General features: G+C 33.4%; 4 protein-coding genes and 1 long non-coding RNA gene across 5 annotated transcripts; 4 read left to right on the top strand and 1 right to left on the bottom strand.

Annotated features, from left to right (window-relative positions):
* Positions 1-1,355: 1,355 nt before the first annotated feature.
* LOC145324201 (uncharacterized) lies at positions 1,356-64,574 on the bottom strand. The gene is made up of 21 exons (XM_080166822.1): positions 64,381-64,574; positions 63,927-64,008; positions 56,963-57,135; positions 56,597-56,688; positions 55,329-55,433; positions 53,196-53,378; positions 49,912-50,060; positions 43,754-43,812; positions 42,793-42,868; positions 37,961-38,050; positions 32,101-32,185; positions 21,379-21,442; positions 19,194-19,251; positions 17,015-17,057; positions 16,689-16,753; positions 15,508-15,561; positions 14,012-14,043; positions 13,478-13,551; positions 4,370-4,396; positions 2,374-2,461; positions 1,356-1,606 (listed from the first exon to the last, which is right to left on the bottom strand). Exons 1-21 carry the CDS (start codon positions 64,455-64,457, stop codon positions 1,480-1,482), a joined length of 1,803 nt encoding a protein of 600 aa, XP_080022948.1. The 5' UTR covers positions 64,458-64,574; the 3' UTR covers positions 1,356-1,479.
* A 9,124-nt stretch (positions 64,575-73,698) lies between these two features.
* Positions 73,699-76,608, top strand: LOC145325064 (uncharacterized). The gene is made up of 4 exons (XM_080167887.1): positions 73,699-73,742; positions 74,326-74,380; positions 75,150-75,383; positions 75,731-76,608. Exons 1-4 carry the CDS (start codon positions 73,734-73,736, stop codon positions 76,516-76,518), a joined length of 1,086 nt encoding a protein of 361 aa, XP_080024013.1. The 5' UTR covers positions 73,699-73,733; the 3' UTR covers positions 76,519-76,608.
* An 18,164-nt stretch (positions 76,609-94,772) lies between these two features.
* LOC145324453 (zinc finger MYND domain-containing protein 10-like) lies at positions 94,773-99,295 on the top strand. The gene is made up of 8 exons (XM_080167040.1): positions 94,773-94,897; positions 95,222-95,298; positions 96,040-96,096; positions 96,907-96,964; positions 97,467-97,552; positions 97,969-98,042; positions 98,910-98,999; positions 99,285-99,295. The coding sequence occupies exons 1-8, from the start codon at positions 94,871-94,873 to the stop codon at positions 99,293-99,295; spliced, it is 480 nt and encodes a 159-aa protein (XP_080023166.1). The 5' UTR covers positions 94,773-94,870.
* Positions 99,296-99,645: 350 nt separating this feature from the next.
* Positions 99,646-118,836, top strand: LOC145325086 (zinc finger MYND domain-containing protein 10-like). The gene is made up of 6 exons (XM_080167931.1): positions 99,646-99,705; positions 101,032-101,097; positions 103,236-103,359; positions 117,783-117,895; positions 118,148-118,264; positions 118,698-118,836. The coding sequence occupies exons 1-6, from the start codon at positions 99,659-99,661 to the stop codon at positions 118,786-118,788; spliced, it is 558 nt and encodes a 185-aa protein (XP_080024057.1). The 5' UTR covers positions 99,646-99,658; the 3' UTR covers positions 118,789-118,836.
* Positions 118,837-126,430: 7,594 nt separating this feature from the next.
* On the top strand, positions 126,431-128,068 carry LOC145324202 (uncharacterized). Its single transcript, XR_013881205.1, has 3 exons — positions 126,431-126,559; positions 127,048-127,132; positions 127,367-128,068. It is a non-coding gene; the product is annotated as an uncharacterized LOC145324202 (long non-coding RNA).
* The last annotated feature ends 16,111 nt before the right edge of the window (positions 128,069-144,179 follow it).

Here is a 144,179-nt window from a genome sequence, read left to right on the forward strand (position 1 = left end):
AGAAATACACATATTTAGTGAATATTATCGTTCTACATACTACTATTGTTAATCCTTATATAAAACACACACCTTTACGGATTTTACCAGAAACCTACCCCTCTCTTTGCAAAAAGAGGTGGGGCGGGGGCTAATCAACATTTTTTTTTAATTTGTGGGAAGGGGGTAAGAAACGCTATCTATAATACAAAGTAGCTTGATGTCTGTCCGTCTGTCTGTCCGTCCGTCCGTCCTTAAGATCTCGGTTACCACTGAACCGATCGGATTCTATTGGTCCTGTGGTGGTTTTAAGCTATTTTCTTGGGGGGTGGGACACCCCCAACCCCCCCAAAAATAAAAAATCCCCCCCCCCAATTTTTTAAAATTCCCTAGGTACCTATTTCCTCCCCATATTTTTTTGTTTCTGGGGAAGTTAGTTCACATTAAACTACTGGCGGCAGCACAAGTAGTACTTATTTTTAATTTTTTCAATTACCTCTTGGGGCAAAGCCGGTTTTTCCAAAGTACCTATTTTTGGAAGATTTTTGGATCATGACCAATTTAAAGAGTGTGCAAAAATGTGTGCATTTTTTAAAATCAAATTGCGCGGCTTGTGTATTTTTTTCTTATACTAATTGCCCCAACCCAATAAAGAAATTAAGATATAGATAATTGATTTCTGTCAATGGCAAGTGGGTTATATTAAGCAATACTTTTGTCCTATTATCACTGACCGACAACATTCAAGACTTTGAAGATTACTTTACAATAAACCTAGAGAATATCACATTTTACTAGGATCAAAATTATATTTATATTTACACTTATCGTATTATAGACAATTATCCACGGACAGAATAATATCATTTTTGGTAAAAATGAAATAATTCTATGATTTAAATTTTCTTTTTCGTGGATGGACATTTGTCTAGAATACGTTATCTTTCCTATGGCTCAGAACCGGTTTTAATCCAGCGGAATTAAATCAGACGCAAAATATTATATTGATGACTTTTTAAAAGACAAATTAGAATTATTTATAAAATACAATATACATAATTTTAAAATCACGTTAGGGTTAATAATTTTTGATATAATAATAATAATAAAGGGTAAGGGTAAACTCTTTTGTATGATATGATAAATGTTATCATATATTGCTTTTTTATCGCATATTTTTTTTATTTAACGCTCATTAATTTTTTAAAATAGGGCACTTAATGCAAGAGGGCGGAATTCGACCCTTCACTTTCTTAAAAGTAAAAGTAAAAAACTTTTTCTGAGGGAGGATGGAAATTTTTATAGTTGCAATTTATTTTTGGATGGTAAATTCAAGGATAAAAATGTTAATAATAATAGCGCAGCTCAGTAAAGAACTATTTTTATAGTTTCCTGTAGTTAGAGATCACTTATGTCTGCAATGAATATTGAATTGAATAGGTATACCAAAAATGTTATAGAGTATCTACGCTAATAAAAATAAATATACACTCTGGATGTTTAATCTTTACAATCCAGGGACACACTGGTATGTTGCTGGAACATTCTTCTCCTGCGCTCCAATACTTTGATTTCTGGTAGGGGGTTGGGGTTAGGCTTCGCCTTCCCGCGTAAATCTTCCATAGACCTTAAAACAATTAAATGTATTCATTTGGATAGAATTCAACGTCGTTTAATATTTGCTCAGAATTAGCAACTGCAGCTGCTTTCTGCCTTTTACAGATACAAATGCAATTAAAACTGTAACTGATTGTCAAATATTTACAACAACAATAAAACAGTTGCTGAGCTGTACCGGCTACAAAAAAAAAAGGCAATGTAGGTTAAATACCCAAAATCTAGCCACAGCTTTTGAAAATTCATTAATTTACAGCTGCAACAGAAGGCTTTGCTTGACCTAAACAGTTGCAAATAATTTTCAACTTGTTGTAGTTTAAGCCGAGTTGCCCTGGAGATGAAAGGCTAATGCTACTGTACATAATATACGTGATAAATTGAAAGATTTCTGAAAAGCTTATTTTGAATCTTTTTGACACATAAATTAAATATCAAACATATATATTACATTTGCAAATGACAATTATTTTCAAATTCAATTTGGAATTTGAGAAAAAAGCCTATTCATTATTAAAATAACCAGAGACCTTAATGATGTGCATTTCAAATGATGATAAACAATGTTAACCCTTAGGTAGATTATTTATTAATATTAACAGTTGAAAGGTTAGAACACAGATAGTTTGCGCCAACATATCTAAATTCTATCAAAGAAAAATAAATTATTTTAATTTGTGCCTATAAATATAAATGATACTTTTTCATTAGAAAGAGAGATAAATCGACATTAAGAGGAAAGGAAGATAGAGGCAGAGATAGAGTGAGGGAGATAGATACCTGGATTTGCTGGAATCTTCTCCATTTTCCTTGCCAACATCCAGCAGGTTAGGTTGAGATCCACAGCTACTACGGCGGGAGCATAGTTCTAGATAGATAGATAGATACATTTTCTTTGCCAACATCTAACAGGTTAGGTTAAGATCCACAGCTACTACGGCGGGAGCATAGTTCTAGATAGATAGATAGATACATTTTCTTTGCCCACATCCAGCAGGTTAGGTTGGGATCCACAGCGACTACGGCGGGAGCATAATTCTAGATAAATAAATATATAGATATATACATTCTCTACATACGGGAGCATAATTCTAGACAGATAGACAGATACATTTTCCTTGCCCACATACAGGTTAGGTTGAGATCCACAGCTACTACGGCGGGAGCATAATTCTAGATAGATAGATAGATACATTTTCTTTGCCCACATCCAATAGGTTAAGTTTACATCCATAATTATAGTTAGATATATAGTTCTCCTTGCCTACATCCTACAGGTTAGGTTGAGATCCACAGCTACTACGGCGGAAGCATAGTTCTAGATAGATAGATACATTTTCCTTGCCCACATCTTACAGGTTAGGTTAAGATCAACAGCTACTACGGCGGAAACATAGTTCTAGACAGATAGGTACATTTTCCTTGCCCACATACAACAGGTTAGGTTAAGATCCACAGCTACTACGGCGGGAGCATAATTCTAGATAGATAGATAGATAGATAATAGATGTATTATACATATAAAGATAAGTAAGTAAATAAACAGATGGAAAGAAAGATTTTCTGTACGTAATTTATCTATTCCTTATACCCCTTTTTTTGAAAATATTTGTTATTGTAAATATACTTCTGCAAACCACATGAAATGCAAATTATTTACAATTATAACAATTGAAGCTTTTAATTTTGCCTATAGAAATGACGTCATATTGGCCTACTATTTTGGACATTTAAAATATATACTGGCTTGCCATTATTCATTTAGTCTGTTTATTGGCCTATCATTGGTTTTTTGAATTATATAACGTTATTTTTGTATAAGCACTATAAAGAGATTCAGCCTATTCTTTTTTTCTTTTTTTCTCCACTTATATCATTGAACTCTCGATATCATAAGTTTGATATTTTATTTACAAATGTGCAAATCTCGTGCCAAAATGTAAGCACATTATTTTTGCATATTTGTGTTAAAACTTAATGTAAAATGTTGTACATACATACATGTTGACACAACCCATCTACCCATGAAATTACACCTAGCTTCTCAAATATTTATCAGCGAAGCATCTTCACAAGGCAAATAGCGGTCTTTCGGTAAAGGCTTGCAAAAATTATGCTTTCAAACAAAATGCCAGTTGACCATTGATACCCCCCTTTCTTCATTTAAAAAAATAAGGTTGGGTGGTACTTTTCCCCTTTGCCTAGCACCTGGGGGCCCTAACTCTGCAATATAACCTAACCTAACCTGACCTAAAGTAAAAAAACAAAAAACGAAAAATAACCCAAAACATTATTTTAATTTTAATTTAAATTAAGAGAGGGGGGGGGGGATTCAAACCCTTTGATTCAAAATAATCAGGTTTTTAGTAGCTAAAACAGTTTATTTTAGAACAAAAAAATTTTCCGGCTAACAACACTGATGTTGGATTTGTTTCGCTTTACTTTTATGGATACTATCATCCTTGTTTATGAACAATAGGCAATATAAGGTTTCAGTGGACTTGTGTAGAGTATCATTGCTACAATAAAATAGGTATTACCTGATGTATTACAACCAGTATTGTGTAGAGTATCATTGCTACGATAAAATAGGTATTACCTGATGTATTACAACCAGTATTGTGTAGAGTATCATTGCTACAATAAAATAGGTATTACCTGATGTATTACAACCAGTATTGTGTAGAGTATCATTGCTACAATAAAATAGGTATTACCTGATGTATTACAACCAGTATTGTGTAGAGTATCATTGCTACAATAAAATAGGTATTACCTGATGTATTACAACCAGTATTGCATCCTGAAACAAAACAAAAATAATCAGTCACAGGTAAAATGGATTTATTATAGATTGGATCATACACCAGATTAGCATTTACACTAATAAAGTGAAGCTTGTAGCTGAAAAAAAAACGATCCCCATCAACCCTATCCTCTTTTATTTAGAAATACATCTTCTAGCCATACTTCCAGGATATTAACTTATTCCCTAAAGCTTTAAAAATAAAATAAAATTGAGCAGTGTGTTCATTTTGAACTTTGTGCAACCATTTATCTTATCGCTATGAAAAGCAAACTTTGACAAATACTAAGAAAATATTGGGTTAGCTTTCATTTAAGCAAAAAAAGCAAACAGCACAAATTCGAAATTACTGCAAAAAAACAAAATATATTGTTTATAAAATCTTCCAAGTAACTTTTAAACAAAAAAACTTAATTAAGATTTGAAAATGTAAATCTAAATAAAAGTTATTTCTCGCATCGTATTATAAACGGCTTTCCGCAGATATAGAATGTACAATTATGAGATTAAAACTGTTTGTTTAGCCCCGAGGTGCCGAAGGCACCGGCTAAAAAACTGGTTTTAATCTTATGATTGTACATTTTTATATTCGTAGAAAGCTGGATATAATACGATGCTAGACATAGTTTTTTCGTATGGATGAGAACCTGTTCCTATCCACCGAATTCGAAAAAAATACGAGAAAATCATAATCTTATTTTCTAAAATGGGCAACTAAGTTTTTATGCTCAAATAAAGACACATATCGATGCTAAAAATAAATATTTAAAATTTGCATATAAAATATACGATAAAATATGAAAAACACACTTTGTGAGGTCATTTTTATTGTTAGCTATCGAGATGTTGTAAAACATTTTTGGTAAAAGTAACAAATAAGAGCAAAAATCCTTAATATATTTAGGAATTCAATAAATAATAAATAATCTAATGAAGATGCACCCGCAGTAGTAGAATGATGTTTGTCTGTTCATCTCTATTTATTTATGACTTTAGCAGAAGATTTAAGCAGCTCTAATGGCGTTCCTTCGGACAGGGCTTCAGTTCTTTCATTAACAAGCACGGCAGACGGACGTACGGTCACTAATTTTAGATCAGCTACGCTGATCATAAACCAAGTAATTTGGTCATCTGGGATCAATACTGTTACTTGCAAAACAACAAATTTGAATTATAAAAGTCAAAGTGGGTTACACCCTTACAAATAATAAACATATAAACAAAATAGGGAGCAAATCTACTCTTTAACATTTAAGTCTTAATGAAAAGGTGAGGTGCCACTACACAGCTACCGATTGGGTACTTGATGGTTTTATGCTATTTTCTATGGTTAAGGTAATTCATATATTAATAAAAATTTAATGGTTATGTACAGACAGACATACGCATGTTAATTTTAGACTAGTTGCGCAACATACAAATAAATAAATGTAATATGGAAATAAATGATCATATCTCGAATATCAATTCATAGGAATCTTATAATTTTATGCAGGATAGCTATTTTGGAAGCGAGGCTACTCAATAGTTTTATTTTCCACGTATATTCGTCGCAAGGAAGTCCAAGCTTTTTTATTTGGGGAGGTTTGGAGGGGGGGGGGGAGGACGGTGATGGTTTTCAAAGGTTTAGGGGGAGGGTGGTCTAATACAATATTCTTCGTAAAAAAACTACGGCCTGGACGTCTCTGATTAACAAAAGTAACCATGCTGAGGATTACTGAAACGTTAGGACGTATAAATTTATTAAATAAATCAAGAAAATTTTAGTATCCAAAGTTTTTTAGTCAATTAAACTTTGGGAGTAATTATAATTCTAATCTTCCCCCTCCTCACTGAACTATTTACTTTGCGTACCTGATATAACAATTCTATTTCAGGAATTTAAAAAAAATTAAGCAAAGCTTATTTTGGACTAAATCACAATAATTTTTATTTATGTTGTCACCCTTGTGTTATTAGCTATTCCACTTTAACCAGGAAGGGAGGGGACAATGTCGGTAATTTTCATTTAAAACTTTACTAGCTACCAAAGGCAGTGCTGTATTATATGTAAGATTATTATAGGGGAAGATAATTTTATGCCTATTGTCCTATCTCTTTAGCCCTGACTTATACAGAATCATAAATATAGATGTAAAATAATGTATTAGCCATTACCTACATGTTTTTACTACCATGCAGACGAATAGATGGAATTAATTTTTGATTTGTTGTGTACTTTACTTTTCACGCCCCTAGAGGCATCTAGGGACACTAAAAGGGGAAGGAATCTACCCTAAACCTTCAATTTTAGTTTTTTAAATGAAATAAAAACTTTCAAAAGTAGGTTATTTTTTGCAGGGTGGAGGTACCATTCCACAAAATAATACTAATGCTTTACTGTAAAGAAGAACCTATCGGTTCAGCGGTTCGCGTGACACAAAACATACATAGACAAACAGACATCACGTTGCTTTTATAAAAAGGATCGACTAGCTTTTATTTTAGAACTGATAAGATCGTCGTTTAGATAGTCACCTAATTATAGAGTAGTTGCGCTACCGATGATGCATTTAAGAGTTATAGCAAGAACTAATCAATAGCTGTTGGAGATTTCAAAGGATGCAAATTTTATAATTTCATGTTTAGGCATTTCTGGTTGTATTACAATACAACAACAAACTCTTTTTCATTAAAGTAGCTAGATGTGTGTGTGTGTTTATGATTAGTAAGGTCTGGTAAATGGCTAAAAAGGTTACTCTATAATATTTTCAAAAGCTTTCAATGTTTTGTTTTTTAAACAGTAAAGATTATGAAATAAACAAAAACGACAACGTCTAATGGTAACGTTGAATTATAAAAATAATTAAATAAGAGCATTTAGAGATAAAGAGAATAAGAGATAGGGATCTAGTAAGAGGTGAAGTAATTGTAATATGGCGTTACAGACAGAGAGAAGGATAGACACAGTTACAGACAGAGAGAAGGACAGACACAGATACAGACAGAGAGAAGGACAGACATAGAGAAGGAAAGACACAGTTACAGACAGAGAGAAGGTTAGACACAGTTAGAGAGAGAAGGACAGACACAGTTACAGACAGAGAGAAGGTTAGACACAGTTACAGAGAGAAGGACAGACACAGTTACAGACAGAGAGAAGGAAAGACACAGTTACAGACAGAGAGAAGTACAGACACAGTTACAGACAGAGAGAAGGATAGACACAGTTACAGACAGAGAGAAGGTTAGACACAGTTACAGAGAGAAGGACAGACACAGATACAGACAGAAAGAAGGAAAGACACAAATACAGACAGAGAGAAGGACAGACACAGTTACAGACAGAGAGAAGGATAGACACAGTTACAGACAGAGAGAAGGATAGACACAGTTACAGAGAGAAGGACAGACACAGCTACAGACAGAGAGAAGTACAGATACAGTTATAGACAGAGAAAATGACAGATACAGTTACAGACAGAGAGAAGGATACACACACTTACAGAGAGAAGGACAGACACAGTTACAGACAGAAAGAAGGAAATACAAAGTTACAGACAGAGAGAAGGACAAACACAGTTATAGACAGAGAAAAGGACATAAACCTTTACAGACATTGAGAAGGACAGACACAGTTACAGACAGAGAGAAGGACAGACACAGTTACATACAGAGTAGATTCACTAAAAATCTTTTATATAAAATAAGTCAGATTTGCAAAGAAAAATAACATTCATAACATCAGGAAATTAACTTCCTTTTCATTTTAAACATATTCACCTACTCCGTAACTAACTTTGGAGTTTTTAGATTTAAGAACACAATTGATTTTGAATTAGTACTCCTGCTATGTCAGGTGCGTGTCAGGGATGGTTGTTTGTTGGGTATACTTATAGTCATCTGAAGCATAGACGCTTTACTCGCGTATGATTCTAGATGAGTGGAGAAAACTAGAACCCTATGCAAAGTTTTAGTAAATATAAAGTTAATGCGTAGCTTTAACAATAATGCAATTAAGAATAGCGTTATAACATAAGTATTCCTTAATAGAAGAACCCCTTTTAGACCTCAAAAATATAGGGGAGGGGTAGGGTTAAACAACCTTTTTTTTAAATAAATCCCTTTTAAAATTAATTCTTAAAATTATTTCATAGGTAAAAATCCTCTAAACAAACTCTGCATTAAAAAAATATTTGAATATTATTATCCTTGTCGGCTTATGCATTAACGGAGTTCGGAATGTGAATGTCAAAAGCAAAACTTATTATTTCATAGTATGGATCAAGTCCCGTATATGGTATCATCAGATTTTTGGAACATGTATTAACTTTTAGAAGGTTTAAGGTACTTTGCCTAAAATAGTTTTAAACTTTCCCTGACTTTTTAATAAATGTTTCATTGCAATCGGTTCTTGATCCAATATTTTAAATGGAATTATTTTTTACATTTTATTTGGAATTGCATTATCAAATATCACAATTATCAAATTGGAAAATTTTAAACATGATTATATGTGATTTGATCAAATTCATTTTATTGATCACTAGCGGCTATGCCCGTAGAGGCCTTAATGGGTATTTTATTAAAGGGGGGGGGGGGATTTGACACTCCTTTTAATTTTGTTAGACTAAAATGTTAGTTTTTAAATTAAACAAGTTTTAGAAAAAAAATTTCAATCTAAAACTGACTATTTATTTTAATTCGTAGAAACGATGTAATTGGATTCTTCAAAAGTACTTTTAATATTTATGAAATAAATTATTTTCTAAAATTGCATTATTCAAATGTCATAACCATACATTTGTTACACATTCGATCGCAATTTCTAATAAAAGCAAAGCTTTTCCACAATTTAACAGTGTCTTTTGGAGCACCTGTAATATGCAACGATTAGCTCATATGGCGGGATGGTTTTATTCTATTTTTCACCCCTCCAAAAACAAAGTCCTTAGATTCTAGTAGTGCTTCTGCTAGAATTTTAATATTGAACTACTTGAATAAAAGTAGTACAGGAATATATTATAATTTAAATAATTCATACATTGCATTTAAAGAAAATTATGTATGTACATAATTTCTATATTTTTAGAACACTATGTATTCATTTATATTTATTAAATTTTCATAGTAAAAATTACCATAAGTGTACTTTTTCAAAATTTAAAGTATTGGGCTGTGTGTCTACGTTTCTTAAGATTTCAATAACGGCAAAATTTAAAGGGTGGGTGTTATATAGGGTAAACAATAAACATATCTCGTTTAACTACAATTGTATTAAGAAATACATTTTTTTTGGGGGGGGGGGGGTTCTAGAGACTATTTTTCTCACAGGAGGTGATTAGTCTGCCAACACTATTCAGTACTAAAACTAAGCCTCCCCGAAAATTGTAAAGTTACTCCCCTTGAGGCCTCTAGGATTTTAGTTTTTAAAGGCATAATTTTAAAAAAAACAATATTTGGTTCGTCATTTTATTATTGGGGAGATTTTACATTGAGGATTGAGATACTGTCCCTAAACCCCTTTCCTTGGACCTATGAGAAGCAACACTGTAAAGGAGAACCATATCGGTTCAGCGGATGGGGAGATTCATCGTTATACAGACAGACACATAGACATCATGTTACTTTTATATAATGAAACTACAAAGCTGTGCAATAGGTAATTATTTCCGGATGCCTAAGTTGAAAATTACATTAAATAGTTTCAAATCCGTTGCAGTTAGTTTCCATCAAAACTCATGTTGGAAAGGATGCTTCAATTTTTCAAAATAATATAAAATACTAGAGTTGGCTCGATATAATTATCTCCCTATTGGCTAGTTTTCTATATGCATATCTATTTCTCAATAAATCTATTTTCCTCACCCGGCATTACTATCTAAAAGAAAGTAAATATTTAATAATTTAAATGATTTTTAAAAGATTTTTTTAAATTATATTTTTTTCTTTACATTACCATCACCAAAGGGTTAATGATGATGATTACAATTTTAGTTTAATATTTGAACACACAAAATGTCGCCACAATCGAATTCTTTTAAAACATAGTTTTCTTAAATTTATCATATTATAAATTTAAATTTTCTTTTTTATGATTAGAAATTAAATACATCAATATAAGGTAAATAGCAACATGAAATGAAAAAAATGAATTTATTTTTAATAAAGTAAAATAATGGGTCTTATCGTTCTGGGCAATGAGAGTTTATTATGGATTATTGGAGCACTATGAGTTTTAATCATATATTCCTTGGAAAACTTGAGCTCGTTTATAGACATTTATTTCCTATACAGATCTGACATGGATCTTGAAGCAATTAAGCAGGCCGTTTTGTACATGTTAAAAATTGGAAGATTTCATTAAATAAAAGTAATCGCAAATATACTTAGTAAATAAAATTCCATATTGTTATTTTTTATTCCTCCTTTTTGTAATGTTGATTACCAGAACGATTAGGAGCTAAAGTATAAAGCATATCTTTAGCTTTAGCAGCCAAAATTTAAGCAATTTTTATTTAAACATTAAAGTTCTATTTCTTGTTGAGCTTTGCTTTGATGAATGTTCTCATCCTTCATTATATTGAACTTGGAAAAGCGTTATTAAACTCCAAGATATTGATAGGGAAAACGGGGAGGGAGGGGACATTTGACTTAACACTAGTTACCAAAAGTTTATAATAACCTTTCCTTATTCGTTGGTTTAACAACTTTGGCGACTATTATTGAATTTTGATTGGTTGGTACAATTAGTTAATTGTCCAAACGTTTCAACCACCAATTGTTATCTATTGAAGAAATAATTTTGTGTATCATCATTAGAGATGTACATATATTTATCGGGCATTGTTTTATCCCTTTAGATCTCTTTGTAGTACAAGTATAAAATTTTGTAGTACAAGTATAAAATTTTGTACCAAATAAAATAATATATGCTACTGTCCTTTTAATTGCAGGAATTTAACAACTATAGCAAACTTTAGCATTATTTGATTAGCCTGCAAACAATTTATTTGCACATATTTTACTTTTATCAATTAGCTTTCATCTAATTCAATTAACTGTAAATCAAATTATATAAGTATTAAATTTTTGTCCGTAGCGAAGGATCTTGGTTACCGCTGAACATATATGGTTCTCTTTTACAGTGAAAGCTATGTCCAGGGAAGGTTTATAACTATTTTGAGGGAGGAAATCTCCCAAGATAAATCACCTTTGATCCCCCCCCCCCTTTTTTTTCGTTTTAAACTTAAATTGATTTTGACGGGTCACCTCCCCCCCCCCCCCCAACCTTAACAAAGAAAAGAGAAAAAAACCTTTGGAATACTTTAGAGTAAAATATCGATGCCCGACAGCCGCATGTTAACAGCGTTTTTGAACCAGTTTTGGTGCAATTAAACATACATTTTAGGATAAGAAAAGTTTTTATTCAGCTGATTTTTGATCTTACAAAGCCTCAATTAATCTGCGGATTTTTAGTTTTTTTTCCGCGGATGTCGAGCCCTGATAAATATATTCCTGTTTTTGTGCCTCTCTAAATTGTTTTCTATTATTCAACCTACATTAGCTGCTGGCCTTACGAGCACCCATGGGGTTTAAAAGATACAGTTTTCATTCAATAATATATAGGAATGGTTTTACTTTATGTATCCTAGTGGCTTCACCCCTATTCTCAAAGCTTCCCCTACCCCTCTTCACCCTGAAAACTGCGACTGTAGCTAGTTGTCGGGAAGGTGATGGGTTCGAATCTCACCTCAACACACTGTATAACTAAAGACGTTAAAAAAGTTCATACTGCTGCTACGTCAGATGCTAGATTTTGATAGTAAGGGGGGAATGCCTTAGCCTAAAACCGGCGCAACTCTTTACCATAAACAGTTAAGATTTACAGACAGTTAAGGTTGTGCCGTCATTGTGCAGTTGGTTGTTGGGTGCTACTTAACTAAATATGTTAATGGGGAGATTGAGCTCTTCTAAGTTACTTAGTTGTTGGATCTGACATTTAAGTGTCATGGATAGTAGCGTCGCCCTACCTCAAAAAGCCAGATGCCAAATAACTTTATTTTTCTTATTTATCATACACTAAAAACGCAAATAATTGCATTTAAAAAAACTGTTAATGTTCTTAGAAAAACAACAATGACAACGAAAAAATACTATTTTATTTCTCTTAGTGAAGAAAAAACCTTTGTGTGAGTAAAAGAAAAAGAAAATGGAATTATTCTTTTATTTTCTTTAGAAACTCTTATGTAATTTCATATTTTTCAATAAACAGTATAAATCAAATATACGTTAGATGTATAAATAAACATAGATAGAAACATCCATAAGAGCCGAATTATCTTAGACAAACAAACAATATGTGTTATGAAGCAGATTTTCAGTGATAATAAATCAAACATAGATTTATAAAATAATTAAAATCACTAAACCTTTCACGAATGCTTTATACATTTTTTGGGTATAGTCCCTTTCGTGGCAACGCGCCTTAAGGGGCGATTCTTCGTATTTTTCACAGTAGGTTTTCTCCTTTTTCTAGCCCCTGCGGGGGGCTCTAACCCTGCGGGGTTAATTACCTAACCCTCTGGGGCAATCACTTAACCTAACCTAAAATAACCTATAGAAAGCCACTTTAAAAATATGACGAATCGCCCCGTAAGGGGCGTTGCCACGAAAAGGACAATTCCCCATTTTTTAAATACTTTTATTTTTTTTTAAATCACGCTACCTAAAAAGTTTTAGACAGACGGACATTTCGAATTATAGAGCATGTCAACCGTTTTTTTGTAAGCTACCTTAAATGTTACAAGAAATATCCGCATAAACGTCCAAAGGTCAAAGCAAAGAGGTGTTGACCAGGGGCGTCCAAGCTTTTTCATTTTTTGGGGGGGGGGGGGTAAACATTTGAAAATAAAAATTTTGGGGGTGCCTAGGGCACCCCCAAATTCACTTGGGGGGGGGGGGGGGGGTAATCACCCCTCCCCCCCCCCCCCTTGGACGTCTATGGTGTTGACCCCCTCAAACCTGTTAAGCCTCTCATTCTACCACACTCAAAAAAGCTTGAACGTCTCTGTCAGAATTAATAAAAAAAAGTTGTACCTGAAGGGTCTGTTTCTGAGAAGAAGAACCTCAATGACTCGCTGTCTGTTGAGTAATCATAGTCGGTCAGCTCACTGTATCAGGCAGCATTTCAGTTTAAGCAATTTATGAAAGTTTCGGTGCTAATCTTTTTTATATTTCTCGTAGGTTGGTTAGCATTAGAGATGACGAACCCCAATTTGTCCTACTTTGAGATAGACGATTCCAGTGACGTCATATACGTTTAAGGAAGGGGGGAAGAAAATCTCTTCCCTTTTCTCCCATCTCTTTTGAAGAGATTTTCTTCCCCCCTTCCCTTCTTCTTTCCCGAAACGTATATGACGTCACTGGAATCGTCCTTCTCAAAGTAGGACGGATTGGGGTTCGTCATTAGAGATGCTACCCTGTACTATATATAACTTAACCTAACCTGTAAGTAATAAACAAACAAAAACTATCCCCCGTTATTTAATTTAATTCATAGTATGAGGGGAGGGGTTTCAGTGCACTTTTTGGAAAACTGATTTAAATTTAATGCTTAAACTGATTATGTTCCTGAATTTTCTTGATCTTCCGTCAGGTTTATCCTAAAATTGAACAATGTTTTATATCTAAATAAATACTTAAATATATTGTAAAACTGGTATTTTTATCTTTTTTTCATATAGTTAATAAAAACCTAGCCAGGAGATAAATGAAATCTTTAAAAAAAATAATGTAACATTTCATTATAAAAGTGTTCTTTTAAAGCTCACTTTATATCAGGATACCGTCTTGTATTATAGAATTTTCAACCGACCACCAACTCCCCCTTACCCCAACCCCATACTTTATTTTAATTTTGAAAAAAAACATTACAACATAGTCCTTTAGGACTCTAATAGTTTTTAAATAGTTAAAAACATTTAATCCAATCTCCAATATTCTCTATTTGATAGATTTTTATATAAATTATTGGGTATATGATTAAAGAGTTCTGTGAAAGTATTGCAAAACTTTTATATCTAGCAATATCCAATTATTAGAAAATTGGTATTTTATCGGTTATGGGTGGATATAATTAATTAAAATCGCAAGTAGTCGTGTAGGTGGTGGGTTCGTGTCTCGGTTTAAACTAGGTGTTTTATTATGTTGCTTGGTCAGACGCGTGACAAAATAAATAGGCCCTAAACCCCTCCAACTCCAAAAAAATTTCCGTGAAAATACAAAGAAAATTATAAGGGAGATTTTCTATAGACTAGAGGTTACTTAAAACCAAATATTGATAAATCATAAAAATGTATTAAACATTTAAATTGACTAAAATACTAAACTGCGCAACTTCAGAAGTTTTGTCAGGTCTGTTTTAGAATAGGAAATTCCAGGAAGGAAGGGACATTACACTGTAAATCACACTGGTACCCAAAGTTTTTGAAATACGCCGTCTCATTAATTGGGACTTTTAATTAAACCCTGGTTCAGTTCTTAAAATTTACTATGTCCCAATTTTTAAGACAAAAGGTTTGTTCTACAGAAGGGGTTATTTTGTTAATTATGATTGGGGTTGAACGTTCCTTATCGTTCATCACCCTATCCCTTGAAATCTCTGAGTAAATCCGCAATACAATTTAACATTTAAAGACTAATGTCATTGTCAACGGGAAACTAGAGTTTTAGATTGTGCTTTTCAACAACATTGTTTGTGAAATTTAAACAAACAAGGATGAAAACATCCATAATAAATTTAGCGTTGAAGACAAAAAACTAGAATTGGATGATTGATTCCTAAAATATAGGCTCTAAAATTTTTTAATAACTTTGTTAGCAGGAAGTTTAATTAGAAATACCGTGATTATTAAATTGTGCCTTTCAATTAAAATATTGTAGATACGACAATTTTTAAAAGTTTAAATTTACGATTGGTTACACCTTAAATATAAAATAGCTTAGCTTTTAAATAGTCAAAAAAATACTATTATTATAGCAATATTATTCAATCATTAAAGCTTAAAGCATATGCAACGTTTTTATCTGTTTGTTAATTACTGGTTCTCTGAAATTTAAAAACTTACATTCTCTTGTTCTTGACTTTCATTGTCTTGAGATTTTTGTCCTTCGCCATCCTCCTAAAATGTTCTTCCTTGTTTTTATTTCAATCATCTATAATACAAAGAAGAACTAAGTCTGTCTGAAGCTTAACTCTACTCTACATGGAATATGGATACTGGTTTGAACTATTTCTCTTAAAAATTTAAAAAATATGTCAAACATGATGTCTGTCTGTGTTTGTCGAAAGATCTTGCTAACCGTTGAAATGATATTGTTCTTCTTCACCACCCTCCAAAGATATATCGCTGCTTGTTTATATATTTAGTAGATGTATATTGTATGTTTCATTATTGAACTTTCTTGTTGTTAGTAACAAAGCTACTCTGTTATTTAACTTAGTATATTCGTCTATAACGCTAATATGACTTATAAGAACACGGCTCCTATTACACGACTGAGGCTTTTTTTTTGGGAAATTCCTACACCAGTGAACATCCAGTAAGCACCTTTCTAAGTCCGATGGTCACTCTCACATGCTCATGGAAACATTGAAATTCTATTTAGAATTTGCGACTTACTTGACTGATATCATATTCTTTCCCAGCTTTTGCTCACGAAAGACAGCCTTTACCCAATGGTCTATTTGCTCTTCAAGACATAAAAATCTCGAAGCGAATATTTGTATTTTTTTCAGGGAAATTTTATTTCTAACTGTAAGTAGGACCTCTTCAATATGAACATCATTAACTAAGCAAAATCAACTTTTATTTTGCTACTGATACATGTGATTACTACAGGAAAGTAAATAATTCCGCACGCTTCACGCAATTTCAACTTAAAAGAGTTAAAGACTCTAGGGGGCTAGGTGTCGCTTCGGGTACTAGACCTCTCACCACGCACATACAATACTTATGATTGTAAAGCGTCCAATCACCCATCAGACAACCAACTCTCTGAGATGCACGACCTTTGTCTGAGAAGTCCCAACTGTGCATGGTAGCGAGTTGCGCCTGTTTTGGGCCAAGGCATTCCCCCCAATCTAACTATTTACGTCGCGCATCTGACATAGTAGCAGTGGGAACCATTTTTAACGTCTTTAGTTATGACGCGGTGTCGGACCGAGATTCGAACCTATCACCTTCCCGACGACGAGCGGATGCGCTACGTGTTGAGCAACGGTCGCGGGTACGCTATTTCAACTTACCTCGACACTATAAACAGTCTCTAATATTTCTGGCCGCTTTAGGTAACCGCTGAATCTTTTCATTGCTAGAATAAAAATTAAAATATTAAACATTTATAGGGTTTTAAAGATTTCTTAAAGGGTCTTTAAAAAAAAATTTCCATTGTTTTATAAATAGTTATTTAACTCTTTTAACCATAATATAATGGTAGCTTCTTGTTGCTACCTCAAGTTTTTATTTTATTTAATAATAACAATAATTTGCAATACTTGAGTTCATAAAACTGACACACATACTGACAGATTCGATTATAGAGTAGCTTCGCTATGAAAATATCATAAATTACCTAACAATTTTTGTCTATTGCTGATTCTTCTTTCATTTTTAACCTAAACAAAATGTGCCATAAAGGAAAAATGCAATGATGTTTATTTTTCAAAAGTAGTGTTTTTCTACTTTTTCTGGGAGTGTCCTTCCCTTCCTTCTTCCAGAGTAAAACCCAAAAACATTTATAGGACCACTATCACGCTGTGTGCAAGATCTTTTAGAACACATACTTTTTTAATCAAGATTTTTAAAATATATTTAAAATATTTAAAAACTTCATATTATTTTGTTTATATTTGTTCTACATGTAGAAAAATTAATTGATTTTTCAATCATAAAATATACAACAAATAAGAATTTTTGTTTTTGGAAGTAGCGAAGCTTTTGAATAAAAGTAAAAATACGCAAATAGCCTTAATAATAACACAGTAAATAAAAGTGTTTGATTGTCTGTCTGTCTTTCATTCTGTGTGTAATACTGTTCTCTGCTCGGTTCTCTCTAGGAAGGGATATGACAATGGCCAAAAAATTGCTGCACGTCCTTAATGATGATACACAAAATTACCCATTCTGTAGAATATAATTTGTCGTTGAAACGTTAAAAACTATAAAATGTTGATTTAACTTTGAGGACAAGTGTTGTACGAGGGAGGTAGGAGACTTCCAGACATTTGGGCTGTTTTTCTCTCTCTCTCTCTCTTTCTCTCTCTCTCTCTCTCTCTCTCTCTCTCTCTCTCTCTCTCTCTCTCTCTCTTTCTCTTTTCCCCCCTTTTTTATATCCCTTTAGGCATTGTTAACCTTTTATGTTACTTGTACGTACAGATACTAATTATAGAGCAGCTTTGCTGCCTAAAACCTACAAGCATAGTAATGATATATTTGATATTGGTCCTGAAACATAAAATTAGACAATATAAATCATATTTCCCCCATTAAACACAATAAATAACCTGAAACAGAATTCGAATACATATAAAATAGTAAGGAGGTTGAATATTATTTTCTTTCTTAAAACACTACTAAATTGTCTCTACTTGATTACAGTTTGTTGTTATGTTATTTCAAGATAAACTAACCCTTATCTAAAATTCTATGCTTTCTTTAAAAAGCTTTACAAAATTTTAGCCTCTTGTCTTCTTTGGCAAAAATAGACTGAAACTGCCCTAAATACATAGCTCAATCGAAGCAGATGTTTTCCACTATTTTTTTTTATAAAACATTAGGGGAAAAAATCAATATTAAGAGAAGGGAAGTTATTTAACCTCCATACACATATATATATAGCTTATACTAAATTGCAGTTTTTTTGGTTGTACTTAAACAAAATATCTAATTCTATTTTATTTTCTGTAACCTGATATTTTAATGAAAAAGCTAAAGTTAATTAATGGAAACTTTTAACCTATTTCAAAAAAGGTTATTATTCTTTTTTTACCGAAAGATCTCGCTAATTGCAAGAGAGAATCAGATTTACTTTTCAGGGAAGATTGAAATAGGCCCTGTTTGGTAGCTCAGGTTTTTAGGGGTTGAACAAAATTACCCAAAGCTTTTCTAAAATTTAATTTAAAAAGGGAGGATTTTGGTATTTTCCCATAAAGTACCTGTTTATAACTGAAACTGCGGCACCTTTACCCGCGTTACCTTACCCCTAATAAGCTACCAAATATAACTTAACTTTCTGTAAAGTAATATACAAACACACGAAAAGCTTCATCTTCCCCCCCCCCCTCCCCTTTATTTGAATTTTTTAAAAATAAGTGGTGTGTGATATTCAGTGCTGAACGGGTACTCTAGAATGACACACAGAAAACTGTCCCGAATTTGTATTAATTTTGAGGAACAAGACTCCAGTTACGTCATATTTTTCTTTCCCGAAAAAGGGAAGGGGGAAAGAAAAAAAAGGGAAGGGGGGAAGAAAAAAGAGATGGGAGAAAAGGGGATTTTCCCCATCTCTTTTGAAGAGATTTTCTTCCCCCCTTCCCTTTTTCGGGAAAGAAAAATATGACGTCACTGGAGTCTTGTTCCTCAAAATTAATACAAATTCGGGACAGTTTTCTGTGTGTCCTCTAGAATAGAAGACAATAAGACATAAAATAGTATTAATCTACAAAAGATAGAGTTTTGTTTATCATAATAGGAGGAAAGATTAATACATCATCCATTGTTCTACCCCTATATACATCCAATTTTTTGCTTACCTTAAGTGATCTCTCATCTTTCAAGTTTCTTTCAGAAGCCTCGTTTTCAGAAATAGATCTGCAAAATAGAAAGGCTGTGCAATTCAATCCGCAAAAAAAGAAAACAGTTTAATCGAAACGCTAAAGCCATGATATCTAGTCATCAATATTTCACAAGCGTCAACAAGTAGAAAAAGGGGGGTTAAAGCCCCCCCCCCTCCCCACCCCTTTAATAAGCTTTTTCTGATTTTGGCGGTATAATTAATTTCCGATTTAAACATTCATGTGGATATTATTGCACAGTGAAAACTAGAATTTGCATAAAAATAGAGTTAAGTACCTAGTTTAAAAGGTAAGTGGGGTGGCTTATTACTTCTAGTATAGTGAAATACCAAGCCCCTCCCCCATAACCTTTCTGATTTTTTACATAAAGCATATATGACATAATATTTTTTTTTGTCCACAAGGGTGGAGGGTAGCAATAGCCTCCTCCCAACCTCCAAATAAGTATTAACCTTCCAAGGACTTATTAAAAGGTAAAGGAGAACCATGTCGATCCAGAGGTTAGCGAGATCATGCGGTACATAAGACAGACACACATCTTGCTACTTTTATATGAGGATTATCATGGAGAGGTAGGGTATATGGTTCATTGCTTGTTTGTAGGTAAATTGCTGCTGGTTAGTGTGTGCCAGAAAGGTATTAAAATAGATAGATACATGAAAACAAAGCTATGGAAGAAAAGAAATGATAAAAAACCTTTTGGTATTGCTTCGAAACTGGTTTAAATCCGCTTGATTAAAATCAATTCTGATCCATAATGAAAAATCATGTAATGTATAATATAATATTTTGTAAATATTATAAAAAACGACGAAAAAAAGAATAAAAAATAAGGAACACACAATTAATAGAAGCGAAGCTTAATTGATGCAATAGAAAAAACATTGTTTGAGAAGTATTGATTTAATAATGGAGAGAAAAAAAGATCTCCATGCTTCATTTTTTATATTAATACGCTGAAGGAAAAAACTGAACTACACTATGTGTGCATTGAAATTTATACTATACGGACGAACATATGGATTGTCGAAAAACACTGCTTTTAAAAAACAGAATAAATTTGTGAAAAGTTAAGGAGGCTGTATGATAATAGGGTGGCTGGTAGTGTGCGGTGAAGGGCCATTCATTTAATAGAACTTCCATATTCGCCTGACTTAAAAATGTCTGCACATGGCACATAGCACGGCTTTAAAAAAAGTAGTTTTACATGTAGCATATGCCCATGTGCTCTATACATTTCCACACCAGAATGAGAATATATATAAAAAAAATTGCATCAACTAATATATAAAATTTTTAGTTCAAATACTTTTTATAAAACTTATTTAAAAATGTTTCCAAGAAATTTTCTCTTTGTCAAGAGCACTTTTATCTACTTGTTACTACAAACATTTTAGAAAGGTGTATAACCAACTGCTTTGCTTTTATGTATGCTGTCGTCCTTTTTCATATATATTTAAACAATGCTATTCTAGATTGTGAGCAGAAGAGAAGAATTTTTATAGAGTTTGAACCAGGTTATTCTACATTGTGAGCAGAAGAGAAGAATTTTTCTATGATCTGAACCAGGCTATTCTACATTGTGAGCAGAAGAGAAGAAAGTTTCTAGAGTTTGAACCAGGCTATTCTACATTGTGAACAGAAGATAAAAATGCATCTAAAATTTGAACCAGGTTATTCTACAATGTGAACAGAATAGTAGAATGTTTCTAGTGTTTGAACCAGGCTATTCTACAATGTTAGCAGAAGAGTAGAATGTTCCAGCATAAAGTTTAAGAAAACTTTAGAGACTTTACATATCTTATTTATGTTTTAAAACTATAAACCAGTAAAGGAAGATCGACTTAATGATTATCAATACCTTATATCTATCCATCTATTAAATCTATACTAGCTGCTAGGAACCCTTGAAGGAAGGAAGGAAGGGGGATGGAGAAGTCAACCTTCACGTATCAATTTTATAATTTCTTAATTTGTAGACTGGACCTATGAGAAGGAGTAGAACAATAATATTTCAGAAAGATCTTTCATTACATACTGACAGACATCCTGTAACTTTTGCATAAAGTATTTATATTCTTTTCTTAAAAAGTTTTCTTTCTGTCCATAAATATCTTTCTATCTATCTATCTATCTACTGTACCTGTTAAAGTCTATCACAGGTTTTCCTCCTCCCAGGTTCAGATTAGAGTCAACAAGGTTTGGCACTGTGCAACAAATCATTCACAATTGTATTCTTTTATGCTGGCCAAAGCTGCAGCCGCTCACAGCCGCAGCTTTGATGCATTACTTAGTCTTACAAAATGTTTAATATTTGATATGTTAAAATCTTAAACATGAAATTTAAGGTGTCCTATCGAGTTAAAACTTTGCACAATGATTCCTATAACAGATTGGTATGAAAGCGTAACAACTCTATAATCATTATCAGAATGTCCGTACGATCATTTAAATCATGTTGGTTTTGAACTTTTTTATGTGACATAATTATCCTATGAGTGTGATTTTTGAAATACTGATTCCTAGGACAACAAAGTACATAGTATTAGCGAAGTTAAAACTTATAAATCTAAAATTTTTCTTATTTAATTCTGACACTCTACAACTGTTAATGTTCATTTGTCTTAACGTTTCAGTGCTCCACTTTTATATAATTTTGAAATCCTCATTTTATCTTCAAATTTGAAACTTAGATGACAAAACTATTAAGTAAATTTTAAAAGGATTGGTAATGGTTTATATAAATAAAGCTCACTTTGTTATTTCTAGATTTTAAAGTATCGTATAATACCACCAAGAACCAATTGAGTTCCCCCCCCCCCTCCCCAAATGATCACTTGTCACTTATTTTGAATGTTTATCCAAGACAGGAAACACTAGCCTTAATTGGGTCTGCAAACCTAAACAAAGTTGATAGTAAGCCATTCTTGGTTCATTTTCCCTTGAAGTAAAATTGGTAATAGTTATTAATCGCATTGTTGTAGACAGCTTTCTGCATTTATGAAAATGATACATTAGAAGATCTAAACTGGTATTAACTGGTAAATTATCTGTAATACTGAAGCCATACTGAAATTTGGAAATATACTTTAAAATGAGAAAATATCCACTTCCTGAATAGTTTGAGCAGGGACAAGGGACAATGCAACTGGAGAATAAATAATTTGCATTCATCAAAATAAATTTTTACAAATCATACACTATTGCTGGTAATCGTATAATTCCCACAGTATTAGCGTTTTAAAAATTGTTGTTTTTATATGATTTAAATGTGTAACTTAAAATATTTGTGATCATTATCATTTAAACTGGCTTTAAATGTATATTTAAATTTAATGAATATATTAATGCATATTTGATTCACTGCCGTGCAGAAGGAGAGTGTAACTTGTTTTAAACTGATTTTATATATGTAATGAAAAATCAGCTTGAAGTCTAAACCTGACCAAAAAACGGCAATACCACTTTTAAAAGCATTCAAACGGGCTTTAATTTTAAGCTTCGACACAGCTGACGAGTTCTCATGAAATGCTTTTAATTTTAACCCTCCTTTTTAGTTCTAGCCCACAATAAAAGTTTTTCTCAAGATGGAATATCCCTTCTCTCTGGGTTTCATTTTCTGATTTCTACAAATTGATGGAAAAGAATTTCTATTGAGAAAAGAATATTATCAAAGCTATTTTCGGATGTAGAATTTTACTTTTAGGAAATAGAAAATGGGAACTAATAACTTTTTCAAAATTATTGAAAACTGTTGAAATAACAACTTAAAGTTCTTTTCTTTACCATATAGAAAATCTATTCTACAATTATACCATATACAGGGTGTTTTTTTAATAAGTTAAAAGTATTGCTTAATTTAACCCACTTGCCATTGACAAAAATTAATAATCTATATCTTAATTTATTCATTGATGTGGAACATTTTGTATGAGAAAAAAATATTTGGCGATTTTCAACAAATTCTGCCCTAAAAACCGGTTTTTCCAAATAACCTATTTTTGGAAGATTTTTGGATCATGACGAATTTAAAGAGTGTGCAAAAATACGTACATTTTTAAAAATCAAATTGCGCGGCTTGTGTTAATAGTAGAAAAATGTTACGCATACCGTTAGAATTGTCATAAACTCTAGTTTTTGGAAATATATGTAACACATACAGGCTATTTGTAGTATAGAAGCTACATTGGAAAATGTGAGAAGTGTTGAAAATTTTAAGTAAGTTGGGACATTTTACCACGTAGCTCCTAAACTATACGTAGCACAGGAATAGTTCTTAAACACCTAAAAACTAGAGTTTATAACGATTCTAACGATATGCATAACATTTTTTCTACTATTAACACAAGCCATGCTATTTGATTTTTAAAAATGTACGCATTTTGCAAACCCTTTAAATTAGTCATGATCCAAAAACCTTCCAAAAATAGGTACTTTGGAAAAACCGGTTTTTAAGGCAGAATTTGTTGAAAATCGTTAAATATTTTTTTCTCATACAAAATGTCCCACATCAATGAAGAAATTAGAATATAGATTATTAATTTCTGTCAATGGCAAGTGGGTTAAATTAGGCAATACTTTTAACTTATTAAAAAAAAAACCTGTATTTACAAAGCTTTGTTTCTATGATTGACAAAGCTCATTCTTTTATATATTATTATTATACTATTTTATTATACTAGCAGCTTCGCCTCTACCCTCTAGGGGCTTTGCATTATTGGCATTATTGATATAAAGATAAATTAATATATATATATTTCCTTTGAAAAAAAAGTTTCTTTTCAGCTTAGTTACTATCAGCTGTGCTACTAGCATGAGGAGGCTATGTATTCGGTAAAAAATCGTAACACCATTTAAAGATTTAAAAAGTATTAATTAGCAAGGTATTAAACATTTTTGTTCATAAAGGGTAACTTTGCAATAAAAAAGTGTCCTAGATAATAGTATTTTGTATTAGATTTGTATTTCCTAGCTGCTATAGTAATTATCTCAATAGTCTAAAACAAATAGATAAATCATTACTAGAATGTCATTTCATGGATAAAATGAAAATATATCTATAAATCTATCAAACAATACACTTTTTTGTAATGCAATTTTTATGACAAAATAATATCTACAATACTATGTTATTAAGATTACAAAATATTAGAAACAGCTACAAAATTTTATTTGATATCTATTATAATGAATTAATGTTTGTTATAGGAAGGGAGTACAGAGGTTATAAAATTAGTAATAAAGTCACCAAAAAGTTTTCCTGGATTAATAAATAAGGGTTGTTCAATTGTCCAGTACCTCTGTTGTTAAAGAGTATATAAAGTGTCCAGACATTATTCTATACCAGACGTTTCCAAAGATGGTTATTTAATAAAATAACAGTATTGTTCAAGCTTCGAAGGATTACTTCTTTGTTGTTACACTTTTTTAACCTTGGGACTTTGGAACTAACATTGAGTTCCGAGGTCAATGGGCCATGATACTAGTTTTATACAACAGTTTTCAAACTTTTTTGTTTTGTTTTTCTTGATACAAATAAAATAAAGTTATGGTAAAGTTATGAGTGCAAGAATAGGGCAATGGAATATAATTAAGAAAGATATGAGTAAAGTTTGTTTTTTGAATTTATATACATGCATAAGCTGATGAAGAAGGGTAATTTTGCAAACATTGTTCTGTTAGTGGGTTCTTCGGTTGGTCATCCCATAGTCATGGAGTACATACGCTATTTATAAGGTATTTTACTCATTAATATTGCTTAAAATTTAACCATAATTTACACAAGCAAAAGATCTTTTGAAAGTATTAAATATCATCAAATGCCATGGTACAGTCAAACCTACATAAATTCAAATCAAACCTTACTTAATTTTTATTTTATAATTAGATTTGCACACATTGAAAAGAGCAACTATTTTACAAGTAATTAATATTAAATCCTCTAACATCTAAAAAAAAATATTTAAAACTCGACTTTGAATATGCTATTATACTTACAATAGATTGAAGTAAGAAAAAAGTACATATTTTAAACCTTTGAAGTATATTTCAACCAATTGCTGCGCCCCTAGCATCCAATTCCACAGGACTCTTTATTGGCTTGTACATTTTAGAATTGTTCTATCAATTTCGAACTTTTCATGACGATTCCTGAAGCGATTGGGTACTATTCCTAAACTAGCACTATCATCTCTAAAACTTAAGTATCGCTTAGTAATATTATTTTAACAAGAAACAATTAACTATAAAAAAAGTACAGAGAATAACTGTGTAGCGTCTACGTTGAAATATATAAAGTAGTGCTGGAGTGGCGTACGGACATATCCTAATCATAATGTAGCTACGCTGAAAATATTTCTTCAAAGAAATAATCTGGTTGTATTGTCTATATGAATTAGTAAACAATAGGTTTTTTCAAGCGCTCAAAATCTATTTTATATACATACTATCATTAATACTGCTAAATTAATGGTAGAGCATCTTCCATTTAATTATCATTTTTTTCTGTACGTCCGACAAGTAAAAGATTATTTGTTTGCATGCCGATTTTCTCCCGATGTGGCGGTAACAAACTACCATTTTTTAAATATTTCAAAATCGTGGTAAATTAAAAAGGTTATTTTATAAAATTACAAATAATTCTATTATTTCTTTATCGCTTTTCAAACGTTATATCTGTTTTTAGCGGCAAAAATCTGTTCGTTTATTCAATAGAAGGGGAGGGAATGGAGGCTATCGAGTTTTACTTTATTAGAGAACAGAAAAATCTGTTGTAATATCCAAGTAATAATGTATCCATTTGAGTGAAATAAAAAAAATATTAATAAATGGATAAATGAAACAAAAAAAATATTAAAAAAATGGATAAATGAATCAACAAAATATAAATGCAACTAATATCATTGCTATTCCATATTTCCAAATTGGAATGTGCAATTTATTTATTTATTCATCATTATAAAACCAAGCAATGCATAAAATTTTGCAGGAGTAGAGTTCTGTGAATATGATAATTTATATAAATTATGAATTTATACAGGGTGTGTTAAAAAATTGCTATATTCAATATTTTTTGTACTAGGTATTTCAAAAACTTTTTGAAGCATTTCTATAATTATGGTCGGTCCGTAACGGTTAGCCCTTGTCGATTATTTTAGACATGTTAAAATTGTCCCATCGATTTCCAACTTTGATTGGTGATTCCTATAACAGTTAGGTACGATTTAGAAATCGTAGCAACTGTATAATTGTACGACCATTCAAGACATGCAGATTTTTTTATTTTTTTTTTTTGATTTGTATTTGTATGATTTAATTTTCCTATTCATCCGATTTTTGGAATAATGACTCATAAGACAACAAAGTACAATATTATAATTTCTGTAGTAATATTCAGGCAAATCTTATTTGTGAATGGCCCTTTAAAAATATATGTATAGACATGTTTTACATTTTCTTTCTCTCACTTTGACATGTGATATAAATCAAAATTTGTTATTCTTCAGTTTGCAAATTCAATTTTGAAAAATAAATTTCATTTTCTCTACTAAACAGACAAATACACTGGTACAGACAAACACACACAAATTTATATTGAGACACAACCTAAAATTTTTCATGAAACTAGAACAAGTATATACCATATCGAGACGCCTTGTATGATTGTAAAAATTGTATTTGTTCCTAAACGAAAGCAGCTCTTAAATGTGAAAGAATTTTTTTTAACCAAGACATCTTTACAAAAATTTTGCAATTAAATAAGGCATGCCGAGCTTCGTTGTAAAGGAGAACTAAATCGGTTCAGCAGTTAGCCAGATCCTTCGGAACACACACACACAGATCCTATTACTTTAGTATAAGGATTGGTGTTGACCTATCAAGAATAAGATATAGAAGCTGTTCTACCAAAAATGCACAAACATACAAACAAGCATACACACACACACACACACACACACAACCACACACGTCCATATATTTCAATTTTGTTGATATTTTGTGGGAGAAATAATGTAAGAAATTGGATATGAAATGTTATTTTCTATCATTCTTCTATCAAATTTCATGAATAGAAATATAAATTTTCCACAGTAGGTATAGCCTTTGATTTTATTTTGATAATCAAGATTATGTTCAGAAAGGGTGGGGTGTGAGGGGTAATTAGTCTACTCTTCACTTTTAATATTCAAGAAAAAGTAAAAAATATTATTTTCCAAAGGTTACTTTGCTGTTGACGGTAAAGGTATCCTTTCCCAAAATAGTTTATTTTCTATCATATATTCTATCAAATTTCATAAATAGAAATATACCTTTTCCACAATAGGTATAGCTTTTGATTTTATTTTGATAATCAAGATTATGTTTAGAAGGGGTAATTAGTCTTCTCTTCACTTTTAATATTCAAGAAAAAGTAAAAAATATTATTTTCCAAAGGTTACTTTGCTGTTGACGGTAAAGGTATCCTTTCCCAAAATAGTTATGAATCTTAACTGGACCTATGAGAAGCTTCACTGTAAAAGAGAACCATATTAGTACAGCAGTTTTCTAAGTCTTAATTGACAGACATACATACTGTTAAAGTTAAATGTTGCTATCCCATTCAGAATATTGTAATATTTAGTTATTATTTATTTGTAAGTAAAAAGAATAACACATTCTTCACTACATGAAACCAGGGATAAAGTGAACTATTACATGGATCTCAAGGTATAGGACAATAGACGATTAATTGATTTAGATTCCGAATTATTTTTAAAACTACCCCTTCAGTTGATAAAAATTATTTGGATACTGAAAGTGGGAAACAACTAAGCAAGATTTTGATAAAAGTAATCATTGTTTAGCCAACGAATGAGAGAGCATGTTTTCAAAACTTTGGGTACCATTATGATTACAGTCCAATGGCCTTCCCTGCCTTGCTGAGAAAATTATGGTTGTATCATATTAGTAGGTTGACAAAGTGTCTCAAAAAATCAGTCATGTGACGTCATAAAAATGAGGGATTATCAATTCCCTTTTTTTAGGGGTTTTCTTTCCCACTTCTCCTCTTATCTCCATCATTTTTATGACGTCGCATAGATGATTTTTGAGACACTTTGTCCACCTACATCACACTAGAACCGGATTGTTCTCCAAATACAACAGGTAAATTTTAACTAGAATATATTGATGTGAGGATAAATTTGTAGACCAGTGTCCAATCCATCCCTCCCTGACTAGAGATGGAATACAGAAACAAACAAGGTTAAGAATAATCAGGGAAAAAGTGACAAATTATCAAACTAAAAACTAGGATTGCTGCACTATTTGTTTTAGAACTAGGACTCATTCAAGAGTGTTGACAGATTTATCATTTAGAATTAGGTGCTTTCTGAAACTCTCGCCCCCTTTTTAAAATAAATTGAAATAAGGGGGATGTTTTTTTCCTATGGCTAAACCCTGCATCGGGGGGGGGGGGGACCTTGAAGGACTACAAGTATCCAATATATCCTAACCTAATCTAAACAAAAATAATGCTTGACATGAAAAATTACCATAATATATAATACAATAAATGCCTTTTTTTAATAATCATCATAAAAAAAATTTCAGTCATTTGTTTATTTTTAGTTACAAAATAATATAATAATATTTACCTATTCTTATTTTCCTATAAAAGTAATTGAATGTGCATAAATAAATAATTTGATCTTATAGAGCTTATTTCTTTCTATTTATCTTTGATTCGTTTTATTATTAATATTGTTTTTGCCATGTATAAAGTGACATAGGGTTGTTTATTACTCTAGTCCACAAAGTTTTATAATAACGTTTTCTTATTCGTTGGCTTAACAACTTTGAGGACTTTAATTCAATTTTTATTGGTTATTTCATTAAGTTGAGTGTCCGAACATTTCACCCACTTAATGTAATCTACAAAAGGATTAATTTTGTGTTTTTTTTTTCATTGGTGATGTATATCAATTTATCGGCCATTGTCGTATTACTTTAGATTGCACTTATAAGAGCGACAGTACTACAAACAACCCACAAAAAAAGTAGTAACCTATCAGGGCCAACAAAATAGGATATTACATGACAATTATAATTAAATATTGAATAACGTTTAGACAAAATATAGTTATAGAGAATATGCGCTTCTATTTAAAAGTAAAGCGCTTCTGACTAGCCTTTGTAATATTATTACTTATGACACAAATAAATATTGACTTTTGTTTCTTTCTATTATCTAAACAAGTAAGAAATATATTCATATAAGCGTAGCCTAGTTGTGGTAATATTATTATTACTAATGACAAAAATAAATATTGAGTTTTATTTCTTACTATTATCTAAACAAGGATAACAACCACTCATAGCCACGTAGCCTAGTTGAGTTAATATTATTATTACTTATGACACAAATAAATATTGACTCTTATCTAAACAAGAATGATAACCACTCATAGCCACGTAGGCTAGTTGATCTAATATTATTATTACTTATGACACAAATAAATATTGACTTTTGTTTCTTTCTATTATCTAAACAAGGATGACAACCACTCAAAGCCAAGTAGCCTAGTTGAGTTAATATTATGATTACAATATTACTGTTTACACGCTTAAATATTGACTTTTATTTCTTTCTATTATCTAAAGTAAGACAACCACTCATAGAGGCTTGGGCTAGTTGTGACAAAAAGTATCATGATATCTACCTGTGTATGTGTCTGTATGCAGCTCAAGATTTAATTAAAATTGGGGGTCGAATTAATAAGCCTCCTCCCCTTTGAGGCACTTAAGGTCCTTGAAGGGCTTGAATCCCCATCCCCCATCTTTTATTTTAGTTTCAAAAAGCAAAAAAATAGGTGAAAAGTTTTTTGTGGGGTAGTTGGTACCCTCCTCCAGAATAGCTCTAAACCTTCACAGGACCTATGCGAAGCTACACTGAAAAGGTTAATCATATCGGTCCAGCGGATAGCGAGATCTTTCGCTACAGTAAATAAAACCTTACTACTTTATATTATAGGATATACTGGTATCTGTGATTAAATATGGCCCAAATGCACGCTGAAGATATTTTCTTAAATTCAACTTCAAAGAAAAATATAATGACAAATAAAACTAACAAAGAATAGGGACAATTATTATAGTGTGACTTCAACACCGGATTAATATCCGCTGGATTAAAACCGATTTTCAGCCATACTGAAAAATCATGTATAGCAATGAATATTTGCGGAAAGCTGTCTATAATACGATCCGATTAATAACTATCCTCAAATTTACATTAATATTATTATAGGATCTTAGTAAATAAATACCTACATTTCTTTTAATGAAAAGAAAGTTTTTTAACAGACACTAGTTCGTAATTTTCTCATACTGTGACTGACCGACTGTCTTTCTGTCGCTTAAACAAGATTTAATCTTATTTACAATCTCACATTCTAAAATCTCTAGGTAGTTTCTATCTCGTGTTTTTTTTTCTTTTTCTTTGTTTTTACAAGAATATTTTTCTTGAGTAGGAGCTGTGTAGGAGATCTTATTGGACACAAACATTAAAATTTATTATACTAAATTCTGTTGAATAAGAAATTATGTTTGTCCATTTCTGTGAATGTTTAACACAAAGTAGAAGTTTTAATTTGATAAAAATTCAAATTTCATCCTGGGTTAAGTTAAATGAAAAGGTTGGGTAGTGGAAATTAAAAGTTTAATTGGCAATCAAAGTTTGAACCAAAACATGAAAAATTCACGTGTTGTCTTTTTAAAAATTGTCATGTATCTTTTACATATGTGGTTTAAGTTAATACTGGATATAGTATGTGTGGATTTTTTAAGAGATTCTTTCGTACCCAGATAAAATGTTTTATCCAGCTGGCTGATATACCCCCCCCCCCATTATATCTGAACCTAATCTCATCCCCGTACAATGGAGGAACGTATTAACCAATATCTGAGGCCAATGTCTGCAACCTAACTTGATGAAAAAAATTTCCCTGTCAAAATATCTACGTGTTATATGATGTTTTTTGACAGAAAACCTTTTTGGCGACTGACTGTAAAATTAACACACACAAAAAAGGTCTTCTGAACCTTAAAATATATATCTTTTTTAATTTCAGAAATATTTGACAATAAATGCCCGAACAGGACAAATGTTAAAATCTAGTCGACAGTTATGTGAGTGTAGAGTAGGTGCACAGGCTAATATTCAGGCGGTGGTCAGTAAAAACTTCTTATGCGCTTTAATATATTATTGACTATTCGCATTTTCCAAACGAGGCATATTTCTAGCTGTTTATATCCTAAATTTGTTTATATCAGTTTTTGATGAAACAATGATGATAACATCCATAGAAAGCGATGATCTGAAACAGTATGGTAAACGAACATTAACACTTGTAGAGTGTCAGAACTAATTAATCATAATCTAAAAGTATAAAATTGGGATAAATTATATGTAAATTTGTTTAAATATGCTGAAATACAGGATAATGATTAAGGCCATACTTACACTTTTAGGACTTGATTATAGGGATGCTACGCTTATAAAATTGTACTTTGTTGTCCTAGGAATCAGTATTCCAAAAATCAGATCAATCGGATAATAATATAACATATAAATTTGTTGTTAAAAAGTTAAAAACATGTTTAAAATGGACGTACGGACATTCTGGTAATGATTATAGAGTTGCTACTCTTTTTAAATTGTACCTTACTAATACAGGAATCACCATGCAAAGTTTGCAATCGATAGGACAACTCTAACATGCCTAAATTAACGAAAAGAGCTATCTGTTCCGGACGGACGTACGGACCGACCCTAATTATAGAAAAGCTTCGCTTTTAGTTTTATTAAAATTTAGTGAATGATTTCCTGAGATTGAAATTTCACACGTACTGTCCTCCCCAACAGTATCACTCTCCCCAATATCTTGGTCAGAACAGGGGGGTGAGGGCAACTGAAAAAATAAAATACAATGTTAGAAAGTCTGTAGTTAAAATAATATTTAATGGATTATACTATAAAAAAGTTTAAAAAGTCTCCCCAATATCCTGGTCGGAACAGGGGGGTGAGGGCAACTGAAAAAATAATACACTGTTAGAAAGTCTGTAGTTTAAATTATATTTAATGAATTATACTATTCCTTGTTTTCTATTAAAATAGACAATAAAGAGTTTAAAAAGTTAAAAATTGAAATCTCCCAATATCTTGGTCAGAACAGGGGGGTGAGGGCAACTGAAAAAATAAAATACACTGTTAGTAAGTCCGTAGCTCAAATAGGAATTTAAAATGCCAATTAATGAATTATAAGTGTATCAGTGCAAGGAAGCGTCCCTTGAGTCTTTGTGTTGTGTACTAAATGAAAATTCCCATACCCATTAATCCTTACTCTAAAAATCAGCAACGACAACATTTCTGTCAGAGATACCTCCCAGAGTGTGGCATTCATAGTGAGGCGCGCGTTCTCCGTTGTGCGCATTTTCTTTTGTTTATCGCAGAACGCATGAGACAAATTTTTTGTCATGGAAATGTGTTTAAATACTAGAACCCAGCTATAAGTCTGTCCTGCTTGCACAAGACGTAACCAGGTAACAATTTATTACATGCTTGTTGAATATAGGGGCGTATCCTGAAGTAATTTATTTCAATAAATAAAAGGCATATTATTTTCTTTGTTTTGTTTGATAAAAAAGACCAATTGTACTTATGTAACATGTTAATTTTGATGTGTTACATTTAAAATAATATTCTGTACTAGTTAAAACAATCTATGACCATATTACGCTTAATCAATCTGACTATTGCATTTCATATGTGTTATTTTTCTAATGTATTTTATATTTTTTTAGATGCACGGTTTTCATCTTTCAATAAAGATTTGTAAATTATCTGCGTTATCTATCCTCATCAGACAGCAAGTATTGGGTTGATAGTCTATCAGCAATTTGACTGAGCAAAAAGATCTCGACCCCAGTCACGCCGATAAAATAAGGTTTCCTTGTTTTCTATAAAAATAGACTATAAAGAGTTTTTTAAAAGTTAAAAATTGAAATCTCCCCAATATCTTGGTCAGAACAGGGGGGTGAGGGCAATAAATAAAAAATACACTGTTAGCAAATCTGTAGCTCAACTAGGAATTTAAAATGACATTTAAAGGTTTATACCTTTCCTTGTTTTCTAATAAAATAAAATGTTTAAATGTTTTAAAGTCAAAAATTGAAATGTTTATTGAAGGGGTTTATTTGATTTTCTATGTATTTGACTAATATAAACTTTAAGGAAAAAATTGATAGTTAAGAGTTTAAATACTAAAAGCTTGTGTAAAAAATGCTCAAATTTGATTTAGATAGGGTGGTAAGTGCCTAATAACAGGTAGTTTATAAGATGTGTGTCTTAAATTTCCAGTATTGCTTTGAAACTGATTAGTATCTGCTGGATTAGAACCGGTTCTCAGTTATACTGTAAAATCATATATAGCATTGCATTACAAGCAATTTTCCACGGAAATTAAAACCAGTTTTGTTATCCCAGCTTACAGTGTTGATATGTTTTTTCAAGACATGGTAAAACACTTTTTAATACTGATTTATGACCTTGAAATAACTGTCTATTCTTTCTAAGCAAAAAAAATTACCCAAATGAGTTTTAAAGAAAATATTTATAACTAGACCTGTGAATTGACAAAACTCATATTTATTGATAAAATAAAAACAAAAAGTTATCTATTTTTAGTTCTTTGGTATTTGAAAATATTCTATCTAAACTTCTGTTTAAATATTTTATTTGATGGATTTGTGCATTATTATTGAATGCAAAACCTTTATCCTGTAAACAGAGAAATTTTTACCTCTTTGATGCACTTTTTATCTGTTCAAATAAGTTAAACTTCACAGAGTGAGAAAAAAAATCATACTTCTTATGCAATTCTTAACCCTTAATGTAAATCCAATTCTAAATATTTTATGTTACATTTTTTAGGTAATATAACTTAATTATACAGGAAGGAATGTCAATTGACAGTAAATTACACTGGTACCCAAATTTTTAAGCACATTATATTATTTAATGACTCAAAAATATTTGGTACTTTTTAAAATTATGATAGGTTGTTTCAAACAAATAGTGTCCAGACCACAGTAAGCCCAGGAATCCAATTTTGTGGAAAAAATTAATAACTTCCTTATTTTTTAACCAAATCGAACAATTTTTTTTTTAATTGGAAGGTTTTTATTGTATCTTTTACACAATTAACAAAATTACACCCCCCCCCCCCCCCCAAGATGATTGGGGGGCCAAGATATCCCCTTTAAAATGTATAATATTTATAATTCTTATCCTAACTTTCTCATTTTTACCATCAAATTCAATTCATTTTTTAATTGAAAGGTATTTAGAGTACTCTGTATTAAAAAAAAACCAAATTTACCCTAAACCCCTACTGGGGCTACTGGGAAAGGGTTAAAACTCACCCACCCAACGGTGAAAAAATAAGATATTTTTCTTCTAATTCGCTTATTTTAAAATCTATTTCTACAAAATGTACTCTGATATATATATAAGAAAAATTCATGTAACCTAAAAGTACCCCCCCTCATCCCAAGGGGCGACGAGGGGGGAAAAACATCTTTCCCCCCCCCCTCAAAAAAAAATGTTAAATTTTGATACTTTGACAAATTTATACCTAATTTAAAATTAAATATTTTAACTAGCTTAAAATAGATGAACTACTTTATTTATTTTTTTGTGAAAATTTAGGCTGGCCTGGGCTGCCCTCCATCCCCCACAAATTATCCGCCACTCCCCCCCCCCCCCCCCATAATTCTTTGTCTCCGGCCCGGCTGGCTGTCTCATTTTCCACAAAAAATTAAGATCTTCCTACTAAATTTAAAGTTGATCAATTCGATTGCTGGCGGATTTTGAAGGGGGTTTAAATTGACCAATAGGATGACAAGAGCTGAATCTTGCCCCTGGGGTATAACCAAAGGGGGCAGGAAAAATGGAATTGCAGGCTAGCTGCTGGCTAGATGGTAAAAAAAAACATTAAATTAGGTTGCCAAATTTTATCTATCTACGCAATAGTCAATTAATGTTTTTTTTATTCAAATTTTTACAAAGAAATCATTTAAGTATCATTTATATCATAGACATCCAAGGGGGGGGGGGGTAATGGGGTGATTACCCCCCCCCCCCCCAAAGAATTTGGGGGTGCCGTATATTTTTTCATTTTACCCCCCCCATTTAAAATTTACCCCTTCCCTGGTGGTGCCGTTTTAATCAATAAGTTAATAATAATTAATCAGTCAACATGGTTTTGACATTTAGCCTTAGTAATAGAAATGTAATTGATTGCGGAGATTGCTTAATTGTTCAAAATGTAACAGCAGTCAACATACAGCTCGTAGCTGTAAAGCTGAACTGGCTAATGTCCTAACCTATGAACGGCAAATGATTGAGAGCTGTCTCATTAAATCCTAAATGTTTTTTTTTATTAATATTTTTTTTAAACTGTGTTTTTGTATAATTATTTTTAGTTTGCCTTTAAAATGCTTTGAAAGCACGAATTTTTTTTAAAAAGAAAAAAACTTTTTTTTTGTGGGGGGGGGAATATTTACATATCCTATATTTTTTTTTTTGGGGGGGGGTTAAGTCAACAAACATCTAGTCTTAATTTTAGTTATAAAAAGAAAAATTGAAGAAATTTTTTTTGGGGGGGATGGCAATTTTTTTTTCTTGGGGCGATTTCTTTTTGGAGGGTGGTAGTACCCTCGTTCAAAATAGTTATTAACCTTTCCAGGACTTATGTGAACCTATTAAAAGGAGAACCATATCGGTTCAGTGATTAGCAAGATCCTTTGGTACACACACATATTCTGTTTCTTTTATATAAGGATTATACACTAAATTTAGCTTAATAAGGTTGCGTATGACCTTTACAAAAATGTTTAAAGAGGTTAAGCAACTAAGTGAAAGTTAATAAGACCAACGGGATCCTCTTATATATTGCCTAAATAATGCTAGAACTTAATCCTAAAAGTTTTCACCTCGTTGCTAAAAAGATCAAGGTATTTGAATCAGAGCTTTAAAAAATATTTAACATGCTCTTTTTTGCATTTTCACCAACTTTCTTTAATACGGATTTAAGAGGTTTTTTTTATACATAACTATTTAGTTTCTTGTTATCCAGCGTTAGATAATTGCAGGACGTTTCTAAAATGGTATTACATTACGTCCTAAGTTAATATTTGATTAAATGGCAAGTAAAACAAAAAGAATTTTAAAAATCATTTTTTTGGGAGATTTTTGTATCTAAATTTTGTGAATTCCAGGGTAACAACTTCAGAAGGCCATAAAAACTTTAATTTTTTATATTTTTCATTAATTTAAAATGGCAAACCACCTCTAATATGATAAATATTAACATGGACTTTTAAAATAATTGATTTTCTAAAGTTCGATTTTTGGGCATAAATAATTTTTTCCACAAAGTTGGTTTCCTGGGCTCACTGTGCAGACTTTTCGACCAACAATTTTAATCTACAGAAAATGTAATGTTTCCAAAGGGGTAACTTAATCCATAAAAAATATAGTCATTATATAGATCATTTCATTACAGAACTTTTGTGTGAAAGTTGCTTCTTTCTCTTATAATCATAATCACCATCATTGCAATAGATCTGGCATAACAAAAAAAATTTAAATCCATACCTTTGATAGTTTCGATTAATGTTTAGGATGTTGGTTGTCTGTCCCCTTTGATTAAACATAATTTTTAAACCACTTATTTAAAAATTTTAGCCTCTCCAAAAAATTCTTACATTTCTTAGAAATGGAATAATGCCAATGCATTGTGCATCCATGCTAATACCATTTTCCCCATTTCATTTTCCTTACATTTGATTTCTGTAGATAGTCAGGGATAATGGCCGATAAATTGATGTACATCCCTAACGACTTTACACAAAATTACCCTTTTAGTAGATCTAAATTAGTTGTTGAAACTTTTGAACACTCAACTTAAAGAGCCAACAAATAAAAATTCACTAAATTCACAAAAGTTGTTACGCTAACGAATAAGAAAACGTTATTTTAAAACTTTGGGGACCAGTGTAGTAAACAGCCCATTGTCTCCTCTCTCTCTGGTAGATAGTGCACAACATTTTTCTAAATCCTGGCCTGATGGAATTTCTTCTTTTAGCAAAGTGCGGCCAAAATTTCCCTAATTGCCAATAATTACGGACAAAACAAGGAAAAATAAAAATAAATACTTATTGTGATCAATTAAATAACAATTTACCATGTTTATGTACAAAACAAGTTTAGGTTTCACGGTAAAAAAGCCTTTTAACAGCAAGCAATAATAACCGAAAAACACATAGTTAGATATATAAAAACATTTTATTTTCTTCGAAAAAAAAACAAGAACATAAAAGATCCTTTTCTTGTACATGAACAAGTCGAATGATGAAATAAATAATAAACCGATTACAGTAGTTTTTTTACAGTGTGTTTTAAATAAACGTTTACCTCTCCAATGGATGTAGAAAATTCGTAGATATTATGACGGGGGAAAATTTGACGTTAATTTATTAGTCAATTGGTCATACATTATGAGGCAAAGAAATGAGGTAAAGGGAGGGGAAGGGGTGAATCGTTAATTTAGCCCGCTGTGTGTTTCACTGTATTAGAAAACATGAAAATCTGGTGTAATATCCAAGTAATAAAAATCCATTACCTTTTCTTCACTTTCTTTATCAGGCAATGAGTTGCTTGTTGTTCTTTTTCTCAAAAGTTTTCTTATTATCCTCTGCTGCTCAATTATTGTCTAAATATTAGTTTTTTTATTAGATTTATTAGTAGTGAAGCTACTCTTTATGTGATTGCAGCTGTTCCTCCACTGGTTATACGTTGCTCTGTATTCAGAACAGTGGCGTTCACATGAAAAGGAATATTTTAGTGTTGGGGGGATGTGACACCACTTCTAAATAACTTAAAATCATCCAGTGGAAAGCCCTTCAAGTATACAGGGGGTATGAACCATTAGGGGGTAAAATAAGGCGAGGGCAAAAAATCCCAATTTTCAAATTTAAGGGGGTTGTTGACATCCCTCTACACCCCAAGGGGATATGAAACCATAGGTGGTGAAAAAATACACCAACAACAAATTTGGTAACTCTCTTTATATATTACTCTCTAAATGTAATTGTATGTCAAACCTCATGAATGGAAGCCGCTTAGCTTATACTGCTTATAGAGTAGCTCCGATTTACTACTAAAAAGGATAAATGCAATTCTATGCGTTACAAAAGCAAATAAAATTCATGGATTTGAAAACAATCATCTAAAGAAAAACTGTGAAACTAAACATTTTACACCAGCCTTAATAACGTCTTCATTAACTTTTCAATTTCTTTATAGTTAAATTGTTGGCTTCACAGTCCCAATAAAAGCCTCTAGGGACAATTGAGGGAACATTCCCCTATTTCTAATTTTAGTTTTGAAAATATTGTTGGGGGGGGGGGGGGGGGGGAGTTATTTTTTTCTAGGGGCGATATCTCCTGGGAGGGTCGTTTTACCTTACCAAAATAAAGTTATAAACCTTCCCAGTACCTATGTAAAGCTACAATGTAAAGAAGAACCATTTCGGTTCAGTGATTAGCGAGTTCCCTCTGTACAGACACATAGATACACAGAGATCATGCTACTTTATTATAAGTAAAGTCAGCATAAAGGTCCAGCGAAAACTAAGTTTCAGATGTAACGAATTTTTATACTTTATATATAGTTAGCTACCGCTACTAAAAGTTCCGTTGAAAAACATACTTCATTTAGTCTAAAATTAATCCATCAAAAAGTTTTTTTTCAGATGAATTATTCCTTGTGTTTAAGAAGGTTGTGTTAAGACCACATAGAAAAGCTTCTTGATCAAATATTGTTGTGTGTTCAGGGTTTATACAAGAAATAGATTCTTCCATAATTTCCCTTGATATTTAGACGGACCAGAAATTTAACCCCTTCCCTATTTCTATCATATTTAGAATGAAATCATTTTGCTTTGAGTTACTTTAGATAAGGTTACTTAGTGTATTGAAAAAACGACGGAATATTTAAAAGTATATCTACTATAAAACTGGAGTATGTTTGAGACAAAGCCAATATTGTCCTTTTGTGACGTCATAAATTTCGGGATAGGAGAAGGGAAGGTGGGGGGAAGAAAATCTCTTCAAAGGAGACTGGAGAAATGAGGTTTTCCTTTCCCTTTTCTAAAATTTATGACATCACAACAGGATAACATGGACTTTGACATGTTCGAAAGTCAACATTTCTCATTGGTGGAGTTTTCAATCTCAAGTAGGATAAATTCTTACGGTTTCCCTTTTATAGTAAATGGAGCCAGCTTACGTCAACAACGAAATTAATTCGAAAAAAATCACGAAACCTATGTGTGATTTTTAGCTGTAGTTGAGTGTCAACACATAACCTTTACATCTGCCCCCAAATAATATTTTACATTTATTTCGCTAGTTGGTTATACCTTATTCCTGAAATGGAGCAAACTTTTTAAAAGAAAAAGGTACTTCGAACTTATTTTGGGTTAGGTCAGTTTAAGTAAAACCCTGCAGGATATGACTCCACAGGTGTATAGCCCCCAGATGGGACTAAAAACATCTTTTTCTTAAAATGAAAATAGTTGGGGCTTTAGGTGGTCCATTTATATAAATAGATGAAAGTAACTTTATTGTGTTTCTTCCTTTATAACAGAAAAATAAGTGAACAAACACTTATTTTGGATCATGTTGGGTGTACAACAAAAGGCCTAATGGTTTACTATTTATAATTTTTTTGGCCACGAATTTCAGTGATGAGTCTTTGCTCCATTAACCCTAATAGCTCACATGTTATTTTGTACATCACTATATTGATTTTTATTTATTTCGACCTCGTGGTGTTTTTATAAAAGTGGTCTTGACTGACAAATCATCGACATAATGATATTTCAAATCACTTCAATTACTTTTAGTAAGGTTTAATAACAATGGTCATCGACATGATAAATGATTATAGTTTATCATTCGACAAGAAAGTCCTTTTATCGTGTCTTCGACATTATCCCATGTTGTTTTTAATACCAAAGATATATTACACGTGGAAATTTACAACAAAAAAGAGCATTAACCCACAAAAAAATATTTCCTTTCAATAGTACAAATAAGCGTGAATATGTAAAGGAAATAAACAAAAAAATATTGCTTGGAAAAATTTTCTTTGTAACAATTTGAAAAAAACATTACGGCTGTTCCGTTTTCGAAAATAGTTGGCAGTTTGACTAAAGCGTAGCGTTTGATAAAATATAAAAAAATAAAAAAAAGTTTTTTAATATTCTATGAAACCCCAATTAAGGGTCCGAGCCAGGGATCTAAAGGGCCGTAAAATATATGTATATCCCCAATAATGACACATAAAATTACCCCTTCTGTAATAACAATCAGTGGTTGAAACTTTTGAACAATCAATTTAATACACAAACCAATGAAAATTCAGTAATAATCTTCAAAATTGTTAAGCCAACGAATGAGAAAAGGTTAATTTAAAACTTTAGGGACTAACCCTGAGGAAAGTTTTGAAATCATTAAACAAATATAAATAATCTTTTTATAAGCGAAGTGTAAGCGAAGATACTCTTTATTTTGGTCCTTAGGTCCGTCCGTAGTTTAGTAAAAATAGCTCTAATGTTTATCTAATAAAATATTTTATGGCAAGAAGGATTTTAACTTATCAATTGGGCTTTATAGTGGTTTAAAATTGGCTTCCCTGCATGTCTTTTAAAATGATGAAAATTATAAAAGAAGGGTGGGGGGAGGGAATGGTTTATTTAGTGATATGAATGAAAGCACCGCATGTACAGTATATTTATGTGTAAAATTATGAATGAAATGCACAATATAAACTAACTAGGCTTATTAATTTAAACTGCACAAACATCTACTGTGTGGTATCAATTCTGCATATTTTTTTTAATTAGCAAAAAATGACAAAATCTTAATATGAAATAGGATGGCTATCTGTCTGTGTGTTGTGAAAGATCTCGCTAACCACAGGACAGATATGGTTCTCCTTTATATTGAAGCATTTAATCGGTAGTGTAAGGTTTGTAATTATTTTGAGGAAGGGTACCGCGGCATTACTAAGAAAAATCGCCAATTGAAAAAAAAAATACTCCCCTTCCCCAACTTTAAATTTAAATTTTGAAGGCTTTTGTAGAGGTCGTCAATTCTACTATGTGTTGACCCCCAACGAAAGCTGAAATTACGAATAGGTTCGTGATTTTTTTCCGAATTTATTTCGTTGTTGGTAAAAGCTGTGTTTAAATAATCATGCGGTTATGATGATTTTAAAATACAATAATAAGTGTGTGGAAAAAATTTACAATAAACACAACTCTTTCACAACAATAACAATGCTAAAATTACAGGGAAATAAAGAATAATTTGTCAGAAGAAAGTTTATTTTTAGACAATCGAAAATGAACCAAAGTAAGTATATTATTTTTTAGGTGATTAAAGTTTTCTAAATTTTATAAATGAAATGTTTTCGCAACAAAAGTTGGTGAGGGAGTCATTTTTAATTTTTTTAAATAAGACATTTTTGGGGATGTGGATTTTTTTGCATTCTCCTAAAAACATTGCAAAATTTTTCTGAATTTTGTGGAACGATTGGTCCAGCCGTTTACGAGATCTCTAGAATTGCAAATGTTATAAGTTGCTATGCTACCTAAAGACAAAATTGTCCTTCTTATATAAACAACTTCTTAAAATAATCTGTTTCTTGATTGTTTGATTCCTTCCAACATCGAGTAAGATAGAAAAATGAAAAAAATAATGAAAGAATTCTCTTGAAGACTTCAGCTTAACCAATTTAGCAGAATATTTTAAGACTCTGCATTCATTTTTACACAGATACAAATAATATATGTTGTAGCATTTGAAATAAAAATATAATTTTATCAAAGAGTAAATGATATGATAGGAATCTTCACACAAAAAAGCAGTTTTAACATAAAGCAGCCATTAACCCCTATGGATAGACAGACAATGTTAAAGATTCATAATAACTTAATATAGCATAAAATTACTCTTTTTATAGTAACCAGCTACATACTATTGACATTTTTTATGATAAAGCAAGGTGATAAAAATTAATGTAAAATTTAATCATGTTTAATTGTCGCATCTTAGACGATTGACGTACTTAAAGTAATTGAAAGAGTGACGGATGTATGGTCAGTCATACCCTAAATGTAGAATAGCAGGTTATTTAAACTATTTGTTCAGAGTGAAAAAAAAAGGACCAACGGACAAGGCCCTAATTGTGAAGTAGCTTAGTTAATAAAAATAAGTTTTTCCCTCTTCTCTCTCTCTCTCTCAGTTAAGAGAATCCAAATGTTTTTTTGTTTTTTTTTGTAGAAGGTTGGCTAACTCTAACTACTTTTCTAGTGTGACAGATTGACGTACGTACCGAGATATTATAATTGTAAAGAGGCTTCGCCAATAAAAATGCGTAATTTACCTCTTCTCTCTCACAGATAAGAGAATCCAAATATTTTTCTTTGCGTAGAAGATTTGCTTGCAGTACAAATAATTGTCTAAAACAAATTAATTTAGGTTATTATTATAAAAAAAAACAAGGATGATAAATAATTGTATTTAATATTGAGATGTTTGAATGAAAAAAAAAAGTTAATCTGTAGTAATTTACTTAAAATGAAGATTTGATCTTTCTTGTTAGATTTACCTGTTAAGTTGCTTCACTTTCTAGATTATACTTTAGTATTACAGGAACCATCATCAAGGCTTGAAATCGATGTGACAAAAATGACAGGGTGAATTACCATTTAAGCTATGTCAAAGTCAGTCACTCAATAAATGATGAAAAGCTTCGCATACAAAAAATGAAATAGACTTTCGGACATTGTCTCAAAAATATGATGATGTCCGCTATCTTCTGTACATATTTTACTTCCTGTAGGGGCGAAGCCAAACTTACATATAAAAAGTAAACAACAACAACTAAACAATGTCTGTATAATGAAGTTTATAAAGGAAGGTATGCATTATTAATAACGTGTAGAAAACATTAAACTAATTTACGAGAACAAATACTTGTATAATTTAAACAAAGGTGATTACATCCAATATAATAGACACTATTTATAAAGTAACAGGATGTATATCTGTTTATATGTCTGTGTGTTCGCACTGAAGGATCTCGCTAACTGCTGGACCGATATTGTTCTTTTTTACAGCAAAGCTAATACAAATGTGAAAAAATAACCAAAATCATAAAAACGATTTAATAAAGTCAAACAGTTACCCAAAAGATTAAACATATCAGAGGGCAATTTTTTAATCTAAAACATTATTTCAATCTAAAATAAAATATAAGGAAAAAATATTAATAGCATGTATTCAGAGACGGACAGATAATTCGAGTTATATAGTAGCTTCCTACTAAAATCAAACCAGCATACCTTGAGATTTGTGCTAGATTGTCATTTTGATTTCGTTTCAGTTGCTGTATGTAATCATCCTAAAAAAAATAAAAGATGAATGCATTTAATACAATTAAAATGAACAAAACTTTTTTTTTTCATGTATTTTCATATCCTTACTAGCGGCTTCGCCCCTAGCCACTAGGGGCTTTCTAGAGGTGATAAAAAAATTAAGGTGAAATTTGTAAAAGGACCAAGGAAATCTTCTGCAAAAAAAGGACCAAGGAAATCTTCTGCAAAAAAAAATGGGGGGGGATTTTTTTGTTTTTTGGGGGGGTTGGGGGTGTCCCACCTCCCTAGAAAATAGCCTAAAACCACCACAGGACCAGTAGGTATATACCCTGAAGAGTAAAATCCAATCGGTTTAAGAGTTACCGAGATCTTAAGCTTCAGACGGACGGACGGATAGACGGACAGACATCATTCTACTTTGTATTATAGATACTTATAATAGTAACATGATGTCTTTGTATCTGTCTATCTGTTTGTGTGTAGTGATGGATAACTTCTGGACCGTTAAGTTTCTCCCTTACAGCAAATATTCTTGTACACAGGTCCAGAGAAGATACATAAACATTTTAGAGAAGGGAAAACCTTCCTTTCAAGAGAAATCTCTGCTGGCATTTGTCTGGTCTGTTGAGCATCGCTTTCATGGATGTTGTTATCCTTTTTTTTTAGATAATATTATATATTATAATGTAAAGTGTACTTAAACTTAAGTGTGACCCTTATTAGGTTAAAGGATTAATTATATATGGAAATATTAATAAGATATTACTATTTGAAGTGTTTTAATAACGCAATATATATTATCTTGAATCTTTATTAGAAATTCCTTTTTAAACAATATTGATTATAATATTAGGTTAGTTTATGTTTGGTTGGCTAAGATTTTACTTTTTATCTATTAAGGTTAGGTTTGCCCTTACGCAGGGTGCGGTGGAACTTTGTTTGAATTTTAAAAATTAAGCTTGGGTTATCACTTGATTTGTACATTAGCTATCCCCTAAAGGCTATGGGCAAAGTCCTCCGTTACATAATAAAGAATAACCCAGCAACAATAAAAAAAACTAGATATATAAAAAAAGGGATTGTATAATGTATAAAAATACAATTAACTACATTTGTATATAGATAATAGATGTATTACCCTAGTGATCAATCAGACACGATAATCCGTACAACTTGAAATAGAAAGTACTAATAGACTTTGTATATTTTTTATCTTCAGTCAGAAGATTCAACTCTAATACGGAATTTTTTGACAATAAAAGATTTATCAAACGAAATTCAAATGTTTTATAACTGACTTATAATAATAAAATGCCGTTTAAATGTAAACTTTCTGAACAATAATGTGTTTGGATTGTTCTAACACTAAGCTTATATTGGTCCAATTAAGTGAATGTTCATCTAGACCTAGACCGTCTATATTTATTATATAGATTATCTTTCGTATAATGATACATTTGCTGGTATGCCATCGCTGACGTATAATATTATATCCGCGTTCATGTTTTGTGTAAGTCTGTCTTTGTGTTTGCAGCTTAAGATCTCACTAACTGCTGAACTTATAAGGTAATTATTTGCAGTGAAGCCCCAAATAGGTCAGGGAAGGTTTATAATTATTTTTGGGGAGGGCACCTCAAACCTCCAAAGAAAAAATACCCCAAATTATTTTTTTACTTTTTCTTTCAAAACTAAAATCAAAAGCACCTCCCTTCCCTCGTGTGCGTAACGGCTTGTATCAAATAAAGTTTTTAATGGTGATACTGAAGGAAATGTCAAAGGAAAGGGGCAATATATTTTATTGTATTGCCATGCTCTACATGTGTGGAAATGTATACATACCATGATTCCTTCATACCAATGCACATTGGGGCAAATCAACCAAAAAGGGGATTTAATTATTTAGTACCCTTAAAATTGATCTCACAAAAATTTCATTTTATACTTTTTTGTAGGTAATTTAAAAACAAACAAATTTGCTTTTATGTTTTTTTCTGTCATTTGAAAGAATTATGGAGATAAAGGTCATTTTATGAAGGTAGATAGAAAATTACCAGATTAACCCCTCCCGAAAATAGCCCCCCCTTACCCTATCCATCTATCTATCCATCAATATATCCATCTATCTGTCCATATATCTATCCATCTGTCTATCCATCTATCTATCCATCTACCTATCCATCTATCTATCCATCTATCTATCCATCCATCTATCCATCTATCTATCCATCTATCTATCCATCTATCTATCCATCTATCTATCCATCTACCTATCCATCTATCTATCCATCTATCTATCCATCTATCTATCCATCTATCTATCCATCTATCTATCCATCTATCTATCCATCTATCTATCCATCTATCTATCCATCTATCTATCCATCTATCTATCCATCTATCTATCCATCTATCTATCCATCTATCTATCCATCTATCTATCCATCTATCTATCCATCTATCTTTCCATCTATCTATCCATCTATCTATCCGTCTATCTATCCATCTATCTATCCATCTGTCTATCCATCTATATATCGATCCATCTATCTATCCATCAACTATTCATCTCTTTATCCATCAACTATCAATTTATCCATTCATCAATCTATCCCTCTATCTATCCATCTGTCTATCCATTTACTTATCCATCTATCTATCCATATATCTATTCATCTACCTATCCATCTATCTATTCATCTATCTATCCATCTATCTATCCATCTATCTATCCATCCATCTATCTATCCATCTATCTATCCATCAACTATCTTGAATTTTGTGTTTAAATCGTCTAATTAGGGGTTTTGGTTATCAGAGCAATATGAGAATTTTTTAGTAGCGCAGCTACCCTATCACTAGCTTTTTGGGCACTTAAAAGTGTAACTATGTCAATTGTAGTCCGATTTTAGTGTTCAAAGTGTCAAATTTGGGGTCATGTAATTCATTTCAGTAGGAGGGGAGGGGATGGTGTAAAGGGGGTGGATGGGGATCCTTATTTTAGCAAGCTACAAGTTTCACTTTATTTTTATGTTTAATAAATCCATTATAAATGTGGGCATGATTAACATAAATTTTTATTAACTAATATCTATATTTATAATGATATTATGATTCTTGTTTACTGTTCATATGAATACTAGCGGCTTCGCTCCTAGCCTCTAGGGGATTTGCCCCAAGAGGTAATTAAACAAGGATGACAACATCCATGAAAGAAGCGAAGTTCTGAAATGGAAGGACAAACAAACATTAACACTTGTGAAGTGTCAGAACTGAATATTAATGCATGTCTATACAAAATTGTAATTAAAACTGATTAAATACATGTTACTGTTTAAGGACATACTGACGTTTTTAGGACTTGGTTATAGAGTAGCTTCGCTTATAACATTACACCTTATTGAAATAGGAATCAGAATTCAAAAAATCAGATGAATAGGATATTTGTAACATTCAAAACCATTATTTGTTGTCAAAAAAGTAAAAATCAGCTTGTTATAAATAGATGTACGGACTTTCTGGTAACGATTATAGAGTTGCTGTGCTTTCTAAGTCGTACCTAACTGTTGTAGAAATCAGCATGAAAAGTTTGAGATCGATAGGACAGTTCTAGCCTGTTTAAGTTAAGTAAAAGAGCTATCTGTACCAGATGTACGGACGGACCGACCCTAATTATAGAAATATGAAAAAATTGAGGAGGATTTTTATTTTTGAAAAAGAGCTTTAAACAACCACAGGACCAGTATATATATTACCTGAATAGTAGAATTCAATCTGTTTAGTGGTTAGCGAGATCTTAAGAGATGGGCGGACAGACAAACAGACATCAAGATACTTTGTATTATATATTAACACCTAGGGATCTAAGGAACAAAACAATAACCGATTAATATGTACATCCCCAATATTGATACATATTTAATAAATTATATTACAAAATTATTTGTCTGTAGTGGTTGAAAAGTTTTGACACTTATCTTAATGAACCAACCAATAAAAAATCAATTAAATTTCCTGAAGTTCTTATGCTAACGAATATAAAAACGTTATTATAAAACTTTGAAGGTTGGGGACTAGTGTAATTAACAGTCCCCTCCCTTTCTAAATAAAACTGCTGACATTAAACATGAATACCATGTAACTACATAATTTAAAAACAAAGCATTACCAATAGACAGACAGATAGACTACTTGCTAATTCCAATATAGAATGATTATAAGAACCTCACGTTATTTGCATATTTACTTTACCTTTCCGCAGTGAGGTAGGGGACATTGGGCTGTTTATAACACTAGTCCCTAAAGTTTTACAGTTGTGTGTTCAAACGTTTTAACTACTAACTTTAATCTACACAAGGGGTAATTTTGTGTATTATCATTGGGGATGTACAACAATTTATTGACCTTTGTCTTATCCCTTTAGATCCCTGATATATGTAATAATCTATAGAAACGATTATTTAGTTACATTAAAACATCAAACATAAAGAAGTTTAGATTTAGGTTTAGCCCCCCCCCCCCTCTCCTTCCCATCATTTAGTGGAATAGAACTTGAAAATACTTATTATTAACTTTAATTCTAAGTCAGAATAAATATTTCCCAATATGTCTATGTTTTTGTGTCTTTTATTTATTTGAATTATATCTTAAGTTTTGACTTTAAAAGTGCATTTAAACGCTTTTTCTTACAAACTTTTCGTGCACTTACGTTCAGAAAACGAACTAAAAACCCCTACGGGGGCGCAGGGGGGTAAGTGAAACCAGTACTGGCGATTAAAATATGTCTTTGGGTAATCAAATATCGTTTTTTTAGCCGGCGACACCCGGCGAAAACATGTTTCCTCTTACTGTGATCTTAAAAGTTGATTAAAAAACAAACAAAAAAAAACTAAAATCTTGACTTCAACTAGAATTATTTAGGACTAATTTCTTCAATTTGTGTTTTTTTCTTTTATAGTGTCAAAATATATGTAATGCATGAATCATCAAAAGTTATTTTGTCTAATTACGTTAATTCTAAGAGATTTTATAATACTTTTAAAATTGTTGGTGAAACACAAAAAGTATGCCTTTTTCTGTTAGAAAATTTTTGCATTTCTTGACTTCCATGCATTAGAATGCTTACTTGAAAAGCGTATTTTTACGATTCCTTTGAAATCTGATGTACATTGGGTATGATAATACTCATAGAATGTTTAAAACTTGATTTGGGGGTGGTGAATTGATGCCCCTTCTTGCCCCTATGTGCAATGCTTTACAACAAAAATAGCATAAAGGCTTAATAATATATCCCAATTGAAAGAGTTTAATAATATAAGGAAACTAAAAGCATCTAAGACAAATTTTTAAACTAAATGTTAATATTTTGATATACATATATGATTATTAATAATTTTTTCACATTGTCACTATTTATCAAGATTCGGGCTGGGTAGAATGTCAAAAAGAAACCGTTGTAAAGATCGTAAATTGTAATAGTCCCAAAGATTGTATTAATAATATCTCTCCTTCGTTGGCTGAAAAAATATCGGAAATTTTCAGGGATCGGAAGCCTCACGTAAGCCGCGTGTAAGCCTCAGTGAAATCGTGATTTTATCACTATAAAATTCAGCTGGATGTATAAAACGGCTCTTTAGCAGACAATCCTTCTTTCTGAAATTTTTTTTTTCTGCTCACAAGCAGGTTTAAAACTGAGGCTTATGCGCGGCTTACGTGAGGCTTCCGATCCCTGGAAATTTTACCAAATCTTCATTTGATTGTGAAACTTTCAGTGTAATAATTGTAAATAAAACTATAATTATAATATACAGAAAAGATAGTTTTCGTTATCGTTATTAGGGGTGTATGTATATTAATTTATCGTTCATTGTCTTTTAGATCCCGACTACTTAGATCTTACACCAGAATATCATGTTTTCTAACAAAGTGTATTTTGTAGTAAGCTAAAATAACGTTATCCCCATCCAATCCTCTTCAACTAGATTAACAAATTTGACAATAAATTAAAGGGGAAATAACAACCTAAATTGATGACAATTTTCCCTTGTTATAATATCCACGTATATTCTACATCCATTTTACCATTTGACTTTTTAAAAAGCTCTGATAATTTTATTTTTAAATCTTACCCTATCTTCTAACAAGCGAAGGAGGTAGAGAAACCGTAGAGAACATTCTGTTTTACCACAAGGACGTGAGTTTCCATTGATATCAGCCTGCAGGGGAATTAGCAGAGGGAACAGGGTGTCGTACGGGTTCAAACCAGACGTCCATCCACCTAAAAAGTAACTTAAAATGATTAAATAACCAGGGCAGTTTCCCTCAAATTAGTAAGTCCCGTACACAAACCCTCCTCCCTTATTTTGAAAAATATGTAAATATCTATTTTTGTTTCTTTAGGTAAGATTAAGTTAGGTTATTTTCAATTTATTTTGGGAGAGGGGACAGCTCTAAAGCTACTTTAAATGAAAGCACCCAAAATCTTGTCGAAACGAGAATGTCATATTCATTTGGTGTATCAATAGATCACTAAAATTAAGTTTCCATTAAATATTAACTCATTTGATCTTAGAAAATATATCTTCTTCATCTTTATACCAGCGGTTACGCCCCTGGAGGGATGGGGGGGGGGGAGTCGCCCTCCCCCTGCAATAAATTTTATGTTTAAAAAAGAAAAGATAATAGAATTTTTAGTTAGGGGCATTTTTTTCTAGTGTTGATTTTTTTAGAGAGAGTGTTGTTACCCTCTCCAAAAATAGTTGTGCACCTTCCCTGGATCTATATGAAGCTTCTCTGTAAAGGAGAACCATATCGTTTCAGCGGTTAGCGAGATGCTTATGTACAGACAGGCAGAGACACATACGGACAGAGATCCTTTTACTTTATCATAAAGATATTTTATTTGCCTAAACACATCCTTATACTAAAGTGACGGGATGTCTGTGTGTTTGTGTATCTGTGTGTCTATACCAAAGGATCTCGCTAATCGCTGAACCAATCGGGTTCTCCTTAACAGGGTAGCTTCTCATAGGTCCCAGGAAGGTTTATAACTATTTTTTGGGGGGGTGGGACACCTACAACCCCCCAAAAAATGAAAAATCCCCCCCCAGAAATTTTTTTTTTGAATTTTTTTAACTAAAATCAAAAATGAGGGGGGGGGGCACCCTAGATATACCACACTTTTCTGGGATCTTGCTGAGTCAAGTATCAACTGTTGGGAATATCAAAGGATTACTCCATGCAAAATTTGAGCCGGATCCGGCCAAAACCGGCCGTGAATTTTATGAAAAACCGGTTTTTTCCGGTTTTTAAGGGGTATCTGTAAATCGATTCAGCTGGAGCAAAACTGGTTGGAGGTACAAAAAATTTTACTTCACATGAAATTTATCCAATGCAATTGCCTACAAAAATGTACTTAATCATCTACTCGATTGGACAACTCTTTCCCCTCCTAAATGTCCATTAAAACCTCGGAAACGGCAAAAATCGCCAAAAATCACGCCTTCGGCGGCGAATAACGGCTAAACGGTCAGTCGGAGGCGAATGAAACATAAATAAAGAAATGTCCGCCTCAAAAAGTTGTTCAACATCAAAGAGATGCTTGAAGTCTCTAAAACGACTCCTTCCCCTCCTTCAAGGGGAAAAACTGAAAAAACGTGATTTTCAAAAGTATGCCCACTTCGTGGGTGTGGGGGGAACTGAACCCGTCACCCCAGGGTCACCAAATATAAAGTCTAGGCGGCCCACAATGCTAAATTTTTACCAAGTGAAAGTCTTGTGTCAATATCTCTTATGAGAAAAAAGTTATTAATTAATTAAAATTTCAAATTGTGATTTTTTGATGGATTTCTTTGATGAAATGACAGGCTGGTCAATTTTTAGGCCATTTTTTGCGGTTTTTGGGCTGTCACGTCCAAACGGTTTGATATAATCTCACGGGACCTTTTGCCCAACCTAAGTCTGGTTATTTGTGAGGTCTAGGAAAAAAAATCAGACTTATGCAAAAGATTATAATCATAATCTTTACACAGAAAAATGGCACGAGGTGAGGGTTTGAGGGGGCAAAATGAGCCAACCAGCGATTTTTGACGGCGCACAGCGACGGTGTGCTTCATCCAATCCGGGATTTTTTTTTCTTAGACCTCACAAATAACCAGACTTAAGTCGGGCAAAAAGTCCCGTGAGATTATCTCAAACTGTTTGGGCGTGACGGCCCAAAAACCGCAAAAAATGGCCTAAAAATTGACCAGCCTGTCATTTCATCAAAGAAATCCATCAAAAAATCACAATTTGAAATTTTAATTAATTAATAACTTTTTTCTCATAAGAGATATTGACACAAGACTTTCACTTGGTAAAAATTTAGCATTGTGGGCCGCCTAGACTTTATATTTGGTGACCCTGGGGTGACGGGTTCAGTGCCCCCCACACCCACGAAGTGGGCATACTTTTGAAAATCACGTTTTTTCAGTTTATCCCCTTAAAGGAGGGGAAGGAGTCGTTTTAGAGACTTCAAGCATCTCTTTGATGTTGAACAACTTTTTGAGGCGGACATTTCTTTATTTATGTTTCATTCGCCTCCGGCTGACCGTTTAGCCGTTATTCGCCGCCGAAGGCGTGATTTTTGGCGATTTTTGCCGTTTCCGAGGTTTTAATGGACATTTAGGAGGGGAAAGAGTTGTCCAATCGAGTTGATAATGAAGTACATTTTTGTAGGCAATTGCATTGGATAAATTTCATATGAAGTAAAATTTTTTGTACCTCCAACCGGTTTTGCTCCAGCTGAATCGATTTACAGATACCCCTTAAAAACCGGAAAAAACCGGTTTTTCATAAAATTCACGGCCGGTTTTGGCCGGATCCGGCTCAAATTTTGCATGGAGTAATCCTTTGATATTCCCAACAGTTGATACTTGACTCAGCAAGATCCCAGAAAAGTGTGGTATATCTAGGGCACCCCCCCCCCATTTTTTTTACTTTTTCTTTTAAAATCTAAAATAAGAAATTAGGTTATTAAATTTGACTCTCTGCTCCTCGAACGCCCCTAGAGGCCTCTAGGGGCGTAGCCGCTAGTTAATAAATAAGGTAGCTGTCTTTTTTATAAATTGTTGTCAATCAGACGGAAAAACGGATATACCCCTAGTTATAAAGTAGCTACACTATATTATAATAATTGGTTTACTATGTATTGTCTTAAAATAGAAATTAAAGTGTTTACTTTTGCCCGCAGCTTTTCTTTTTTAAACTTTCCTATATTTATTTATTGATTTTGTTACCACTGTTTTCATATAAGGATATTTTGTTTACATACTTATAAAACCCATGGAACGTCAAAAAGATAATTTCTGAAACTATCTGACTTTAAAAGAAGAAGCTGAGCTTCACTGAACGTATCAGCAAGTAAAAATCTTACCTGACGTTTTCCTCGAACCAGGTGCAGTTCCCTCTTTCATGGGCGTCTTCGGCGGGTCACAGGTTTTAGACGGGCGCCGGCTCGCCGCCAGACTGGTTTGTGAAGCGTGTAGGTTGGTCTGGGAGGAGGAGAACAGGTTGGAGGAAGGATGCTGTGCTGGCACGTTCAGGCGGTCAGGTTCGTCTGTAGAAAGAAGAATTTGGTACTTTCTACAAATTGCTTCTCACGTACTAACCCCAACTCCCCTTATTTTTTAAATGGATTGAAACGGTTTTTCCTATGCCTAGCCCCTGCAAATTTATCTGAGTCTTATCAGCGCTGCCATAATCCTGCGGGGCTGCCCAGTACCCAATATAGCCTAGCCTAAACTGACCTAAAGTGATATTTTTTAAAATAAAGATTCCTTGAAAATACAATTAAAGATGAATAATACATTTGAAAGAATACAGCACTAATAATTGTTCATGTCTTGCATATTTTGTCTTTGTTTTAGGTTTTTGGGGTCATTTTTAATTTCAAGTAATTTTCTTGTAAAAGAAACCAAATTAGTCCAGCGGTTAGCCAGATCTTTTTGTACAGCAATATAGACATCCTATAACTTTCATGTGTGTATATGAAATTTTGATACCGTTATTAATATTCATATTGAAAACATTAAAAATGTATGAATTTTCTTGCATATCTGTTATCTCATGTTTGCATAAGATATTGCAATATTACTCCCGCATTTTGTGTGTAGAACAATGACGCCCCTCCCCTCTAAAAATACTTGATGGATTGATATAAAGAGCTATGGTTTCATACGACTATCTTTAAAAGCAACCATAAAAATAACAAACCCCAAATATAACATACTGTACAGTGTACAGATAAGTTTAGTATTTTAGTAGTTGCTCTTTAGTTATTAAATTTTTGGTTACTTTTATTGAATCTTAATTGATTGGTTTATGCTTAAAGTGACCAAGCATTTTATCTTATGATTTCAATCCACAGATCATTTGTTGATCATTAATGGGTATGCACGCCAATTTATCTTCCATTGTTTAATCCCTGAAAAGACCCCTTCTAACCCTAATAAACCTAACCAAAATATAGAGATCTACTTACAAAATAAGGAAAATAACCAAAATTTCCAACACCACCTTAAACAAACAAAAGAATGTGACGCAAATATAAATTTATAATCTCTGTAATATTTTCCTATTTTAAATTTCAACAAATTTAAAGACAGTATAAAGTGGATATTTTAAAAAGTTTTTGATAAAATTTACATTATTTTGCGTTGCAAATTTGCACTTCTACTCTCTAATTTGTGCCTTTAAATTTATAAATTCAAAATTTATCATATTTTGTAACCAAACAATTTAAATACTTCGCCCCTAGAATCTAAAGGAAATATAAAATAGTTAAATAGGCTAAAAACCATCCTAATACATTTACACAGCTTCTCTGAAAACCTATTAAACCCATAAATAGCAATATCTTAATCCTAAGACAAAAATCGGATTTATTAGTCTACAATAAAATGGACCTCTTTTATAATATAGTTATTTGACCTTATTTTCAGAATTGAAATATTTCCGTATTTTTCCGTTATTAAGAAACAAATTTTAACAAAATTCTCCTTAAATTTGATATTTGAAAATTTTACAAAATGAGCATCAGACTGTAAAATTTTGTTTTAAAACATTAAAATTTTCCATTTAGTATCTTTTTGAAAATTTTAAACTAAATTTGTTTTTGGGATATTTTTAGTTAAGATTTGATTAAAAATTGAGCCTAATGGTAAGGAGAAATAAATATATTTGCAGATAACACCTATCTCATCTATGTATGGTTTAGAAGTACTATGTGCAGTGTTAAAATATCTATATCCTATTATATAAAGTAATAAGCTTTTTGTGTCTGTAGCAAAGAATCTCGCTAACCACTAAACCGACATTGTTCTTCTTGAGAGTGAAGCTTCTCTTAGGTCAGGTGAATGTTTATGTCCCCCACCCCCCCCCCCCAAAAAAAAAAAAACCTTTTTCTTTTTAAAACTTAAAATGAAAATGGGATGAGGTCGACTTCTCCTTCTCGCCTTTAGTGTCCCTAGAGGCTTCAAAGCCGCTAGTATTTATATATAATACCTACCTATAGAATCATCTATGTATGGTATAGGAGTACTATGTGCCGAGTGGTAGGACTCCATACTCTGGCCTGAGTCACAATGTTCTATCTTCAGAACTGAGTCTCTACCTATATAGATAGATAGATACATTAATTTCCTTACAATGACGCTTTAGGGATAACAACTAAGGGGAGTTAATCTCTCCTTCTCTGTCCAAACACCCGTGGTAGTAGGTTAATTAACAGACAACCAACTCTTTAATTTCACAACCGTTGTCTGAAAGTTCTTTCTGTGCATTATAATGGGTTTTGGGTCAAAGGATTGTCCCCTAATCTGTCAATCTAACCATTTTTAACGCCATTAGTTATGATACGAGGTTCATCCAAGATTCAAACTTATCGCCTTCCCTAAGACAAGCCACAATCGACGGTTTAGGTAGATAGAGAGATAGGTCAAGATAAATACATAGAAAAGTATACAAAAGTAAGAAAAGAATCAAATTATAGAGATTGCAAAAGATACGTCAATTGCAGATAGTTAAAAAGGATAGGCATTTCCATTAAACGACTGCCTTAGCAAGACAATAAATAACATTTCAAAATTATAAACTAGGCAAAAAAAATCAACTTTAAACTGCACTTGTTTAAAACATTTAAAGTCTTTGATAAAAAGTAAAGGATCAGTCAATGCTATCTTAGTGACCTTCGATGGATTTGGACGAATTTTCGTACAATAATTATAAAAGAAATAAACTGCTTTGAATATTATGTAAAACTTTTATGATATATTAGAGAAAAAAGATAAATTGCTTTACAGACAATTTAACCCTAAAATTAAAATTGTAATTCAACGATCTATTAGTGAGAATGCCACTCTATAAGTTATAGTGTCTGTCTATTTGATCTTATGGTATGTTGGTAGTTATTTTTTCTTTTTTCTTCTCCCTCTAAATTTTAACGACCATATATTTTCTTCATTTTTGCCTTTCTCCCTTTTTCTTCATTCCTCCTGCCCTACTCATTAGAAATCTGGAGATAGGGTACAATTTGTATATTTCACTTCAAATTTACATTATGTATTTGATAATAATTTTTTCAGCTCATTCAGTCTCAATCTTTTTAGAATTTAATCAAAAGTAAAAACGTTTCGGTGCATTTGCAGTTCATTTGCCTAAAGGGACAGAAAAATCCAACTTGTTACTAATAATCTTTGCCCTTTCTAAATATATTCACCCCTTTTTCCATTTCTTTTCTCATTCTACCCTGTTAAAAAATAAAGGTAGACCAATTACCTGGTTTAAAATGAGCAGTCAAGGTTGTTGAGTCAGGTACATCGTTTATAATTGGATTACATGGCGTTCTACATGGAGATTTTGCCATACTCCTTAACATAATAAAATGGTTTTCATGAAACTTAAGATTAATAATATAGAAATACACACCGTCCCACAAAATGATAGAGAGAAAAAATTTAAAGAAGAAAAACAGGTTTTAAAATGTCCATTTTTAGTGTGACCTATCATAAAACACAAAAAAGCCAAAATATGCCTAGATTTAATTTTGTAACAGATGGAGAGCCATGGAGGTCCCTTTGTCTATAATAATGATAAAATCAATAAAAAAATATTTTTTTAGGAATTCAATCAATTTATAATCACCTGAGATTTTGGTCATGAGGGGTGAATGGGGGTAGGGGCAGCAAGTGCGGGTGGTCGGTCGATCCCACCCCCGCCTGGGAAAATGTTGGCAGGGGAAGGAGTTGTGGGGGCTGAGAGGTACTCACATCCCCACTTGATCCCTGGCCACATGAGTTTCTTTTCCGGTGCAACTTCTGAAGATAAAAATATTTTTAGAAAAGATATCATCTTTTTATGGAAACATCTCAGAATAGTTATTTCTCGCATCGTATTATAAACGGCTTTCCGCGGATATAGAAAGTACAATTATAAGATTAAAACTATTTTTTTTAGCCCCGAGGTGCCGGAGGCACCGGCTAAAAAACTGGTTTAAATCTTATGATTGTACATTTTTATGTATATTAGTAGAAAGCTGGATATGATACGGTACTAGACATAGTTTTTTTCGTATGGATGAAAACCGGTTCCTATCCACCGGATTCGAATGAATACGAGAAAAGCATATACCTTATTTTATTGAAGCCAACTTAACATCCTTAACTTTTAATATCTACTTGTTAGCTATACAATTTAATACTCATATCAAATCAATTATTGTAAAGAACATGGGGTATATGTCACCGAATAAAAGTTTGTTAACAACTTGCATTTTTAAGCATAAACAAATTTAATTTAATAGAATATCTAGCAGAATTCAGAGTTTTTAATGTTTAAATTGAATTCAAGAACCACATGAAAGTTGCTTACCCAAAATTTTTGTTTAGATGTGCGAAAGACAATCATTGATTTGATATTTGGTGAGCTCTGCTTTTATGGATGTTACCATGCTTGCTTTTGTTTTAAAAAGGTTTTCTATGATGTTGGCAAAAAGTTAATAAATACAAAATTCTGGAGGTAATAATTTAATGTTTATACTATCTTTAACTTTCGGATTACAAAGTTGACAAGCTAGAATAGTTTCCAATTCATATTTATTTTTTAAGCAAGGAAAAATGTACTTGTAAAATACTAATCAAATTGCTTGTTGTTTAAACCTGTTTTTTTCTTAAATGCATTTGTAAAGATTTTTAATAATTAAAACTGTGATCAAACATTTGCAATCAACCTTGGCACCCTAATATTTTTTATACAAAAATTTTTCTGTTCTTTGCTACTTCAAGATTGTTTTCATTCTTGTTTAAAACTGAGTTCTTTCAGTTGCATGTGAAAAGAAAAGTTTTCCAATATTTAAATTGGTTTGACATGATACTTTAGTCTAGTTTCTTAAAAGGTTCTGAAGGAACTAGATAATGGAAGATAAATTATGATAAACAAAATTATCCCATATGTAGATTAAGATTATTGATGGAAACGATTCTATACCATATCTAATCTTCATATCCTATTATACAAAGTAGTACTGTTTTTAGGTTTGTAGCTTAATATAGCAATAACAAATGAGCGGATTAAGCTCTTGGTTTTAGTGAAACTTCACATAGGTCGCAGGGTGATTTTTGGCTATTTTATCAATTTAACTCTTCGTATCGTATCGGCTATTTTTTCTCATTGCTATCCTTTTAAATACAAAGACATTCGATGCTTTTTTTGTTTTTTTTTCTGGTGGTTACACAATTTAAAGAAATAATTAAATAAAATCCTCAGTTGAGTTGACAACCCATTTTTCTGTCCTAAGTTTTAATATTGGTTTGGCCCAGGGATAAGGGATGGGAAACCTGACCAAATATTAGGTCTCAGCCTCCTTTTAAAAGTGATGGGGCAACTTTTCTTTTTTGCCTATAAAATCAACTCATTTCCCCCAGTTCCTCATTGGCTGTAGGCCAATATCCAATAGCCTGAAACTTGCTTTTAGCATTAACCAATTAATTAATAACAAACGCGTCCCCCAGTTCATTATTGGCTAAATTAATTCAACCAAACATAAATTTCTGCTATTAGAAAGACAACAATGGAAACTTTCTGCTATTAGAATGACAACAATATATATGACGTTCAATCACATCAACTTATTATTAAATTTACACATTAATAAATGTCCATATAGCAAAACATAAATTGAGAGATCGTTTTTTGAAGACTGAGTAGGATTCAACATTTTATACTTTAGAACAATGTGAAAAACTCATGTCTTTAGACAATTTAAAAGTTACATTTCATGTGGAATTGATAACCCATCTAAATGATCACAAATACAAAACTAGTTCAATATGTAAATAAAAGTGTACTGTGTTTTGTTAAAAAAAAAATTTCATTAATTTTGGTAAAAATTATTGCACACTTAATTGAACTTTTCTGTTAATATTTAACGTAAAATAAATTTTTTTTTAAATTCTTAATTTATATGTTTGCTATGGAACAATTAGTTGATAGAATGTTACCCATGTACTTATTCAATTCTACTTAATTTATTTATTAAAGCTGGGGAGCTAAAGCAGTGTTTATTTCTATATACAAATTTTGGGGTGAAGTAGATCCCCCCTTAAAATGTTTGAAAATAAATCAGATTTAACCATCTCAAAAAAAACTTTTTTTTAAATGGGGGGGGGGGGGTTTGGCAAAGTAATAACGGGATTCTACTTAAAGCCACTAACATATTGGTTCTTTGAAAAGTTTTTATTATATTTTATGATAGGTGAAATCAACTACCTGAATTCTATTCTATACTTTTTTTCTTTGCATTCATATAATAGCTATTTCATCATTGTTCATAGTTTTCAAATCTAACTACTGCGTCATCCCGAAACTAGTTTTTTAGGCCTAGTTGGAAAATAGGCCTGGAATAGTATTTTCTTACGTTTCCCATCCCTTATCCCTGGTTTGGCCAAAAAAGTTTGACTAGAAATGCTCAAGGCTACTTTTCTCTTTTAAGTTATATCATTGGGATGGGACAGTAAGATATGTTTTTTTATCATTATCTTTTTTGTTAAGAAAATAAAACATTACAAACAATTGAACTATTTTAGGATTTCTTTACAGAGATAATTAAAATAATATTTTGTTTAATGTTTAAGTTCATAGGATAATAGATAGAAAAGCTACATACAAACATTCTGATAATTATCATGAATTGTGACCCTTTCTAAATTTTACCTAATTGACATTGGCTGAAATATAAAATACTAGCGGCTTCGGCCCTAACCTCTAGGGGCGTTTTCCTTAAGGTTAAGGGAAGAATAAAAAAAAATTTACATTTTTTTTAGATATTTTCTGTTTTTTATAACTCTACTAGCGGATTCGCCCATAGCCTATAGGGGCGTTGCCCCAAGAGGTATAATTACATCTTTTATTACCTAGAGATCCCCCACTCCACCACTATTTTTGATAATTAAACAAAATGGCGGGGGGATTTTTTGTTTTTCGGGGGGGGGGGGGGTGTCCCACCCCCCATAGAAAATTGCCTAAAACCCCCACAGGATTATTAAGTATATTCCCTAAAGAGTAGAATCCGATCGGTTCAGTGGTTTCCGAAATCTTAAGGGACAGACGGACAGACATCATTCTAATTTGTATTATAGATAAAGAAATATATTTCTCCTAAATATTTATTACTATATATTCTTATCAAAAGTAACAAACGCCTGTATTTTTGTCTGTCTTAAGCGAAGGATCAATATGGTTTTCCTTTACAGTGAAGATTCTTATAGGCCTATAGGAGGTTTTTTTTTAACTATTTTGGGGAACGGAATCACAACCCTCCCTAGACAAATTACCTCTGGAAACCCTCCCCACCAAAAATTTTTAACGCGAAAAAAGGCTAAAAATTAAGCAACTTTTATCTTTAGCAAAATATTTTCAGGGGATGCGAAGCGAATTATTTCCCCTTTATATAAATAAATTAATAAATATCCTATAACATATCTTTTCCATTTTAAGATATATTGTTGGGAAAAGAAGGGATATTTGTTTTAGAAGCTACTATTTGTCCGTATGTCCATATGGACATTAGAAAACAATTTTTTAAAACTGCATATTCCTAAATTTACAAATATACATTTTTTTATTGGTTAAACGTTTTGTCAATGCTAGCTTGGATCATTTAATGAAAGATTTTATAAAAGTACGACGCAAAAAAGTAAACAAAGTGTATAACCAAACTTTATAAATCATTGAGTACAAGCATAAGTTACAATACAATGTCTCCTTCCTCCTTGGTAGAAAGAAAATAAACACTAGGGGGTCTTAGAAAGTGAAATAATAAGCAAATTCTATGCAAAATTAGCTTAGTTTTACTTTGCATTTTGCGGCAGTGATCGAGCACATGGTAGATATATTCATTAATTATTAAGGTCTATCTTTTGTCATTAACAAGCAATTACACTCAACAAATTAGGATAGTATCCTGCTGCCACTAAACATTAGACAAAACAAGGATAACAACATCCGTAAAAGCAAAACATAATAAGTTATACAATAGAACAATTGAAAATGCAATTTAGTAAAAGAAATAGTCCGCTGTATATCATAAATGCTTTAAAAAGTTTTAAGATAGGAAGCAGCTTATGGTGCCTAAAAATAGATGACATCATACACTACGTATGGCCAACGGGAGGCCAGTATATTTTTTACCATTCGTCAAGTATAATGTATAATGTATAATATTATCATTGGTCATTTTATTGTATGATGTCATTTTTTATAGGCACTATAAGCTGGTTGTTTAAATAGTTGTAAGGGCTTTATAGGGTAATGAGTTGCTATCCTTTTTATGATAGACAGTTTGTTTAGGTATACCTTTAAGTTCCAGGAATCACCATATAAGACCGATAAAAGGTTTCTAACATGTCTAAATTTACACTCAGAAGATTTACAACTTTGCTTCTAAATAGGGAAAGACCTAAAGGCTATGGGTGGCACCATCTGCTCATTAAACAATGCTTAAAGTTTTTATAAAACCTAAAACTTTTCCCAAACCCTTGTTGAATTGGAATCTATTACTTTTTTTGTACAATTTTCATTAGTTTTGATTAATTATACTTCCCTTTTCTCTCTTTATATGCTCAAAAATATTTACAAAGGAAGAAAAATTAGGTTTATAATTATAGTGAAAATTGTTCGTAAATAGTTTTAAAGACAGTTAATTCTTATATTTTATTGTGATAGATATGATTCTTTTAATAATTTAGAACCGGTTTGTATTAAATTAAAATGAAGCAAAACCATAGTATATTAAATTTCTAGCATTTTGTACAAAATTGCTTATTTATCCTTATATAAAAATTTCAGGATATCTATGTTTACCCAAGGATCTCGCTAACCGATATGGTTTTCCTTTACAGTGATACTTCCAATAGACCCTGTGAAGATTTTAAAACATTTTGGGAAGGTTAACACCAATTTTCCAATAGAAAACGGCCCTCAAAAAAGTATCCACACTAATCCAAAAAATGGTAAATTTTTTTTCTTTTCAAAAATAATATGTAAAAAAAAAAGGGTTAACTGCCCCCCTTCCTTTAAGTGGCCCTAGAGGCCTTTAGTGGGCGTAGCCACTATCTTGTAATAAAACGATTGAAAACTACCCGCATAGTCTTTAAATCTTATTTTGCCTACTTTTATCCAAAACCTGTGAAAAACTATTTTTCATTTCTCATATAACTAATTACAACTATTTGCCGCAAAGATTTAAGGGCTCAACTTTAAGCAATTCAAGATATCCTTTTTTTGTGGTTTGAAGAAAATAAATATATATCAAGCTTTGTATTAAGTTCCTGCTTATTTTTTTCTTGAAATGAACCATATTTACTATTATGAATTAAGAGCAACTTGACTTTAATAAAGCAATTAACACATGTTTTATATCATAACTACACATGGGTTTAACATTTAAAAAAAACAGTTGAAATGGTTCAGGGGCGTCCAAGCTTTTTATTTTGGGGGGGGTAAAATTTTTTTAAGGGGGGGGTAATTTGGTTTTGGGGGGGGTAAAATGGCGCGCGAAGCGCGCCGCAAATTTTTTTTACCCCCCCCAAAATTTTTACCCCGGGGGTAAAATTTGCTTGGGGGGGGTAATTACCCCCCCTGAAATCTGTTGGCAGGGGTAAAATTTGTTTACCCCCCCCAAAATTTACCCCCGGGGTAAAATTTTTGGGGGGGGTAATTTAAATTTTATAAAAAATTTAGTATTAAAAATGCGCGCGAAGCGCGCAAAAATTTTTTTTGTTAAAGATTTTCTATTTTGGGGGGAGTATTTACCCCCCCAAAATCGTTTGGGGGGGGTAAATACCCCCCCCAAAATCGTTGGGGGTGCCTACGGCACCCCCAAGGTAGGGGTAATTTTTTTTGGGGGGGGGTATTGTTCACAAAATTTTGGGGGTGCCTACGGCACCCCCAAAATCGTTTGGGGGTGCCAAATGGCCCATTACCCCCCCCCCTTGGACGCCTATGAAATGGTTAATTATTAAAAAATAAAATATCTTATTTAGATTATTAATTAATCATTTTCAGTATTTATTCTTGCATTTTGTCCTAGTATCTTTGATTCATATAATTTTGTATCCAAATAAAAATTAACAGTTTGTAATAGATTATTGAATATTTATCCGAGTAAAAAAATAATTTTAGGGAATATTCGAAATAAACTAGGAATAACCTATAGAGTAGCAACACTAGAATAACATATAACTTACTTGGAAGAAGGAAGATTTCCTGCGAATCAGACAGGAGGGAAAAAATCGGAATATAAAGACAAGGTTAATTAAAGAGGTGCTGCACTTTCAGAGAAGAAGGAAGATTTCCTGTGAATCACAATACACGGCTAATTATAGAGGTGCTGAACTCATAAAAAAACTTACTTGGAAGAAGGAAGATTTCCTGCGGACAAGACAGGTGAGAAGAGAAGGTGGTTCAAAAAACAAGGTTAATTATAGAGGTGCTGAACTCATAAAAACTTACTTGGAAGAAGGAAGATTTCCTGCGATTAAGACAGGAGGGAAGGGAAGGTGGTTCAAAAAACAAGGTTAATTACAGAGGTGCTGAACTCATAAAAACTTACTTGGAAGAAGGAAGATTTCCTGCGGATCAGACAGGAGGGAAGAGAAGGGGTCCGCCGTTTCACCCAGGCCAATGGTGAAAATCTAAAACAATATAACAATGCAAAAAATTGCTAAAAATTAAACATAGCAATTTTTTTAACTGCTACTTCATAAATAAACGTATATATGTCATTAACTACCGAAAATTACATTTAATTAGATTGGCAAAAAAACATATAGTCTTGAGGCCATCGTTTTAAAGGTCCTTCCAATTGATAGGAGTTCATTTTAAAAACTTTATATTGTTGGACTAAGTTTAACCTATACTCATTTTTACACATATTTTTAAAATAATGTTTTTTAAAGATGTCAATCAAAAGGATTTCTTTTTTGGCTAAATTTTTCTCTTTTTCCGTTCCGTAGGTTTTTTGTATAGTAGCTGCGCTATAATAAATCCTTGTTGTCCGTGCATACCTGCCATCGTCCTTGATGCCAGAATCTGAGCTGGCAGAACCAAAACTAGACCCTGATGACCGCATTCCTACATCCATTTAAATTTTTACATCAGTGAGGAGAAGAAAATAAATTATTATCACTGCTTGTTTCACAGTAACTTTTTATCTATAAAAATTATATTATTCTTGTTAACTACATTTTATTGTATTGATATCTCTGAAATTTAAAAAGTCTTGTTATATAACGATTGAAAACCTTGAAGATTTTTGTAACTAATCTGATAGGCAACTTGATAGCTATAAGGTCATACTCATAACGTTCTTTTTTAGTGTTATATATGTAAACTAGCGGCTTCTTCCCTAGCGTCTAGGGGCTTTTTCCCCACGAGGTAATTAAAAAACAAACAAAAAATTAAGTACTACTGGTGCTGCCAGTAGTTTAATTGCACTAACTTCCTTATAAACAAAAAAATGGGGGGGGGGGAGATTTTTAGTTTTAAGGCGGTTGGGGGTGTCCCACCCCCCAAGAAAATAGCTTAAAACCACCACATGACCAATAGGTATATACCCTGAAGAGTAGAATCCGGTCGGTTGAGTGGTTACCGAGATCTTAAGGGACGGACATACAGACGGACAGACATCAAGCTACTTTGTATTTTAGATGAAGGATGCCTAGTATAATTGGGCATATTTTGAAGCAATTCATTTATATTATTACATACCAAAGGCTAAGTGTATACATTTTGAACATATATATATTTTTTAAGGACTTCTAATTAGGGATTTGTTAGACTTGTTATACATTTATTATTGAAAGATTTAAGCTCTGTTTCTGGGGCTAGTTTCTTAGCTTTGTTTTCGTATATGTTTGTCATCCTTGTTTACTTAATGTACACTCGTATAACCTATACCAAATTATTTTTTGCAAAAAAAAATAAAATGGAGAAATAAGAGATTAATTGATATATTTCTAAGAAAAAAAAGTATTAACAATGTTGCAATTCCTATCAATTTCAAACCTATTGTAGAAACTTTTTTTTGATATATTGCAACTGAACAAAATTAGATAATAATCTTTTCCAATTTGGCTTCGAAACCTTTTAATATCCGCTAGATTATAACCATACTGAAAATTCATTTATAGTATCCTACAAACAGACAATTTTCAACGAATATTAAAATAAAATCATATAGTTAACACCAGTTTTGTTTTGGACCCTCGGGGCTATGGACTTAAATATTAGGATGTAGTTAAAAGGTGCTTTGAACATGCGTAAAATGAACATAATATCTCATTAAGCACCAAACCAATGAGTTCTCAATTTTAGGGAAGCTATACATAGGTCCCGGGATGTTTATAGATTAATTTCAGGGATCTAAAGAGATAAGACAATGCCCGATAAAATGATTTACTTGCCCAATAAAAATACACAAAATATATCTTATCTAGACTTCCAAAAATGGTTGAAACGTTTAGACACTCAACTTGATTAACCCACCCATCAAAACTTAATAAAATTTCCTAAAGCCAACGAATAAGAAAACTTTGTTAAAAAGCTTTGGGGACTATAGTTTAATAAACAGTCAAAGTCCCGTTCTTCCCTGAATAATTAACTTATAAGTAATAATCTTGAGATTTAGATGGTTTAAGGCTGTTTTATTGCCCCCAATACCCTAGATGCTAAGGGTTCAGCTTCTACTTCAATAATGTATATTAATTTTATAAATGCTCCATGTTATATACGCAAAATTAAAGTATATTTACTACAGCAATAAAAATAATTACATAGACAAATATAAATAAACCAATTAATTGTATTGTGGTGTGCAATCTCTTTCGTCAAGATCATATTATCAACACATCATAATCGCAAACTATTGCTAAAGCACAAAATGCAACGGACTCTTTGCAAAACTCTTATTATTAAACACTATTTTGTCAAAAATGAAATATTTTGCAATTTTAAACATCTGTGGAATTTTTAGCGCATTGTGTTTTGTAATTTTTGGCAGGGTGGTAGGGGCATTGTACCGTAATTTATGCTTGTATCCAAAATTTTAGAAAAAACGTTTTTTGTTAATTCGTGGACATCTAAATTTGATTGGTTGGTTTGAACTAGCAGTGTCCATGTATATTTTTAATCTACAGGGATAATTTAGCTTATCATCATTGTGGATGTACTTTAATTTATCGCCCACTGTCTTATCCCTTATATCCCTGATGTTACTTTAGTCAATTTATGAAATAGATTTTTTGTCATAGAAACATTTTTTATGTCCCTAATAAAAAAATATACTTAAACCAGAGAGAATAATGAATATAAATCAAAATAAATTTAGACAAGAATAAACGGTAGAGGAGTGCGAGAGAAAAGTAAATAATACAAAGTAGAATGATGTCTGTCCGTCCGTCCGTCTGTCTGTCTGTCTGTCTGTCTGTCCGTTTGTCCGTCCCTTAAGATCTCGGTAACCACTGAACCGAACGGATTCTACTCTTCAGGGAATATACCTACTGGTCCTGTGGTGGTTTTAGGCTATTTTTTTGTGGGGTGGGACACCCCCAACCCCCCCAAAAAATGAAATAAATCCCCCCTCAATTTTTTTTAATTATTTAAAATTTGTGGGGGCATCTCCAGAGGTAATTATTTTTTTTTCTTTAATTACCTCTTGGGGCGAAGCCCCTAGAGGCTAGGGGCGAAGCCGCTAGTTACTAATAAATCATGAAGATACGCCGTCAATTATAGAGTAGCTTTACAGTTTATTTTAACATCCAACTAAACTCAAGACTGAAGAGGGTGCAATGTCCACCGAAATATAGCTGGGAAGTATCAAAGACTTTTTCACTCAGTGAATTTATCATGTTGATATAGTTATTTGAACCTATATTTATAAAAAAAAACCTTATAAATGAATTAAGTCTATCTATCTTTTCCTAGAAAAGGGACATTGAACGAATGTTGTTTTTCAATAGAATAGGTACTCTATAATTTTCTCTTACTGCTTTCTTTAGTTGCATGCGAGGGTCTATTTGGGGCTTTAACCTGGCCAACTACAATTATAATGATAATAATTATTTTTTTATTACAGTTTGTTCGTTCATTCCGGGCGCACTAATGCAGGGATTTAAAGGAATAAGACAATATTCATCCCTAATGACGATACACAAAAATACCTTCTATTTAGATTACAATAGTAGTTGAGACGCTTAGACACATAACTAAATGAACCAACCAATCAAAATTCAATATAAGTCCCCAAAAGTGTTAAGCCAACGAATAAGACTAGTGTACGTAAAACAGCCTAATGTCCCCACCTCCCTGTCTATATCCTCTGTTTATAAAAGAGACATACATTTTTAATGATTTATATTGACTACTAGCGGCTGCGCCTCTAGCATCAAGGGGAAATCTAATAGAAGGAGATGAGAAGCGAGGAAAATAGCCTAAAACTATCCCTATTTTGGATATTTATTATATTATTATAGAATAAAACTATCCTATTATGCTAATATAATAACAGCATTACATTTTTACAGGAAAAAGTTTAACAACATAAAATTAAAGTGAGTTTAAAATTTTATGATATTTAAATGGATATAAAATAAAAGGGAAAATGTATATAATGGGTCGTTAAAAAATCCCAAAAACATCACAATATTCAAATGAATTAAAAGACTTAGAAGGTTTTCCCCTATTTCTGATAATTAATAAGTGTAGGGTTGTTTGTTTAATGGCAGGGAAAGCATAATTTATTGTGTTTATTTATGAATTGATTAAGACACTTAGAATTTGATTCATTTTCACTGGATAAAACAATTGTATTGAAAAAAAAGGGACTTGATAGAAATAATCAAAGCAATATAAAACGTACAATTTTTAATTTCTTATCCGCGGACAACAGCGTTTAATATCATACAATATTATTTTACCATGTATATAGATTTTCTTTGATATTCAGACGAAGCCCAATCTGTCCCACTTTTGAGCAAGACGATTCCTATATGACGTCATATAAAGGGAAAAGAAAAAGGGAAGGGGGGAAGAAAATCTCTTCAAAAGAAATGGGAGAAAAGGAAATCGTCTTGCTCAAAAGTGGGACAGATTGGGTTTCGTCGATATTCAACTTCAATTGAAGCGTAAAACATGTTTCTTAAGTCAATACAATCAACATTAAAAAGATTGCTTTGGTCTGATCTTTTGAATAGAACGTTGTTCTGATCTTTGCTTGACATGCAAATCGGATTTAGTCTTTAACAACAAAAATAATGATGGAAAAGTATGTTATACTCAGAGAAGGAAAGAACATTATGAATTAAGTTGGCCTAAATTCTCTAAATACCTTTATTAATCTTAATTGGTAGGTTCACTCTAGCAGTGTCTAAACTTTTTTACTTTTTAATTTTGGTCTACAGATGGGGTAATTTTGTTTATCATCATTCATTGGGTATGTTTATCAATTTATATTCTATTTTCGTATCACTGTGAAACAAATATTGTATTATTGAAAACCATTTTTTTACTACTTTTTAATATTTTACAATGCTAATGTTTTTAAACTATTAGTGGATTAGCCCGTATGTAAAATATTTTATAAATAGGGTCAAATTTAACCCCCAAAAAGAAATTTAGCTGATAAAACTAAAACTTCACCCCATGACAATTTTTATATCAGGGGAATTTTTTTTTTGGATAAGATAAAAATAATTTTGGTAAAATATCTTAAACCTGGAAATGTAACTAATATTATAAGCAATTACTCATATAATATAAAGTAACAAGTGGCTTCGCCCCTAGCCTCTAGGGGCTTTGCCCTAAAGAGTAATTTTTAAAAAAAATAGGCCCCTACCTTAAAAAAAATAGGTACCCTCCCCCACTGCAACTGCGCCAATTTGTCGTATAAACAAATACAAAAATGGGGGGATTTTGTTTTTTGTTTTTGGGGGGTTGGGGGTGTCACACACCATAAGAAAATAGACTAAACCCACCACAAGACCGGTAGGTATATTCCCTGAAGAGTAGAATCCAATCGGTTCAGTTGTTATCGAGATCTTAAGGGACAGACGGATGGACGGACAGAAGAAGGGACGGACAGACATTATTCTACTTTGTATTATAGATATGATTTTTTGTCTATATCGGAAATTGTTTGTGATGGATTTAATTTATTTTCCTTACCTTCAGCGCCATCCCCTAGAGGCTAGGGGCAAAGAAACTAGTGTTATATATGTCTACATAGAAAATCAATTCCAATAGTATACTTTCTTCATGCAACATTATTAGTTTCTATGCAGTATGAATTCATCAAATTCAAACAAGAATACTTATAAATAGTTCAACAAGTTATATTTCAAAGAAAGTTATATCTAAAAAGAAAGAAAATGTATATTATTCTAATAAATTAGTGTTTTTGCGATACTTTTTATAGTGTTTATAAAAAAATGACGTCATACTGGCCAATTATTTGTCAATAAATTTGTATACAGGCCTTCAATTTGTAATTTAGTATGTGCAAGGGCCTATCATTAGTCATTAGCCTATGTTTTTGAGAAAAAAAATTCTATATTTTAGAAGGTATTGTAGATCAATCACTGAATACAGTATATACAGAAGTATTGATAGACCATAATTTTAAAGTAGCTGTGCTGTTAAACATATAAAGCATACTATATATCATATTCAAAATGAAAATCAATATCTAATTAGCAATTATTATTATAGGATAGAATGTGATTTATTGACCCTGTAGATTAATATTATACTTTCAGAAAGCGAATATTTTCTTCATTTAGGGTCGGTAAGTTGATTCGTACGTTAGTTATTAACGGATAGTACGAAATTGTTATATTGATTTAAAACATTGCAAGATTCCTGTAACAATAACTCTCTAACTTACTTTGTCCGTTTTACCTTTTAAGATATTCATTATTTAATTATTTACCCAGGGATATAAAGGAATAAGACAATGACCGATAAGTTTATGTACATCCCCAATATTAATACACAAAATCACTCCTTCTGTAGATTACAATTAGAAGTTGAAACGTTTAGACACTCATCTAGTTAAACCAACCAATCAAAATTCAGTAAAAGCTCCAAAATTGTTAAGCCAACGAATTAAAAATCTTTATTGTAAAACTTTGGGGACTAGTGTAATAAGAAGTGCACCTATACTGAAGTTTTTTCTAGAGCAAATGATTTAATAACTTGTTTAATTTGACCGTCCAACTTTCAAAAAATTTACAAAAATCAATCAAAAATTTGCCAGTTTCAATTTGTGTTTTGTTAATAATGTACATGGACGAAAAAAAGTAAGATTTTATTTAAAATTTAATTCTATTTTGTTATTTAAACTGCCCTACTTTGCATTTAATTAACCTTGTATAAACATATATCCTATTTATTCACTTTATTTGTTATCAATGTGTAACCATAGGGAATTTTAATTCTTTTTTTTATATGTAAAAATGCCTATGAAACATATATTAAGTAATAATTGACTTAAAATGCATATTTTGATAAATTTTAATTGCTATTTTTTTGTTTAGTTTTCTGATGATGAGGGCAGTTTTGCCCTCGAAACGTTGAATAAATTAAAAGGTTTGATGCCTTGAGTTTTTCATTCTGAGAATTTTACATGTTGGGTCCGTTAACCATTCGTCTTACTTAATAAGAAGTTCAATTTTCCCTCCCTCTCTGGATTTACTTCGTCTGAATGTTGTCATACTTAAGTTCAAAGATTTCTTCATAAATAAGACTCAAATTTTCTTATGAATTAAAAGTTTAAAATGAATATAAAAAATCAGGCCCTTCATGATTAGTTGCGAAAATTCTCCATATTTCCCATTATTTGATAGTTGATAAATAGGCATTAAATTGGAGGGTGATTTTTCGTGGGAGGGTGTAGGTTAATCCTTTATAACAGAAAAACTTTTCGGGATAAATAAGAAGCTTCACTGTAAGGGAGAGCGATACAGATCCAGCGGTTTCGGATATTTCCGTACGGACAGAAATTAAGAACAAGAGATACTTGTTACTTTAGTATATAGGACTACCTTACCTGTTAATTTTTTCTAAGATTTTTTCTCTTTTATGAATAAAACCTCTCCTGGGTTACATAGGCGTCCAAGGGGGGGGGTAATGGGCCATTTGGCACCCCCAAACGATTTTGGGGGTGCCGTAGGCACCCCCAAAATTTTGTGAACAATACCCCCCCCCAAAAAAAATTACCCCTACCTTGGGGGTGCCGTAGGCACCCCCAACGATTTTGGGGGGGGTATTTACCCCCCCCAAACCATTTTGGGGGGGTAAATACTCCCCCCAAAATAGAAAATCTTTAACAAAAAAAATTTTTGCGCGCTTCGCGCGCATTTTTAATACTAAATTTTTTATAAAATTTAAATTACCCCCCCCAAAAATTTTACCCCGGGGGTAAATTTTGGGGGGGGTAAACAAATTTTACCCCTGCCAACAGATTTCGGGGGGGGTAATTACCCCCCCCAAGCAAATTTTACCCCCGGGGTAAAAATTTTGGGGGGGGTAAAAAAAATTTGCGGCGCGCTTCGCGCGCCATTTTACCCCCCCCAAAACCAAATTACCCCCCCCTTAAAAAAATTTTACCCCCCCCAAAATAAAAAGCTTGGACGCCCCTGCTGGGTTATTATTAAGTATAGTACATCTTAATTCTATGGACACAAGAAACAGTTAAATGGTGTACTATTGCTTCCGCTTATCCAAATATCAATAAATCATTTCAAATTTGCTAAAAATTTTTTGGTATAGTAATAATCTAATCCTTATAATAAAGTAAACTGATGTTTGTCTGTGTGTTTGTACCGGAGGATCTCGCTAACCGCTGAACCGATCGGGTTCTCCTTAACAGGTCCCGGGAAGGTTTATAACTATTGTGGGGAGGGTACCACCACCCTCTTAAGAGAAATTGCTCTATAAAAATTTAAACCCCCCTCAATTTTTTTTAAATTTTTTAACTAAAATTTAAAATGGGGGCCCCCCCAAAAAAAAATCCCTCCCGACAAAAAAAATTTTTTATTACTTTTTTAAAAAATCTAAAATAATAAATTTGGTTATCAAATTCGACTCTCCTCAAGTGGTCTAGAGGTCTCTAGGGGCGTAGCCGCTAGTAACCTAATAATTTGATAATACATTTTACAGAGGTCATAATCTTAAGATCCACTGATAATAAGAACAATTAAAATTTTCTAAATGACATACTTCTATTGGATTAATTATATGTTTCAATAGCATCTTTGAAATATTATACTTTTGTCTTGCTTTATAGATAGTTTATTAATAGGGTTGTAGTGGAATTTCTCATTTGAAACATTCAGAAATTTAAGACTTATTCGAAAATCTTGATTGGATGTTACAAATCAGCTGTGTTTTAACTAATCAACAAATGTTTAATTTACAGAATGGGTAATTTGGTTTATCATAATGGGGAATGTGCATCAATTATTTAGATTCTCAACAAATCAGACAATCGGAAAAACAAAAATGACAAATTAATGCTTTCTTGACTTTAGAATAGCGTTTCGCACGAACACACACACACCCAATAATCAGGGATCTAAAGGGATAAGACAATGGCCGGTAAATTTATGTACATCCTCAATGATAATACAAAAAAATACTCCTTCTGTAGATTACAATAAATGGTTGAAACATTTATACACTTATACTTAATGAACCAACCAATAAAAACTCAAAGTCGCCAAAATTGTTAGGCTAACAAATAAGAAAATGTCATTATAAGATTTTGGTTACTAGTGTAATAAACAGCCCAATGTCCCCTCCCTCTCACATTAATCTATTGATGAATATAATTAATAACTACTCAATAGAATTATTAATAAGCCAACACTATTAATTTTTTGACAGCTTGACATATAAAGTGAACAAATGTAAAATAAATACAAATTTGTAAATATATGTACCTATAATTAAGTAGTAAGTTTTTTTGTCTGAAGCTTAAAATCGCAATATCTACTGAACTCTTTTATTTACATATAGATGGTTTTAAGCTATTTTACAACCCTTTTCTGTTCCTTTTAATACAAATCCCCCTATATGCCAGGGATTCAGCCGATAGTAATTAATCTATAGCAGTTATTCTATAATTAGGATGTATTCATCATTTGGAATAGCAGATCCAGTGTTAAACTAATTTAGACTGTATTAAAGCTTACTTTTCTTCTTTTAAAATTCATAATCGATCTTGTCATGTGTTATAGATGTGGTTACTGGTTAACACATAATTTTGAATAACGAATATTCGCAAGTAGCCAGTTATAATTGCAAGTTTTCTTCTTCTAAAGTTGATATTTATATGTTTAGTCATCTGATAATTGCATAACATATGGGATTGGTAATATTTTATACTAACACCGAACAGGAATGACAATATCCATAAAAGCTCAGCTTTACAAATTTAGTGCTTTAATAAATACTAGCGGCTAAACAGGTAAAATGTTTTTATTTCAATTTATGTCAAGATCAGCTGTTTATTCAAAAATGTGTAAAAGGCCGCTAGAAGGTGTTTTTTTGGCGATTTCTCTTGGGAGGGTGGTAGTACCTTCCCCAATAGCTTTAAACCTTCCCAGGACCTATGATAAGCTGCAATATAAAGTAGACACATATTAGTTCAGAGGTTATCCGATTTTTCAGTACATACAGATTGACAGACATAGATTATAATTCTTTTATAAAAGAATAGTGACAGTACTTATATTAACATACAGAATTATACAAAGTACATTATTGCAAATTTACTTTAATTCAGCATAATTAATATGGACAAACTTTCACTTTAAGACTGTATCATAGAGATGCTTCGCCTGTAATACTGAGCCTGCTAATCCTATGAATTATTGTAAATTGTATCAAAAGAGAAAGCTTGGAATTAAAATTACAATAAAAATAAAAAAAAATCTAACATCTATATTTTTTAGATAAATTTGAATGGAGGGTTGTTGGTTCTTATTTGTTTTACTTCATTACAACAAGGTATTTTTTGTAATCAAAAGTGGTTGTGCCCTTTGCTAAATTTGGCTTTATTCAATTTTAATTCAGTATCTGAATAAAATAAGGGGTGAAACTTTTTATTACACCATTGCTGTTATAGGGTGGCCTAATAAACACTGTCATAAACCCATGACTAACATTAAACTTAACCCAAGACCGTGGCTCAACACGTAGCGCATCCACTTGTCGTCGGGAAGGTGATAGGTTCGAATCTCGGTCCGACACCGCGTCATAACTAAAGACGTTAAAAATGGTTCCCACTGCTACTATATCAGATGCGTGACGTAAATAGTTAGAGTGGGGGAATGCCTTGGCCCAAAACAGGCGCAACTCGCTACTATGCACAGTTGGGACTTCTCAGACAAAGGTCGTGCATATCAGAGAGTTGGTTGTCTGATGGGTGATTGGACGCTTTACACCGCAATCAGAAGTATTGTATGTATGTTCCAAGGTGCGTGGAGAGAGGTCTAGTACCCGAAGCGATACCTAGTCCCTTAGAGTCTTAACATTAAACTTCACTCACCGTTAAAGTTCTTTAAATAAAAACATTTTACAGATTTTAGTTATGGGGGGGTGAAACTCTTTTTGTACACTATTTCTGTTATAGGGTGGCCTAATAAATTTTACATAAACCCAGGATTAATCTTAAGCTTGACTTAAATCCCAACCATTATATATATCTGAGTTATCAAACAGACTCTTAGAAAAAATTGTTTTAAAAAGTTGTAATGGATAAAAACTGTTTATTTAGGTGTTTTAGGACAAGGTCAATATCCAACATTTAAGTCCAATGCCCTGCCCCTGCCCCCCTGGGAGAAGCCTGACGACACGGCCCCACCTGACCCCATCCCTACCTGGCAAAAGCCGAAACCGCCACCAGCTCCATTGTCACCAGCAAACATTGCATCTGATCCTATTGTGAATTTTCAAATGTCAGATCCAGATCCTGATCCTAATATGATGTGGCAGAAACCTACTATACAGGGTGCCTCATCTAAATTGTCCTATTTTTAGTATCAAAGCTACCTTATAATTCCAAAATTTGTCAGCCTGTCCTTAAGAAACCTGATTTTCTCACATGCTTTTTAAGATAGACAGTTGAAATTTTTTGTGTAGATACTATGCTAAAGTGCATCCAGCATATAATTTATTTGGTCCGTCAGTCTGACGGTTATGGTACAAATGACATATATATTTCTAGGCAACTAAAAATCTACTTTGTCCTGTTTGCCCAAACTTGATTTTGTGTTTTTGTACAGACCAATCATAAATGTATAAAAGGCAAAAACAATGATTACCAAAATAAGACAATTTGGATGAATTAACCTTCAGATAAGCCTCAAGTTTTCCCTCCTCCTCAAAAATTTCGTCCTCAGCCTATGCAACCAACATGGAATGTTAAAAAACCTGAACAACCAACTTGGAATGCCAATAAACCTGAACCTCCAACTTGGAATGTCAATAAACCTGAACCACAATCCTGGAATATGAACAAACCTGAACCTCCAACTTGGAATGTCAATAAACCTGAACCACCATCCTTTAATATGAACAAACCTGAACCACAATCCTGGAATATGAACAAACCTGAACCACCATACTGGAATATGAACAAACCTGCTGAACCACCATCCTTTAATATGAACAAACCTGAACCACCATCCTGGAATATGAACAAACCTGCTGAACCACCATCCTGGAAAATGAACAAACCTGACACACCATCCTGGAATATGAACAAACCTGAACCACCAAAATGGAATATGAAGAAACCAAAAACACCGACTTGGAACATGAACATACCTAAGGCACCCAGTGCCTATAATGACAAGTATAAACAAAGGAATAAGAAAAGAAACCCTAAATGGAGAAATAAGGGCAGAAAAAGTGGTCCAAACTGGAGCACCCAAAACAGAGGTCAACCACAAGACTATGCAGAGGACCAATATCAAGATTATCAATATGATCAGCAGTCCCAACTATTTGAAGCACAAGATTATGCATATGATCAACAGCCTTATCAAGATAAACCATTGTCACAAGATTATTATGATAATGCTCCATTAAGTCAAGATTATCCTGTTGATTTACAAGCTTATGAAAGCGTATATTATGGTTAATAACAAATCTATTTGTAAGATTGTTGAAAATCTTTGTAATATTTCGGAAGATTTTCTTTTTCAAATAAAGAAAGTAATGTTTTTCATGAACTTTCCTGTTTTGTAGGAAAGCTAATGTATGATTTAAACTTTGACAACACTTTTGCATACTTTTATTATAATATATTTAAAAATTATGTCAATTTGTCTGGAACAAAATATATCTCTAACCACTAAACTAGCAGGTTCTTATTTTCATGGAAGCCTTATATGAGCTCTAAACAGGATTTTATCTATTTTTGAAAATTGTAGTTCTATTCTCAAAATTCAATTATTCCTCTATAAAAAATAATAGTCTAATGTTTGTAGAAACTTTACAAAAAACCTTCCTTGACTTAAAACTCATCTTTCATTTTTTTATGATTTGGAGTTTACATTAATTTATACTCCATCTCCATTATTCTCCATTGTCCCCTGCCTAAAAATCCCTGCAAAAAAAACTAATCCCATTTTGGAGTTAATCCACAAGAAAATAATCATTCTTGTTTCCTATTTGGATTATAGGTGCTAATGGAAACTTGAAAATTTCATTCACAAGATAAGATTGATTATCCATACTAGATAAGAAAAGAAGATATTAGGATAAAGGATAGTAGTAGTAACATAACAAGTAACATAAAACCCGCCACACGTAGCGCATCAAATCTTCATAGGGGACTTGATGGGTTTGAATCTAGCCGTCAAAACTAAAAACGTTAAAAATGGCTCTTACTGCTACTATGTCAGGTGCGCGTTATTAATGATTAGAGTATGGGGGAAATACCTTGGCCAAAAATAAGCGCAACTAATTACCATTCACAGTTAGGACTTCTCAGACAAAGGTCGTGCAATCAAATAGTTGGTTGTCTGATGGCTCCATTGGTTTTTGGACCTGGTGTTTGAGTGTCATGGACAGTATCCCCGAGATAATTGTTGAGGTAACATAACAAGTGTGAATACATCCAAGGGTAGTTGAGCTTTTTTGCAGCGCAGCTGCTGTATAGTTAGGGGTTGTCTGCACACTTTGACTGACGACAAACAGTCAAAATGATATTTACAGTAGGTTTACTTAAAATAAGATCATCTCTGGTTGTAAGTAAACAATGTTCAATAGTAATCTAATTAGTGTAACCGTATTTATTTGGTGTGCTATCATTTCAGACTATCGACACCGCACTTTTCTGTTACCGCTAAAACAAAAATATGAATATTGCTTTTTATACTAAAAAAGGCCTTTTGTGTTAAAAACACACACAAAAAAAATGTACCTATAGACTAATTTTTCTATTATATTATTGTAAGCAAAAGTATAATCACATACATAATTTAAAATCTTTTAGCGTTTATGTAATCATATTATTGGCTATATGGAGTGTGCACTCATTATCATTTTGGATGTAATGATGGGTGGCTATTATAATTTAAGCGGCTTGGTAAAAGTTTAAACTAGTAATTGTGCAAAAGTGTTGGGACACATATTTATTCATTTGAGATGGGAGTCACATATCCACTAAGAAAGAGACTTGTATTAATAAATACATTAATATTAACTGCAGGATTTTGTACTTTTTATGACGGGCTCTGTTGGCAATTACTTAACCTAACCTAGCTTAGACTATATGCGAAATTAGGGAAACCAGCTAAAACTTAACTCTACAGGGATTCCTTAAATATTAATTATATTTAAAAAATGTATTAAATTAGGCAATATCACAATTCACTTTGTAACTTTTGTAAATAATTATATACCAGCTTTATATCCTGTGTTTTCCTAATTCTATTCGTGGTAGACCAAATGCAATCAAAGGTAGCTGAGAATATGTTGAAATATCTTTAAAATATTAAAAATGCTTTAAGGTGTCTAAATTAGTGGATTGTTTGCAGCGACTTAGATAGTACTATTGATTTTTAGAAAAGAAGGATGATTACAACAATTGGAAGGCCAGACATTAAAACTTTAAAGATATAGAGTAACATTGCATTTGATTTCAAACATTAATAAACAAATGTAACCTAAAATAACTTGTACACTGAAACAGTAGGCTTAATATGGAAATACTTCCATTAAGAGACTTAATTATGGCGACGCTTCACTTTAAACATTGTAAAATCCAAGTGAATCAAAGTTCCAAACTCGAGTGATAGGAATAATTATATCAAAAATTGTTTTCAAATTGCTAAAACAGCACTGTGTTTAAAACGGAGATGTAAAATTTAAAATAATGGTCATAGACATACACGTCCAAGGGTGGGGGTAAAGGCTGTTTAAACTTTAAAACCCCTCATTTTAGAAGGCTTGTACGTCCCAAGTTCATAGGATTGGTTAATTTTCTAAAATAATAATATTTCAAAAAGTTTAAATTTTTAATTTTTTTAAATGCTTGGGCCAAACATTTGGAATTGGAGAATAGCAAAACTCAAATATTTAAGAGAGGTTCGTTTGTTTGTTAAAATTTTAAGTTAGGTTAGATTAGGACACCACAGGTAAAGACCCCGATAGGTTAGGGCACTCCGCGGGAAGTAGGCATATGAAAATACTGTAACCCCATTATTTTTAATATGTTTCAAAAATTAGGCTTAAAATTGTATATATATCTATAGTATAGATGTAAAACCCAGACAACTACCTGGCCTAAGTGGTGAGAACATTTTTCATGTGCTAGCACATAGCTTTCTGCTCTTGGCGGTGTTTATATTGCCGACGCTATTGGCTGATATTCAAAGACCTAAATGAAGTTTGGCACAGGTCACCACCCCTTGGGTAGAGTTACATAAAGCCGGTACACCCTCAATTCTTTTACTTTAATATGCAGCTACTCTGAAACATAGTTACCAAAATATGGTTATCATAAAATCTCTGACAGTTTTAGAAAGAGGTGTTTTATACCCTCCACATTTTTTCATATTCACAAAATTTTTTCATACTCACAAAAAGACACAATAGAAAATGCATAAGATAAGGTGCATAATAACGAAGGTTTTGTGCTGTAGCAACAATTTGCGATAATGATGATTTGATACAAATGATATATAATAAAGCTATTGCAAGCAGTAAAAAAATATTTTCTGACAGCTTTGAAATGATTGATTAAATAAAAAAGTTTCATTATTGTAAAAATTATAATAGTGAAATTAATTGAAACAACTACAATATGCGTAAAAAGCGTAACAATATCAATCATAAAAATGTACGGAAAACCAATTTTCATAATTTTGTTGTTTTTGTTATGTCAAAATACGCAAATTTTACTATTGAAAGTACAATAATAAATTATCATAGTATACACAAAAAAAAAGAAAATCTGCATTTTTTTACTATAAATATAAAAATATATATTTCTTAATTGTTTAAGATTTTTCACTTTTCAAATTCAAGTTGTCAAAATACAAAAAAATCAACTATTTTGTCACCATGAAAAGAAAAGTAGCAACTACCGTATTCCTACAACCATTTGCTTACCTCTCAGAGGTATCAACAAAAGCACGGATTTTTTTGGTAAATCTCTTGCTGGAAAGCTGACTCTTAATCTTATTAGCTTTTTTAAAACTAGCATTAAAAAGTCACAAAAGTACGTGTGTTTAAACAAAGGATAATTTGTATTTTCTGAAAAAAAGCTGGCTCTCAAAAATGCGGGAAAAAATTTAGTGCGCAAATCCTCGAGGCACTTGTCTCGCCCAAGGGTGTATAAAATCCGTAGGTTTTGTTTTGCTAAGGAAGGTGTGTAATTTATATTGCTATTGAAGCAAAGCTGTTCTATAATTAGTTTATGTCTATCATGCTTATTTATCAACATAACGTTGTTCAGAAAAAACTATTTAATTCTATTAAATAAAGTAGTAAGGTTTTCTTGTCTACTCTAAATAGGTTCTAGGATGGTTTTAGGATACACATTTTTTATATATCACTGTTTATGTCTTTGGAAGGTTTTGGGCTTTTTTACTGCCTTTCTTCGACGAGAAACTAGGGGAAAATATATAACAAATTCAAAACTGTTAAAGGATAAACACAATTCACAATTCCTTTCTTTACGTATTCATGTGCAACAAAATATCACTTAAATGGCAAAATGGTAAGTTACCACATTATACCAATAATTATTTAAGTTATTTTTTATCACATTTACATAACTACAATTTTGTCTATAGTCTCAAAAATATTCTGCTCATTAAGTTCTAATACAATAGCCATTGCTCGTTTGTCCTTCCTTCTAATTTTAGAGCTTCGCTTTTACGGATGCAGTCATCATTGTTCACATAAGCTTCGCTATCTTACATACTATTATTCTTGTTTATGGTGCATTATTTGCCAAATGTACCACTTTTCTGCACTACCTCTCCGATTTTGTTAATACTCTATATTTTGGTCCGTTGGGTGATTCAAGGATGCTGGATGGCCAAAAAAAAGTTTCAGAGTCCCTGGATGTCTAGATATCTAGCTATCTATGAAGGTAGGTAACAAAAATTTAAAAAACACCCATTTTTTCACAATTTTAAAAATTAATTTTTTCATCAACTTTACATCCAACCTATACATTTTATACACCAAAATGATTGTTTATTCATGTAAAAAGCGCACATAATGCTATTTTGGCCAAAACTCTAATTATACAGGGTGTCCAACAAAAAGTGTATTTTGGATATCTAGCGTAATACCCAAAATACCTGTCCAAAAAAAATCATTTTTTTTGGCTTAAATCCTGTGTTTTATCTGTGGGCATATGTGGTATATAACGGTTCGGAGGACCCGGGACTAAAAGGTTGTCAAATTTCATTTTGGAACACCCTGTAAATGTGATTTATGTGTCTGTAGAGCTAAAACTTGATCCAAATTGGCTATTTTTTTCAAATTACTCTAATATGTGTCTTAGTATGTTTGGCCATAGTGTTTTCTGACCAGATCAATATTTTCCTATTTTTTGGACACCCTGTATTTTCAAAAAAAGAGAAAAAAAATTTTTGTTTTTTTTTTAATTTTTTTCTATTTTTAAGTTACTTAAAACTGTCATATAGATACAGATTTTGACTAATAACAATAATATTTGCCTATTTTACAAATTTTTACACTTTTGGGACACCCTGTGCATGTTTTTGAAAAATGATGGTTTTTGCCCATTTTTGGGAGGAAGGAGTCGTTTTAAGGCCATAGACTATTTCTTCATTTTTGTAGAACTTTTCAAGATACATCATTTGTTATTTATGCAAAAAGCGCAAAAACCGAACCGTTTTGCCGTTATTCACTGCCAAAGGCGGAATTTTTTACGTTTTTTGCCGTTCCCGAGGATTTAATGCGCATTTTAGGTAGGAAGACGTTGATTTTTCAAGATTACTCTGAAATACTTTTATTTAGGAAATTTAATTTTCTAAATTTCATATTAAGTCACATTTTTTGTGCAGCTAACCGTTTTTCGTCGAGATGGATTTCAATTGTTAAAACAAGAAAATGAAGTGTATATAATATAAATAATTGCTATAACATAAGTAATAAAAGAAACATAAACCATGTGCATTTGAAATTCCTTTTGACAAAAATCGGTTTTATATACAAAAATTTTTACTTCACATGAAATTTAGTAAAATAAAATGCCTAAATAAAAGTATTTTACAGTTATCTTGAAAAATCCACGTCTTCCTACCTAAAATGCGTATTAAATCCTCGGGAACGGCAAAAAACGTAAAAAATTTCGCCTTTGGCAGTGAATAACAGCTAAACGGTTCGGTTTTTGCGCTTTTTGCATCAATAACAAATGATGTATCTTAAAAAGTTCTACAAAAATGAAGAAATAGTCTATGGCCTTAAAACGACTCCTGCCTCCCAAAAATGGGCAAAAACCATTATTTTTCAAAAACATGCACAGGGTGTCCCAAAAGTGTAAAAACTTGTAAAATAGGCAAATATTATTGTTATTAGTCAAAATCTGTATCTATATGACAGTTTTAAGTAACTTAAAAATAGAAAAAAAATTTAAAAAAAAAAAAAAAAAAATTTTCTCTTTTTTTGAAAATACAGGGTGTCCAAAAAATAGGAAAATATTGATCTGGTCAGAAAACACTATGGCCAAACATACTAAGACACATATTAGAGTACTTTGAAAAAAATAGCCAATTTGGACCAAGTTTTAGCTCTACAGACACAAAAATCACATTTACAGGGTGTTCCAAAATGAAATTTGACAACCTTTTAGTCCCGGGTCCTCCGAACCGTTATATACCACATATGCCCACAGATAAAACACAGGATTTAAGCCAAAAAAATGATTCTTTTCGGACAGGTATTTTGGGTATTACGCTAGATATCCAAAATACACTTTTTGTTGGACACCCTGTAAAATTAGAGTTTTGGCCAAAATAGCATTATGTGCGCTTTTTACATGAATAAACAATCATTTTGGTGTATAAAATGTATAGGTTGGATGTAAGATTGATGAAAAAATTAATTTTTAAAATTGTGAAAAAAATGGGTGTTTTTTAAATTTTGTTACCTACCTTCATAGATAGCTAGATATCTAGACATCCAGGGACTCTGAAACTTTTTTTTGGCCATCCAGCATCCTTGAATCACCCAACGGACCAAAATATAGAGTATTAACAAAATCGGAGAGGTAGTGCAGAAAAGTGGTACATTTGGCAAATAATGCACCTTATGTATTTAATATTAATGTGTATATTTATGTTTCCCTCTATGGGTAAAACAAGGATGACAACATCCGTAAGTATTAAAGCCAGGATGCAATATACAAGTTCAAACAAGCACAGCAAATTAGATGGACAAAGTTAATTAATGAGAAAATTCGTTCTTTATAAATAAATTTATACATCTATATGTATTAGCAGCCAAGAAATCTAAAATTTTTAACTTATAATTCATTTCGCCCCGTAAAGACACAAGAAATTTTAGACATCTAACTCTGTTAGCAGCCAAGAAATCTAATATTTTAACTTATAATTCATTTCGCCTCGTAAAGACACAAGAAATAATAGACATCTAACTCTGAAATAAAAAGTGTTTCTGAAAAAAAAAGACAGATAGATTACATTCGAATTCATATACTTAACATAAAGTTTCCCATAAACACATATAGAGCTTACATGAGACTTTAAGCTTTTCAAATTAATGAAAAAGAATTGAGTGTGCAGGGGTTCAATAACTGTATATTCACAGGGTGAGGACCCTCTGCCGACTTTTAATTAGGTCTTTGAATATCAGCCAATAGAGTCGCAAATATTAACAAAGCCAAGTTGCTAGAAAAGAGCAGAAAGCAATTTGCTCGCAGACGATAAAGGTCCCCACCACTGGAACCAGGTAGTTGTTATACATCTAAACTTAAACATTTATTGTTTCCGAGACTATAAGCTTTAGATAAAAACATTATTTTTTTAGTATGGGAGAACACACTCTACCATAAACAGAGTTTTAAACCTAATAATTTAGCGAAAGATTAATTAATTTCCCACTGTACTTTCCTTATACTCCTGCTTAGCTTGTAATGTCTGCACTGTACAGAAAATATTTTTGAACAAGGACAATAATGTTTGTTATGAGAACAATCAAAAAAGAGCACCAAGTTATGTTACAATAAGCAAAAAAAAATGTAAATATAATTAGTGCTATGAAGTGAAATTGGTTGTTATGATAAATTAGAGGTTTGGCCTTAGTCTGTAGAGGCTTTGCCCCAAGAGGTAATTTAAAAAAAAATAAAGCATCTGGTGCTGCAACCACTGATTTTAAATTGATTTCCATAAAAAATTAGCCTTGAACCACCACAGGATCAGTAGGTATATTCCCTGAAGAGTAGAATCGGATCGGTTCAGTGGTTACCGAGATCTTAAGGGACGGATGGACAGACAGAGAGCCGGACCGACAGACAGACTTCATTCTACTTTCCCTCTAATTGCTTAGTCCTACACAAAACCCCTTCCACCCTCTAATTTTTATTAACGTGAAATAGGAAATGGGTTAGTTTTTTCTGGTGTTAGGGTAGGTTATATTTAGTGCAGGATATCCCTACAGGGTTAGGAACTCCCCTAGGGTGCAGTATGGATAGAGAACTACCATTGATCTAAAAAATAAGGAGGTGGGGATTCTTCTAGGAAATTTAATGGAGAGTATAAAAAATATTAATATTTTGGTAGGTATTATCATTAAAAGCTGATATAATTTAATTTTGTTTTTAGGATCCCTAGATCAACCAATAACATACATGGTACGGCCAGAACGCCAGAGATACAGCAGGAGATACATATTTTTACTTGTTGTCAAGAAGCTATGCATCAAATAACGCTAAATAATCTATTATGCAATATACTTGACAATTAAGTAAAATTAATTTTAACTATAAGAAGCGCAGCAACTATAAACTTACAAAAAGTGTAACAAAAGCAGAGTAATGAACTTTTAGGGATGTACTACTTACAAAACTATTTTGCCCAATTAAAGCAAAGAGAAAATCTGGGAAATTTTACATAAGGAAAAGGAAAAAAATATTTGCAGGTGAAAGTTTTCAAGAAGTTGAGATTTAGATAAAATTCAACCCTAATTTTCTTAGCATAATTGTTTGGCAGTTATAACTAATGACTAAATATGATATTGTCTTTTGATAGGTGTTTGAAAATTGTGGTCACAGGAGCTAGTAAAAGTCATTTATCACATAGGAAATTATTAGTGAGGGAGGGGAGAATGGGCTGATTTTTACTCTAGTCTCCAAAATTTTATAATAACGTTTTTGTATTCGTTGCCTTAACAACTTTAGGGCCTTTATTGAATTGATGGATTATCAAGTGTTCAAACGTTTCAACCACTAATTGTAATTTAGATCCCTGGGAATTGTAGATATATTTATTATACATATGTATTTATTTACCACTTTAAACTCTTTGTTTAAGTCAAATCACATTAAACTCTACAATATTTTCTTGCGTTTTGTTGCCAATTATTTTTGTTAAAATTCAGCTATCATTTTTAAGGAAAGTCTAAGAAATAAAAATTTGATATTGCGAGAAAAAAAATTTATATAAACGTCATTTTTAGCCCCTTGAAGATTTATAAATTATGCCATCATTACATTGGGAGAGGGGATTTAATTGAGAGGTGTAATTTAAAAGGGGAAAGGGGAACTACCATCCCCTTGCCTTAAAACTACAATTAAACTTCAACAAAAATATAAACTTCTTCTATCCAATTAACTTTTCATCTTCTGTTGATTTTTTTAAAACTGCGAGAATAAAGTGAAACAAAAGAGGGGGAAGGGGTTAAATATCTGTATGTCTCCAACCCTTGGACCCTGTGACGCTTTAAATTGGGTCCTTGAATATCAGCCAATAGCATTGAAAGTTAGAAGTACTAACATAGAGAAATCGCTACAAAAGAGGAGAAAGGTATTTGCTAGCAGACAAAAAAGATCCATATCATTTAGGGAGAATGTGGACATTGGGCTGTTTATTACACTTATCCCCAAAGTCTTATTTTCTTATTCGTTGGCTTAAATTTTGATTTGTTGGTTCATTTATTTGAGTATCCAAACGTATCAATCACTATTTGTAATCTACAGAAGGGGCAATTACGTGTATTATCATTGGGTACATACATAAATTTATCGTCCATTGTCTTATCTCTTTAGGTCCTGGGAATTGTAGACTTTTTTAAAACTCTTGAGTATAAACTCCTTGGTAAAAAGAGGCTTGATAAATTAATCATCCAAATTCTGTGGGGAATAAAACTTGACAAAATATTTTCCAACAGAATAGTGTGCAAAGAGCTTGTCTGTGGATAGTCAGGGAGAGGGAGGGATAGGACAATTGGTCTCAAATTAATCATCATCATCTATTGTGGAAAGATCTAACACACCTTTTCTATACTATTTTTGGTGCAACAAAAATCAGACAAATGCCACTGAATATAATTAGCCAAGAAATGTAAAATTAAATATTCAACCATATATCAAAATGAGAATAGCATAAACTGGTTTTATTCGGGTTTTTTTAAATTGTTATTGATTCTTATTTCAGTAAAATCATAAAGCCTTTTATTTCTTTTTTAAGATTTTAAAATTACTCCTCAAATTGATAGATTACTGTTCAGTACGAACACCAAAATCACTTTTTCTTTTGTTTACTCCTAGATCCCTACATTCCCAGTGTATATTAGTTTATGTATGTATGTATGTATGTTAGTTTGTTATTTTGGGTATAGTCCCTTTCGTGACAACGCCTTCTTTTTCTCCTATTATAACCTACGGGGCCAATTGCTTAACCCTACGGGGCAATCACCTAACCTAACCTATAGTAACCTATCAAAAGCTACTGTGAAAATACGTCGAAACTCCCATTAAGAGGCATTATCACGAAAGGAACTTTACCCGTTTTTTTTGTGTGTGTATGTGTATATATATAAGTTTGTAGTTCTTGAGTGTGTTCTAATGCAAAAAAAATGAAAAAGCCACGAAAGATTAAAAGATTTTATTCTATAAAATTGACTGCATAATTAGCGTAGTTGGGACTTCCAAGCAAAGGTCATTCAATCAAAGGTTCAGTTGTCTGTCGTTGTGAACAGCATTAAAGTAAATGTTAGAGGGGTCACGGGTATATGTAACACAACACTATTCACGGGATGGGGACTACATGCCGACTTTCAATTAGGTCTTTGAATATTAGCCAATATAGTCGGAAATATAAACACAATAAAGTCGCTACAAAAAAAGCAGAAAGCAATTTGCTAGCAGACGAAAGATGTCCCCTCTACTTGGGCCAGGTAGTTGTCTGGGTTATACATCTATACTTATATATTGATTGTAACAGCATCAGGAAATATCGGCTGCTTTCTTAGCATGCCTCTTCAAGCGCTTGATGCGACTAGAAGGGCTTTGTGTTCTCAAGATTATTAGCAATGCACTTTTTATTAAATTACAAGTTACAACGCTACATTTAAACATAATAGTTAATTATATTTTTCCCAATTACAAGTACCATTCATTGTTGGTGTCGGATGTTTGGATCAAGGTAGAAATATGAAGAAAAATAATAAATATAGAAGATCCAGATCCCTACGATATCGTTCTACTTTACACATAGATCCTGCGAAGGTTTTTTAACTATTTTATGGAAGGGAAATTCAACCCAATCACTTCAAGTACCCTTTGAGGCCTCTAGATGCGTATCCGCGAGTATATCAAGATCCCTATTCAGTAAATTGGATAAAATAAAACATTGTGTATGACATTGAACGATCTAACCATTTAATTGCTTAAAACGTGAACGCTTTTTGAAACGAAATGGCATTTAATTTTATTTTTATCCATTTACAATAAATCTTGGTATAAAAGTAACTTTATGGATCGTCCAAAAAGGCCGTCAATCATATTATTGGAATGAATCATATATAATGAAAAATAAACAATTACTATTTTAGTTTTATAGTTCATCTAGATTAATATTTCTATTACGATATGTTATATTTGGACTGGGTCAACCAATGGTCTTTAAAATCTAATGCTAAACAATGCGAAGATTGTAGCCAATTTAAGTTTGCTAAAAGTTCTAGTTTTTCGCTAATTTTCTTCGACCTTGCCTATCCTGTGTCATTTTTGATCATTTGAAGGTTTTTAAAGTTGTTGTTAAAAGCCCTCAAAATATTGGACAAAACTACCTTACTTCTTAATTCTGATATAATCTACTCATGTTTTTCCTGTAATATAAGATGACAGGAACAAAAATACTTAAGTGTTTTCTATGTATTCTTAATAACCTATTTGTTCTTTAGCAAAATAAAAAAAATTACAAAGGTAATTATGTTTATAAGAAGCGCATCTACAAATTAAACTATTAGAATCTGGAACATAAAGACTGCAGAGTCTAGTCTTATTAAATTTATGTGACTAGTAATATAACAAATTTGGGTGGTTTCCCTTAAAGGCCCCCCCTGTCGAGTAGAATAAACCCGCCTTTCCCTTTTATAGACCAAGGAAGTCTTCTACAAAAAAGGACCAAGGAAATCTTCTACAAAAAAGGACCAAGGAAATCTTCTACAAAAAAAATGGGGGGGGGGGGGTTGTTTCAGACGGACAGACATCAAGCTACTTTGTATTATAGGAGGGGGGGGGGGCAATTAGTTTTTCTTGTGCTTGTGTTTACTTTAGGTCAGGTTAGGTTAGGTTGTATTGAGTACAGGGTATCCCACATATATAGGCCCCACAAGCTTATCAATGCCCTTCCCACATCAGGGATTAAAGACCCCCCCCCCCTCTTCAATAAAAACCAATGATAGATTTCTCAAAGTCATGCATCCAATAGAAGTAGTTTTTTTAAAATTAATTATGTCTGACCATCCGCCAGTCCGAAACGCTACATGAGGGAAAATAACTTGGTTTGTCAGTCAGGTCATAAACAGATTTCGTTATTTTCTACTGTGTAACATATCCATCTTTCTCTTTTTGTATGATTAAGAAACATTTGCTCGATCTATTGTTCATCATGATTTTTTCGTGCTTCGTTTTTTAAGGATGTTGTTATTCTAGTTTTATTTAACTATAAATTAATCAAAATTGTCATTTTTAACCTATATCAGCTCAATCTGCACCAAAAATGCATTTTTATGAACTTTTTAAAAGCGGCAATTTTTACCCAACTAATTCCTGCCATTGCATTGGCGTGTCTTGGGTGTGTCTTAATATATTCAAAATAGGAGGGAGGAGAGGTCATTTAATGCCCCCTCTCCCTTTTAATGGTTTATCTAGAACTAGCGGCTTCGCCCCTAGAAGCCTCTAGGGGCACTTAAGGTAGGAGGGGAAAAGTCGACCTCATCCCATTTTAAATTTAAGTTTTAAAAGAGTAAAAAAAATATTTTTTGGGTGAGGGGGGTGAAGACACCCACTCCAAAAATAGTATAAAACCTTCCCAGGACCTATAAGAAGCTTCAATGTAAAGGACAACAATATCGGTTTAGCGGTTAGCGAGATCCTTTGAGAGAGACAAAAAACGCTTTCTACTTTATATAATAGGATTATATAACTGAACACCGAACATTTTTAAAAATGCACAAAGTTATGAATTATTAAATATGTAGCAGACAAAGTTTGATGGTATTTACATTTTCTCATCCTAATATATCATGAAATTATAAAAAAATTCCAGTATGGCCTCGAAACCGATTAACATCCGCTGGATTAAAACCGATTCACAGCCTTAGTTAAAAATCATGTATAGCACTTATTAGAGAAAATTTTCCGCGACTATTAAAACACAATTATAAAATCATTACCAGTTTTGTTAGCTCGGGTCTTTGGCTTCTCAAGTCTAACAAAACTGGTTTCAATCTTAAAATTTTTAATATAAATATCCGCAGAAAGCTGTCTGTAATACGACGGGTTAAATATCTATTACATAATCAAACATTAAAATATTTTATTTCTGTACAAAAAAAATTAAAATCAAGAAAAATACATTTACACATAATTAACCATCTTTCTATCCGTAGGACTCTTCGGAAATGTTTATTTTGGTCATTTCTTTCATCCATATTTGATGATATTTTATTAATGGATATAAAATACATGTCGATTAAAAGACAGATGAAAAATTGTCATTAATTTAGGTTGCTGACAAGGACATCATTTATTTGTTAGTTCTGTTATATAGTAGAAGGGTAGGGGTATTGAGTAAAGGGGGTGGATTGGGGGGTATCGTTGTTTTAGCCAGCTACGAGTTTCACGTTAATAGAGTTAATGATAATCTAGTGTAAGATCCAAGTAATAATAATTTCATTATCCTAATCACTTGCTTTGAAAACATTTATCTCTTTTTCTATATCATGGGAATCGCTACTTATGGATATTGTCATTCTTCTCCTGAAAACATTAAGTTTAAACAGAAACAGTATTTACATTTTTAACATGAAAAAAATGATTAGGTTAATTAGTTTTGTATTGAATGTACTTGTGGTGAAAGAAAAAAAGTAAAAACAGTTCCTTAATTTTAAAAATTAATTCTTAAAGTGAAGCTTTTCCTACAATTTGGGGCGGTCCGTCCATAGTTAAGATACTTTACAAGCTGTTAAATATTTGACATTGCAGCTATAGGGTGAGCAAAAAAATGCGTAGATTTTTAAAATTCAAATTGCGCGGCTTTAGTTAATGGTTGAAAAATGATACGCATACTGTTAGTACCGCTATGAAGTCTATTTTTTGGAAATATAAAAACGTAACATTTTTTAACTATTAACACAAACCGCGCAATTTAAATTTTAAAATCTACGTATTTTTTGCTCACCCTTTATAAACCATTACAGGACCTATAGAGAGCTACACTGTAAATGAGAGCCATATCTGTCAGTGGTTAGCGAGATCCTTTGGTACAGAGAGACCGAAACGACAGTCACAGATCCTGTTACTTTTATATGGGGATTCTGCAAAATAATTGTTTTCCTCTGTGTATAAATATTACAAGAATTGTTTTCCTATGTATACTGTATAATAATTGTTGTGCACCATATTGCAGCAGGGGATATTACTCATGTCAACTATGATTGATTAAGTCTCAAGAGACCATACAGGGATACTAGGGGTAGATGTTTCGAGTATAGTCCCTTTCGTGGCAACGCCTCTTCAGGAGCATTTTGTCGTATTTTCAAAGTAGCTTTACCCTTATTTCTAGCCCCTGTGGGGGGCTGTACTCCTGCGGGGCCAATTGCCTTATTCTGCGGGGCAATCACCTAACCTAACTTAACCTAACCTTACCTATCAAAAGCTACTGTGAAAATATGATGAAACGCCCCTTAAGAGGCGTTGCCACGAAAGGGACTATACCCGATGTTTCGGGTGTATAGTAGTTCAGAAGTATAATAAAAGTAAAAAATTAATAGTGTATAGTTCGTTTTATGAGTACAGAATAGTGTAAATTATTTATTGATAGTTTTGCCATAGTTCATAAATGTTTAGACCTGAGACATTACAGTATAGGTTAAGGCACTGATGTATATCCACTAGGGCCAGCTCAAGCTCCACGTCAAGCACATTATGACCCTTTATCTAATGAGAGCTCCTCATTATTACCTCACACTAGCTATGTATGTGTCCATTAAGTCACCATAATGAATGAAACTCTACTCAAAGAAGCTGTGGCTAATGGTTGTACTGATATTAGTTACGTGACTATTGGATATCAAATCCAATAGTAAACCCAGTAATCTCTCTTTTTATACAACCATTTGGAAGTTGCGCGAATGTATTGCGACCCTAGAATAAAACACTAGAGGCTGAAGGGGTTGAATAACTGCATGTCCCCTTCCCAAGGACCTTGTGCCGAATCTCAATTGGGTCTTTGAAAATATCCAATAGTGTTGGGAATTTTAACACAGCAAAGTAGCAGAAAACAATTTGATAGCAGACGAAAAAGGTCTTTGGAAAAAGGGGGGAGGGAGCAGGTAGTTATATACATCTATTCTATAGATCTGTTATTGCGACTGAGAAAACACACAGAGACTTTAACTCTAACAACCACCACTGTAACTCAGTATGCTACCACTGAGCCACTATGCCCCCATAATAAGTTTTCATATTAAGATGCCCCTATTCTTATATTCCTGAAAATAAATTGGTTGTTTATAGTACTGTATTCACACGACACGACCATGCAATACATATAAAGGAATAAAGGGTGACATATATCCATTAGTCCTGGAATGTACACAAGCTTAAAAGAACATGGAAATAATTATGTATCGTATCTTATAAAGAAAATGCTTAAAAAAGGTATTAACATGAAAAATTCGAAGATTAAAACCAATTTTTGGCCCCAAGATGCAGTAGGCCCGGTTTAACAAAACGTTGTACCAATGTACAACCTTCGTATAGAAGTTATAGAACTTGTACCTATTACCCAGGTACAAGGTATAACCAACAAGCGGAAGAAATTTTATAAAATTTAGGGGGGCAAATGGAGAGGACGTCAATTTTACGATGTGTTGCTTCCCAACGACAGCTGAAATAACTTATTGGTTTCGTGATTTTTTACCGAATTATTTTCATTGTTAATATAAGCTGGCTTATTTCTTTTATTCAACGCATTTTGCATAGCAACGGTTTTTAAATATAAACATAACCTGAAAGAATTCTTACTCCAATTTTTTTTTTCTATTGGTAATTCTCAAGGGTGGGGTAATCCAATCCCAACCCCTCCCCCTTTTTATGCATTCAAATATGCTAAAGAAAGACCAAGTGAAAGCTTTGTGACAGTTATTGGTCTGTTATTTACGAGATCATATCCTCACTGCCACACTAAATTTTATCATATTACCGTTAGAAAGCCATATGAATAAAAAAACCATTGGTTTCAAATGTCGTCTTTGATGGTATAAATATTGATAAAACAAGATAAAAATTATGTTAGCTTTCCTATAAAAGCTAGTTATATTTTGTTTGTGTGCATAAAAATAAACTATTTCATAATATAGAATAATAGTTAGTTATCGCATCGTATTATAGACAGCTTTCTGCGGATACTAAAATGAAAAATTAAAAGATTTAAACCTGTTTTGTTTTCCATGAAGGGAAAACTGTCTGTAATGTAATGCATTACATGATTTTTCTTTTGGTTGACATCTGTTTCTAATTCAGTGGATATTTAACTACCTCTAACGTATTTTAAGCCTTAAGTTAAATAAATATGAATGTCTATAAAAAAATTATTTCTTAGAAAAAAATGTATTTATCAACACAAGAAACAGAGATATTAGTTAGAAATATTAAAACCATTGATCTAGGTAAAAATATCTAATCCTTAGTATTTCCTATTTAGATATTATAATATTATTTTCTCGTATTCATTCGAATCCGGTGGATAGGAACCGGTTCTCATCCATACGAAAAAACTATGTCTAGCATCGTATTATATCCAGTTTTCTACGAATATAGAAATGTACAATCATAAGATTAAAACTAGTTTTTTTAGCCGGTGCCTCCGGCACCTCGGGGCTAAAAAAACTAGTTTTAATCTTATAATTGTACATTCTATATCCGCGGAAAGCCGTTTATAATACGATACGAGAAAAAACTATTCTCGTATTCATTCGAATCCGGTGGATAGGAACCGGTTCTCATACAAAAAACTATGTCTTGCATCGTATTATATCCAGCTTTCTACGAATATAAAAATGTACATTATCCTATATCCGCGGAAAGCTGTTTACAATACGATGCGAGAAATAACTATAAGTGTATTGTTGGTAGTACCTTTAAAAGGAATACAGAACCTTAAAGGTCTAGTGTAATACAGAACAACCCATCCACCTTATATTCAAATACATTTAAAATAAAGGGGAGGAGGTAGTTTATGATTTTCTTGTTTGATACTTGAGGTAAGTTTAGGTTATATTCGGTTAAGGTCCCTCACCCCTAATTTATTTTTAAGGGGCTGCCAAGTGCTCGATGCAACTTTAAGGGAAAGTACCTTTTTTAATAATGATGTCCATATTTTACATAGAAGATGCAGGCCGTGAAGAATGGTTGAGCCAGTCCAACATACTTGGTAAACTAGGAGTATCAGCTGCTCTACAAGCTAATCAGGGTGGCGTTGAAGAGGTCAGTTTACTTTTAACCCTTAATACCCCCCCCCCCCCCACCTTAACTTTTGTATAATTATTTATAGCACCGTATTAAAGTCAGCTTTTCGCTGATAATAAATAAAAAATTGTAAGATAGATACTAATTTCTTTAGTCCCGGGGCTAATAAAACTATTATCAATATTATGTTTTTTTATTTATTTTATTATTAATCCTTGAACAAAAAGAAACTAAAGTGGGCGAATATTTTTTTATATTTAGTCACATATGATTCAATTTTTGGATGATATAATTTCCAGATATCTAAAGGGACAAGACAATGGCCGACTTAAATACATAAAATTAACTCTTCTGTAAATTATAGTTAACATTTGAAACGTTTGGACACTCAATTAAATAAACCAACAAATCAAAATTCAAAAGAAGACCCAAAGGTTAAGCCAACGAATAAGAAAACGTTATCCCTCCCTGTATAATTCCCCAATGCACATTTTATCGTAAGGAAATTACCTATTTATATCTAACTTTTGACGACCATTTTGTAACAAATTTTGTTCAAGTTGAAACAATAAAGTAGCCCATTGTTCCTACAATGTGTTCTTATTGGTCTAATTATTGGATTGATCATCTAGACTTTCTGTATCTATTAAAAACAGGGATATGTAAATAGAAAATATTTTGTTTAGGTCGGTAGAATCATAGTTGATGAGAAGAAAGTAGTTCACCTTGTGGAGCAGCTAATTGTTCTGGAAACCTGGAGACTGCAGATCCTGCCAGTCCTACTGGAAATGGACAAACTATATAACATGATTAATGTAGGTATTCTATTTGTATGACAGCGGATACTCCCAAACAGGCCTCTAGGGGCACGTGTGGGAAGAATAGGGGAAGGGTGGTTGTAAGTTGAACATCAACTTTCAAATGATTTTTTTTATGCTGATTGTATATTTTTCGAGGGGCGATTTCTCTTGGGAGAGGGGAGATAACCACCCTCAAAATAGTTGTAAACATTTCCTGGACCTCTAATAAGCTTTAATGTAAAGAAGATTAGCATCCGTCCAGCAGTTAGCGAGATCTAAATTTACAGACAGACACACAGACCTTTTACTTTTGGGTTAATGATTTATGCAATAATTTAGACGTCCTTTCCAACGTATTCTGTCCTGTTTCACGAAGGAAACTGTTTTACATTGCTGGAATCTATACTTTTTCACAGGTAAATACACAAATAAGCATATTAATAGTTATTTATTGGATAGAATTGTAGACAGCTTTCTGCGGATATGAATTTTTTTTAGTTAATTATTCATTTAATAACCTGAAATCTCCTCATAATTGTAACATTATTTAAAAAATATCTACCTACTTCTAATTTATGTCCCATTATTTTGTGGTTCTCTTTTAAATCTTTTTAAAGCAGACAAAAGACAACGACATCCCAGAAAGCTTTGAGAAAACTTGCGAAAAATAATTTTACTAAAGTTTTTCTACGTTAGTTTGTGTACGTATAGATCTCATTGCAAATTTTGTAATCATCCAATAGATTTGAAATCTTATATCTTTGTATATAATTTCATAGAAAGCATGGCAATTTCATATTAAATCCTTACCAAAGGATGTTAAACAAGATGATTTATATAATGATTAGGTATGATATTGTGTAATTGCCTTAAATTCAAATACGTCCATCTATTTTTATAGCAATTTTAGAAGAAAAAAAACCATCGAATGGTCTTCATTTTTTTTAAATTCTTTTGCTTCAATATAAAAAAATGTGACTCTATAATTGATAACATGCTGCTTCAGGGAAGGCAGGGTCAGGAAAATAGCCTTAAACCACCCAATACATTTACGAATCTTCCTTGATAAGGACAACTCTAAAGGACCTGCAATTACCGAGATCTCAAGCTTAAAACAAATAAAAACATTATATTATAGGATATCTATATGTTTCTAGGGATTGTGTAGAGTGTTTGGATGAAGCTGGCACAGATCTAATTGATTATTCTGTCAGGTATAGTTCCAATATTTGATTCCCTTTAAAATACAGTGCGCTTATGTGTGTATTGTAGTGGTTCAATCCATATCTAATTACTTGGATGTTGCACCAGTTTTTTCTATACTCTGATTTATTGAAGCTGGCTGGAATAATGTTGATACCCTCAATCTACATCCTTTTCCCCATACCCTCCCCATTTATTGGATGAACGAACTTACAAATAAATGAGGTGCATGTAAGCAACCTGTATTGATGACAAATTTTCCCCTGTAAATATATACAAGTATGTCCTAAATCTATTGGTATTTATTTTTTTTATGTGGACTTTTGAACTCTGTTTCCAAGAGAATATATCTCATGTTTCTAGGTTTGCACCTTTATTTATAAAGTATATAATTGCTTCAACCCTAGCATCTAGGGGATGGTTAAGACGGGCAGAAAATACAGCTTAGAAACATCCCAAGATATTGATAAAGCTAACTCAAAGTACAACCATTTCATACCAGCAATTTCCGAAACTTTAGCTTCAGAATAAGAAACCTTATTACTTTATGGTATAGGATTATTCATAAGTTTAGAAAACTTATTTGTAAGACTATTTGAGGGTATTCATAGATTACTGACTAAGATATGTTTACTGACATGGACCTCATTTCTTTGTCACTTTGTTCAAGTACGAAAGGATGGGATGTGGATGGGTTATTTTAGCCAGTTGGGGGTATCACTTTAACAGAGTAAATGTAAATCCAATGCAACATCCAAATAATAAAATATATATCAATTCATAGATTTCTAAACAGCAAGACTAAGAATCATGATTTTAAGGTGCTTGGTTGAATTGGTTTCTAATAATGACTCAAATCAAGACGAAGATGAAACACAGGTCAAATTATAAGTATTTTGTTGCAAGGCATATGATTTTCTATAATTTGGCTTGGTCCATACGTCCGTTCATAACTGATCATTAATTTAGAAGACATTTAAGAATTGTCCTATTGATTCAATGCTTGGGAGGATGATTCCTATCACAGTTTGGTATAACTCATTACTATAGACTCAGAAAGTTTATTTAAAACATGTTAACTTGTTGCTCTTGCTAAAACAATTTTCTGTATGATATGATTTTCCTATTACACTGATTTTAGCAATAAAGATTCTTGAGGCGATTAAGCAGGCATAATGTTAATGGGGAAATATTTCTAAAATGAAGTCATAAAAATGTAATCGTATCAGTTTGTAAGTAGTTTTGTATCATAATTACACAGAATTATTTTTTAGACTTGGTACATATTGTTGAATACAAAATGCATTGTTAATTTTTTCGTAAATCTGTATGATTTTTTTGAGCTTTGCTTGCATGGATGTTGCCATCCTTGTTTGTTTAGAATATGCCAGAAGCAAAGAAAGAAATCCTGGAAAATATGGAAGAAACTAAAGCTACACTGGGCTTGAAAGCACTTTCAGTACTTAGGTAGGATTTATTTCAACCATGGATTTGAAAGGATTGCACTGTTTCCTGTCTATCGATCTGTCTAAATTGACATCATTTAACCTATCTAACTATCGTTTTTTCATCTGTCTATCTCTTTATCAATCGAAATATCTATTCTCTGCAGTGTAAGGTTTTTATGTCTAAAGCTTAAGATTTCTAACTACTTAACTAGAATTGAGTTCATATTTTTAAAAAAGCTTGGCAAAAGTTCTGAGATTATTTTATTAATCTTATTTCTTGATTTAAGCCTTGAGGTAGTTTTAAACTATTTATCTGCCACTATCTTATGCCTTTATTTAAGTAAAGACACCCCAAAATGCTACTATCACTAGTTTATAAAACATCTCGCTAACTATCTATATATCTATTAGTAAGTTATCTATCTATCTATCTAGATATTTGACAGATAATATGTCCGTACTATCCCTGGGAATGTTATCTCGGCTAGTCACAACACACGACGTTCCAGGTAAGTAGAAATGCTTCTCTAGAAAAGATGTCTGTTTGTCTGACTATAAATCATATTTCAAATCTTCCAAATGGTTATTGAGATGTTTTTGAATATTCCAATATTAAAAAAACTAGTGGTTACGCCCCTAGAGGCATCATGAGGCACTTGAGAGAAGAGGGTATGTCGACTCGCGACCCTCCACTCTGCTCTTTTTTGATTGGGTGGGGTTGTTTCTTTCCGAAGGCATTCTATTTTCAGAGGGTGGAGGTATCCTCCACAAAAATAAGAAGTTTGTAAATGAGAACCGGCGGTTAGCGAGATCTTAAGCTACAGAGAGATATAAAAACAGACAGACAAACATACAATTACTATTATGTAAGAGTTAGAATTTTAATTGGTCTATCATTATATCCTAGAATATTTTTATATATATGTAAAATCATAAAATGTCTTTCTTGTTTATCCAATAATAAGAAGCTTTGTTTTCTTTAAATTATAGGATTATTGGAAAAGGTTACACGCTATAATACATTTATTACATAAATTTAATTGGTATAACAAATATTCATAAAATATTAAGTATTGTTTTCACTTATTTTTGTAAAATGCTTCAAATTATATGTGAGAAATTCTAAAACTAAGTTATATATTCAAATCACGAAACCTTTATGCAGATTTTACGTTTTAAAGAAGGTTACCTTTACTTGCTGTTTTTTTTTCTGGAAGGTGGCTTTTAGCTGTTTTCGGCTTGTTTAGGTAAAACTGTTCTATATTTTTCAATTGTTGGAGATGGTTGATGCCCTTGGCTACTATTTGCCAAGCCTCTAGTTATTTACAAGTGGTGGCTCAGATTATTTATGACTTCTGATTTTAATTTTTTTGTAGTTTTACTGTGCCAAACCCTTGAGTGCAGACCTTGGGTAAAAGATGGCAATATCTGGAGGGATGGACAATGGGAACCTGTGGATAAATCAGGCATGTATATATTTCTTCGAATTCAGTCGAAGGTCCATTCTTTCACGGAGTATTAAAAATATTAACCAAAAACATATGGATGTTCTACCAGATATACCCGGCCTAGAAACCATTGAGATAAATAAAAAAAATTTCGTTGACGTAACTAAAATTTCTATGTCCTAAAGGATGATAAAATGAACAAGTATTAAGGTCCAAAAATATTTTGATGGTCAAATGAAATTTTCTATAGAAAATATATTGTCTTTTGTAGCATGACCAATAGACTGACCTAATTAATTATAGGAAACTCTTAGAATTAGAGCTTGAGTGAGAAGGGGTTAAATAACTGCATATCCCCATCCCAAGGACCCTGTGTCGACTTTAAATTGGGTCTTACAAAATCAATGAATAGCGTCGGGAATATTAACACAGCCAAGTTGCTACAAAAGAGCAGAAAGAAATTTGCTAGCAGACGAAAAGTATCCTTAACAGGGGGTTCCAGGTAGTTGTCTAAATATATACATCTATACTAAAAATTCATTCTCTTGGGTAAGGGGTATGTTTGCCAAAAATAAATTAGCACTCCACCTTTAATAGCAGCTGTGTAAATTACATTTCTTCCATTGCGATACCGACGGCTGATTTTTAAATACTTTTTAGATGAACCACTAGAGAAGATGGAGGCGCAAGCATGGATTTGTTTATATAATATTCTTTCTACAAGGTAATGTAAAAAAAAGAATGATATTGGCAAATCTGTCAATATAACAAAATATTTATTTGTCAATCTAACCAACTGTCTATCAATCATACAAACTGTATATTTGTCAGATTTACAAACTGTCTATATGTCACTAACTAACTGTAAAACTAAAAAGCTGCCTATATTTCAATCTAACAAACTGTTTATCAGCAAATCTAACAAACTGTTTATCAGTCTATCTAAGAAACTTACAAACTGTCTATCTAACAAACGGTCTATCTGTCAGGGTGACTAACTGTATATTTTAACCAAAAAGCTGTCTCTGGCAATCTAGAAAAAAACTTTCTATCTACCAATCTAAAAAAACTGTCTATCTGTCAAGCCTACACTGTTTATCTAACAATTTGTCTACCTGTCTATCTAGCAATCAAAGTAACTTTAAATCAATAGGCTGTCTTTCTGTCAAGCTTACAAATTTTCTATCTGCCAATCTTACTATCTGTCTATTTGTTAAGCTGACTAACTGTATAACTTTAACCAAACAGCTGTCTATCTATCAACCTTACAAATTGTAAATGCAACAAACTGTATATCTGGCAATCAAATTAACTGTTTATCTGTCTAACTAACAAACTATCCATCTATAAAGCTTAAAAACTGTCCATCTGTCACTAACTAACTGTATAACTGTAGAATAAAATACTGTCTATCTGTCAATCTGACTAAATGTCTATCTATGAAAAACCAATGATCAATGACTATCATCTTTTTTTTAGTTTATTTGAGTTTTGTCTTAAAACTTTTTTAACAAAGCAAACAATTGCCAAACTTTTTCAGTGAGTCTTGCCTGGTTTTTTTATTTTTGTGTACTCATTTTATATGAAGATATTACTCTTGGTTTATTAAGTTGAGTGCCCAAACGTTTCAACCACTAATTGCAATCTAATTGCAATTGTTGTATATCATCATAAGGGATGTACTTAAAATATTAAACAAGTATTAGTAATATTGACTTTGACAATATTTTAACGGTCAATAATAAGATTTTATTATGAATTCTTAGCTTTCTACGATGTTTCTAAATTTACTTTTTTTATCCGTTTGTAGATTCCCAATCCATTTATGTTTTATTACTAGCGGCTGTGCTCTTAGCATCTAGGGACTGTGTCTTTAAAGGGATAAGATGGAGGCAGAAAAATATTCTAAAACCATCCCGAGACCTACGCGAATCTTCCATTAAAAGGAGGTCAATCATTTCTGTCGATTATGAAATCTTTAGCTGAATACAAAAAAAACACTTCTAAACCTAAACAAATAAGGATAATAATAATTTTTTTCTGATTTCAGAGAAGTAATGGAGAAATATCAAATAAACAATTACAGAATTGGTATTCTATCCAGACTGCAAGCTAGGTAATATTTTTGCAGTATAGCAAGTAACTTGTTTTACATTCGGATTATAACATTAATATGTTTTTGATAAGATAAAACAATGATGACAACATCCATTTAGCGAAGCACAAACAATAAATCAACGGATAAAGTGAGCAAAAGAGCAGTCAATAATGGATGAGAAAAAAAATCTTAGGCAACAGCTGAAAAAGCTAAAAAATATTTTCATTTTCTACATACAATTACATATAAAGTGAATATCTATAAATATCTTTACTGAAATGCTCTAAGGAAATGTAACAGAAAACACTAAACGATTTTTTCTTATTCGTTGGCTAATCGACTTTGGAGACTTTCATTGAATTTGATTGTTTGGCTCATTATGTTGAGTGTTCAAACGTTATCTGCAGAAGGGGTAATATTGTGTATCATCAATTATTGGGGATTAAAACAATGTATATCGACCATTGTCTTTTCCCTTTATTTCCCTGTTAAAAATACTAGAAGTGAGAAATGAAGATTGAAAACAATACACAGGCTAATTCATAATTAATGTTTTGTTTCCGTGGTAAACACAGTTTAGCCAGAATGAAAATATTTAATAAAAACAAGGATGACAACATCCATAAGTAGCGAAGCACAAAAAATTGTGGATGGGAATATGTAGAAGTAGATTTAAAGTGTATTTATTAAAATCAAGAATAGATTTATTGGAGAAAATAAACACGAAACCTTGTTTTATTTTGTATGATGAAGACGGTTAAAGTAAATTACATACTAGATGCACATAACAATGGGGGAAAAAATTTGAAACTGTTAATGCAAAAAAGTTTGAAAATTGGACCAAAAATACCAAAGATATGGGGAACTATGTCAAACATATAAAAATAGCCAAAAAACCTGCTAAAAACCTGCTTAAAACACCAGAAATTTAATGTTAATATCTTTAACTGTTAAATTTTATGGGTAAAAATGTGATAAATACAAAAATAGCCAAAAACCTGCAAAAAGGCAGTCTGACAGTCATTGTTGTTTTCTTCAAACGACAGGAAATTTAATTTTGATATCTTTAACTGAAAAAATTTCGAAAATCGGACCATAAACACCAAAGATATGGGGAAAAATGTGAAAAATATGAAAATAGCCAAAAACCTGCAAAAAGGCAGTCTGACCGTCATTGTTTTTTTCTTCAAATGACGGGAAATTTAATTTTGATATCTTTAACTGAAAAAATTTTGAAAATCGGACCATAAACACCAAAGATATGGGGAAAATTTGGAAAATATAAAAAATAGCCTAAAACCTGCTAAAAAGCAGTCCGACCGCCATTGATGTTTTATAGTTAATTGTGCTCCTTAATGATGGGAATGTTGTCAAAAAATTTCAGCTCTCTATCTTTTATAGGAGCCGAGAAAATCACGTTTCCCCCAATTCATTAATTACGGACGGACAGACGGACGGACGGACAGACGGACAGACGGACGGACATTGTGATTTATAGAGTAGCTTCGCTACTAAAAACGAAACTCTAAAATAAGACGGTGGGAAAAACGAACATAAACACTTGTAGAGTGTCAAAACTTAATTGATTTTATGTCAGTTTTTTGCAAAATTAATTAAATACTGTATACTTTTTAGGGACAAACTAACATTTTTAGGACTTGATTTTGTCAGCATTGTACCTTTTTGTCCTAGGAATCATAATTTAAAACTTCTGATGAATAGGATAATTGTATCATTTGAAAATTTCTTGTTAAAATAGTAAAAAATCGACATATTTTGCTGGTTACGATTATAGAGTTGTCCCACATTCTAAATTATACCTAACTGTTACATGAATCATCATCAGCGGTTCTAAAAGTATACGTAATATTTTTCTACAATTAACACTAGCCGCGCAATTTGAATTTTAAAAATCTACGCATTTTTTTGCTCATCCTTTATTTTTAGTTGTCTCACCATTACTGGGTATTTTTTTAAATTTTAATTTGTTGGTTTTTTAAGTTGAATGTCCAAATGTTCCAACCACTAACTGTAATCTGCAGAAGGGGAAATTTTGTGCATCATCATAGGGGATGTACATCAATTTATCGTCCACTGTCTTATCCTTTAAGACCCCTGCCTAATGTTGATAAATATTTGATATTTTACAATTAAAGGTTACAAGATTATGTGATAGCAGAGATACCCGCCCTCTTCAGCCTTCACAAGTGGCTGGCGGAAATTAAGATATCTCCGCCCGCTGAAGCAAAACCATCCTTGATTCTTGAGGTCATTCCTAAGGTAACTGTTTGGAAGTTGCCCTCATAGTGCTTAATCGAAGAAAGCTCAAAGTGTGATGTGTGACGTCATAAAATTACGTCTATAAAGGAGGGATGAGAGGAGAAGTTGGAAAGAACACCCCTATGGATTTTTATGACGTCACACATGACACTTTGAGCTTTCTCCTTAATCGTGCACAAATAACCCCCACCCACCATTAATTTGATATTAATTTGTAAGTAGGGAAAGGGCTGTTCTTCGTTTATTTGTTTGTACTTTAGATCGGGTTAGGTTAGGTCATATTGGATAATGGGAATACGAAAAATGTAACCTGACACCCCCCCCCCCTATTTGATTTTTTTTTCAAAACTAGGGTTTTCACCGTTTCGGTGCTTGATAGAGCTTTCAGGGAATTTACACAGTATTAGATTTTTATTCCTTTATACAATTATATTTGTACGTTAGTCTTTAAAAAAAACTCTTTTGAAAGGCTAGGTAGTTAATGCTGTAAGTAAATAACTAAATGGCTAAAATTTTAGATAAAAATTTAACTTCCTTATGGTCAATAAAAGGCTTTCCACCATGGCTTCCAAACTGATTAATATCCGGTGGATTAGTTCTCAGCCATACTGAAAAATCAAACCTAGATTTTTAAATATCATTTACATTTCCATTATATTTTCAATTATATTTTGTTGAAGCCATGAAAGTCTATAAAGAATTTCATATGTATATACAAATATAATTGGACAATTATACAAAAAATTTCAGAATAGTTTGAAAGAGGAAGTTCCATATTGGATATACAATACGTGGATATTATGAGATACTAGTGGCTACGCCCCCTAGAAGCCTCTAGGGGCACTTAATAGGAGGGGAAAAAAATTGAATTTCAAAAGACCAAAAAAATAGTTTAAAACCTTCACAGAACCTATAAGAAGCTTTACTGTAAAGGAGAACAATATCGGTTCAGCGGTTAGCGAGATCCTTCGGGACAGACAAAAAAACGCTTACTACTTTATATAATAACCTAATAAAATCATTCTTCCTGCTGGCTAGTGTAACAATTTGACTTTACCCCCTCTCCTCCGCTCACAATGGAGTAACATTATGGCCAATATATGAAGACTATATTAGCAACTTAAATTGTCGACAACAATTCCCCTGTCATAATATCCCCTTATTATATATCCATTTGTAGTGGGTCTTACTTGAGATACTTGTAAAATAAGCAGAATGGCATTTTCGTGATCCTGAACGAGTGGACAGATTTTTATTAAATTAGTACCATTTTAAAGCGTTAAATTTTCTCTATTGATTTTTCTTTTATTTGAATTTTTAAGCCCACAAATGACGGATCCCGAGTTTTAATTATGAAACATTTGTACTTATAATATTCTGTTAAAATCTTGTGATATCTCATATGAGGCCATATTTTTTCCAAGAAATCAATATACATATAATGCTCCGCATTTATATGTATATTTGACCTTTCTATCATCTACGCGTGTAGGTTTTAGGCGATATTTAACTTATGTACTTTTGTAGAAGAGAGCTCCAGTTATCCAGGGATTTGGCATTCTCAATGCATCACGGAGATTTCCCCTGCACAACTGAACGTGACTAAACGGGAAACTCAACATACACTCCGGCCTGCTGATATATCCTACGCAGACCTACGTGTATCCCTTGCCATCCCTGTATGATCAGAAACGCCCCCTCAATACTTCAATACTCTCTGTAATTTTCCTATATGTATATTGATATAATATGTATTCATTAATTTTGTGTAAACTATACTTGTCTATTGAAAATACATTAGTTCCGCACAAACAGTTGTTAGTAGAGTATCAACTCCAATTTGTGGGCAGCTAATCCTAGCTGCAATTAATTATCCAGAAACATATAAAATCCCCTGTGGGTACTTGCGTGTAGTATTCGTTATTTAACTTAGCGGAGACGTACAAACGAAGGGAACGAGTTGCTTCGCTCTTGAATCGCTTCAGCCACAACGTTACCATTCCAACGTGAAGTGCCGCCACACCGCTCGAGGCGGGCTTTAATAGTTTTTAAAAAGCTATCTATTACGTCCGATCCGTTACAGTCAAACTGGTGACAGCTGTGCTTGGATAAACCGCAGTGCTCAACAGGAGATTTACGAGGAAATTACCCAGAGGAACTACGGTAATTTCGGACGATTGTGTACATCCAGACGAGTTTTATGAGAACTGAGATCAGAAAGGACGAAGACCCCTGTGTTTGGAGACCAGTGTGGGACCATTCTGACGTCTGGGACATCAACTTGGTAAAATTTTCCTTAAATTTTGAAGAAATTTCGTTAAGTTTCGAAGATGGCGCAAGCTCAGCAGGCCGCTGATCTAGAGCAGTTGAATTTGCAGCGTGCTATTCAAGAGGCACAGGCAGAAGGAGCGCCGAATGAAAACGCTCAACTCATTGCGCTAGGCAATACCTGGTTGGAGAACCAGCGCCGGAAGCTTAACAAGCAGAATTTTCCCCGGTTTTGCAACCGTGCCGGAGAAGATTGGGATGGCCACAAGACAAAGATGGCCAACGCGTTTAGAATTGCCCGTCATCACCCATCGGATCAAGAGGGCAGGAAAGGCCAATACATCATGAGTCTCGACGGAGAAGCGTTCCAGATGGCCCGAGAAGTCGCCGACAACCAAGATGCGCTCACCCTTGAGCAGGTAATGGATAGGCTGGATGCCATATTCCTAGCACCATCGGATTCAGACATCAACAAGGACGCGTATAAGCAGTTGTCACAGGGCAAGAACGAGATTCCGCAGACGTACCTTGCCAAGAAAGAGCAGATGTGGTTGAAGGCCTACTCCCCAGACAACCGTGATCCAGGCCAATTCCGGAAAGAGGTAACCCTTGGTTTACGCCATCGAGAGGTACGAAAAAGAGTTTTCTGTCAGCTACCTAGTATTACCAGCATGGGTGTCCTACGGAATGTTATTATGAACGAGATTGCCACACAGCGCCAACTTATTCACCATGGAGATGCTGAGGATACCTCCATGGATGGCCTCGCCACGTCCAACCGTGTCATATATCGCAACGACGGCACCGAGGATATGGAGGTCAACGCTGTCGGAGATGGAACCAGTAGCGTCAAGTGCTACAATTGTAACCAGACAGGCCATTATTCGCGTAATTGCCCTAAGAAGAAACAGCAAGCGAGTAAGGGTACGGGCGGTGCCACCAAAGACAAACCGAAAGGCAACTGTCGGAGGTGTGGCACGCCTGGCCATTGGCAGAAGACGTGTACTATTCCTGAGGACAAACTGGCGAACGTGCGCAAGAGGAACCAGGAGAAGAACGCCAACAGCGGCGGACGCGGCCGACAATATCAAGATCGTGGCCGGCACGCCGTGCGAGAGATGCGTACCAATGAACCTGGAGACGCCGACAGTGGCGTAGGAGACGATGACCAGGCGCAGTTCTATGGAGATGTCAACTGTCTGGAAGCAGTTGGCCACAGAAGCAAGACTTCAAAAAATGTGAGAGAGGGCTCCCGTCGGTAGGTCGGAGTCCCTCAGCAGCTGTAGACCCTACCACCCTCAATCAGATGCAAGGACGGAAAGGCGCCCGGGCCATGGTTAAGATCAGCCTGCGTGCAAATGGACCGACTGTGCGGACCTATGGTCTCATCGATACCGGTAACAAGTTGCACGAAGGAGTCGCCGTAAATGAGGAGTTAGCCCGGAAACTACAGTTGCCGATCGTTCCTTGCGAGTTATCAGTGGGAACAGCGGCGAATGGCGGCGATATGGACGTCATCGGCCGTGTGTACAACATCAGTGTCATCTTGGGAGATGACTGTCCTAGCTACATTCGAGAGGCCTTGGTTATACCTGAGCTTCGCACCCCCATCAATCTTGGGTGCAAGTGGGTCGAGGAGATTCGTGGAGTTCTAGATTATTCATCACCGGTGCAGGCGGCGTTGGTCGTGAAGCAGACGAGAGTTCCGCTTGTGCAGTCCATCGACTACGAGGTTCCAAGTACCTCAGAAGACGAAGAGCGGTCTGGAAAACCGCCGGGGGAGCACTCGCCCCCCAATCCTCAGATAAGTGTTTCATTACGAGCCTTCGAGGAGTTGAATGCAGAAATAAGTAGCTATAGTAGTGCCTTAAATGTTTGTACGCCCACTTTTAAAGATTTATGTAAAGCAGAAGATAATTTTGCGAATGGTAATGTGCACCATTCACGTGAGTTTTTAGCACTTAAACCGGATTCCGTCGAATCATATGTTGCGCAACTTTCTTTTAAGCACAAAGCAAAAGCAGATTTTGAGCGCAAAAACGTTTGGACACGTAATGTCAAGGGACCGCTTCGTAATTCCCAAGGGCCGGCCGTTCGTTTGAAAACCGTCGCAGTAGGTAAGCGGCCGCGTCCTGTCCGTTTGTCCGTCCAAGCGACTAGGATTCTCGCGCCAGAGTCAGTGTCTGTCGTTAATTTTCTTCCTAGCCGAGAACTCCGACCGCAAGCGATTGTCATGGTAGAAGAGACCGTTTTAGATGATAGTCCAGTGCGTGTGTTGGAAGGAGTATACAGAGCCCAGCAAAATGGGATAGTCCGCATCCCTGTCGTCAACTTGCAGGAGGCGCCGTGCATTGCATCGGCCGGGTGTGTGTTCACCGCCGAGATTTGTGAGGACAGCAGTATGGTGATCAACACCGAAAGCTTGGTGTTGAGAGAGCCCCATGAAGTTATTCAGTCCATGTCCGAGAACAAGACGAGCGACGCCACCAAGCCCATGACGAAGGAGCAGATGGAGAACCCTACGTTCAAGGAAGTTTGGGAGGACCTGGAGATGGAGGACAACGAGCTACTGAACGAGCACCCCGATGTCAAGAAGCAAGTCAAGGAGCTCATTTACGAATACAGAGACATATTCAGTCGAGAGGCCCCTGGGCACACAGACCTGGTAACAATGAAGTTGAAGCTCAAGCCAGGGACGGAGCCCATCAGGCAGAGATACAGGGAATTGAACCCTAAGATGTTGAAGGATCTGGAGGCACAGATGGCCGACTGGCTCAACCAAGGAGTGATCGAGCCGAGTTCATCGCCATGGGCGAGCCCCCTTGTTCCCGTGCGCAAGAAGGATGGAAAGATCAGATGGGCAGTGGACTTCCGCAGGTTAAACAGTTGCTTAGAGCAAGACAGTTACCCGCTGCCGAGGATACAGACTCTATTGGACCGCGCAGGAGGACATCGGGTATATTCAACGTTAGATGCCACAGCCGCCTACTTCAACATCTCCATCGATCCAGCATCCAGGGAGCTGACGGCTTTTGCCACGCCAACGGGTTTGTGGCAATTCCGCCGCATGCCCTTCGGCATCAGCACCGCACCAGCGGTATACAGCAGATTCATCAGCACCGCAATGAACCCGCTGGGGAGCGAGGTAGCGCAATGCTACCTCGATGATGTAATATCATACAACCTGAGAGTTGCGGATCATGTACCACAGATGCGACAGGTTTTTGAGGCCCACCGCAAGGCTGGAATCAAGCTGAAGGCAAAGAAGAGCAAGCTGTTCCAGAAGAAGATCCAGTATCTTGGCCACATGCTGAGTCACGAGGGTATCGGTATGGTACCAGAGTATGTGGAGCGTATCAAGAACTGGCCGCCGCCCTCAACCGTCGCCGAGTTGAATAGTGTCCTTGGTTTTTACGGGTACTACCGGACCTTCATACCGGAGTACGCCGACTTGACGTGTGAGATGAATGCACAGAAGAAAGCCACCAAGCTAGAGTGGACCTTAGGGATGGATGAGCAGTTCCAGCAGTTGAAGGACAAGTTCCAGAATGCCCCCATCCGCGCTGTGCCTGATTTTGAAGCGGATACCCCATTTCAACTGACCACCGACTACTCCGGAAGAGCCATCAGTGCGATCCTGAGTCAGGTTCAGAATGGCGCCGAAAGGTTGATCGCCGCCATGGGACGTAAGACGACTGGCGCGGAGCAGAGATATCCCTCATGGAAAGGAGAAGCCTCCGCAGTTATTTATGGCATCAGAAAGTTTCGGACAATCCTGAGCTTCAAGCCGTTCCAAATTAATACGGATAACAGCGCCCTCAAGCAGTTGAAGTCACTGAAGAAGAACACTGGCATGATGGCCAGGTGGACCGAGGAGCTGGCTGGTTACGAATTCCGTGTGGTTCATCGGCCGGGGAGACTCAATACCAACGCCGACGCGTTGAGCCGGCGTACCGATGCTGATATGCCAGACCCCACAGCCGAGGAAGAGGCTGAGCAGGAGGAGTACGTCGGAGCTGTAGATGATCCTGCCGACGAGCTTCCTGACCGCCGAGAACGGTACAGAGACAGAGTGTACCGGCATCAGTTAGACGACCCTATTTTAGAGAAGGTTCGTAGATGGATTGGCGTTGACCGGCGTGCACCAGACAAGGCAACCCTGCGTGGAGAGAGTAGGGACGTGCACCGGCTGCCTGAGATTTTTGACACTCTGCGCATTGCAGAAGATGGAGTTATTGAGCAGGAGATCAACACCTTCACAGGGAAGCGACGCAGAATCATGGTCCCTTTGTCCCTGAGAGAAGAGGTGTTCACTCACTGCCACAGAACTACCACGGGAGCGCATTTTGGTATGCACTCCACCATATCGAAGTTTTTGAGAAATTTCTATTATGTGGGACATCAAGCAGACATCCGCCTGAGGATCGCCGTCTGTCATGACTGCGTTCAGAAGAACATCAAGGCCAACATCAAGATAGGAGCGCACGTACCCATCCAAAACGGGTACCCGCTCCAGACAATTTATATGGATGTGGTAGGCAAGTTCGACACAACCCCAGAAGGATACAATTTTATCCTGACGCTACAGGACGGATGGTCGCGCTTCGTTCAAGCGTACCCCTTGAAACAGAAGACCGCCGATGAGGTCGCCACGACGATTATGGACAAGTTCATTTGTACCTTTGGATGCCCGCAGGCATTCCACAGTGATCAGGGAAAAGAGTTCTGCAACACCATCATGAAGAAACTCTTGCAGAAGCTCGGTGTTAAGCACGAGCTAGGCCCCGTGGCGAACCCCCAGAGCAACCTTATAGAGAGGTGGCACCGGACCATGGAAGAGATGCTGAGAACCGTGATCCAAGGACGGGAGACTCTATGGCCAGAGTATTTACCTGGAGTTGTCCTGGCGTACAACACGAGGATCCACAGCAGCACCGGCGTGACCCCCTTTCTTGCCTTCCAGGGTAGAGAGGCTACTCTACCCGCAGATTTGATTTTGCGGTTACCAAACCCTGACGATGACAAGGATATTCCCACAGCCGTGAGAAACTTATTGGATAGATACACGACCATGTATGAAGCCATGGCGAAGAGTCAAGCAAGCACCATTCGAAGAAATGCTTTGCAGTATCACGGCAATCGCGAATTTCGAGTAGGCGATAAAGTTTTCTATTTGGCACCCAACCATGGTAAAGCAAAGAAGAAGATGACCAAACATTGGAGTGGACCATACTTAATTACCGAGAAGTGTGCCGACGTTTTATACAAGATTCAGACAATACCAGCGGGAGAAAAGGAGGACTTGGTTGTGCATGTTGGTCGGTTAAAACCATATTACCCCCCAGCAATGACAGATGGAGACCCAACTTCTCCCCCAGAACCATTTGAAGAAGACGGAGATGAGGCAGGGGAGCAAATTCCCTTGAATCCAGAAAGGCAGGCGAAGCCGCCTAATCCAAGAGTTGATTTCTCAAATGGGGATGACAGCGATGATGAGGGAGGACCCCCCATTAGACCGGGAGGAGCACCACCACCACCGCCCAACATTGACCCCCTCAACCTTCCCCTACCGGATACACCACCGCCTAGATCACCAACGATGCAGCGCACTCCGCGCAGAGAGCAGAGTGAGAAGAGAGGGAGGGAGAGAGATCAATCTTGCGAACCGTCCGGTTCGGGCACTCAACGGAGAGATGCCAAGCGAACCCCCGATAGAGAGAGAAGCCCGAGAAGAAGCTCGCCCCCGCAGACACCGCGCCGAGATAGAGAGCGCGAGCGAGCTACGTACACATACCCTTCCGCACCCCGGGTAGAGAAGCGCGCTCTGAGCGACAATGAAGAGCCGTCCACGGACTCACCCGAAAAAGGGGAGAGGGTTAAATCCGGAGGAAAGAAGCAGAGGAGTGGGACACTTTGGCAACAGCAAGTGGAGGAGAGCAAAGAGGTGTTAGACAGCTCGGACGAGGATATGGACCCGCCTGCAGTGGCTACACTAGCGCGGACAATCAGAATCCCCGTCAAACGCGGAGCAAAGCTGCCGTACAAGGGTACGAAAGAGAGTGCGGGCCATGACATATACTGCCCCGCCCACACAATCCTTCCCCCTGGGCAACAGACTTGCGTCCCTCTCAAGCTACACACCCGTGTACCCCCCGGATATTTTCTTAAACTCTTTGGCCGTTCAAGCATAGAACGGGAAGGAGTAATTTTACTGGCAGGATTAGTGGACAGCGACTACACCGGCGAGATACAAGCAGTCTTCTGGAACTTGAGTACCGAAGCAGTGGAGTTCAACAAGAATCAACGAGTGTGTCAAGCGGTGATCTTAGAGACTCGCGAGGTGGAATTTTATCATGTCGATAATCTTCCTACCACTGATCGCGGTGCTAACGGCTTCGGTAGCACCAACCAGTGAGGCATATTCATTAGACATAGTAGATTGCACAAACCCTTCCACCATCAAGAAATTCAACAAGGAAACAATATGCAGAGCAGAGGAACCTACACAAGAAGTTCCAGTGAAGGAGCGCTACACAATTCTACAGAGACCAACCCTGACTAAGGTACACGGATACTCCTGCGAAGTGAGGGTATCCTTGTACCATTTCAAGTGCGGAGTTTGGGGCCACCTCAAGTTACAACAGGTACCCCAAACTATGAGGCACGAAGAAATTACTGCAGAAAATTGCCGCCGCATGTCACTGGTGCAGGAATATCAAATTTCTGGCTATGGTGACCCTATCAAAGTGAAACTTAACCGCCCAACCTACGTTTCGGCAACCCTGGCCGGATCCCTGAAGATGGAAGACGACAAGATCACCTGCATTGGGCAGACCATCCGCATGGGCGACACCATCCACTACAACACCCTGAAGTTAGCTGAGTACCAGATTCTACTTAAAGAGGAAACTTTTCTGGTTAGCAACAACAAGGTAGAGAGTGAAACTGATCATCTATCTCTACCATGTCCATATCATAAAGGGGAGTGCATCACTGGCGCTGCGACATTCGTCTGGAATATCAACGACAGCTCCTGCACTCTACAGATGGTCAACACCATCAACCCCCTCACCACCATGGACACCTACCTAGTGGACCACCAGCAGCAAGTTTTACTCAACACTACAGGCGCAATGAAATTAATGCATTGCCCCTTTAATGTCATTACCACGGACCACGACGGCATCTACCTGGGCAAGACCAGCGAACTCAGCAGACTCGCTACCATCGACCCCGGACAAATCGATGTAAACCTTCAAGCTGCAGTACATTTGAATTATTTAGCCTACAGCATGCGCCAGACCTTCAGCCAACTAGATGTAACACTACGGAAGACCATATGCGAAACCCATTATCATGGAAAGTCAGACCAACCAGTGCTGCTACATGAGCAGACTTACGGACTCTTGAAGGGAGACCTGTTGATGACCTTCCAGTGCACCAAGAGGACGCAGAAGATCAAGGACGACATCAATTGCTATCAAGATATACCTTTGGATCCTGATGGTTATGCAGATGCTGCAACTAAACATTATAAGTTGCATTCTACAAGGGTAACGTGTTCAGCAACTTTCCCCCTAACTGTCAAGTCTAAAGAAGGCTGGATTCAGCTGACTCCCGCCATCATCAAGACTCAGGCCCCCATGGAAATGACCATCGACACCCCTCTAGTTAATTGGACGGATTTCAGCCATGGAGGAATCTACACGGAAAGAGAGAGAGCTGAATGGTTACACACCCTCACCTTCCCCTCCTACACCGAGGCAAGCCTGAAGGAGATCACCTACGGACTATGCATTGGAGACGGAAACTGTAACCAACTTTCTACCAACAACCTACCCCTGTACACCCTTGAGAATCTAGTGCCGGACATGGAACGCAAACTTGATTTGTGGAGCAGCGTCAAGAGCTGGCTCCATGAATATGGCGACCTAATGGCATTCGCATGCCTGGTCATCCTAGGGCTAAAATTTATAACTGATCTGATATGCATTATCCTCACATTTCTACGTGTAGGACCTGGAGCCGCCATCGCCTTAATTGCCCACCTTTATCTTTATAACAAGCATTCCTACCAGAAGCTTATGAGAAAGAAGAAGGCCGATACCAAAACTGAGAGGCGAGAACCTACGACAACAGCAGAGACAACGTCGCTATTACCAACGACATCAACCCCGAAGATCCAGATGACAGAGATACAGCCCATCATGTTAGATCCTGCATCCTTGCCATCATACAACACTGCGACTAAAACATCTAGGCTATCAACCTTAATACCATGACATCGCAATAGGTAATATTGGCCGACCAGTCTATTGTCTTTGCCAATTTGAGCGTTATGTTATCTGGCACGTCTGTTCGCCAGATAAAAAGGGGAGAAAATGTAGTGGGTCTTACTTGAGATACTTGTAAAATAAGCAGAATGGCATTTTCGTGATCCTGAACGAGTGGACAGATTTTTATTAAATTAGTACCATTTTAAAGCGTTAAATTTTCTCTATTGATTTTTCTTTTATTTGAATTTTTAAGCCCACAAATGACGGATCCCGAGTTTTAATTATGAAACATTTGTACTTATAATATTCTGTTAAAATCTTGTGATATCTCATATGAGGCCATATTTTTTCCAAGAAATCAATATACATATAATGCTCCGCATTTATATGTATATTTGACCTTTCTATCATCTACGCGTGTAGGTTTTAGGCGATATTTAACTTATGTACTTTTGTAGAAGAGAGCTCCAGTTATCCAGGGATTTGGCATTCTCAATGCATCACGGAGATTTCCCCTGCACAACTGAACGTGACTAAACGGGAAACTCAACATACACTCCGGCCTGCTGATATATCCTACGCAGACCTACGTGTATCCCTTGCCATCCCTGTATGATCAGAAACACCCCTCAATACTTCAATACTCTCTGTAATTTTCCTATATGTATATTGATATAATATGTATTCATTAATTTTGTGTAAACTATACTTGTCTATTGAAAATACATTAGTTCCGCACAAACAGTTGTTAGTAGAGTATCAACTCCAATTTGTGGGCAGCTAATCCTAGCTGCAATTAATTATCCAGAAACATATAAAATCCCCTGTGGGTACTTGCGTGTAGTATTCGTTATTTAACTTAGCGGAGACGTACAAACGAAGGGAACGAGTTGCTTCGCTCTTGAATCGCTTCAGCCACAACGTTACCATTCCAACGTGAAGTGCCGCCACACCGCTCGAGGCAGGCTTTAATAGTTTTTAAAAAGCTATCTATTACGTCCGATCCGTTACACCATTGTTCCATAGATCTAATAAAATACCCCTTCAGACAACTTGAAATCGTCAATACCCTTGGTGTAATTTTTAATGTCTATTTAAGGTTAGCCTAGGATAGAAAGGTCCTTTGTGTGTTAACCCAACCTATTTTTTCAATTACTTTTTTGAAAATAATCCTGTGGATGTGAAAGGCTGGTTGCATCTATTTTTTTATGTACACCTTTCTACTATGTTTTTCAGAACATACTTTCCTTTTCCATGAAAATTTAGTATTCTACGCTCAACTTTGTATTCCAATTTTCCTATTACCTGCCATATTCATATTTCAAAGTTAAATATATAAATGGATATAGAATACGTGGATATTGTTACAAATTTTTGCATACATTGATAAATTTTTCTCCTAGTTGGTTAATATCAAGATATCCCCACAAACCCCCTTTACACCAACCCCTCCCCTGATCAATGAGGAACAAATTAACCAATGTCTGAAGACTATATTAGCAACCTAAATTGATGACAAAAATTCCTCTGTCACAATATCATTATCCACGTATTCTATATTCATTAATAATGTGTATGTACGCTCAAGAACTTAGGGAATACTCCATGATAAATTTTCCTACTTCTAGCCAAGGTCATATTTCAATGTACAAAAACAGCGTTTTTTTGCTATGTAGCGAAGCTATTCTATTTAGTGTATTTGTGTCTGTCTGTATGTCGGTAATACTTGCGTAGTTCATTTATTGAACAAGAATTGTAAAAGGAAAAACTTATATGGATTACATCAAAAAAGGCGCACTCAAAGCACAACATTTGCACAGTAAAAGTATGTATATCAGTAGCAAACAGACAATGGAGGCGGGCAGACGTCTTCATATTCAATCCTGTGTAGATTGAATTTTTTCAATCTTACCCTTACAGTCAGCTCTTCGAAAACATGGGATGAAAATTGTATGGGTACCCATACTAATTCATGTGTTGTTAACATGTACCATCAAAAATAAATCTGCCTTCTTCATCGAAAACAGTGAAGCCACCTTTTTTTTCTTCTGCAAAAAAAATCAGTCAAGTTATGATGTGCGCTTGTTATACGATCCGATCTGGTCCTTCACCCCTTCCTTCTCCTCATCCCCAAGATGTAAGGTGACACAGGTGACCGCTGTTTTACACACCACACATGCACAATGGGAATATCTCGGAACTAAACAAATCATGCTGAGGATCAGATTTGTTGGTTGCTGCTCAATGTTTATCCTCTGGCTATTACTCAGGCTGTTGGTTTCTACCAGTTATTAAAATGAGTTAAAGGCATCCTTCATTGGATGTGTTGCGTCGAGCTGCAGACGACATGTTATCGTTTCTGGCATCTTCAATTTAAATTTTCCGCCAAATAGTATGACAGATGAAAACAGCATTGTACAAACTGTAAATAGAAACAATAGCAAATCAATGGTTTAAATATCTTCAATCCATATTTCAATTTAGTGTATTCTATCAAAATATTGAGTAGAAACTGTATCAGACTACAAAGTATAAAATTTATCTGTGAATCAAAATATTATCAATCTACATAACACTCCTAACAGTTGAATATTATTGATGTTTTATCATTATTGTTGTGTTTATATTATTCACCTGTTCTAACTATTTGCATTATGTGTGCTATCATGTTTTTAACTATATTATAGCATTGTGTCCACAGTTTTGTCCACTGTGACTATCTTATCTATTTATGTTTATAAATATAAGAAGGTATAAACCCTCTCTTAAGTGACATGTGTATGTCATTAATTATTAACCTGTATAACAACTCATTATTATAACTATTTAGCTATTTAATATTTCGTGTTGTATTAAATAGTTTATGATTACACAGTATTTTTATGTATATGTAGAATGTTCATGATTTTTATTTTAATATGTATGATATCTTTTCCTAAAATTGAAATATATCATTTTAAAACAAAAAAGTATGTATATTACACGGGATGTCATGAGTGAAAATGTGTCTCACACAGCCTTGCACTACTTTACATATCTTTAGTTTCATTTCTATTTGGAACATTGATATAAATATCCTTTCTTTCATTTTTTATCTTCTGGTTTTATCGTTTTCATAATTCAGTCAATGGTTGACCGTATAGTTTGTGAATAATTTACACAGCTTCTCTACTATTGAAGATAATCATCCTTGTAAAATACCTTAAACTTACTGAATTTTACGATTATCAGGGACAACTGTTATTAATCGTAACTTAATAAATACAGGGGTAGCCAGACTAACCAACAATTCTTTAAAAAAAATCACGAAACCTTATTGGGTATCTGGTAATATAGTTTGTTTTTGTCATGTAAGTGAAGAGGGGTGGAGAAGAAGGGGAGGGGAAGGGGGTTGTGTGAAATTTTCCTTCAGAGTTGTTTGTCAGAATATCAGTCCCTTGTCCCTGAATAAATAGAATACAAACTTAAAGCTTTTTTTTAATCATATCCAATAATACTTTATCCCTGATTTTAAAGGAGAGGTCAGTCTATTTATCCATCTTTTCACTTTTCTCATAGCAAAATACTTTCTTAGATCTTTTCAGAATTATAACAAGGGTATGGGAATAAGAACATTATAAAATATAATCGTAAGTAATGTGATTCCTTACCAATAAGCATCAAATATACAACTTAATTGTTTTGTCAGTCTGTCGATCAAGCCTAAAAAATTCATATTTAATGGTTTCGTGCTTTTTGTGTATTTTGTTTGACTGCTGTATTATATATAATAAAAATACACTTAGCAATCATTTTTAATTCATTTTGTAGAAGTGAATCCAGTAATTAGCTTGGTCGTTTGAAGTTCAAAATATGTAGGTAAAATTATCTTTTTTTTAGATTAAGAACAGCATTGAAAGTAGATATTGTGGAAGATGGGACAAGGTTGCAGAATCTCAAAGAGTTAGAATATTCCATCAAGAAGAAGAATGTATAAGAAAATATGCTTTACAGTAAGTTTAATATACACCCGCGGCATTAGCGTAAATGATAACTTGCCTCCTAGCTGTCGGGGAGGTGTTAGGTTCGAGTCTAGTCCTCACCACGGCATATTAGAGACACAAAAATAGTACCTACTGCTGCCATGTCTGGCAGTTGACAATAATAGTGGAAGTATGGGGGAATGGAAAGCTGTCTATAATATTATGCGATAGATAACTACTATTATACCAAAATTATAGCCAGTAACAAATCTTTAATCTTAGATTAGCCGAGACATATGATGTTGATATTTTGGAACAAATTCTCGGAAATGAAAAGAGGGGACTCAAACCCGATGCATGTGTTCTTTGTGGACAAAAGGCTGAGAACAGATGCTCAAGGTATATCCCATATAACCTCATAGCTGATTATAAATTTAGATTTTTATTTGATATACAGGCAGTAGTCCCAAATAAAGTGCCCCAAAGGCCTCTTGGTGCACTTTATTAGGGTATAAGGGGGAGAGAAAGAATCGACCCACAACAATTTTCACTGTTATTAAGCTTTTAAAAAAATTGGGGGAGGGGGCATTTTTTCTGGGAGAGATTTACCTTTCCCCAAAATAGTTATAAACCTTACAAGAACCTTGAGAAGCTGCACTGTAAAGGAAAACCATATCAGTTTAGTGGTTTGAGATAGACAGACACACAACAAACACATACAGATAAACATCATGTTACTTTTATATAAGTATGAGAGATAACGTTACGGACTCCCACGTCTAAAATGTTGAAAATCCTCGAATTAAAAACATTAATGGAAAATTTTGTTCAGATGCAAGAGACAAAAGTATTGCAGCAAAGAATGTCAGAAGAAACACTGGCCTAGCCATAAAACTGTCTGCAAAATTAACAATAAAGAATAAAAAGTATAATCAACACACCAATCCAAATGTTATCAATAAATTAAAAATCATTAATCCAATTTCGAACCTAGTACCAAGGAGTTTGTATTATATCCTTATATAAAAGTAAGAGGATGTATCTCTGTCTGTGTGAAAGTGAAAAAGTGTAGCTTGCTATAGGTCCAAAATCGATATAAAATACGAAGATATGTTTACAGGGAAAAATTTGTCATCAAGTTAAGTTGATAATATAGACCATATTTATTGGTCAGTTTGTTCATCCACTGGGAGTTGAGAAGATGGAATAGAGAACGGGGGGGGGTGAGGGGTATCGTTATTTTAGCCAGCTGGAATAAACACATTATTAGAGTATGAAAACATCATCCAATAATTTTACAAAATACCCAACTGCCTCTTCCCCCTTGCTTAACTTTTAGTCATTAAGCAACAACTTTTATTTTTGTATGTGATAAATCTTTTTGCAAGAACATAATTGTATTTTTGTTTTTTTTACAATATGTGGAGGGAAATACATATCTTATCTAATTTATAATTTGCATCTGTGCAATATTATAATCAAAAACATTAATAAAAACTTAATCTGTATGAAATTTTATATTTCTCTTTAATTCCTTTTTATGGTCCTAACTTTGGATGGGGAGATTAATTATTTGCCAGTTGGGAAAATAACATTTTTCTACTTCATATATTTCTATTTCTATTTTTTATTTTTATTTTAACTATGTGCTGCCAAGAGGCCTCTAATGGCTCTTTAGGGCTGGGGAAAGGGGGGGAGGAGAGGAAAGCCTTCCACTTTTAAAAAAAAATTTATAAATTATTTTTGTGGTTCATATATTACTAGGGTGATTTCTTTTTGGAGGGTGGTAGTATCCTCCCACAAAATAGTGATAAACCTTCCCAAGACCTTGAAGCTTCATTGAAAAGGACAAATAACCCGTACACACACAGACACGCATATAGACATCCTGTTACTTTTTAAAAACTTTCTTTTTATTTTCCTATTATTGTTCAAATAATTAATCATTTGTAAATTGTAGGAGAGGCAGCGGAAAATATTTTCTTTTATTAAATTTGAGTTTTATTTCTGCCATGTACTGATATTTTTGCCTTATATACTATATTATTATAAAAAGTAGCTTATGCTTTTGATAACTACTAAACCAATTGAGTTTCCCATTTTAAGGAAGCTTCTCCCAGGTCCTGGGAAGATTATAGGCCATTTAGTTTTAGATTTGAGTCAAGAATGATTTTAGACTAATTTCTGTCCTTTACTATCAATTCGAATATAGAGTTCCTTGATGCATGGGAAGCAGTCTCTAGATTAATTTTAAAGAACCAAAGTTTTTTTAAAGTTGAGTTTTTGCAAAACAAAATTCTTGCTCTTTATTAATACTTAACCTTGGTTTTTATTTATTTTTTTTCAAATATGGATAGCTGGTAACAGAATCTTATTTGCAAAAAAATGGTTGGCGCCTAAATAACTGTACCAAAATATTTCCATTATTGACTTTCCAAATGTATCACACCACTGTAGATGCACTTTTGGCTTGCAAAAAAATACATCTAGACGGGGCTGTGACTATGAATTTAAGAAAACAGATTTTTTTGTCTGCCCATCTGTGTAAGGTTATGAAAATTACCTTACTGTGAAATATGAAAAGAATAAATTTATAAAAAGACAAATTTATTTTGAAACTTTCCCTTTGTTTAGTTCTTTTAAACTTTTGTAGAATAAAATTAACTTTTCTTGTTATAGCAAAGTTACTCTATAATTCACTTTGTCCGTTAGTCCGTCAGTCAGTCCGTAACTCTATGGGGGAAACGTCATTTTCTCAGATCCTATACAAGATAGTCAGCTGAAATTTTTAGTGAAGATTCCTATGACATATGCCCTTCTAATCTATACATTGTAATGTCCATCTGTCTGTTATTTGAGGTGCTAGATCGATTCCTAGATTTTTAGGTTTTCGTGATTTTCTCAATTCCTATTCAGGATTGACGGCAGAAATTATCAGGGATTGAATATGCTTATTTTTTACATATTTTCATTGAGTTTCATTAAGATTTGTCAGTCTATTAATTGGGATGCTAGATCGATTCCTAGATTTTAAAATTTTCGTGATTTTAAAGGTTTCCTGTTTTAACTATGTTTATTGTTTAATCTTATTGTATGCTTTACATTAAATTTTCCCCCGATATCCAATAAATCCATTCATCATTTTTTAGCTTGCTTCTTATGGATGTTGTCATCCTTGTTAAATTACACATTATGTATTAAATCAACTCATTTGTGTTCTGTAAATTAAGAATAGAAAATAAATGATTCATAAATAACTTTTTGATGAAAATTATACATGCTAGGTACCCCCTTGCAGACAATCAACTCTTTGTTTCTTCGGTATTTACTATTGCATAGAGTGAAAAATAAGTTACACCTGTTCATAGGCCAAGTCATTCTTCCGAATCTTACTTTGATTTTGCCCGTAGGCGTATTCCTGCAAAGACTAGACCACTAAAATCCACCCTTCCCCCCCCCCCCCAGACCTCTTTAAATTCAGTTTAGGTTAGGTTTTATTGGGTAATATGTAAACTAGGGTTGGGCCGGATACTTTTTTGGCCGGATACCGTATACCGGATATCCGGCTGATTTCAAATGCCGGATATCCGGTAACCGGCCGGATATCCGGCCAACGCCGGATATCCGGCAAATATCCGGTTATCCGGCCAAACTACCGGATAACCGGCCAAATTACCAGATATTAAAGTAGTAAAAAAAATTTCTTTAAAAATCTTAAACAAATTTACATAAAGTTAAACTTATTCAGAAAAAATGTTCTTCTAGCTTCAATAATAAGAAAATTATAGCCATTTAAGATTTTAAAAGCAGAGATTTTTGGTGTAAAGTATAAAAAATTATAGAGCCGGATATCCGGCCGGATAGTTTCAATATCCGGTATCCGGCCGGATATTGAAAATGGCCGGATATTCGGCCGGATATCCGGCCCAACCCTAATGTAAACCCAAGCCGTATAGTTAGGATACTAAAAAAAAAGTCCTCACAGGGTTAAGAAAATATAAAAAAATACCCCGACGTTTTTTTATTTTCAATTAAGGGGAGGAGTCACAAACAAACTCTGAGGGAAAGCATCCTTCCATTTGACAAAACAGTAAATGATTTTATTTTTAATGTACATTATTTACTTAAATTTTGTGCCTTTTGTAGGTATCAATGTTTATATAAATAGATTTGTAAGATAAACTTTTTATATTTGATTAAAAGTTTTGAAAATTTGTGTTCTAATCTAGTTACTATATACTTTTAGTTTATTCAATAACAGAACATTTGTATAATAATTTTCTTAAACATACACACTCTATAAGGAGTCCTTTAACAATGAAGTATACTTTTAGATTATTCAAAAACAGAGCATTTGTATAATAATTTTCTTAATTATTCCTACTCTATAAAGAGTCCTGTAACAATATGGTATAAGCGAAGCATCTTATTAAATATAAATGTAATACTTTTATATCTTATTGACATGATGTAGGGAGGAGATATTGAACTGTAAATTATACTGGGACTAGGGGCGTCCAAGCTTTTTTTTTTGGGGGGGGGGTAAAAATTTCTAAGGGGGGGGTAATTCGTTTTTTTGGGGGGTAAAATGGCGCGCGAATCGCGCCTCAATTTTTTTTGCCATCCCCAAAATTTTTACCCCGGGGGTAAAATTTGCTTGGGTGGGGTAATTATCCCCCCTGAAATCTGTTGGCAGGGGTAAATTTTGTTTACCACCCCCAAAATTTAACCCCCGGGGTAAAAACAAATTTTTGTTAGAGATTTTTTATTTCGGGGGCGTATTTACCCCCCCCCCCCCCCAAATTGTTTGCGGGAGGTAACCCCACTCCCTTGGACGTCTATGACTGGGACCCAAAGTTTTTCAAATTTGTTCTCTCATTCATTGAATTGGCCTGAAACTTTTTGCACTTTTCTTAAATCTTTATTGAGTTGTAAAAACCTTCATTATTCAAATATTTTTACCAATAATTTTAAATCACAAGTGGGGTAATTTTGTTAATTGTCATAGGATAGTAGCGAAACTTTTACAGTATTTTTTTTAATTTTTTGTATTGTGTTTGAATTGATTAGCGGTTGGAAAAGACGATAATAGTTTAAATAGTCTACAAAAATTTCGGTGCTTTCCCTCACAGTGTCGATGGAGCACCCCCTTCCCTCTAATTTGTGAAATAATTTTGTTTAAAACAAGCATAATTTTTTTCCTATGCAATGCCTGACCTTCCCACCACTTTTAATGTATTTCAATAAAAGAGTAATATAGTTGAATTTGCTCAACAAGTCACTATGAGGAATATTTTCACATTGTATTTTACCAATAGGCAGAATTTTTAAGTAGTCGTGCAAATATGGCATGCACGTAGCTCAACATTTTATAAACAAATCTAATCAAACTTAGAACAAAGAAAATCCAGCACGCTTCCTTAATTTCAAAGTGAAAAGATAGCCCCTTTTCCCGGAGCTCCCATCAGCCCAAAATAGCCTAAAACCAAATCAAAAACAAAAATACCAAAACTAGGAAACAGTGTGTCGAAATAGATTTTGATTTATATAAAATAATGTCATGGACACTCATATAGAGAACTGGCTACTTCAATATTGATTTTAATAAAAATATTTGGCCTAGTTTATTTATGTGGAAAATATTCTCTAGCCAATTCTATTCATTATGGTTTTAAGTGGTGACTCTACTCTGTAATGTCCGTCCGTCCCTCAATCCTTTACGTTATAGGGGAAATTTGATTTTATCGGCTGCTATTTAAGATAGACTACTGATTTTTTCTAAATCATATTCCTTTATATATATACTACGCCCTTAGAGTCCTCTAGTGGCACTTTAAATGTTTTTTTGTTCAAGTCTCTACGATATCTCTTTATGTTACGTTCAAGTCTCTCAAATATTTTTAAAAATTTCTATTTTGTTGTGATTTCTCTTGGGAGGGTGGTGGTACCCTCCCTCAAAATAGTTATAAACCTTTCCTGGACCTATGAGAAGCTACCCTGTTAAGGAGAACCCGCTCGGTTAGCGAGATCTTTCGGTACAGACAGACACACACAGACAGACAGACACACACAGACATACACACATCCTGTTACTATATTATAAGGATGTAAATGGAATATACCTCCTGTATCCAAATCCCCCCCCCCCTAAAAATAAGCAGCATGAACGTCCTTGAAACCCTCAACCATTACGTGAAAATCTTCATGTTGTCAATATCGAAGTATGAACTCTATGATTGAAAACCATTAACGTATTGCTAAGTCATGGCCTACTCTATAACCTTATACAACAGTAGAGCAGCTAAAAATTTCTTGAAGCTTGTATGAACTTCTTTGTTGTAAGGTTAGTCTAATCAAACCCTGAATCATTTCTTATTTTTGTAAAGTTTTTAAAAAGGTGTTATAAATGATATATGGACAGGGATCTTAAGGGATAAGACAATGGACCATAATTTGCTAAACATCCCCAATTATTGAAAACAATATTTACCCTTCTGGAAATAAAAAGAATTTTTTTGAAAAGTTTGGCCACTGCTAGTTTGTACCAATAAATCATCATTTAAGTTTTATTATATATTATTACTAGCGGATTCGTCCCTAGCCTCTAGGGGCTTTGCCCCAAGAGGTATAATTACATCTTCTATTACTTACCCAGCAGAACGGATCGCAAATTTTCGCACCTACCCAGCAGGAAAACATTTTCTCGATTAAATAACGAATTCGCAAAATTCGAAAGAAAAAAAAAATAGCGATTAAATTACGAATTTGCAAAATTCGTAAAAAAAATGGGGGGAGGATTTTTTTTTTTTTGGGGGGTTGGGGGTGTCCCACCTTCCAAGAAAATAGCTTAAAACCACCGCAGGACCAATGGGTATATACCCTGAAGAGTAGAATCCGATCGGTTCAGTGGTTACCGAGATCTTAAGCTTCAGACGGACGGATGGACAGACAGACAGACAGACATCAAGCTACTTTGTATTATAGATACTTTGGGTAATTCAGTGTAATTCAAGAAAGATAAATTTGTTTATCTGCCTAACTAGAACAAACCAATCCATTAACCCTTGTCGTATTGTGTACGGAATTTTCCTTTCATTCACCCTTCCACCCCCTTCAAGCCAGGGGTACGTAGGGATAAGACAATGGACGAGAAATTAAGACGAACCCCAAACTGTCCCACTTTGAGAAAGACGATTCCAGTGACGTCATATACGTTTCGGGAAAGAAAAAAGGAAGGGGGGAAGAAAATCTCTTCAAAAGAGATGGGAGAAAAGTAAAGAGATTTTCTTCCCCCCTTCCCTAAACGTATATGACGTCACTGGAATCGTCTTTCTCAAAGTGGGACAGTTTGGGGTTCGTCTAAATTAACCTCCAATCATAATCAATACTTTTTCTTTGTGGTCTGAAACTGTTGGTTGAAAAGTTTGGACAATCCAATCTTGTTAAGCCAACAAATGCAAAAACTCATTTTATATAACTTTGGAGACTAGTGTCCCCTCCCTGTCTGCAAGCAAGCCCCTGCATGAAATTAAGTGTTCTTGTTATTGTAGCCTTGACGTAACTACGTGGGTGTGCTATAATATCCGCATATTATAACATTCGTATATCTACAGTTTCGCAAAAAACATAATCGCAAATAGATAAAATGGAATATTTCATGATAAAAGTATTCAACGGGTAAATGGCATATTGGGTGCTTGTCCTCAAAGTGACTGTCAAGCACTGAAATCTTACCACCACCCCCCCCCCCTTCTTAAAATATCTAAAGTAAATATTGAAAACGGGGGCAGTGCCCTAACCCTGCGGAGAACCCCAAAACCTACCCAACCTGACATAAAATTTCAATTCATTTTTTTTTTAAACGGCACTTTGTGGGAAAACGCTGTATTTTGCGGGGGGGGGAGGGGAATATGCAGAAGTGAATACACATACTTAACAATACATATGCATTTAACCCTGTAAGCCCGTGGTGGATAGGGGCTTTGGTTTCACTTCATAGAATACTACAGATAGAAAGCTTTGTTTGTGTCTGTCATTAAATATGTAGCCTAAGACCTCACTAACAGCTGAATCAACATGATTATACTTTATAATGTGGTTTTATATATGTCCTGTCCAGGGAAGAATTAGAACTATTTTGGGGAGGGTAAGAATTCGTCGCAGGAATTAAAATTTCATAATTTTTCATCTCACTATATTGATATTTCTCGTTTTTATTCGAATCCGGTGGATAGGAACCGGTTCTCATCCATACGAAAAAACTATGTCTAGCACGTATTATATCCAATTTTTTCAGCCGGTGCCTTCGGCATCTCGGGGCTAAAAAACTAGTTTTAATCGCATAATTGTACATTCAATATCAGAGGAAAGTCGTTTATAATACGATGCGAGAAATAACTATTAAATTTTAAATATTAAACTATTTTTACAACTATAAAAAATTGGCATCATTTACTTTACTTCAGACACTTAAAAGCTACATGATCATTCATCTATCATAATCTATGATTTGAATTATTATAACTACATATTGTAAGTATACTCCATTGCCCATCAGTCCCATATAAAAGAGAGAGTTAATGTTTAACCTATATCAGTTTAGATTTTACTTTCATTGGACTGACATAGTTTCTACCAAACTCTCCAAAATGAAAGTGTTTGCTCTTGTTTTCATAATGGTTGCTTTACTACAAGGTTTGTTAAATACTTTAGTTTTAAACATGCAAAGTATGTTCTATAAAGGGTAGCATTACACATTCGCAATGTTTTCTTAAGGCTTATATAAGTTCTAAAAAGCACAACATTATACAATACATTCAAAAATAGTTCACAATGTTTTCTATAAGACTTTTATTTCAATATTTAGAATTTAATTGTCCTATAAAAATCGTATTTTACTCAAATTTCTTAGTTTTAAACATACAAAGTATGTTCTATAAAGCTTAACATTACACATTAAATAAATAGTGTGTTCTATAGAGCTTACACTTTACAATTCAAAGGGTAATAATCCTTTAATTAGACTTACATAGTTCTTATAAAACCAACTGAAATTAAATTGTAAATCAAACTAAATGAAAGTGTCTTATATATTTTTTATTAAAAATAATTCTTATATAGTTAAAAATTCTACTCACTAATTTTGTCCTATAAAGCTTAGACTCACTAATTCATTTTTTTAGGAATTACTGGAATCTTCTCTCCAGTATATAGGCCTTCCAGAGTGTCAGTGTCACGCCCGTTCAGACCGATTTCTTATTCTTCAGGGTAAACTTTATTCTTCCTTATGTAAAATTAATAGGATGGTTGTCTCTGTGTTTGTCTGTACTGATTGATATCACTAACCACTAATTCGATATGGTTCTCCTTAATAATTACAGCACTATAATCACTAATTAGAAATCTTCTTTATTTTAAAAGTTAATATTTCAATTCAATAAAATTTTTTAAAAATTTCATTATTGTAACGGCCTATTTTTGTATATTTTCATCCTTGTTTAGACCTGTACTTGTAAGACGACCCAGCTCCTCGTTTAGCCGACCTATTCCAGTCATACGTCCCAGTACAAGGTAAAATTCACTAAACCTTTAATTAAAAACTTCAATAGATGTAGAATATAGGTTAATATTATGACAGGGTAAAAATTGTCTTTTGATTTAGTTTGTTATTTATTTTATGTAAGTAATGTTATATCAATTAAAACTACTAAATACATTGTAATTGTACGTCCTACTGTTAAGTTATGTTAGCTTGGGTTACTTAGGTTTTTTAACATTTGCAGGGTTAAGCCAATTTTTGAAAATACATATCAAGATAGATCTTCCACTCTCAAGGAGGGATATAAATGTATAAGTATACCTGCTTTAAGTGGCAGAGACCCTTTTCGTCTACTAGCAAATTGCTTTTTGTTACTTTGTAGGGACTGTGTTTATATTAGATGATACACAAAATATATTTTTTTTCAGTTTCTTTGTTTGATATTACACAGAAGACAATTTGATAGAAAATACAAGAATTGATTTTTATACAATCTGTAATAAAAAACCTGATTTTTATACAATCTGTAATAAAAAACCTGATTTTTACACAATCTGTAATAAAAAAACCATCTAAATAAATTCTCAGTATAATAAATATTGTCATAACATAATAAGATAAAAATGCATTTGTTTTTTATGTAAATAATCTTTATATAAAAGTCAGTCTATGTATTTCTGTATTTAGCAATGCAATTCGATACTAAATCCACCATTCCACGGAAAATAATATCTTAAAGAAAAAAAGTAGACAGTCGACTCTCCCCTCCCCCCCCCCTCTCCTAACCCTTTCAAGTGTCCCAAAATCTATTAAAACTCCATCACAGTTCTATTGCTTCAGAGTGAGGGACACAAAGCTTTATTGAACACGCTTTGTAATCGAGAAAAATCTACCGATATAAATATTGCACAAGAGAATAAAAAATGCATAAACTGTTATACAATTGGTTTTTTTTTTCATATAGAAGCTTTGGAAATTGGAATGATATAGCGGTAAAATATGGAAATATAATAATTTTATTTTTGTTGAGTCTTCCTTGCCGCATAGAATCCAATTTAATAATGGATTTATTATTACTTGAATCAAACACCAGATAATAATGTACTCTTAATAAAGTGAAACTTGTAGACAGCTATATCAACGATCTGCTCTCTCAACTTCCTCTACCACATCCCCTCCCCTCTTATTGGATGAAGGAACTTACCAATAAATGTCAGGGGGAATAGCAACCTGAATTGACGAAAATTTTCACCCTGTCATAATATCCAAGTATATTCTCCATCCATTAATCTAATATCTATATCACTTATGGTTAGGTTTTAGGTTAAGTAATAATAATTAGAAGAGCCCCGCTGGGCCTATATCCCGTAGGAATACGATCATGCAGGTTAATAAAAATTTAGCACTAAAAAGCTCATTATGATTTACATGCGCTTAAATTTCATCCATGAACATTAAAATGAAAAAATTAACTGTATGTCCCAGGGTGCGGATCCTGTACCGATTTAAAATTGGGTATTTCAAAATCAGCAAATAGCGTAGGAAATATTAACACAGCCAAGTCGCTACAAAAGACCAGAAATAAATTTGCTTGCCTACGAAAAAGGTTCCCACCACTCGAACCAGGTATATGTCTGGGTTATACAATACATCTATACTTTTACATTTATTGCAGTAATGAAAACGACTAGAGTTATAAATATTTATGCGGATATGAAATATCACTTTCTCTTTCTGTCTTTCTCCTAAAATTTATTATTCTGGCCAAGAACAATTACAGCTTAGAATACTAACAACACCTGACAAAGGTATAACAATTGAAAAATTTAAGATAAATATATTGTTCTTTCTTTTTTACTAACGCTGTATGCTTTAGGTTTTGTATATACCAGCTGCTATACCCCCTAGAGGCCTCTAGAAGCACATGAAGAAATATAAAAGGGACAACTATCCACTTTTTATTTGATTTTAAAAAGAAAAAAAATTGGGGATGGGAGGATAATTTTTCTGGGGAAGATTTTTCTTGTGAGGGTGATGGTACCCTTTCCCAAAATAATAATATTTCTATGAGAAGATGCTCTGTAAAGGAGAGCCATATCGATCAGCGATTTAGCAGTTAAGGAGTTCCTTTGGTTTCAGACAGACACATATCCTGTAACTTTTATACTAGAGTTGGCCAGGTAGTACAAAATTAGCCTTCTGGTCATTCATCTATAGTTGTCTAAGGATTAGACACAATATGAACAAGGAAATTCCAAATAAATAGAAAACAGGGAAAGAGAAAAACCTTATGAAAATATAAAATCTCAATATCAAAGTTGATGACACCCTACCACATAGACGAGACGTTGCTTTTTATTTTTGGCCAGGTAAGGTTAGAGGAGCTTTTGAACCACAGCTCAGGGGAAAAAAGAGTTTCCGTAAATGCAATGTAAATGAAAAAAGATTTTCTAAATACAGCAACCACAGGCAGAGTTTGACATCGATATTAAATGTATACTAGTTTCTAAAATTAGATAAACAAATATCTCCCTTAATTGTACAAACCTTTGGTGTTCAAACTTTAACACCAAATTACAAAATGGGTAATGTATGTATTTCAGAATTTTACTATCGATAATACAATTTATAATAAAAATATAGAATAAGTTACGAAATGAGTTTATGTACAATGATAGTAGAGCACCTCTTTTAGTACAGGCAGTACTTGTAGAGGTTTTACTACTAACTCGATTTTGATTGGAAGTTTAGGGGTGTAGCGAACATGGGAGCACAGGGGAGCGTGGTGTAGAACAGGGTAATGAACCAGAGTTGAACGTTTGTTTTTATTTTTTCTTCTGGTGTAGTTTTAATTGGCTATTAGTCATTTGGATTTCGGTAGTGGAGTCTGTATGCATCTTTATTATTTACAAATGTTGCAAGTGTTGAGGTTACAGATTTCAGTATTGGAGTAATTTTGAATCATATTTTTTTTATTAGTTTTTTGAATTTAGAGTTTGATGGAATTTCTTTTATTTCATTGTTTGATTATTCCAAGAATTGGGAATAATGCATTTTGTTATGGATTTTGTATTTGAGCCATCAATTTTGATGTTGAGTAGGTTTCGTCTTAATCTTTCATGAGGCGTTTCCTTTTGGTTGTGTTCCTGTAGGGCAGCTGGAGCGTAGTTATGAACAATTGCATGTTCTATAGATAATTTGTTAATTTCAATTATGTCTTTAAATTTGAGTAGATTGTGTTTTTTTAATATAGGTTCACTATGTCTCTTAGATGTTGTTCCGTTTATAGATCTGATGGCCTTTTTTTGTAGCTTGCTGATGGTCTCTACAATATCTTTGTTATTAGCCCAGAGTTATATATTAGGATTTTTTGCCTTATAGGCAATATTCTTTTCAGTTTCCAAAGAATGTGGTTGGCTGAATTAATATTGTTTATTACATTGCATTGAAGATCCACGTACTTTTATCGTTCACTATAAATAAAACAATATCCATAAACACAATCAACGATTTCCCTTAAACTGGTTTGAAGATTTTTTTGAAGAAGATTATTTTTTTTGCAGAATACTTTTATGTTGCTGAACCTTGTAGTAGAATATAGGTTTTATTTGCCAAATTCGACATTGGATCAAGTTTTAAGGATAATAACATCAGACAGGCATGCATGTGTGATGAATATTTTTAAATCACAAGTTTTAAATTTATTTATTTATATATTGAAATTTGGCATCTGAGTTTTAGAATACCGTTTGTAAAAGTAAAATACCTACCTACTATTATTTTAAAGTCTTACTATGTTTTTTGTCTTTCTATTTGTACAGAAAGATTCCGCTGACTGCTTTATTATTAGTGCTTCGCTACTTTTGGATGCTTTCATTCTTGTTTTTAAATGATTAATTTGGTCGTAATATCTTCGCAAGTATCAGTCAAATTATCTACTTTAACAAAAAGTAAATCTATAACAAATCATCAATTCAAGCTTTTTCGAGTCATTTAATTTCCTTTGTCTGCTTTATTCTAAATATTTTTTGGAAATTTGACTCCAACCTATTCTGCCCGCCAAAATGCCCCCCACCCTCATCACCAACATGACAGTCTCAACCCCCTCTCTCCCCTACAAACTTCTGCCTACCTTCAACCCCATCCCTCACCTTCCCACATATACGCCTGAGGTTTAAATTCCCGCTTAAAATCATTGTGCTTAATTATATCTAGTTGGTGTGTGTGAAAAGGGAATAAGTTTCCCTTTTATTCTGTTGCAGCCTCCCCCATTTTTTATGGGGTAAACTTCACCCGCCTGGCTTTGGAGCGGTACACGTCAAGTGAAATTTAGAAATCCATGGCAAGAACTTTTGTAGCCTTTTTTGTAGGCTACCTTACAATTTTGACCTTTCCTCAATTTTGTAAGTCCCAAAAAATGCCCAGTAAGCTTAAACTGGAAACCTCCAACTCCACAGTCTACTCCTGCCCAAAATGCTTGCTATCAATTAAACCAATCAACTCTTAACAAACTGAAACACGAACACCAAACCAATTCAAACATTATCATTTTAATTGTGTAGTTAGTTTTTTTTATGTTAGTTATAAATATTTCATATGTATAACTGCTAACCCTTAACTTACTAACACATATCTAATTTATCATTATTTTCTTATTTTACTTATTATATGATGTATGATTATTTCTGTAAAACGAATAAATCATTTCAACAACAGTAATCTATAACAAATGCAGTTTAAATATTATCCTTAAAAAACAGGCCTTACAAACGGAAAATTTATTGTTTATCTTTTTCATATTGGATAGATGGATATTTATAGATTAGATTGGATTTTACTTTTATATTGTCTGGGCCGTTTCCTGTAATAGGAATCAGTATTATGAAAATAAGAACCTATTACAGACCGCTTTCTACGGATATTAAATTAGTTAAAACCAGTTTTGTTAACCCGAGAGAGAGGGACCGAACGTCCCAGCTAACAAAACTGGTATCAATTTTATAATATTTATTTCAATATTCGTGCAACTTGTATGTAATACGATGTTATTTTTCACAACTTTTTAAAAACTTATTGATTGATAGAAGACAAAACAAGGATGACATCAGCAATAAGTAGCAGCGAAGCACAATGAACCCACAGCTGTATATTCATTGTTATTGGGTACAAAAAAGATAGGGGTAGGTTTCTGGTAGAATCCGTAAAGGTTATGTGTTATAAGTTAAAAACAGTATTAGAACGATAAAAATTTATGTTAACTTTTTTTTAAATTTTGTCTATAGTTCTTTTCAATAAGAAATACACATATTTAGTGAATATTATCTTTCTACTACTATTTTTAAGCCTTAAAACACACACTTTTACGGATTCTACCAGAAACCTACCCCTCTCTTTATCACATTTCCCCTAAGTAGCAAATTCATCTTAAGTGAAATATTTTATGTTTTTTTTTTATTTTAAATCAATAAAGAGTTTAGTAAATAGTAGTTGGTCATTAAAAAAGGCATTGCCCCACTTTGTTTTTAAAGTTTTCTCTTTTTCCTTAACCCTTACAGATCGGGCCCCAATTCCCACCTTAATAGATCTCGGCTCCTGGTACAGATAAAGACGTAAAATTTTTTTCTGGTGGTTCATGTGTATTTTTAGAGAAAATTATTTTTTCTAGTCATAGCAGTCAGACCGCTCCTTAGCCGCTTTTTAGCGGCCAGCCGCTAAATTTTAAAACAGCTGTAGAGCGGCCAATTTTGCAGCTAGGATGACCAAATTTTAGGACGAACTTTTATTTTTTATAACAAAAAATTACTTTTTCTGATCATCGCCAAAAAACGGCAAATAACGGAAACCGCCATTTTCGGCGGTTACGGCGGTAAAACGGCGGTTGGCGGAGCAAAATAATATTTTTATCTGTTTATTATTGTTCAAGGATTTACCAAAAAAAATTATAGGTCTCTAGCTGTAATAGAAGCCACGACATGTATGATATATGTCTGTAGTAAAAGCCGGACAAAAATCGGTCATAAAGTCGGTCAGGGAGCGGTCAAACGGTCATAACACCACTTTTCTCAGAAGGTCATTGATATCTAAGTATTCACCAAAAAAAAATTAGGTTTCTACCTTATACACAAAAGTCATAATGTAGAAATTAAGATTTATTTAGAATTTTTTCTATTTTTTTTTTGCTACCCAACCGACTTTGACCGGACACCACGACCGACACAGACCAGATATCCTAATAAAATCAACTCTTGCCGACGTATAATTACTAAACTTAAAAAGTCATGAAGTTACAGCTCTCCATCTTACCTACAAAAAAAATGAGATTGAAAAAACTAGAGGGGGGGGGCTCTTGGAGCCCCCCCCCCCCACCCGATCTGTAAGGGTTAAACAAAACTAAAAAGTTTGAAAAGAATTTGCTAAGTTAACAATTTCTTCTTTTAAATTCAAGTTGTCGTGTGAAATTTTTCAGCAAGTTTTTACTTTAATTCTTTAAACATCACAAAAGTCTTCGCCCCTAGCCTCTATGACACTCACCCTCACGTATTACGAAAAATTTATAAAAATATCTAATTAAGTTTGGCAGTATCTAAAAGTGGCGCAGCTCTTAGATATTAAAAGAAGACCAGCAAAGCAAATGGAAGAAAAAACTTTAAAAATCAGGTATCGTATCGTATTATAGGAAAATCTAAAATAAAAAAAAAACATGAAATAGGAGTCAATTAAATTGTAATCAAATATTTTTCTTTTTTTACTATACGAGGAAAGCTTTCTATAATACAATCCTATAACTAACTAGTGTAGTATTATCATGATGAATGTAGAATACTTATATTATCATCCTTGTCATTCTTGATAAATCAATAACTTTATCACTTTCAAGAGAATTTAATCATATTTCAGATTCTTTTAGTTTTCTGTCTATACATCGTTTCTAATTTAATAAGATTTTATTGACATAATATTTATATTCTTTTCCTAAAATGTACCTTTTATCCTATTATATAAAGTAGTAAGGTTTTTTTCTGCATCTTGATATTTGATATTTAAGTAACTGCTAATACTAAACTTATTTTTAGGTAAGCTTCACATGGGTCTTAAGATGGTTTTAGGCTAATTGTATGTTCTTTTTACCCCTTTGAATATTAGGAAGATTTCCTTATTTTGTAGTGAGTTCCCTTTTAGCATTTGATATTACTTTGTATTTGGTGGTGATTTTTTATGTCTTAGGGGGGTTATTGAGTTGCCCCTCCTCCCCATTAAAACAGCCTAAAACCTGCTTAAAGCCAATGTAAAACTCTTCTACAAATTGGTAAACGATCGGTTTAGCCGTTTGCTAAATCATTGGGGATTATTTGGATAAAGCTATAACTAGCTGTTGGCATACATAAACCTTACCTAACCTAATCCAGGGGCTGCTATTCAGCCAATTAATTTCATTTGAAATTGCCAAAAATAAAATATTTTGTTGGAGTAAAAACTTGTTTTTTGGTGCAACTGAAAGGGAAGTTTCATAAAGAAGAAAAAAAGGATTTTCTTGAATATTATTCTAATTTTTGACTCTTTTTCTCCTATTATTTTGTAACCTGAATTTCCGCTGACACTGCATAAATTACTCTGTCTGCCTGCCTGCAGAGAGAGAGGGAACATTGGACTGTTTATTAAGCTAGTCCCCAAAGTTTTTAATAACGTTTTCTTATTCGTTGGCTTCATTACTTTGGGGACTTTTGAATTTGATGGGTTTGTTCATTAAGTTGAGTGTTCAAACGTTTTAACCACAAATTTTAATCTACATGTCTCAACCATGACACTTTGGTTGAGTGTGACTTCCGAATTAGCGGGAAGTTCTAGAGATCTTGTTTGACAGACACACAAACCCCCAATACCATGAACTTACCATCAAGTTTCAACAGCAGGTTTGATTATAGATTTATTGAGGCAAACTATTTCAAAGTCCTGAAATTACAAAATCAATTAATACAAAATTCCAGTTTTTTATAACCACGTAATCTTATTTGCTTTTTAAAATCTTTTTTTCTACGGTTAAGAATCTTTGGGTACTTTGGCTTTAAAGGAAAATTATTTGGTTTAATAGATCATTGTTAAATGCAAAATTAAAGGCACATAAAAATTACTAAAACATAATAATTGAATCATAATAAAGTTTCATGTTTAGCTGGCTAAAGCCTTTTACACTTAATAAATTTGTCCTATATGCCATTCAATTTAAATAAAATGAACAAATTCTACCTGAAGTTCTTATGGTTTAAAGCCCCTGGTATACTAGGGTCGTTCACACACTATGAGACCAATGATAGGCCCAACTTTATTCTCCGAAATCTTCACTCACTCACATATCATTCAAAAGTAAAGAACGTGGACGCATCAAAACATAAACAAACTCATGCCGCGTCTCTTTAGAAAAGGAAAGTCAAACAAAGACGACATTTGCGCTCAATTTGGGATAATGAATAAGGAATTAATTTCGATCTTGATAAACACAAAGCTTCCTCGAAAAGAGGTTAAGACACTACAGAACTGGTAGTTTTGTGTATCATTATTGGGGATCTACATCAATTTATCGTTTTATCCTTTTTGATCCCTGGTTTGCCTGGCTTCCAGAAGTATGACTATTCCTTAATCTAATTTTTAGACAGTTGGTTTTATAATAATATTATTATAGATTTTCTAGATGCAGCAAAGATGCTGTATAATATTTCTTATTTGGCTTTTACAAAACAGAAAATATGTACAAAAATGTAGCTTTCTATAGTGCCCTAGAAAAATAGGGATAGATGTCAATGCTTTTGGCCTACCTTATCTTATTGACTTTATGAAATACCCTATACCCAATCTCTTTTCTAAGTAGAATAGGTAGGCCAAAAGCGGGGACATCTGTCCCCATTTTCCTAGGGCAGTAAACACAGCTACAAAAGCTAAAGTTGTGAGCCTCAATATAAAAGATTAAATTTGTTTTGTCACTTCATAGCTCATTATTGCATTACCGGTAGAACAGACAAAAACACTTTGAAAAATAGAATAGCTTCGCTATTAAAAAAAACTTAAAAGATTATTTAAATTTAAATTAAATATACTTGAATAAAATATTTGCATAAGGTTCTAGTTAATCTTATTTTCAATTAAAAGATGTAAAAAATATTTGATCCAGAACCCTTAATGTTTAGTGTATATTTAATAGTTGAGTATTTTAAGCACTAAGATTGATGGAAAATGATCATAATTTTACGAAAACAAGGACAATTATGCCCAAGGGCACCATAGTAACAGAAAGAAAGAAAAAACTATTTATAAAAACAGAACTTTATTAAATAGAAGTATATGACAAAAAAGGGCAGGCAATAGATCATGCGCGTGTGTCTTTATTTGTGTACTAGTCCATACAGGATTATACGTAGATAGAAGGGGGATGGTATTTGGAAACCAACCACTAAATTCGTGCTAGAATGACAGAAAAACAGACATGTGAGCATACCTTACTTATCTGTAATACAAAGTAGAATGATGTCTGTCCGTCTGTCCATTTGTCCATCTGTCCGTCCGTCCGTCTGAATCTTAAGATCTCAGTAACCGCTGAACCGAATGGGCTCTACTCTTCAGGGAATATACCTACTGGTCCTGTGGTCTGTGGTGGTTTTAGGCTATTTTCTTGGGAGGTGGGACACTCCCAACCCCCCCAAAAAACAAAAAAAATCCCCCAACAATTTTTTGTATAGATTTTTTTGCATATGTTTTGCTAATTCGCCATTATTCGCGAAAATTGGCGTCTCATTCCCAATTTTTTTTTCAGTTGGGTAAGTAATAGAGGATGTAATGATTCCCATACTCGCATCATTTTTTTTAGGCACGAACATATTTTTTTGTATTACCTCTTGTGGCAAAGCCCCTAGAGGCTAGGTGCGAAGCCGCTAGTAACATATAAAGTAGCGATACTAACCCAAGTTACTCCCGTTTTTGTAATAAAAAAATGTTCTTGTCACGTACAATTATATACATCAAACACAACAATAAAATGTGCAAGGAGCGGATGTCATTACAAGATTATATAAAATGGAGAGCTTTATGACATATTTAAGCAAATTTAACTAAAGTTGGATGCTTATGTATATTAGTGTAAATAGAGTTTTTCTTATTCAAATTTAGATAATTTTGTTATGAGAATGGTTTCTATCATGCAATTTTCTATTCTTAAAATATTTTACAAAGAAGATGTATCAACTTTTTTGCTTTTTATTTAAGATAGCTAGCCGGTTCTTTCAGTAAGTAGTAGATGTAAAATTTTTCATAGAATTCAGATATGCAATCGGTTTTTTTGTAGACCGCTTATTTTTAAAGTAATTTAAGTTTTTTTTAAAAATAATTAAGTCGGTTTTAAGGCACTAAAACGCAACAAAATAAAAGAAGAAAATGGCCAGTATGAACAAAAATAGTAAGATCTTTAATTTGACACCTTACTTTTAAAATTATGTTGAGTAATTATTGAAAAAATCAATTTTTTTAACCTCGGTTTAATCAAAACTTTGAAGTAAAATATAATCTTCCACAGGCATAAAAAATATGGGTTCATATATAACTTTAGAATCAGAAAAATATTATGAATCCATTGTAAGCTAAATTGAAAAAGTTTTATAAAACTATGATAAAAAATATAAGTTTATTTTAAGAATCATAATTTTCGGCTTTAAAGAGTTGAACAACTTGAAAACTTGAAACTTGAAATATAAACCTAAATAAATATACATACAATGTAACAGATATTTTTTAAACACAAGAAACAATAAAGCATTTTTAACTGCATTGTTTTGAAGTTTATAAACAGATTGAAGAATATTTGTTCATAATTTTTCGTTCTTTACATGTTATGTAAGTATCACTATTTTCATTGTAGTATCTATTGTATATATTCTATGAACATTATCCTTTTTTTTGTCAATTCTATTGGTTGAGGTTTTGAGGTTAAGCTTCCCGATTAGACAATTTTTGAGACTTGTGATTGGCTAGTTTAATAGTTACAATTAAGTGTTACCTGTAAAAAATAATACGTTAGGCCATTTTTATTATTTAATTTTTTTTACTTTTTTCAATTTTGCTTACAATGGATTCGTAATATTTTTCTGATTTTAAAGGTATATTTGAACCCATATTTTTTATGCCTGTGGGAGATTATATTTTACTTTAAAGTTTGTATTAAACCGAGGTTAAAAAAATTGATTTCTTCAATAATTACTCAACAGAATTTTAAAAGTAAGGTGTCAAATTAAAGATCTTACTATTTTTGTTCATACTGGCCATTTTCTTCTTTTATTTTGTTGCGTTTTAGTACCTTAAAACCGACTTAATTATTTTTTTAAAAAACTTAAATTACTTAAAAAATAAGAGGTCTACAAAAAAACCGATTGCATATCTGAATTCTATGAAAAATTTTACATCTACTACTTACTAAAAGAACCGGCTAGCTATCTTAAATAAAAAGCAAAAAAGTTGATACACCTTCTTTAGTAATGTTTATGTTTATTTTTTAATGAATAAGTAAATATGTTAGGAAATTACTGCAGGGTTTAAGCCCCCTGGAGAAGTATTAAAAAATAAGGCGAGGATTAATTGTCTACTTTTTTATTTAAGAGATTATACCAAAAATACTGAAAGTCAAGTAACTTATAGAGCCTGCAAAATATTAAAAAGTTACTCTCCAACAAGGATCTAAAGGGATAAGATAATGGTCGATAATTATATGTACTACATCCCCTTAGACATAGACGTCCAAGCTTTTTTTTTGGGGGGGGGTAAAAAAATTTAAGGGGGGGGGGGGGGGGTAATTCGTATTTGGGGGGGGGGGGTAAAATGGCGCGACTTGATTGGGGGGGTAATTACCCCCCCTGAAATCTGTTGGCAGGGGTAAATTTAGTTTACCCCCCCCAAAATTTACCCAAGGGTAAAATTGTTTTGGGGGGGTAAATACCCCCTCCTAAATGGTTGGGGTTGCCTACGGCACCCCCCAGGGTAGGGGGAAATTTTAAATGGGGGGGGGGGAAATGAAAAAAAAATTGGGGGGGGTAATCGCCCCATTACCCCCCCCCCCTTGGACGTCTATGCCCTTAGATTAAAATTAGTTGTTGGAACGTTTGAACACTCAACTTCAAGAACCAACCAATCAAAATTCAATAAAAGTCCTCAAGATTTTTGAGCCAACAAATAAGAAAACTTTGGGGATTAGTGTAATAAACAGCTCAATGTTTCCTCCCTCCCTAACTTTACAATTTATTTTACTTTGTTTATGATAAACATTAAACTTATTACATTAGCAGGCAGTGATTTGTTGTGTGATTCGTCTAAAGCTTACACACACACACACACAACACTGTTAGTCCAGTTCTTCTACCCCTTGGTGCTAACAAAACTGGTTTAAATCTTTAGATAATTTTTCTTTTTTCTATCCGCGGAATAATAGTTATTTCTCGCATCGTATTATAAACGGCTTTCCGCGGATATAGAATGTACAATTATGAGATTAAAACTAGTTTTTTTAGCCCCGGGGTGCCAAAGGCACCGGCTAAAAAAACTGGTTTTAATCTTATGATTGTACATTTTTATATTCGTAGAAAGCTGGATATAATACGATGCTAAACATAGTTTTTTCGTATGGATGAGAACCGGTTTCTATCCACCGGATTCGAATGAATACGAGAAATAACTATTATTGCAGCTTCTAAATAATACATTGCCACTACTGTATTTCTATATAAGGGGGGGGTTTTTAATGCAACCATCTCGTAATCAATGAGCAAATGGCACTTAGAATTCGAATTTCCATCTATAATTTTGCACGAGTAATCCTTGGTAGGTCTATTTTCCCTAAATCGAACAAAAAGTTGGAAAAATAACGGCTAACGACTGGCGGCTCAGTTGTTTTGCCATTTTTTTACATCTAAATTGCAAATTAGTCACGAAACCTCTCTCAACATAATACTCTTTTCTACTCCAAAACGCTTTCAAACGGTTCTAGACGGTAGCTGTTGGTAGTAGAAGTTTTAAAATTGGTTATTGCTATCATTTAACATGAATTAAACCAAAAATATGTTTTAAAAAGTTGATTCCTACGTAATTGATGATGGATTTACCCTGAAAATAGGCAAAAAACGGCTGAACGGCTGAGCCGCTAGCCGTTACTTTTCCAACTTTTTGTTCGATTTAGGGAAAATAGACCTACCAAGGACTACTCATGCAAAAGTTCAGATGGAAATTCGAATTCTAAGTGTCATTTGCTCATTGATTACGAGATGGTTGCATTAAAACCCCCCCCCCTTATATAGAAATACAGTAGTGGCAATGTATTATTTAGAAGCTGTCATGAATTAAACCAAAAATATGTTTTAAAAAGTTGATTCCTACGTAATTGATGATGGATTTACCCTGAAAATAGGCAAAAAACGGCTGAACGGCTGAGCCGCTAGCCGTTACTTTTCCAACTTTTTGTTCGATTTAGGGTAAATAGACCTACCACGGACTACTCATGCAAAAGTTCAGATGGAAATTCGAATTCTAAGTGCCATTTGCTCACTGATTACGAGATGGTTGCATTAAAAAACCCCCCCTTATTTATTTATTTTTATTCTGTCGAGACAGCAAAGATGACGTCATACAATAAAATGACCAATGAGAGGCCTGTATAGATTTTACCATTGGTCAATAACAATTTATACTGGCCTATCATTGGTGATTTTTTTGTATGACGTCTTTTTTTTGGAGGCACTTTACAATGTTTCTATGCTGTCTAAATTGATAGGATCGCGGAAATTGGATGTTGTCATTCTTGTTACTTTACTTTTAGCTTTTAGTTTATATGCTATTTTTCCAGGTTAAAGATTATCTGCTCCAGACTCTAATTTAGAAAATTAGTTTAAACTCATCCAACTAGAAAATCAAATCTAAGCTCATAGAACAGTTACCACTAGGGATGTATGTAGTCTTGATTCTTTGAATATAGGATTCAGATGAATATCATAGAATGATAGTAGTAGTAGGCTTTAAGCACCGCTGGTTATATTTCATTTTCAATACAGGCTGACCTGCACTTCACAAGGAAGCTACTCAATATTACATTACCTAAACATTTAAATCTGGTGTATGATCCGATTAATAAATCCATTGAAACGATGACTAACTAAACGTTTAAACATGTATTCTACTTTTATTTATGGTGCTTAAATGTCTCTGGTAGACGTAGAGAGAGGAAAAATAAAATGTTGTAAGATGCAAGGAAAGGACAGAGTCACAAATATAATAGTATGCAGAATCTAAAGGGATAAGACAATGACCGATAAATTGTTGTACTTCCCCAAAGTTTATCAACAAAATTATCCCTTATGTAGTTTACTAATAGTGGTTAAAACGTTTGAACACTCAACTTAGTAAACCAAACAATCAAAATTAAATAAAAGTCCCTAAACTATTTGAGCCGATGAATATGAGAACGTAATAATAAAATTTTGGGGACTAGTGTAATAAACAGCCCAATTTACCCCCCCCCCCCCATCTCTGGTTCACATGTCAATTTGAAATCTTCCTAGAAAGTTATAGTCTGGAATGCAAAGCAACATTACCAAAAATTCCAACATTTTAAATAAGAAATAAGGATTCATATGATTGTTAGAGTAGCCCTTTTTTAAAATAAAAAATCTAATCTCCAATCCATGTTTATATAATCTTTCATCGAAAAAGAGTGGTGTCTCCATAGACACTAGACAGGTTAGGTAAATATATACAAGACACTTGACAGACCTAGACTAATCTAGACAGACCTTTACATAGGACTAGACATATATTATACATTCATATCCTTGTCTTTCTCCCTAGACAGATTAGGTGAACATATTAGGTAAAAAATATGTACTTATCATACCAGACATACCTATAGACAGACCTAGACAGAGATTATACATTTATATTTTAATATTCAGGATACTTGTCTCTCTCCCTAGACAGATTAGGTGAACATATATACATATTATTCCAGACAGACCTAGACAGATCTTATACATTTATATTTTAATATTCAGGATACTTGTCTCTCTCCCTAGACAGATTAGGTGAACATATATACATATTATTCCAGACAGACCTAGACAGATATTATACATTTATATTTTAATATTCAGGATACTTGTCTCTCTCCCTAGACAGATTAGGAGAACATATATACTTCCCCAGACAAATTATGTAAAAAATATGTAATTATCATACCAGACATACCTAGACAGAAATTATACATTTACATTTCTATAAATAGAATACTTGGCTCTTTCCCTAGACAGATAAGGTGAACATATATACTTCCCCAGACAAATTATGTAAAAAATATGTACTTATCATACCAGACATACCTAGACGGAAATTATACATTTATATTTCTATAAACAGAATACTTGTCTCTTTCCCTAGACAGATAAGGTGAACATAAATACTTCCCCAGACAAATTAGGTAAAAATATGTACTTATCATACCAGACATACCTAGACGGAAATTATACATTTATATTTCTATAAACAGAATACTTGTCTCTTTCCCTAGACATATTAGGTGAACATATATACATATTATTCCAGACAGACCTAGACAGATATTGTACATTTATATTTTAATAAACAGAATAACACCGTTGAGGGCAATTTTATTAAGATATGTTGGATAAAATTTTAATTTTACCCCTTCCATACTTTTCATATCTTAATATTTTTTTTGTAAAATAGGATGTATATATGTGTGTCTGTATGTAGCTTAAGATATTGCTAACTGAAGGCACGATATGGTTCTCCTTTACAGTGAAGCTACTTATAGTTCCAGAAATGGTTCAAATCTAACTTTTAAAAAAATAAATTTATTATTTAAGTGCTTTACTTTAACCCCTCCATCCCATCAAGCGTCCTTAAACATTAAGGGCATAGTCGCTAGCCAATGATAAAAAGTAGTATTTTTTTAGAAGCCAAAGATCTAGGATAATACTGGTCTGAATTTATTGTATTTTTTTGAAAGCTTTATCAATGCCTTGGGATGGTTTTAGGCTTTTTTCTGACCTTCCTTCATCGCCCTTTTCTAGGCACAAAGCTGTTCGCTAGTATTCATATAAATGCTTTAAAAATAAGAATCAAGAATAAAAATTTGATTTTTTTTCGAATTTCATAAACATATAGACTATGTCTGAAAATTTTTTGTATGTAAAATTTTTAAAAATTTAAATACTTTTTTTTCACTTTGAAAAAGAAAACTTTATACATAATAGATAGGACTGATAATGATGTAAAAAGAATTATTATTTTCAAATCTTTAGAATATAAACTAGAATTTTAACATAATAATTATAGAGTCATAGTTTTTGTCAGTTAAAAAATTTTAGAAGTCTACTAACAAAACTTCAATATTTTTAGAACAAAACTGTCAATTTTATTTTGAATGATCCTAAGATAAACCATAATGTTTAAAAGCAACATTTTCTCAATATTTTTTAGTGACATACAGGCTGCTCCAAAAGTGGTCGGCTGCCGAGTAAAGGTAAATATAAAGAATATGAATATTGTATGATACCTGAAGCTTGTCATGTTGGCAGGTATAGGCGTGTTGAAGGGGGGTGTAAGGGGGTTGTAAACACCCCCCTACAATAAGAAATTGAGTAGGACTGTCTTCCCTTTTTTCACTTCCTGAAGATTTAACCACAAACCCTGATAAATCCCAGTGCACGTGCTGAATGGGTGTATAGATTGATGTCAACA

Source organism: Acartia tonsa, chromosome 7 (assembly GCF_053477335.1).
Source record: "Acartia tonsa isolate MP-2025a chromosome 7, ASM5347733v1, whole genome shotgun sequence".
Lineage (NCBI taxonomy): Eukaryota > Metazoa > Arthropoda > Copepoda > Calanoida > Acartiidae > Acartia > Acartia tonsa.

Coding starts and splice junctions, on each gene's coding strand:
- LOC145324201 (XM_080166822.1), bottom strand. CDS start 64,457: ATGGATGTAGGAATGCGGTCATCAGGGTCTAGTTTTGGTTCTGCCAGC. Junction 53,379..55,328: donor ATACATAGATGATTCTATAG/GTAGGTATTATA, acceptor TTCTTTCTACAG/ACGAACCTGACCGCCTGAAC. Junction 1,607..2,373: donor GAAGATTCCAGCAAATCCAG/GTATCTATCTCC, acceptor AATTGTTTTAAG/GTCTATGGAAGATTTACGCG.
- LOC145325064 (XM_080167887.1), top strand. Junction 74,381..75,149: donor TTTTACTTCATTACAACAAG/GTATTTTTTGTA, acceptor CTGTTTATTTAG/GTGTTTTAGGACAAGGTCAA. Junction 75,384..75,730: donor GCAGAAACCTACTATACAGG/GTGCCTCATCTA, acceptor ATTAACCTTCAG/ATAAGCCTCAAGTTTTCCCT.
- LOC145324453 (XM_080167040.1), top strand. CDS start 94,871: ATGGACAAACTATATAACATGATTAAT. Junction 96,965..97,466: donor AAGACGAAGATGAAACACAG/GTCAAATTATAA, acceptor TTGTTTGTTTAG/AATATGCCAGAAGCAAAGAA. Junction 97,553..97,968: donor AAAGCACTTTCAGTACTTAG/GTAGGATTTATT, acceptor CTATCTATCTAG/ATATTTGACAGATAATATGT.
- LOC145325086 (XM_080167931.1), top strand. CDS start 99,659: ATGGAGGCGCAAGCATGGATTTGTTTATATAATATTCTTTCTACAAG. Junction 101,098..103,235: donor CTATCCAGACTGCAAGCTAG/GTAATATTTTTG, acceptor TTACAATTAAAG/GTTACAAGATTATGTGATAG. Junction 103,360..117,782: donor TTCTTGAGGTCATTCCTAAG/GTAACTGTTTGG, acceptor TCTTTTTTTTAG/ATTAAGAACAGCATTGAAAG.